We start from the raw sequence: 140,367 nt of genomic DNA, 5'->3' as shown, positions 1-140,367 counted from the left end.
GATGATGATGATGGATTTCCAAAGAAATTCCAGAATTGAACTTCCCATAAATCCGACTATTTACTGTAACTCAACATCTTTTTCCTCTCTGCGGTTTGGATCATTTATTTTAGTGATCAGGTCCAAAATGTATTTTCTCTTTCCACAGATTCTCAATCAGATCAAATAAAATGTCTTTAAATCTTTATCTGAAGTGTGTTTAATTATTTAGTAGCCAAAGTGTAAAAAATATTATTTTAGTTTTGCGGCCTTAAAATCCTGGAGGAGTTTAGATTCATTTACAGAAAGATTTTCTTACCCTGAGCAGCTCAATAATGTCTAGTTTCATTTTTTTAATCTCTGGAATAAAAATTAAATTAATTAAATTCACCTGTACTGAACTGGCAACTTGTGCTCACTTGTAATTTTTTTTAAAGTTATTTTCTTCAGTTATGATTTATTTATATTTAGGCCTGTCACGATAAACGATAAATCGATTAATCGTACGATAAATTAAAACTATCGACGTCATTTTAATTATCGGCATTATCGTCTCTTCCGGCCTTTTTCTCTTTCTGTTAATGACACTGAATGAAAAAAGGCTCAACTCCGGTGCTCTCCACTGACCCTCCCTTCCTCATTTCCTTAGTGTAATGCCCTGCGAACACAACATGGCCGATTGTCGGCCCATTTTCAAAACCTGACAGACCACACAGCCGACAGAAATCCTAGGTATAACGGTTCGATCGGTTCGTTCCTGCCGTGTGGTGTCCAACAGTGGGCACAAAATAATGGCTACAAGTCCAGTGAACTAATTTTAAAACCAGGCATCAATCAATGCATTACTACAATCTACCTGCAATGCATGTTGCTAGTGTCAGTGTAAAGTCCTGACTGAATGAAAATCATTATAACCTGTTTACGTCACGTAACGAAGAACAGCTGAAAAGTTACCGGGTTTATCAACTGCAGTAGCAATTTCGCTCCAACTCCTCCTCTTGTCATTTCTGTATTCTTTGCATGTTGAATAAACATTAATGTTGTTTCCACATATCATCTCCAATGTCCGCTGGACTTCAGGTTGCGCCGTGTCAGCTGTTTGGGATTCCCCTCCGTAATTTCCCCTCAGAAAACACAGAGGAGAATCCGCGCTTTCTGATTGGCTGCCTGTCACATTCAACAGGCTGCGTTAAGCTCCCAGTCGGGGAAAACCCCTGATTTAGATCAGAGCGGCAACGATGATCTACCATAACACACCACACAATCTTAGAAAGACCAACGTTTTAAGATTGTTGTAAGGGGAAAAATAGGAGCAAAAAATCGTGTAGTGTGAACTATTGCATCAGGTAGTCGATGTGCCCATCTTCTCTATTTAAATCTAATTATTACTGAAGGGCAACATAATATACAGACTTCATAATCTGCACTCTTTTGGTTGAATGCAGTATTTATTTCCACTTTGGCTTTATGTTGTTTAGTTTTTATCAAGTACATTTTTTATTAATGGAGACTGAGAATCCATTTTGTTTTCGTTTTTGGTTGTTTTGTTTATTTTGTTTATCAGTTCCAGTGTTAAATATTCTTTTGAAAATAAAGTGTATCTGTCTTTGGCAGGAAATCACATGCATTATTATGTCATTTCCATTAAATCAGTGTAAAAAGGTCTTCAAACAATATTATCGTTTATCGCAATAATTTTTGAGACAATTAATCGCTCAGCAAAATTTGCTATCGTGACAGGCCTATTTATATTAATTAAATTTTTGGTATTGTTAATGTTTATGTATCCAATCAAATCAGATTTAATTTAATCGTGTGTGTAAAATGTTTTCTTGACAAATTTCTTTAGAGTTTTTTATGGTTTTGTTTTATTCTGTTGGATGTTAGTTAACGTTTTTCTTTTATTTTTTGTGCACGTCATATTTTCTATTCAATAAATATTATAGATTGTGATTTTTTTTCTTTTTTCTTTAAATATTTCCATTAAAACTTTTCGCTCATCACCTGACAGTCTGTTTCTGATTTTAGTCTTTAAAAGTATTTTCCTTTTCATCCTCTGACTTGAGCTGATAATGAGACCCTTCAGTTTTATGGATCTTTTATATTATTTCACTTTTTTCCTTTGTGAAATAAAGAAAAAATAATTTTTCCTTATAAAAAGGAAAAATAATTCCTTTTATTATTTTTAAGAACTTTGATGAGCTTTTATTATGAAACTCCTTCCTGTCAGATAACGAAAGCTAGTGCCAAAATAATTCTTAAAATAAAAACAAAAAAGGTTTTTTGGATAAAACCAAAGTACATATTGCAATTATGAATAATCCTTCCACCAAACACAGGCAGTTTATAGTTTACATTTCCAAAGTAAAACCTTTAATCAAACCTTCCTGAATGTGAAAACTTTAAATTGTATATGCTTGGCTTGCAACAATAAAGGTGCCCTTATATATGGCTAATAAATGGTTTATATATGTTATTAATTCATCTCTAAACACCTTACAAATCATTATAACTGTTTATCATCCATTAAATAAGGAAGGACACAAAATATAGCAATTTCTTGCCAAATAGTGAACCAATTTTATATATTTTATCTAGTTGTTATATTAAATATTTCTTATAAGCACAATAAACATTTATACGTGTCGTTTTTTTATCCTTAATTAATGCACAATAAACAGTTACTAATGCGTTATACTGTTTACAGAAGAATTGATAACATCTATAAATAAATAAAAGCCTTGTTGTAAAGTGAACATAACATTTTAGTATCTTAATTTTTACATTTCAAGTTTAAAGTTAACCATATTGATTAATTGTGATTAATCATTGGAAGAGCGATCGATCAACCACCAGGTGGTTTACGGAAAACCTGCAGATCAGAGAGTTCAGACAAACACTGCCGTCCCCTCTTAGCAAATATTTAGTCGTAGTTCATTTACTTTATTAGTTTTTTTATTTATTTTCTTTGGGGGGGGTAGACTCTTCCCATCAACCCGGTGCAGGTTGATGTCCCATAAAGACAGAGTTCAGTGAATTCATTGTTCAGTAGATTCACCGGCTGCTCAAACGCCGTAAAACATGCAGAGATTTCAAAAACCCAAAGTGAAGAAAAGTTTACAAAGTATGAATATTTTTATTTTTATGCTTTAGCTCAGGGGTCACCAACACGGGCCCCGCGGGCCCCCGGTCGCCCGCGGAGCAAGACCTGTCATTAGGGAGCACTGCCAAGAAATTGTTTAATTTAATGTTTTTACATTGAAGTAATAACATTTGTTTATATTTAGATTTTTTTAAAAAGTAAATTACAAAAAAATATTTAAAATAAATTCCTTTATGCATAAAACTCTTTTCTATGGTTAAAGTTCAGAACTGCACAGACGCCATTTTATCGGAGGGCAGCAGTTTCAGCGCGCTGCCTACCTTAAGATTTTCCTTGAAGTAAAAATAGAAAAGAATAATTTCTGAAATTTTTATTATCGAACTCTCTTTACAATTAACAAAATTGTGGAGAAAAAAAAAGATCTTTTGTGTCAAAACATCTTGTACGTAGCGCACGTCTGAGTCTGGGGGTCAAAGGGCACGCCAAAGCTTAAATCTTATTGGTCAGTTTGCTTTTGTTTATTTGGCGGCTTGGCGGTTTTTCTGTAAGATAAAAATGAATGACAGGAGTTTGGACCTCCCGTAGTTCTAAGAGCGGTTTGGATCCCGGCGGAGCTTTTTACAGTGTTGGTTCTGGAGGGTCGTCGGTTTCTGAGCTTCTTTGATGTTTCCCGAACCGGAGAGCTGATGGGTCACATGTTAGCTGACATCTGCCGCTCTTCCCGAGTGTCACGCTAAGACTGTGGGTTAAACCATTTAATCTAGTCAAAACGTTCCCCAAAAGAGTAAAAATTAAGCAAACATTGTTGCTTCACCTTCTGCTCCTTTGGACGTCTGACACCACCTGAACCTGGGAATCAACATCCTCCTCTGTCCGTGGATCACACGGGTATATAGGCTTCGCTTCCATGTCTTTATTATTTAGCATCGTTTGTATAAAAAAAAAAAAAAAAAAAAAGGCTGCGCTGCTTTAGTGGTTTAGGTTTGTGCGGCTTTTGTGCGACGCCACATGATGCGCGTTGGAGAGGCGGTTGTGCTCCTGCAGGTCAGGTGCAGTGATAGTTTTGTACCTTCCAATCTGTCGGACAGTTTTTTTTTTCAACATCTGCTGGTGTCAGCCAGCTGGTGACCCGTCAGCTTTTAAGTTTGTGAAACCACAACAAAAGCTAATAAACTGGCGACCCGCCAGAACCGCACTGTAAAAAGCTCAGGCGGGATCTTAGAACTATGGGAGATTCAAACTCCACTCATCATTTTTAGGTCACAGAAAAAGCAAACTGACCAATAAGATTTAGGCTTTGGGTGCCCTTTGACCCCCACAGACTCACACAGATGTGCAACACATACAAGATGTTTTGACACAAAATAGCTTTTTCTTCTCCCCACAATTTTGTTAATAGTAAAGAGGTTTGGATAACAAAAAAATACAATAACTTTTCTTTTCTTTTTTTTATTTAAAGGAAAATCTCAGTGCGTCCAGCTGCAACAATCCAGACTCAGTCACTTGTGGGCAATTTAGAATCACACAGAAAATCTCCAAAAGGGAATCAAACTTAAAACTCTGAACTAAGAATTTCTGATCACATAGCAATTAGCCATAGCTGCATGGTAAATTATTACTGATAACTATTGTCAGTAGCCCCTAACATTAATATGACCAGGCAGCGTGTAATCATATATTTATGTATATATACTCTTATTATAAAGGCTGAGCCAAGAAAATGTATGTCTGTATCAAACAAGTAGCCCTTCGTGTTACTCTGAACACGTGAAAGTAGCTCCAAGTCTCAAAAAGGTTGGTGACCCCTGCTTTAGCTGTACAGACTTTATTGAAAGTTAAGTAAATGTTGAATACCACGGCGTGGATGCAACAGTAACTTTGACCTGTCAACAACGCCGATCAGAACATTTCCAGTTCCAGACTGAACCCTGGACTGAAACCGGACCTGGGAAGGAGGAGCGACCCTCAGTCCTTTAAACTCAGGTCAGCAGCATCAGTCCAGCAGAAAGCAGAGGTTTGCTCTGACGGGTTCTGCTCACCCATCTGGACCTCTGCCTGCTCCTCAAACATCTCAACAGGTCTGCAGAGTTTATATTCACACTTTAATCCGGTCTTTAACTGCAGCTGCTTTCATGATTTATTTTTAGTTTGATCCTCAGACAAGAAGAAGTTCCAGCTGGCAGAGAATCAAACCATCAGAGCAGCAGGTAACTCACCAGGTTGCTTCAATCAGATGTTTATGTTTTCTGTTTGCTTGATCAAGATTTCAGGAGAAGAAAACTGTCTTGGAAGGTCGTCCACATAAAGACGTCGTCTGATGTCCAAATGTGGGGAAAAGGTTGAAGATGCTTCCTGTTAAACATCTAATTCAACACAATAAGAATCAACTGCAGCAACTGAAACAAGAACTTTCTGATTCAATGTTAGCTCAGGGTTTAGTTTGTTTAGTTTCAGCAAAAAGCAGTAAATGGATGTTAGCTTGTAAATCATAAATCAAGCTGAATATATTGAGTTCCTCTGCTTTCTCCCAGAGCTAACTACAAACAACCAATCAGCTTAGGGAGGAGGTGAAAGAGATCTATCTTTTCATGTTTTATCTGTCTCATAGCAAACTGTCACCACATGACAGTTTTAACAAATATGAAAAAAATAAATATTCTTTTACTGCAGCTTTCACCATGTTTTGACAATTTAGCAGAGTTTCTTGAGCAGAAGATGTTTGGATGTGTCTTTTTATTTTAGACTGAATGTTATTCTCTGTTTTATAGTGATGGCGTCCCAACGCTGGATTAGCTTGGTCCTGTTAGCTTCACTGATCTTTCTCTTCTGCTGGACAACTGTCTCTGCTTTGTCTCTTGGTGATCCGCCAAATGTCCCCTCGTCTCAGTACAGAGATAAACGAGACATGGCAGCCAGCACTAGAGAGCAGGTGCAAGCATCTACAGAAGCAGTCAAAGCTTCTCTGACTACCATCATAGAAGTGATGCAAAACCTTGATGTTAAGAAAGTCAAAGATATAATGGCCAGTTTCTCGAAGATCGCCAGCCTAGCACCGGGCATTGGAACTCTAGCGGCGTCCGTTCTCAACATGGTCTTAGCTTTTATCCCCCAGGAAGACCTGGTGCTGAAGGAGGTAAAGAAAGGGTTTGCTGAGGTGAACCGGAAGCTGGACCTTCTCTCGATCCAGATCTCCAACTTGGCAACTGATGTTGAATGGTTCAACTACGCCAGCATCTACTCTAGAGATGAAGTCGCCATCCTCAACGCCTGGGATAAGTTAAATGATCTTCGTCAAAACAGTAACTTGGTATCGACTGATGAAGAAAGACTCAGACTGGCTGAAATATTTGCCAACTATTATGAAAGTTCAGGAGCTGAATCCAGTGTGTCCAATCTTTACCGCTACCTGACAGTGGACAGCACGTCTCTGAGCGAAAACCTCAACAATCTGCTGAAGAAGAAGTTTAAATGTGACGTTAAAGAGATCGGCAGGTATAACTTGTACTTCAGTGGCTTGTTGTGGAAGGGGATGTTTGTCAACCAGTTCTACTGGAAGCTGATGGGTTTCAACACAGTGAACAAAGAAGCTGAACATGTAGAGATGTTCACAAAGGTTTATGAAGCTCAGTATGCAGCCATAGACTTCTGCTTGCAGAACTATACAGATTACATGAAGAAAGATGTGGAGGAGACCGCCAAAGGACTAAGCGCTGATGACAAAATGGCCGTTGCTCTTAAGGTGAAAGCATTTCTGGACAAGAAGTATAACTGGTACAACTGGGTGGTGGTGGTATACAACAAGGCAGACAAGAACAATCATATTGTGTTTGATGCAGCTGAGATTGAAGCAGGTGAAATCATTGTGCTTGTGAGCCACACTCCCCATGCTTCTCTGTCAGACGAAACATATATTAGGGAAACTGCAGAAACATGTTTCAGCAATAAATACTGCACAGACATCAAAATAAACCAATGTGTGGAACACCATGGAGGCACCTATCCTGCATTCACTGAATATGCCAAGGTAACACATGTGACCTACTATGAGGACTTTGCAGAGGTCCCAACGCCTCTGCATCGGGTGGGATGCTCTTGGTCTACTGGTGGTGGAAGGATTTCCATACATTTCTCCAGGACGTTGCCCACCTGCACAGATTATCTATGTCACATCAACAGACGGTGCGGCAGACTCCTGTACTCAAACGAATGGGTTTGTCGATGTCCTGCTGGATTCTATGGAGAATATTGTGAGCAGCGCATCGACAAAAGCGTAATCCCGAGACCGGACGCCATCTTTCCCCCCATCAAAACTGTACAGGACAGGCTGAAAATCCTGGAGAATGGCCTGAAAGAACTCAGATGTCACAATTCTTAGAAGATTTTTTACAGAACCCTGAAAGAGGAAACCATGGTTCGATAGAATAACAGCGCATCCCACTGTGATTCAATAAATCACCACCAGATGGCGCCAAAGTTGAGTCTTGCCTGTTGGAATAAAGTCACGTTTCAGATTATGTTACTGAATAAATGACTGTTTATTCTGAATAAAAATACAATTAAATGCAAACATTTAAGTTAAATGTCTCTTTGCATCCTTTGCTCACCTGGTTTTGGTTTTGTTTAATTTAAGAAGATGGAGTTAATAAACCAGATTTTTAACATAATTACTACAGAGTAGAAAAAATATGTAAACAAATCCTATTTTGGTCAATAATAACAACAATAAAGGAAAATTAAACAAAAATAAAGTAATTAATTAATTATCAGAAATGTATGGTGGCCCTGAGGTGCAAAGCACAACAACATTAACAGAAACACAACAACATTAACAGAAACACAACAACATTAACGGAAACACGACAACATTAATGGAAACACAACAACATTAACAGAAACACAACAACATTAACGGAAACACAACAACATTAACGGAAACACGACAACATTAACGGAAACACGACAACATTAACAGAAACACAACAACATTAACGGAAACACGACAGAAATGTGTACTCTCAATAAATGAACAAAAATCTAATGATTATTTCATGTTTCAATTATGATTTCATTAAATTATATTTTTTTAACTCTTGATTTAAAAAACAGAAGAACATGGTAGCATAGTGGACACACAGCGGAGCACCTTCTCACATAGGCTGCTCCAGCTCCGCTGTCGTAGGGACAGATGCAGGAAATCCTTCCTGCCACATGCCATCTCACTGTACAATAAAAGCTAAATCATTGTTCTGCACTAATCAGTCTGATTTTGCACAACTGCACTGTGGCACACTGGCTGTACATATATTTACATATATATATCTGCATTTTTTGAATCTTTGCAAGGACTGCTCTTTAGTAGCTTTTTATATTAACAGCATTTTATATTTTACAATTTATAGGATTTTATATTTTATTTTTATTTTATCTACAACTACTACTCAGTGGTAGTTGTTATTGTGTCTTGTCTCTATGCTGTAACTGCGAAGTAATTTCCCTGCAGGGATGAATAAAGTACTTCTATTCTATTCTATTCTATTCTATTCTACTCTATTCTACTCTATTCTATTCTATTCTAACGTGCATCAACCGTGACAAACGAACTTGCAGTGCCATCAAGTGGTAGAACTGTGGCACTGCAGGACATTTTCAGATGAAATAAATACGTAAGTTTGTGACATTTTTCAACTGATCCACCAGAGGAGTTTATAGACTCCTGTTCTCTCTCTTTTTTTTTTTTATCAGATCCTAAAACCTGAAATATTTTAGTTCATTTAATATTTGTTCAAATAAAATAATGTTTTATTATTGATGAACTTCCTTGATATTCATTATAATTTATTTCATAAAAATGTGGGCCTTAATTTGATGTCTCATTTATTTGTAGTTTGTAATTTTATACTTAAATTTTATTTTTTATGTATTTCTGTAGCTATTTTGTTGCTGGGTTTTATAAATTGGCCCTTATTTTATGAATATAGATGGAAACCTTGATAAATTGAGCTGGAGGAATCCGTCCCCCTAAATAGCTTAGATACTGAAAAGTCTGGAAAATAAAGACTTTTCCCCCTCCACCAATCACAGAAGCTCTCTGTGGAAAAACCCGCCTGATAAAAGAGTCCTGTCTCAGTCGCGCTACAACATGAAGAGCGTTTAGTGACTGGAGGATTCCTTCTCAGCCTCAGAGCCTCTAAAACATGGAAACTTTCACTTTTCCTACTTTAAATTAGACATTATTTCTCTGAGCTGCACACAGCTGTTGACATACCTAGCAACGGTTGCTAAGCTGACTCAACCTGCCTTGATGGAATCTGGTCTGTTATGACATCACAGAGATATATCACAGATTTCAGACAGCAACTCTTTACTTCTGCTACTTTCTTTAAGAGACACAGCTGGAGTTTGGTGAGAGATCGAGATAGTTTGCGATTTAAACAAAATAGTTATTTAATTGTCCTAGAGTTTGTTTTACATTGCAAATCCAAGAAGCCATGAGCCACACAAAGAACGGAAGCAAGCAGTTTAATGTAAACCTGATACCAGACATCCTTGAGAAATTAGACTCTGAGGTGACAACAGACGAGACATTTGACAGCAATCCTGTTTCTGAAAACGAGGAATTAGACTTGAAGATTGTGGATGAATTTATTTTGGAGGAACTTTCAAATTCCACTAATGAAGACGATTTGATCTTGACTGAAAGGGAATCAGCTATAAAGATTGTGGATGAATTCATTTTGGAGGAACTTTCAAATTCCACTAATGAAGATGATTTGAGCTCGACTGAAAGGGAATCAGCTATAAAGATGGTGGATGAATTTATTTTGGAGGATCTTTCAAATTCCACTAATGACGATGATTTGAGCTCGACTGAAAGGGAATCAGCTATAAAGATGGTGGATGAATTCATTTTGGAGGATCTTTCAAATTCCACTAATGAAGATGATTTGAGCTCGACTGAAAGGGAATCAGCTATAAAGATGGTGGATGAATTTATTTTGGAGGATCTTTCAAATTCCACTAATGAAGATGATTTGAGCTCGACTGAAAGGGAATCAGCTATAAAGATGGTGGATGAATTTATTTTGGAGGATCTTTCAAATTCCACTAATGACGATGACTTGATCTCTAATGAAAGGGAACCGGATATAAAGATGGTGGATGAATTTATTTCAGAGGAGTTTTCAGATCTGACAAAGGCAACTAATCTTACGTTGAAGGAAAAAGAGTCAAGTCTGGAAATGATGGAAGACTTAATCTTTGAGGTGCTGCCAAAGGTTGGGGAAGTGAAAAAGTCAATCTCTGACCAACACCATGTAGAGATCCCAGGTAATTCATTGGATGACCTTCCACCAAATGAAAACCAAGAGTCTAGAGATCAAGCTGCTCCTCTTCCCATTGCACAACAGAACAACAAAGCAGATGGAGTCGAAATGAAGGAGAACCTTCAGAATTACAGCAACGAACAAGGCAATAGGGATTTACCACCACCAGAGGATGAAGAAACCACAGTACCATCAGTGGAAAACTTAATGTCAGAGGAATCCACCCACTCAAAATGCAGGGAGTTAGTTGATGCAGAGCAAGAGTCAGTGGTTGCCACACAGGTTGCTGAACCGCTGCCAGTCGCAGAGAAGGAGCAGAAGTCATCCATCATGCTGCTTGTCAATGCAGTACTGATCAAGGCCATAACAAAATCAAGGATTACATGCACGTACAATCACCTCCAAGTCATCGTAGAGAGGTTGTCTGAGAAAATCTGTGCTGAGGTCAAGGTGCAAGATCTAAAGGACATTAAAAGTAGTCTGAACAATCTGAGCAAGGACATACTGAGAGCAGTCCCAAAAAAATTAGGCTGCTCAAAAAAAGATGTTCTTTTAATGTTGGGTTTAAACTGTTCAGCGGTAGATAAGGAATTCATTTCCATTTGCAAAAAGAAAATAGCAAAACCAGCCAAAAAACCCAGCCTCATTCAACGTTTCTGGGCCTCTATAACCAAGACTCTTCCCAATAAATTGTAGAGGAATATGATTATAAGAATAGTTAAAAATTATGTTGTTTGGTTGGTTCGCACTAATATATGTTTAAACCTAACAGAAATGGACGGTGTCAAATGGACTGGGTTAATCTGACCTAGAAGTCAGGAAGGAATTCAGATTTGGAGAGACGTGGAATAACAATCACTTAAGAGAGGAAAGATGTTAGTTTTAAGCTGTTGTGCAAGAAAGTTCTGGCGCCCAACCTTTCAACTGCTCACTTGCAAAGGAACCGGGCCGGAGACTGGAGAAAGAACCTCTGTTTGGAAAGACATGAAACAAACAATATGACTAATAGTTCGTCTGAAGTGGAACAGATGTTGAGGTCAAGACATCAAGACGTGAGCTTAGAAGTACGGCAAGAGGCTGTGCGCTTAGAAGTACGGCAAGAGGCCGTGACCTTAGAAGTACGGCAAGAGGCCGTGACCTTAGAAGTACGGCAAGAGGCCGTGAGTTTGGAAATACGGCAAGAGGCCGTGAGCTTAGAAGTACGGCAGGAGGCCGTGAGCTTAGAAGTACGGCAGGAGGCCGTGAGCTTAGAAGTACGGCAAGAGGCCGTGATCTTAGAAGTACGGCAGGAGGCCGTGAGCTTAGAAGTACGGCAGGAGGCCGTGAGCTTAGAAGTACGGCAGGAGGCCGTGAGCTTAGAAGTACGGCAGGAGGTCGTGAGCTTAGAAGTACGGCAGGAGGCCGTGAGCTTAGAAGTACGGCAGGAGGCCGTGAGCTTAGAAGTTCGGCAAGAGGCCGTGAGCTTAATAGGCAAGATGTCATGAGTTTTAATATTAAGCTAGCTGAATCTGCTGGCTTAATATATCTTAAGAGAGATTGCTATTTCTGTGTTGTTGATGAAAAAGCTCTGAGGAAAAAGGCCACAAAAAGGGACCTTGAATCTTCCCTGGAAAGACAGATTCTCCCTGAGAGAGTCAAAGTTCTCCACTGAGAGAAATAAAAGATTTCTCTGTGTGGCCTTTGATATTGTTTTGGAAAATGAGTAAATGTTGTGAACAAAGAAGTCTCAATGTTTACGAAAACTGAGTTTAAGGATGACTTATGCGAGTTATAGTGCAGTATTTGTTTTTTAATTTCTTTGTCTGGGATCTCTGGAAGAGGAGGTTAAAGTGATTCTGTTGCCTTTGCAGAGATAATTATGTGCACATGCTAAATTTGGACAGTGGCTAGTTAAATCAGTAGCCAACTAAATTTGATATTTTTATAGACAACTCAGGCTCTCAACACTTGAAATGTTGAGATCTGGAAGTATTGTAGGTAATGAAAAAAAAGGTCATGTTAAGAGATAAGTAGACGTGTTTTGATAGTCCAGATGAGTAATATAATATTAATTTGAAGGTGAAATTCAGGTGAAGATGTTTTATGAAAGTTATGTTCTAAAGCTGTACTTAAGGAAAACAAGGAAAAGGTTTTCATCAGAGACATTTGTAAAACGATCAATATTTAGCAGATGTTTCACTCTAAATTAGCTAAATATTAGATGGATATGCGACTTGGACAGTTAATTTGTTAAATTCCCTTAACATAGGGTAGTCATGGTCATAGGGGGGTATTTTGTTAATTATGTACTAAGCTTAAAATAGTTGAACAATAATTACATTACTTCAGCACTGGAAATGAAATGACATGTACAATGGTGTGAATAAGTCACTAGTTACAGCACTGGATACGACTAAAGGTGTCCAACATATCTAAACAAGCAATGCATCTACATATGCAAAAACAAATTTCAATGTTACTAAATCTTTTGTTTGGAAAAAACACTAAACAGAAACAAAAATCTAGAATCTATAAGTGCAGATTGAAGTCTTCCAGAGGAAAAGCGGGTTTCTGGTCCTATTGCTGCTCCATTCTGCTTTCTTCATAAAAATGGGGGCCTTAATTTGATGTCTCATTTATTTGCAGTTTATTTTATATTTAAATTGTATTTTTAATGTTTTTCCTTAGCTATTTTGTTGCTAAGCTTTATTAATTGGCCCTTATTCTATAAATATTGATAGAAACCTTAATAAATTCAGCTGGAGGAATCCGTCCCACTAAACAGCTTAGATACTGAAAAGTCTGGATAATAAAGACTTTTCCCCCTCCACCAATCACAGCCGCTCTCTGTGGATGTTAGTTCTACTGCAGCAGATCTATTATTTCCACGGGAATCTCTGAACTCTTTGTCATCTTCTGTACCTTGTGAATCCATATTTGCAGAAGTATTAACTTACTTATGAAATACATAGGAGACAGGAGACATCATTATCAGTTTAACTGGTAGCCACACTGCCCTGCTCTGGCCGAACACACAGAGAAACAAGGAGGCTCTGCCTTTATTGCTTTTATAAGCACGTAACCTTTCGCTTCACAAAGTAGTGCCAACAAAAATACAACTGTGGCAAGCATCGTACTCAACACCCCCACTCGATTGTGCCACACATTCTAGCCATAGCACTATTTTCCAATCATATAAGAACAACATTTTTCCATCTTGGCTCTTGTGGCAGATTTTGTAAACACATCTACAACCATGTTTTCTGTTGGACAATAAACCAAAACAATTTTACCCTGCAAAACATTTGACCTCATGAAGTGGTATTTAATGTCCACATGTTTGCTCCTCTGGCGATTCACAGGGTTCTTTGCAAGGCGTATTGTCCCTTGGTTATCTTCAAACACCTTTACTGTTTGCTCAAAACCGTGGTCCATGTCCTGTAATAGTTGTGATAGATAGAGCGCTTCTTGGATAGTAGCTGCTAATGCTACATACTCAGCCTCACATGTTGACAATGAAACTGTTTGCTGTTTCTTTGTTTTCCATGAAACAACAGCTCCACTTGGATTTAGACTAAAGCAATAGCCTGTAGTGCTCTTTCTGTCAAGAACATCGGTGGCCCAGTCGGCATCAGAGTATCCTATCAGCTCTAGTTTAGTGTCACACTTGTTAAAGCACAACTCATAGTGTGCTGGTGTGGCCTATGTGGATCTGGTGGCTTCTCTTGGTGCAGAAATGAACGACAAGGAGCTCAATGTGGCATCAGTTGTTTTCTTTAATTCTCCATCTGCATTTCACACATGGGCACCGAGGTAAAGTCAGTCTCTGGCATGAAAGAAGCTCCTGCAAGGAGGAGCCATAATGTTACGGTGTGGGAAATTCCTGCCACACTTTCTCACGGACCAAACATTTCTATAACGCAACAAAAACGATATAATAGCAAAACTAGCATAACCTGGATTAAACATATTTCAATAATATGCAAAAACGAAAACCATAAACATATTTTATAAATAATATTTCTTTATCACGTCGCAGAGACACGTTACCTCAACAGTGATCCTCATGGCTCTGAGGATTACCCATAATAGCCCGCTCTAGGGTGAATGCAATACCCCGTTTTACCAGCAGATGGTGCATTTTAGCAGGATTTAACCTGAACCATTTTAACTATGTTACACTGGCAGTAATTCTTCCCAGCCAGCAGGTGGTGGTGTTTTCATGTTAAGTTTGTTACTGTTCAATAACAAACTTAACATGAAAACACGAGTATAATGGCTGACAGAGGCAGTTTATCAGTCTTCATTTAATCGTTCTTCATCCTGTTTAGTTGTTTAGAGAAAGCACTGCTTGTAAGTATTTTGCGTTATTTTATAACATCTGAGACAACATTAAGCTATATTCCCATTGAAAACTTGTGGTCAATCATCAAGAGACGGGTGGACAAACGAAAACCTAGAAATTCTGACAAAATGCAAGCACTGATTGTGCAAGAATGGACTGCTATCAGTCAGGATTTGGTCCAGAAATTGATTGAGAGCATGCCAGGGAGAATTGCAGAGGTCCTGAAGAAGAGGGGTCAACACTGCAAATATTGACTTGCTGCATTAACTCATTCTAACTGTCATTAAAAGCTTTTGTTACTCATAATATGATTGCAATTGTATTTCTGTATGTGATGACAACATCTGACATACACACATGAAAACCAGAGGGCAGCAGATCATGTGAAAATATAATATTTGTGTCATTCTCAATACTTTTGGCCATGACTGTGTGCCTCTCAGCAACACTCTTTTCAATAAAGTGAACCAGTCTGTGTTTCTGAACCATGTTTGCCTCTGAAAAATAAACGAAATAAGCAGGTGAATGACGATCAAAACCAACAAAAATTCCCATTTTGCCTTTAGGATCAAGCTTCTTTTTGTTTTGTTCATACACCGTACATTTGGAACCAAACTTTTTCATTTTCGAGCGATCTGGCCTCTTCCCAGTGAAAAGGAAATAGGGTGTTTCCCCTGTTCTCTTACAGTAACACCTGTTCCTTCTAACTGTGGCTGTCCTGGCTGCATAAGGCCATAGCTCTTTGGGTGAACCTGACTCAATCAGCATGCATTGGACCATTTCTGGTCCGATGCAGAAATAGAGCTTAAATCAAACGTTTCATGAATGTTTTACCACATTAAATTATTAAATGACAGAAAACAAACTGAACACATATTTCAACACCAATGGTTCATGTTCCTCTTCAGAGTCTGGAGCCTTGCTGAGCTCTTCTCCTGGGGTTTCCTCCTCAGCCTCTCCAACTTGCTCCTCTTCTACAGCCTCCGCTGCTGTGTTGTCATTATTTACCTCTACTGGGGTAAATAATGAAAACACAGTCTCTGTAACTTGTTGATCCACCGTGGTTTTGCTGTATCGCCTCTTTAATTGTCGCGCATGTCGGTCCAATGTCGTGGCATTGACCTCTCAGTGACCCAGATTCAGTCTGGATTGAGCTGATCCACTTCATACGTCTGTTTGCCTTTAAGAGGAGATATCAGAACACACATCGGTATTAATACTGTAAATTTGATAACACTAGTAAAATAGTTTACTTCACAATAATGGAATAACCTCGATGTCCACTGACAAAACTCGGACTTCGCTACATACAAAATATAAGCCTGACCTAAACAAGGTTGACCCACTTAGATGAACTCAACGTAACTGAACATGAGTCACCCGGACAAAATCATAGCAAAACATTATGACACAACAGCAACAAAGCGAATTTAGACACTCACCAGAATGGACATGTCTGGAGCAAACTCGTAGATAACTTGGAATGTTGGAGGATGTAATATCAGGACGTCTCACTGCTGATACCCGGATATTCGTCTCCTTTTCGTTAGCCCCGATAGCTTAGCCTCCTCGCGTTGTTGACAGACAGTAAAGCAGTGAAACGAAAGTCCGTTTTCCATCTTTTTACCGTTTCGGTTGTGTCATTAGACATTACATCCAATAACGCAGCAAGTTCGAACCATTGCTAAATAATTTTAAGTAACTTGGATTCAAAAATTCAAAATATCTGTCAGACAGTCGTTTTGTCGGTTATGTATATGGCCTCACAAGATGGCGCTCATATCCCTACGCCTAGAGCAGTGACGTCACGTTCCAAAGCTCTAATCGTGGCTTTTCTTCTGACTCAAAATGGCGTCTCAATATGTCTAGGCTTTTCTTGCCGTCATCTGGCGCTTCATAGAGGATTAGCATTAGCGTCTTATCATCCAAACAGCCACACAGTTCTGCATACGCCTGTTGGTTTTTCCTATCGATGTCCGGGAGCTTCTTGTACATCAGCTCCCGTTGCTAGCTCACTTCCCAGGATAGCGTCTTTTAGACCGATGGTTTTTAAGTATGCTAAAAACCTTGCTTCCCAGATGTGGTAGCGCAGGGGTTCCCAAACTTTACCATGCCAAGGCCCCCCTACACCAGTACATTTTCAGCTGAGGCCCCCCCTCCTATGAAACATGCGTAAACACTCATGTGTAAGCTACAGCGACAGAATTAAAAAATGAGTGAACAAACCATCTAAATAAAAACACATTTATTTTGTAAAGATGAAGTCACAATTATATTTCATTAACCTTTAATTCATTAATTTAATGAATAACATATAACAATAACATAGGCCCACCACTTTAATTTCAATAACCTTTTTTTAAACGATGAACCTCTTTATACGTTGCAAAAACAGAAAGATTTGTGAACAAAATAAAAGTTTGTCCCAAATTAAACATGCAGGCATTTTATATAATGCAGGCCTATGTAACAGAGAGAAAAGTGTGTATGAATGTGTATGTGAATTTTGCCCAAAATAATAATAATAGTGTGTATGTGTTTGTAATGAGATTGTTGTATCCATGTGTTTAGAGCCACCTAGTGGTGTGATGAGTGACTGCATGCAACGGGTCCTTCAGACGCTCTCGCGGCTTCTCCCACCAGGATCCTGAGGAGCTGCTGGTGGAGGTAGGTGCGAGAGAGGCAGCTCTTCGCTATTGTTTTTACTTAGGGTCATATTTTTCTAGTTCAACAATTAACGAAATACTGTAAGATCATTTAACAATTACAAATATAATTTATAAAGTTTTCTTGTGGTTGGGCTGGAAAAATATGACCCTATGAGTGGGAGCTGCGCCAGTTGGTGTTTGTGGCTGACCGTTCAGTCATGACGCTAACTGTGTCTTTTGTTTTTCAGCTGTTGGACCACTTGCATGCAGTCAATCACATTGTGAGAATTCCGTTTTATATCACACTAGGTGGGTTCAAAGTGTAAATTTATGAATGTGTATATATTTAGAGGGGGAAAAAATTGTTTTGTGAATGTAACTGTTAAATGTTAACTGTTAACTGCTGTAGCGGTTGTCTGTTATTTTACTGTTTGATTTTTGGAATAAGAATGTTTTGTTTAGTTTTTGAAGAATTGTTAAACTATACGATAACATCTAAAAAAGAAAAATAAATAATTCTGAGGAGCGCTGGTGGAGCTGTTGGACCACTTGCATGCAGTCAATCACATTGTGAGAATTTCATTTTATATCACACTAGGTGACAACAACCATCCAAGATTATACTGGCGCTGTGAAAAGCGAGAAGGGTTACACCCAACAACAAATGTAGGCTACATGAGAGAGAGAGACAGACACATACCAGGCAGGTATAATCAGCTGAGCAGTAAATATTAGTAGGAGGCAAGCAAGAGCAGAACAGTATTTCCTCTGCAAACTTTTCTCCTTGAAGGTACCTAACATAGACCAGCAGTTGCGCTGCATCAGCCACATCAGTGCTTTCGTCCAGTTGCAATGCGAAATAGTCACTTGCTCGTACCTGGTCCAAAAGTTGATTAGAAACGTCCCCTGCCATGTCACTTATTCGTCTACACCCCGTGTTGTCCTAAATGATATAGCATCCATTTTCTTGGCCGCGTCCTCACCAAGCATTTCCCGAACCATGTCTTTGCTTGCTGGAAGTAAGAAACCTTCTCCGTCGGTGTGGGGCTTCTTTGCCCGAGCTTTGTGCTACGATGCCGCATAGGAAGCTCTCATTGCTCTCGGGACGTTAGCTTGCTGCACAAATGTTGTCGTCTGCTTCGTTATTTGTTCCTCCTTGCGTTTGAAATATTCCACTGACTTTTCAGCCTCCGCTGGATGTTTCTGTTGTAAATGCCGTTTAAGTTTGGACGGTTTGAAGCGGTTTCGTTTGAAAGAATTTCGAGGCATAGCACACATTTAGGGCACTCCTGTCCGTTTTTGTGTGTGACCGTAAATCCATAGTTAATATCGTCCTTTTCATACTTGCTCAACTGTTGTGGCCAGTTGCAGCTCCTCTGTGTTTGATCAGATGTTTGTGGATTGGTGGGGTCTTCGCCAGGTCCTTTTCTTTTCAAAAACGTGTCCATGTTAACATGTTTGCCTGCTATCTGTTTAGCACTATTATTTTCACGAAGCTAATGTCGGCGCAAGGCCAGTCAGGTTTGTTTACAGTGCGTCATGGTCATGGCTATGACAAAAATATTATTTGTAAGCTTCATGTGAATGATTTTTACGGAAGAGGATTAGGGCCACTGAAAAAAAAAAAAAATTATGGCCCAGAAAAAAAAAAATCTCTGAATTCTCATGTAAAAAAAAAAAAAAAAAAAAAAATTTCAGTGTCCCGAAAAAAAAAAAAAAAAAAAAAATTCAGTGTCCCGAAAAAAAAAAAAAAAAAAAAATTTCAGTGTCCCAGAAAAAAAAAAAAAAAAAAATTCAGAAACCACAATTCTGACTGATGGGCGCCAGCAAACAACCAGCTTCACAACCACAGACAGAGGCGACTTGTGGCGGACAGCTGACGTTTTGGAGAAAGATGTCTGATTTAAGTCACTTTTTACGTGCCAGAGGAGTCCATGAAGCTTCTATTGCACTAATGGAAGAACAAAAGGTGAGTAAATCAAATGAGATAGTTTGGTGTCTAAAGCCCAACGGTTATAGCTAGTAGTTAGCATGTTTGTTAACTCACGCGGTTGTAGCAATAAGCTGATTTACAATGTTAAATCACGCAGATGAATAAAGGATGTAACAGCTGGTGATTGCTGGAATTGTCCCGTAAATGTTTGGTGCCTTTATTTTATTGTTCTGTTTGAATGTTTTACAATGAAACTAGGTTAGCTGAATGTCAGCTACCTTCTAAATAAGATGCCCGCTGTGTTAAATTGTGTAACTTTTAGTTCAGTGGAGGACAGAAACTATAGTATATATATATGCAAATATTTAAAAGGAAAATGTATGACTTGCACCGATCTGCGGCTGGCTGTAGATCTGATCGTAGGATCTCTTCACCAACACCAACTAATGTGCATATCTGTGATATTTTATCTTATGTATCAGCACATTTATCGCACAGGTGTGGAAATGGTAGGCTTCGTTTAACTAAATCAAAGTTAATGTGATGTTTAATTTTTGTAATAACAATGGAACTGTTAACAATATTTTCTTGTGTGTTTTGATGCATGATACCTTTTACCTTAAACAGACTGTATATTTATGAATCTGTGTTTTTATACTTACATGCTAAAAAATCCCGTTCTTCCTTTTTCAGTAAAATAGAGGATTGAACATTTACTGCTGCTGTTATTGTAATTCTCCCCAAAACAGTAAATCGTTTTAAGCAGGGACCTAAGGGTTCAATCTAAAAGGTAACTTTAACGTTGATGTGCAGAGTAAATAATTGTCCTTTCTCATCTGTTTGTGTGCAGATTGACTGGGATGTCGCAGCAATGCTGGAAAATTATGGAGACGGAATTGCTGTTTTCAACTTCTGCTAAAGCAAAAAACTGTCCAAAAAAGGCCTTCTGCTAAAGACTGTTCCCTTCTTAAAGTGAAAGAAGCTAGAAAGTGTCAGATTTGGATGATATCATTAGGCTTTATGTGACCGGTGGACTTCTGCGTTGTGTGTTTATAGGACAAACCATAAAAACACCGAGTCTGGGTTTGGAGGCGGACTCCGTTTATTCAGCCTGTCAATCGGGAGATATTAGCATTAGCACGTAGCATGTGCTCCAGTTCTCCAACCCGATCTCTTCCCAGTGGAACGATTAACAAAAGGGCGCGCTAACATACCTGTCAATCGGGAGATATTAGCATTAGCACGTAGCATGTGCTCCAGTTCTCCAACCCGATCTATACAAAATCATAATGTTAGCATGCATCAAATCTTATAAATGCATAATAGCAACTCGAATGAAAATATTAACCTAACATTAATACAGAAGAAAAAAAATAAACATTTGGACAATATAAATGAAAGGATTACAATAGATTATAAAACTTGCCTCTTCCCAGTGGAACGATTAACAAAAGGGAAGAGGAAATGAACAACTTAACATTTATAATGGTGCTGGAGGACCCTGAACAAAAGAAGAAGAAAGTAGGGCGGAGCTGGAGGACCAAACCCCTCATAGCAGACACAGAGGAACACAAAGACAGACACTCTCTACACTCACTACATGTCCAAGAAATGCTACAGACCGTCTCAGGAAGTGACACTTCTTCTGAGAGAGTTTCAAGTTGCTGGACCGCAGCCGGGAGAATACAACGCTCAAACGGTTTAACGACTCCTCTTCAGAAGGCGCGAACACCAATAGGTCATCCAAGTAGCAGAGGAGACTGGAGAAGTTTAAGTCACCAAAGATACTAAGCATCATGCGCATGAACGATGCAGGACTATTACAGAGACCTTGGGGGAGACGATTATACTCATATAGGCCAAGTGGTGTAGTGAAGGCCGTCAAACGTCTGTCGGACTCATGCAGAGGCACGTTGTAAAACCCGGAGGTCAGATCCATGGTGCTGAAAAAGGCATTCCCTCTCAGTGCGGCAAGACAATCAGTTTGGTGGGGCAGTGGATGGGCATCTTTAACCGTCCTAGCATTAAGCCAACGAAAATCAGTACATATTCTCAAGTCGCCATTCTTCTTCCACACCAACACCAAGGGTGAAGCATATTCACTCATTGACTTACTGATTATGCCTTTCATCTCCATCTCTGATAGCACTTCTCTCAGCACTTGATAATGTGCTGGGGGCACCCTGCGGAAAGGCAACCTGAAGGGGCGAGCATCAGATAGATGGATCCGGTGGACAAACCCTTTTGCTTCTCCACAGTCCAAATGGTCCTTGGAGAACACATCCTGAAAGCTCAACAAGAGATCAGCCAGCTTCCTCCTCCACTCATCAGACACTTCACAACCCTCCAAGTCCACATCACCAAGGCCACAGTCCTTTAGCATCTGCACAGGATCTGATGATTCACATCCCAGAGAGAATGAAGAAGTAGTCTGGCTAGACTGCACCATACATGAGACCGGAGTGACAGGGAAGTCCTCAACAGCCACACAAGGGAACACATCAGCTAACTTACTATTGCGGCGCAATATAAGAGGCTTATCAGTGGGATTAAGAACCTTCATGGGAATCCAACGATCGCCCCACATCGGTGTAATGACCCGACCAACCAAGATGTTTTTTGGTGTGGAGCGAGCTGAAGTCGGTTCCACGACGACAGTGCTCCCAGGAGACACAGGGGCAGAGGGAGGAAGCCTTCCCCAAACAATGTATTCCTTTCGGGGGAGCAGTGTAACGGCCTGCTGCAATTTCACAGTACCCACCTTGTCAGGTACCTCTGGGCTCTGCCACCGGGAGGTGCAACTCAGTAACTGGAGGAACTGTTCACAATCAGGGTCAGTCGTATGAGAGGACACCATCTCCCAGTATTTCCCATCAGACTTCATTCTTTGGATCACTGGTCGAAGCACATTTGTGCCAATAATCAACTCATCCCTCTGTCCAGGAACAAGGAACATCGGCACCAGACAGTTAAGACCGTAGAGCTTCATGCTCAGCTCATAAATGCATTTAGGTCGTGTAATAAGTCCACCACAACCAACAAGGACAACTCTTTCAGGGACAGGTTGCGGGGACAGGACAACACCTGCCGCTCTCAGCTTAGCCTCCCCCATTTCACTAAGTGTACATGACATGCTGCCCGAGTCCAGCATCCCTCTCAGTGACGTCTGGCCACCAATAGACACAGGGGCATAAAACAACTCACTTGCTTCCTCAACTCTTTGGGACCCAACCAAAATTATTGTTTTCTCGTTGGGGAAGCTTTCACAGCAGTCAACATACTCTGAGTGTGGATTAACAGAATCAGTGAGGGTGTTGTGTACAATGCCCATGTTGCCCCTCTCATCACACAGGCCAGTCAGTTTAAATCAACATGCGAAGCAGCATTTGAGGATCTCTGTCCAACTTCCTGCCTGCAGTCACGTTTCACATGTCCTGGCTCAAAACAGTTAAGACATAACCTGTATAGTCTGCAGTGTGAATGTGTGGAGTGTTCACTGGACCCACAAACTCGACAGGCTAGGGGCTGTGTTCGCCGGGGAACCTGAGATCGGCCCGCTCTCTGGTGACCAGTAGCCAGAGACGCATTACACAGAGAGAGGACCCTGTCAAACATGGTCACCATCTGTTGAGAAACAGGTTCAATAGTGGCAACACTGCACGCCCCAGTGGGTTGCGGGCTTGCCACAGGGTCATGCAACGTATCGGCACCGTCAACAGCCTGTGTATTTGCCACTATGCTCTTGACTGTTCTCACACGACCATCCAGGCGTTGCTGGACCTCAGCTACTGTCCACTGTTCTGCTGGCTTCATTTGAAATGACAAGGAAAGGGTGGGGTCAGGGCAGTGACTGATAAACATCATCACAACCTCTGCATGAGGGTCCTCCACACATTTACCACGCCTGTGGAGACACTCATCCACAGCATCAATGGTCTTATTAAGACGGATCCAATAGTCCATAGCATCCTCCCCAGTCCTGGGAACAGTACCATAAAAGTCTCTCATTGGCAGGTTGGAACATGTAAGTTCACTGAAATGGTGCTTTAATACATTAAAAACAGCATTAATTAACCCAGCACCACACAGTTCAGGACGGCACCGTAGAGAGACCTTCACCACATCACGGGCTTTGCCTGTTAACCTTGACATTAGCAGCCCATATTGTTCTTCAGGCGTCCCACAGTTAGCCCGAGACAGGTAACACCTCATCAGATCTTCCCATTCTTGGATGGAAAATGTGTCACTATTGTCACCCCTGAAGAATGGAGGGGCTTTGGCTTCAGACTGCACCACAACCTTCACATGGGGAGACTCCGGTAGAGTAGGAGATGCATTATTAGCAGGGTACTCCTGGGAGTGGCTGGCCTGTTGCACGGTGCACATTTTAGCTGTAATATTATCTCCAATTTGTTTTGCCAGGTCAGATATTAAACCACTGAGTGCCTCATGTGAAACATGTGTAGGCTGTGAATTAACAAAAGGAACTGGCGTGGAGTTTGCAACAGGCACAAACTGTGGATTTATCACAGACTGGTCAACTGTGCATTCATTGTGACCAGGCACCACAGGCCTACCCCTCCCAAAACACGGTGAAGCATTATGTGGATTGTTTGCTGAACCAAAACTGACACCACTGCCTACATATTCAAGGTCCGGCAGATTTGCATGAGACATGTCTGTGAATTGCAACAAAGCAAACAATTAAAAGAAAAATGACTTAAAAATATATATATAGAAAAAAAATAATCACACACCCAGAGCAAATACAGAAAAAAAAACAAAAAAAACACAGCTTTTAATGGGAAACTTATTTTGTTGTTGTCGGTGTTGAGCGTCTAGCGCAAAAAAAAAAAAATATATATATATATATATATATATATATAGTAATATGAAACCTGAAAGACCGCACTCAGGGCAAAGCGGCTCTAGTGGCGCAGCTCGGGATCACGAGACAGCCAGAGATCGTCACAGCTCCGCTGGACTGGGGTTCGCTGACTGCGGACTCGATCAGAGATGTCTCGGGTCGAACGGCACCAAGTGTGACCGGTGGACTTCTGCATTGTGTGTTTATAGGACAAACCATAAAAACACCGAGTCTGGGTTTGGAGGCGGACTCCGTTTATTCAGCCTGTCAATCGGGAGATATTAGCATTAGCACGTAGCATGTGCTCCAGTTCTCCAACCCGATCTCTTCCCAGTGGAACGATTAACAAAAGGGCGCGCTAACATACCTGTCAATCGGGAGATATTAGCATTAGCACGTAGCATGTGCTCCAGTTCTCCAACCCGATCTATACAAAATCATAATGTTAGCATGCATCAAATCTTATAAATGCATAATAGCAACTCGAATGAAAATATTAACCTAACATTAATACAGAAGAAAAAAAATAAACATTTGGACAATATAAATGAAAGGATTACAATAGATTATAAAACTTGCCTCTTCCCAGTGGAACGATTAACAAAAGGGAAGAGGAAATGAACAACTTAACATTTATAATGGTGCTGGAGGACCCTGAACAAAAGAAGAAGAAAGTAGGGCGGAGCTGGAGGACCAAACCCCTCATAGCAGACACAGAGGAACACAAAGACAGACAAGTATAAGAGGGCAAATAAATTAAAGAAAACATTTTGTGAAAATATACAACAATATAGACCCAGTTACATTTACTTCAGACTGTCTTTAAGTAACAAAGAAATCCTTCATATTTTAGCGCACAGTCATCATACTATATTACGTAATCAAACTCTAAAAAGAATTTGCAGAAGACTTGGGCTGTTTAGAAGAAAGAATCAGTCCGACCTTGAAGAAGATGACAAAATGGCAGTACAGCAAGAATTATGTCATAAATTGAACACATGAAAACCAGTTCTTTGTGAAATACAAACGAACTTCATTGTTTTGTTTACCAAGAGTTTGCATAGTAGAGTTGATACCAGATATTTATGAGCAGTTGATTAATGTAAAAAAATATATATAATAAAAAAAATAAATAAATAAAAAAAGTCATGTGCAATTTTTTTCTCACTGTCTGACGTTATAAGACAAAACTTTTCCTACTTTTTAAGGTTTTATTTGCTCTTCCTTTGAGAGTGATCAGACAGGAAAGCCAGTAATGAAGCTACACAGCACAGGTCATCAGTCCGGGGCTTGAACCTGTGATGTCCACATTCAGGACTGAGGCCTCCATACATGGGTTGTGCTTTTCCACCGCACCACCCCAACGTTTCTTGTTTTAAGTTAGTTAGAATTAGCAAAATTGTATTTTCTAAATTCCAAAAAACATGAGAACATTTTTAGAGCGTTTTTGTGACTTCCTTCAAATGCAACAGTTTATATATTTTTAGTAATTATCAGGGATAACTGTATTTTAATGCATTTAGACTATAGCTTTTAGACCTGCTCAAATGGAAAATGAGCTTAATCAACATATTGAAAACCATACCAGGAAAGTATTGGGTAAAGTAACATTTTATTAGCAAAAAGTCAGAATTGTGGTTTCTGAATTTTTTTTTTTTTTTTTTCCTGGGACACTAAAATTTTTTTTTTTTTTTTTTGGGACACTGAAAATGTTTTTTTTTTTTTTTTTTTTTTTTCGGGACACTGAATTTTTTTTTTTTTTCTGGGACACTGAAATTTTATTTTATTTTTTCGGGACACTGAAAATGTTTTTTTTTTTTTTTTTTTTTTTTTTTCCGGGACACTGAATTTTTTTTTTTTTCTGGGCCATAAATTTTTTTTTCAGTGGCCCTAATCCTCTTCCGTAGATTTTCATAATGCAGTTATACCCAGACAGGAATATTTTAATTATTTGGATTCAATAAAATTATTTCATGTATAACTTTTTTTTTCTCCATCTTCCCGTGGCTCCCTGGCGCCCCCTTGCGGCCCCCACTTTGAAAACCACTGTGGCAGCGGGCTTCGTCTCTGTGAAACCGCGGCGGAAATCCCCTTCCGTGCACTGCCATACTCGGAACTTGCCTGGGCCCATAACCTGTTGGTTCTTCTGCAGCGGATCTCCTATTATTTCCACTGATGAAAGACACTTTGCGGACACATTTGCGCAGAATCGCGGTACCGCGGCTGCGCAGATGATCCATTTTCTGTGTTTTTAAGATCGTTAGTAAGTTCGGTTATTGAAGTAATCTGAAAACAACCCTGCCTGTTTTTACTGCTGCTGTGTGTCAGTCCTGTCTCAGTCGCGCTACAACATGAAGAGCGTTTAGTGACTGGAGGATTCCTTCTCAGCCTCAGAGCCTCTAAAACATGGAAACTTTCACTTTTCCTCCTTTAAATTAGACATTATTTCTCTGAGCTGCACACAGCTGTTGACATACCTAGCAACGGTTGCTAAGCTGACTCAACCTGCCTTGATGGAATCTGGTCTGTTATGACATCACAGAGATATATATGACATCACAGAGTTATATCACAGATTTCAGACAGCAACTCTTTACTTCTGCTACTTTCTTTAAGAGACACAGCTGGAGTTTGGTGAGAGATCGAGATAGTTTGCGATTTAAACAAAATAGTTATTTAATTGTCCTAGAGTTTGCTTTACATTGTAAATCCAAGAAGCCATGAGCCACACAAAGAACGGGAGCAAGCAGTTTAATGTAAACCTGATACCAGACAACCTTGAGAAATTAGACTCTGAGGTGACAACAGACGAGACATTTGACAGCAATCCTGTTTCTGAAAACGAGGAATCAGACTTGAAGATGGTGGATGAATTCATTTTGGAGGAACTTTCAAATTCCACTAATGAAGACGATTTGATCTTGACTGAAAGGGAATCAGCTATAAAGATGGTGGATGAATTTATTTTGGAGGATCTTTCAAATTCCACTAATGACGATGACTTGATCTCTAATGAAAGGGAACCGGATATAAAGATGGTGGAGGAATTTATTTCAGAGGAGTTTTCAGATCTGACAAAGGCAACTAATCTTACGTTGAAGGAAAAAGAGTCAAGTCTGGAAATGATGGAAGACTTAATCTTTGAGGTGCTGCCAAAGGTTGGGGAAGTGAAAAAGTCAATCTCTGACCAACACCATGTAGAGATCCCAGGTAATTCATTGGATGACCTTCCACCAAATGAAAACCAAGAGTCTAGAGATCAAGCTGCTCCTCTTCCCATTGCACAACAGAACAACAAAGCAGATGGAGTCGAAATGAAGGAGAACCTTCAGAATTACAGCAACGAACAAGGCAATAGGGATTTACCACCACCAGATGATGAAGAAACCACAGTACCATCAGTGGAAAACTTAATGTCAGAGGAATCGACCCACTCAAAATGCAGGGAGTTAGTTGATGCAGAGCAAGAGTCAGTGGTTGCCACACAGGTTGCTGAACCGCTGCCAGTCGCAGAGAAGGAGCAGAAGTCATCCATCATGCTGCTTGTCAATGCAGTACTGATCAAGGCCATAACAAAATCAAGGATTACATGCACGTACAATCACCTCCAAGTCATCGTAGAGAGGTTGTCTGAGAAAATCTGTGCTGAGGTCAAGGTGCAAGATCTAAAGGGCATTAAAAGTAGTCTGAACAATCTGAGCAAGGACATACTGAGAGCAGTCCCAAAAAAATTAGGCTGCTCAAAAAACGATGTTCTTTTAATGTTGGGTTTAAACTGTTCAGCGGTAGATAAGGAATTCATTTCCATTTGCAAAAAGAAAATAGCAAAACCAGCCAAAAAACCCAGCCTCATTCAACGTTTCTGGGCCTCTATAACCAAGACTCTTCCCAATAAATTGTAGAGGAATATGATTATAATAATAATTAAAAATTATGTTGTTTGGTTGGTTCGCGCTAATATATGTTTAAACCTAACAGAAATGGACGGTGTCAAATGGACTGGGTTAATCTGACCTAGAAGTCAGGAAGGAATTCAGATTTGGAGAGACGTGGAATAACAATCACTTAAGAGAGGAAAGATGTTAGTTTTAAGCTGTTGTGCAAGAAAGTTCTGGCGCCCAACCTTTCAACTGCTCACTTGCAAAGGAACCGGGCCGGAGACTGGAGAAAGAACCTCTGTTTGGAAAGACATGAAACAAACAATATGGCTAATAGTTCGTCTGAAGTGGAACAGATGTTGAGGTCAAGACGTCAAGACGTGAGCTTAGAAGTACGGCAAGAGGCCGTGAGCTTAGAAGTACGGCAAGAGGCCGTGAGCTTAGAAGTACGGCAGGAGGCCGTGAGCTTAGAAGTACGGCAAGAGGCCGTGAGTTTGGAAATACGGCAAGAGGCCGTGAGCTTAGAAGTACGGCAAGAGGCCGTGAGCTTAGAAGTACGGCAGGAGGCCGTGAGCTTAGAAGTACGGCAGGAGGCCGTGAGCTTAGAAGTACGGCAGGAGGCCGTGAGCTTAGAAGTACGGCAGGAGGCCGTGAGCTTAGAAGTACGGCAAGAGGCCGTGAGCTTAGAAGTACGGCAGGAGGCCGTGAGCTTAGAAGTACGGCAGGAGGCCGTGAGCTTAGAAGTACGGCAGGAGGCCGTGAGCTTAGAAGTACGGCAGGAGGCCGTGAGCTTAGAAGTACGGCAGGAGGCCGTGAGCTTAGAAGTACGGCAGGAGGCCGTGAGCTTAGAAGTACGGCAGGAGGCCGTGAGCTTAGAAGTACGGCAGGAGGCCGTGAGCTTAGAAGTACGGCAGGAGGCCGTGAGCTTAGAAGTACGGCAGGAGGCCGTGAGCTTAGAAGTACGGCAGGAGGCCGTGAGCTTAGAAGTACGGCAGGAGGCCGTGAGCTTAGAAGTACGGCAGGAGGCCGTGAGCTTAGAAGTACGGCAGGAGGCCGTGAGCTTAATAATACGGCAGGAGGCCGTGAGCTTAGAAGTACGGCAGGAGGCCGTGAGCTTAGAAGTACGGCAGGAGGCCGTGAGCTTAATAGTACGGCAGGAGGCCGTGAGCTTAATAGTAGGGCAGGAGGCCGTGAGCTTAATAGTACGGCAGGAGGCCGTGAGCTTAATAGTACGGCAAGAGGCCGTGAGCTTAATAGTACGGCAAGAGGCCGTGAGCTTAATAGTACGGCAGGAGGCCGTGAGCTTAATAGTACGGCAGGAGGCCGTGAGCTTAATAGTACGGCAAGAGGCCGTGAGCTTAATAGTACGGCAAGAGGCCGTGAGCTTAATAGTACGGCAGGAGGCCGTGAGCTTAATAGTACGGCAGGAGGCCGTGAGTTTTAATATTAAGCCAGCTGAATCTGCGAAGAGAGATTGCGATCTCTATGTTGTTGATGTAAAAGCGCTGAGGAAAAAGGCCACAATAAGGGACCTTAAATCTTCCCGGGAAAGACAGATTCTACCTGAGAGAGTCAAAGTTCTCCAGTGAGAGAAGCCAACTAAATTTGATATTTTTATAGACAACTCAGGCTCTCAACACTTAAAATGTTGAGATCTGGAAGTATTGTAGGTAATGAAAAAAAAGGGTCATGTTAAGAGATAAGTAGATGTTTTGATAGTCCAGATGAGTAATATAATATTAATTTGAAGGTGAAATTCAGGTGAAGATGTTTTATGAAAGTCATGTTCTAAAGCTGTACTTAAGGAAAACAAGGAAAAGGTTTTCATCAGAGACATTTGTGAAACTATCAATATTTAGCAGATGTTTCACTCTAAATTAGCTAAATATTAGATGGATATGCGACTTGGACAGTTAATTTGTTAGATTCCCTTAACATAGGGGGGTAGTCATGGTGATAGGGGGGTATTTTGTTAATTATGTACTAAGCTTAAAATAGTTGAACAATAATTACATTACTTCAGCACTGGAAATGAAATGACATGTACAATGGTGTGAATAAGTCACTAGTTACAGCACTGGATACGACTAAAGGTGTCCAATCTGAACAAGCAATAATAAGGGTAATAACAGCTGCCTGCCCTAAACAAGCAAAAATAGGTTCCTGCCATGCAATGCATGGAGGCAGTGACTGACTTGCTCTCCCTATGCATTGCTATGGGCAGGCCCCAATTATCCATATGCAAAATAATTATACAACTATATAGATACACCACTTTAAGGCTCAATCAAACAGGTACCACCAATGGTTCACTGTGACATCTGTATTCCCCACTTGCCAAGCAATGGCACCAAACACCCTCCCAAGTTCCCTGTAGGGCTTACAGATGTCACAGTGGCCCATTGTTGCATCTGTATGTCCGACATGTCAGCCAGGGAACTTGGGAGGTTGTTTGGTGCCATTGCTTGGCAAGTGGGGCAAACGGATGTCACCGATATGTCAGGTTAATTGATCTCTGCAACTTTCTTCACTCAAACCTTTGGTACAACCTCATCAACCTCATCACCTGCTGTTGGTGTGTCTATAAGTAATGCTCTGTGCCTGCTAACCTTCACTCACTGTTGCAGCTAACTCTGACACACCGGTCACTACATGTAACACCATAGCTTCAAAGAATAATGACTTTTCCCCAAATTTATTACTTTACTCAGAATTGCACGAAAATTTACCTCATTGTAGCGCAAAAACCTTTTTTATCAAAAAACATGAGGTATCTATTTTTTAATGGCTGTGTTTCTGTTAAACAAATTTATTTATGTAATTCCAATTTGCGCAATTTTATGGTCAATGGAAATGCAGCTACCAAGCACAACTTTCTTCTTTAGGAAATATAAACAAAAAGGGTTAAATTTTTAAGTTTTGTCTAAAATATAATTTCTGAGATTAATTTCAAACTTTCTGAGCTTTTTGGCAGGAGTTTACTCCTGTTTCTCTCTATCTACTGTGGCTCTAATATGCCATCACAAATGTGTCCTTTCATGGCTCTTGCTCAATATTAAATAAAGACACGGTCAGAAATGTTTGAAAGATTTAATAATTTTTCATGTTTCTCCAGAACTTTCTCTCAGTCTCATTTCCTCAAACCAGTTTCCAGGTCTGGAAATCTGCAGTCAGGAATTCCAGGTTTTCCATAAAAACCACAGATAGTTCATTGCGGTTGAAGTCTCACTCTGACAGGAATCCATGGACTATCGTCTGGCTCCCTCTGGTGGTGGTAGTCAGTTCCTGCGCTGCTCCTGGTCTTTCCTGCGCTGTTTTTCCTTCTGTTTCTCCAGTTTGTCCAGAGCTTTCCTCTCTTTCTCCGCCGCAGTTTGGACGTCTTTGATGCGGCGCTTCAGAGTGCTGCGGTCGGATGAACTGAGCACGCCCAGACCCTGCAGAGGACAGAGACAGCAGAGGGTCAGAGTTCCTCTGGAGGAGTGATCCCATCATCACCACCATCCTCATCTTCACCTTCAGCTTGGTGCCGTCCATCTGCAGCAGCTGCTCTCCATCGATGTCTCTGGCGCTGAACTCTGGGACATACTGGTCCATGTGGAGTCCTCGGAGCCACTGGCAAACCTCCTGGGTCGACCAGGAGGAGACGGAGGAGAAAGGCTCGTCACAGGGCTGAGGGGGAGGAGACGTTTGGACAGTTACACACTAAAAAATTAACAGCAATAATTAGTTTTATTTAGTCTGTCACTGAGAAAAGAAATGTGGGTGTTAATCTTTCAAAGTCATATTTTCACCATGTTATTCCTACATTTATAAATGTCAGAAATCCAAACAAAATATTTAATTCACAAGCCAAATATTTAGTTTACAAAATATATCTTTAGCTTTTGAAACGAAATATTTATATTGTGAATTAAATATTTATTTGGAACTTTGACATTTATAAATGTAAGAATAACATTTTGTTTCTCTGTAGCAAGTCAAATAAACCAAAAATATTGCTGTTACATTTTTACTGTGTGACTTTACAAACGGCTCCTCAAAGAGGAGGAAGTAAATCTGGAATAACTCAGGACAGGCCGGGGGGATATGGCTTAAAAATAAAAATAAAAATTCTCCCTTTCTTTTCTAAAAATAGAAATGACTAAAAATGAAAAAATATAATTGTTTTATTTTAAAAATAAAACAAAATATTTATTTTATATATATATCTGGACATGCTGAGATCACTCGTTTCTATGGAAACCCAAGGGTTGCATTGGTGAAAAGCATCCCAATTTTCCAAAAATGAAATCTTCAAAAACTAAAAATTTGATTAATTGATAAAATCCTTTTATCGAAGGACTGTAACCCAGATATATTTTGGGATTTCAGAGCATCACCTCATCGGAGGACTGGGACAGGGTGTGGTACGGATGGGAGGATCTGGAGGACGACTCTGGAGGAGGAGAGGTGGAAGAGGAGGTGGGAGGAGGAGAAAACTCTTCACTGAGAGCCGACTCCTGGGCAAAGAGCAGAAACAACATAATTATAAAATATTTTCTCTTATATTCAGGTTTTTTTTATTGCAAATCTTTTAAAAATCACAATTTGCATGAAAACTATTTTATTAGGGTTGCAACAAACAAATTATTTTGGTGATCGATTAATCTATTATTCTGACGATTAATCAATTAATCTGATAAAAACCATTGGAATATTCTCTTGATTTTTCATTTCCTAATTAAGCCTTTTTACTCAACATTAGAAATACATTAAAAGCTGCAAATAAACAAATAATTAAATTCATTTTTAAATAAGAATTGTATTGTCTAAAATAAAATATCAGTATTCCTTCAGGATGATCTGTTGGTTATATTTTGGATTAGCCAATTTAATAATTGGAGGAGATTCTTTTTATATGTATAAAAAAAATTAACAAAGCTGAAATGATGCCACTTGAAAGCTGAAAGAGATGCCACTTAAACATTTTAAAAATGTTTAAAATCCAAACATTTTTTGTACAATTTTGTCTTAATTATGGCTGTTGTTATGTTGTTCTTTCAGCAAATGACCTTTTTAGAGCTTGCATACTTCAGTTAACAATTAATCAGTTACTAAATTAGTTGACAATTACTTCAGTAATCGATTAATCACGATTACTGTCATTAATCATTTCAGCCCCATATTTTATCATCAATATTTTTTTGGTTTAAGGATGGAATTAAAGTTGGATTTTAGGCTTTAATTTCACTGGCACAGTTTAAAACAGAACAGTAAATATGAAACCCTGCAGACATGATGACACAAAACAGCATCAATGCAGAAAAATAAAATAAACCTTTTACTTTCCATAAATAAATAAAAAAATAATAATTCAATAAGAAAGATTTATAGTCAACAAGGATCCAGAACTGAGTCTTCATTGTGTCAGAGGAAACCTTCAGCAGCCCACTGGTGGGTTTCAATCGTTCCCAGATCCCAGCAGACAGACTCCAGCATTCGCCTCAGAGTGAGACATCACTCTGCGGCTCCTGCTGGAGGATCTCTGCTGCGGCTCTAATGGATCTATAATGATGGACTACAGGAGTCGGAAACCGGAGCTTCCTGCTGAATCTGACCACCACATATTTCACTGACCGCAACGCAAACCGCAGCTGGGGGTCATGTGACCCCGTCAGCCAATCAGAACTAATCTACCTGCTGCAAATAGATTCACTGCTCCATCAGATGTCAAATCAGTTCACTTCAACCGAACTAAGACCTAAGATTGTAGGCAGACGAGAATTTTTTTGTTTTTGTCCAAATCAGAGTTCGATTACATATTCACACGTCCCTAAACGAACCTCTAGACCAGGGGGGGGCAACTCCAGGCCTCGAAGGTTTCCTGCAACTTTTAGACGTGTCTCTACTTCAACACACCTGAGTCAAATAATGACGTCATTAGCAGAACTCTGGAGAACTTGACCGCACTTAGGAGGTGATTCAGCTATTTGATTCAAGTATGTTGTACCAATCCTGCTCCTCGAGGACCAGGACTGCCCTGCCCTGCTCTAGACAAACAAAGTCGAGCTCAATTAAAGTGCACTAAACAGGGATGGTGAGAATGCAGCCTAAACTTTTATTATGTTTCCCTGATCAGGTTAGGATAGATTTATGGACTACACACAACATGTTAATTAAATTTTTTTGCACAAATCATTCTTAGATAATGAGATTTTAGTCTGTTCATGTCAGAATGATCTGTTTCAGGGATTCTGTCACTTTAAATCCAAGTAAGCTGCTGCTGGCCACGCCCCCCAACTCAACGTTTACACACACGTGAAAATGGCTGCAAACAGATGCACAACTATATAATCACACATCTGTGAAAAGCATAAGTAGAGCCTTCTCTACAACCAACCAGAATGCAGAATTTCTGGATGGTAAGTCAACAAGAAAACACTTGTCTTTTCCAGCAACCATTGTACAGCGCATACAGCGGTACAACCAGCTGATCAAACTTTCTGGAGCTCCGCTTGGGTTGCTAGGTGATGGGCTAGGCTTGGCTGCGGTTGCTAGGTAATGCCACATTGCCTGTTGAGTGAGGCTTAACAATCACTAGGTTTTTGAAACAGCTCATTTTCCAGACACCAGAACACATTGACACATAGTCAAAAAGTTACTATGTGATGTTTTTTAATTGCTTGGGCTTTTTTTAGAAGCAGTTGAGACACAAATGGAAGAACAAAACATGCAAAATGTAAATTTAGCATAATAGTTCTCTGAACTAACTGTTTGTGTTGCTCTGCTTTCAGAAAGACATATTCATGTAATGGCAAAATAACTTTCTGACTATGAAAATGTTTTCTTGTGATTTATTCTGGGCCTGAAAAAACGTCCTGATCAGCTGCAACATGATGCATTCAAGTACATCCAAAAAACTGCATAAACTCTTTACTTCTCGTTCAGAACCATATTCTGGACCTCGTACTTCAGGCCTAAAGAAGAAAGTACCTGTGAGTGGGACTTCCTGGGTCTCTGGGAGCCCAGTGGGGGGATTTTGGGAGAACATGGAGGAGTCCCAGAGGAGGAGAAGGACCCCCGACCTTCAGTGAACCAGGAAAACGAGACGAAGGATCCAGAGGACCGAGACGGACTCTCAGACGGTTCTCTGAGGACAGGAGACATGTCCAACATCGGTTAATCAAGTGGTTCTGGAGGAAGCAGAAGGTCATGTTGGTGATGGACCCACCTGCTGCCCACAGAGAGCCTGTTGGATTTATCTTTCCTCACTCTGATGTAGGAACGTCTGAGTGTCACCCTGAGACACAAAGGAAACCATCACCGACTGAGCCGGGGGCAGTTGGACAGAAACGTAGCTTTTATGTTTAACTTGTGCAGGAGAACTCAGTTTACTCACCCTAAATCCAGGAAACGTCTCTTTGTCTTCTTGTCAAAGACGACGGTCGGACTGCCGGGATCGGCTGGACTCGTGTCTCGACTCGTATCAGAAACCAGAACTGAAACAAACAAGTGATTATAAATTAGGAGCAGGAACATGTGATTCCCTGTTTACAGGTGAGTTACAGGTGTGTTTATAACACCCACTATCAGGATAGTTCATTTACAATATTAAATTGTTTTGTGTCCTTGTTTCCAGTTGCTTTTATGGCTCCTATAATCATCAATACAAGCTAAACGACGTATTTACAGCTGCGTTAAAGGTGTGCATCCAGGTGTGTTTAATTGTTCGGCTCTTTATATCGAAAGCAGAGACAAATCCCAGATGAATGGAATTAATTGCACTTCTCAGTTGTATATGCATGCAATTGTGAATTCTCTGTGTGTGTCCAGGCGTGTTTTCCAGGTGTGTATCCAAGCACTTTGGGGAATATAAGCTAATTCACTGTATTTACAGGTGGGCATACAGGTGTGTTTAATTCTTTATGGCTCTTTATATCAAAACCAGGGACATATGTCAGACAACAGCATATGTGTGTCTAGTTGTGTGTGTATCCAGGTGTGTTCAAAGCTCCTATAGTCTGTTGTGTATGCAAAGCGACTGTATTTACTAATGTTTCTCCAGGTGCATTAAAGTTGTGTTTATAGCTCCTATAATCAAGACTTGAGCTACAGGACTATTTACAGGTGTGTATCCAGGTGCATTAAAGTTGTATTTACAATTTCTATAATCAAGACTAGAGCTAAATGACTGTTTATAAGTGTGTATCCAGGTGTGTGTCCAGGTGTGTGTACCTTCGCTGTCCGGCCTCCTGTTCCTCCTCATGTATACAGGTGAGCAGTCAGAGGAGGGGCAGGATTTAGATGGCGAGCTGCTCGGCGTCACCAGAGCCTCCTGTGACGTGGCGTTGGTCAGCTGATGGTACCGCCCCCGTGGTGGAGCGGCCAATGAGGCGCCCTCGTCCTCTGGAGACCGACGCCCCTGAGACGGCAAGGTGAAACAGGAAGAAGATTCTTTTTCATGTTTTTTCAAAAATAAAAGCTCTGTATGATTCCTTCTGATCGGTCTCACCAGTGATGCATCGAAGGAAAAGGCGGGGCTTCTGGACGACACAAGTAAATCAGGTGAGGGGGAGGAGCCTCTCATGGCCAGGTGTAGAGGTGAGCGGGCCGACTGTACCGGACTTTCCTGGTAACACACTCAGAAGATCAGCCGATCGGATCATGACTGGTATAAAACACACCAGTTTCAGGCTGGACTCTACCTTCCTGTCGAAGCCGTCGTCTCCCTCCGTGGAGCTCACGCTGTCACGGTAACGGGAGCGCGAGGGCCGGTGGCGGCGCGTTTTGACGGACAGCTGGGCCCGGCCCTTCTGGATGCTGTTGTCCAGCAGCTCTGTCTCCGGGACGGCCTCGTTCAGGTCTGCAGGAGACGGGTTTATTCGGTTACTGTGGAGAAGCTTGATGCTTCGGGAAGAAGTCTAGAAAACTTGAGGTGAAAAAATTAATCTGTAAAAAATAAACAGACAAAATGAAGCCCAGAAAGGAGGAAGTGGTTTAAAAACCTCAGTGAACGATATGGAGATTTAATGACCCGCTTCAATACCGCCATGATACTGGACATCATCCATCCATCCGTCCGTCCGTCCGTCTGTCCATCCATCATCCATCCATCATCCATCCATCCATTGATACATCCATCATCCGTCCATCTGTCTGTCCGTCCATCCATCGATACATCCATCCATCATCCATCGATGCATCCATCCATCCATCGATACATCCATCCATTGATACATCCATCCATCCATCCATCCATCCATCATCCACAACGGACAAATGGATGGATGGATGGATGGATGGATGGATGGACGGATGGATGGATGTATCAATGGATGGATGTATCGATGGATGGATGTATCAATGGATGGATGTATCAATGGATGGATGTATCGATGGATGGACGGACTGTGTAACATCAGTTCATGTTTATTCCACAGTTTTGTTCTGATGATGCATCAAGTTTTTAACTTAATAAGCTCTTCCTCCCCCTCCCACTCAGCCCATCAGAGCGCCATCAAATATTCAGCATGCTGACCATCACACACACACAAACACGCCCACACACACACACACACACACACACACACACACACACACAAACACACACACACACACACACACACACACACCAACACGCCCACACACACACACACACACACACACACACACACACACACAAACACACACACACACACAAACACACACACACACACACACACACACACACACACACACCAACACGCCCACACACACACACACACACACACCAACACGCCCACACACACACACACACACACACACAAACACACACACACACACACACACACACACACACACTAGAGTAAATGGCCTCTAAAAGGCAAATAAAACAAGCAGGAACTTTGTCTTGTTGATATTCTGTGAGTGTGAAAATATCTCCGCATTGAAGCATTTCGTCTCGGTTTTGTCGATTATTTAAACTTATTTAAACAATCTGCTTGATGTATTAACCTCCCATCTCCATGATGACCAGTGTGGCAGCAGTGCACGTCTGTTTGCTCTCTTGTTAGGATAACTCTTATTCAGGATGTGAACAATCTCCTCAGAGGAATAAAGGGTTCCCACGCACGCGCACACACCCACACCCACACACACACACACACACACACACACAGCCTCGCACACACACTGAGCTGATGGAGGTTTATTTCCCAGGGGGGAAGACGGATGGGGGAGGTAAACCTGATGGGGGAGGAAGGGAAGATGTGTTGGGCAGTAAAATGAGGCGACAGTGAGAGAGAAGATGGAGATTTAATGAAACAGAGGATGGAAGGATGATGGATGGATGAACCGGAGGGTGGGGGAGAAAAACGAGACAATGCTGGAGAACAAAGAAAGAGAAAGAGGAGAAAAGCAGAATCCTGCAGACTTTTAGATGTTTTCAAGTGATTTCGTTGACTTTACCAGCTGCTGAGTTCTTCCTGTTCAGTTATTTCATGTAGATAAATCATCACTGCCTAATAATGACCAGCAGGAGGCGCTAATGTGCTCAGAACGAGCCGCATAATCATCATTAATGTGTAAATGAGTCCATTAGTGGTTCTGTGAGGCTCACCGAACACGTTGTCTGTGTCCTCCAGGCCTGCAGACATGGCTCTGTGATTATCTGCTCAGAGACAGGAGACAGACAGAGGACGGTGGGACAGAAGGGACAAAATGTCAAACAGCATCAAACACATATTATCTCTGCTGCTAACGCTGCTAACGCATCTTAGCCGTTTACGCTATGGCTAAGAAACATTTTATGACCATCTCATCTGCACTGGGACAGTTTTGATTTGCCTGATGATAAATAGTTTTTAAAGGGGAGGTGTTACGTAAAATAGACTTTTTTAGCTTTACATCATGTTATAATATCATTCATTTATCAAAAACACACCTGGAGTGTTGCTGTGATTCTTTCATGCATGTTTGAGGAATCCGGGAATCTCCTGTAGCAGCCATTCAGGGATACCTGAACACCTAAACCTAAACGGAGCTCCTTCAGACTAGCAGCAGCAGCTATTAGCAAACACCTGGTATAACTGTGAGTCTGCTGAGCTCAACATACAAACCACTGCTCAGTGAAACTGTAATAACAGTTGTAAACAGCACGAGGAGGAGCATTGTTCTTCAGGTTTTCTCACTCCAGAATGTCTGCCTTCAGCAAGTTCCTCCAGAATCTGATCTTTTCTCTGAAACTCACCAGCAGCTTCAGCCGTGGATCTGATGACACATCTTCATCGTTCATGTCACGCATCAACACTCAGCTTCCCCAGTTCTGTTAAGGTTCTGATCCAGACTGCATCATAAAGGCAATATCAGGCTTTTAACAAAGACTGACATGAGACATAAGGCGCCACAACAACCAGCTGGTCCACAGGAAACATTCAGCTTCCTGAAGAAACGCAGATGATCTGAGTCCCTCCTCCTCTTCCTTTTCTTCCTCGTCCAAACTCCCAGAGCAGTTGACCTCTGAACTGCCTCGTTAAGGATTCAGCTGAAACACACGGCTGCTGTGTGAAGACACACTAAGTCCTGAGGCAAGAAGTCAGCAGGGAGACGGCGTCTCTCAGCTGATGCTACTGACCCACTTCGTCCTGCTCTGGTAAAACCTGATGTTCCACGCAGGAAACGCTCGTCTGGTTAATATCTGCCGGTTTCTGCTTCCCTCACACGGCGCTCCTCTGGAGGATGACTCCTAGTAGAGAAAATCTCAGGAGCAAAAGCATCTAATATGGTTTTACAGGGGGAAAAAATGTCTTAAAGATGTGTTTTTCAGAGACAAAGTGACATTTTATAACACAATCATTGATGTTGGTTTCTGTTGACTTAAAATAAATTTGACTTTGTAATTTGACACCTAGAAATCTCTTTAAGAAGCTCCTGCTGTTTCTGACATGCTGCCTTCAGTACATCATTAAAACAATGTTTCACCATTAATCCTTTATTATTGTTCTAAGACGTATTTTGTATAATGAGCTCAGCAGATGCACAGTTTCACCAGATGTTTGCTAATTGCTGCTGCTAGTCTGAAGGAGCTGAATGGGATTCAAGAGAATGAATGCAAGACTCTATGCTTGTTGTTGATGAAGGAATAACGTTGAAACATAATATAAAGCTAAAAAAGTCAGTTTTACCAAAAATTAATGCATAAAATGTTTAGTCCTTTAAAAGTGACTGAAAGTTGGTGAAGCAGGTAGAGAGTTTAATCACAACGTAAAGGAGGACAGTGATCTGGAAAGAAACACGGATGAAAAGATTAATCACATGAATTGTGATGAATATTATTGAAATAATTGTCAATAATCGTAATCAATTGTTATCTGTAGTATATGTACATTTATACTCAGATCAGTAAATATTTTGCATTGTAGGTAATCGTCAGAATAGAAGAATCGATGACTAAATTAGTCTTTGGCTGCAGCCATGAAGTTTACTCAGCTTTATTCTTCTGCTGCGGCTCCTACTGGAAATTAAGAGTTAAAAATATCATCAAATATTGAGATGAGGCGAGAGAAACCAGAATATGAGCAGTGGTAGATCAGGGGTGTCCAAACTTTTTGTCACGTTGGTCAAAATAATCAGGTTGAAAAGACTAAAAATAAGGGGAAAAAAGACACTAAAAGAAACAAAATACAGATTTTTTTCTATTGCTCTTCAACAAAGTTGCAATATTTTAATTAAATGAGTAAAATAGTTAAAATTTTGTAAGGTGTAAGTTTTTATAAAATGGTTTTTCATATTTGCCTCATTAAAAGGAGGGGATATAATTTGCTCATTTTTAGAGTTGTTGATTGAAAATAAAAATAGAATTAATTCTCTGGTATTGAAATAGACTTTTATTTCATTTACATTTACATAATTTATTGGTTTTCTCTTCTCTCTCTCTTTCTACCAATAACTGGGAGATTATTGGTAGAAATAATCTGCTGCTTTGGTCTCAAATTGCTCCTTTCCTTGAAGGACAATGTTGTTTACAGAGACGTCATAATCCATTTCATTTGTTGTTTTGTTTGTTTATTTTGAATTTTAAAATGTCTGCCAGTTCCAGTGCTACATGGTTTTTAGAATTTAAAGTTTATTGATATTTGATGACGTGTTCTTGCATCATCAGTTGAAAATGTTCTCCAAACATCAATATTATCGTTTATCTCAATAAGTTCAGCAAAATCTGTTATTGTGACAGTAAAAAGCTCAGACTTTAAATACTTGGTGCTGTTGCCAACATTTTCTATCCTAAGATTTTAATTCGTCTGCAATAAATAAAAATGAAAATAGAAAAGATCAGTCCAGGGATCCCGGACCACACTTTGAACACTGCTGTAGCAGATGGTGTTCAAACGTTTTTCCTTTCATTTCTGTGATTTTTGTGTCCTGATTTCTGGTTTTCCTGTTTGCTGCATCATCTCAGGAGGTCTGGGAGATACTACAGGTTGGGTGGAGATGTTTTAACACATATACACGCACACACGCACGCACGCACGCAAACACACTGTCTCTGCTGTTCTGAGACAAACACACAATGTTCCCGGCTGTAAGACACGCCGTCAGGCAGACGCAGAGGGTTGGACAGGTTGGACAGCAGACAGGAGGGACAGAGGACGATGAAGAGACACAGAAAGAGAAACAAACAGATGGTCTCACCTCTCAGCGCGTCTCCCTCCGACTGTTGTCATGGCACGTCAGCCTCTCCTCCCTCTGCCTCCGGGAGCAGCTGATGGACTCGGACCACGTCTCCCAGAGTTCCTCTGGGGTCCCTCTCGGATCCGAACTGACTTTGGGCTGCAGCGGAGGATTCTGGGAGCAGTAGTTTCCCTCCTGAGGGGCTCAGCTGAGAGCTGTCTGCTGACGAGCGAGTGCTGTTTCACCGCTACTCAGCAGAACACTGCAGCCTGGTCCTGAAACAGCAGCTCCAAGGACAGCAGGAGGAGGAGGAGGAGAAGTAGGAGGAAGAGGAGGAGGCGGATTGGATGGAGGAGATGGAGGGATGGACAAAGACAGCAGAGGATGATGAGACTGAAAAACATTACGAAATATCTCAGAAAAACGGCTGATTCTTAGGCTTTGAGGCTAAAAATAAAAATACTTTACATAGAAACAATAGAAAACATTAATAAATTACAGATAATTACATAATTATTGCAGGTTTCTCATAATCTTTTCTTTCTAAATCATTTCAGGATGCTGCTATCACACTTTTAGATACAAAACCTGAAGGTTTTAGTTTATAACAGAGACATAAACCCAAACATGAACCTCTCTGCAGTGTCACCTTGTTTTCTTCCTTATCAGGATCCCGGGGCGGTTTTTGCTGCAGCAGCGCCCTCTGCTGGTTGGACTCGAGCAGGACAGAAACGTATTTTAATTAATATCGCTTTTCTATTAGTTTTTACAGAAAAAGTGTATTAAAGGGCCAGTGTTACATATATTCCAAACACAATCAAGTACCTGTTACCTTCAGTTATTATAAAAATGTATTTATCAACAGAGGAGAGTAAAGTGTGTAAAAATGGATTAAAATCAAGTAAGAGTATCTACTTAAACATGTTTTTACTCAAGTAAAACGTAGCCGTCGAAGAAATTACTCAAGAGTGAAAAAGTATTTGGTAAAAATTCAACTGAGTAACTGAGTAACTGAGTAACTGATCGAAACATAAATCATTTAACATTTAAAAATTACAGCATCAGACAAACCACAATATAAAGTTATGTGGAAATTTGAGGATATTAGAAAACAAAATGGAAATAATTAATTATGAATAAAATAATGAAATATATTTAAACAATTTCTTTCAATATAAAACTTATGAAAATTTAACAAAAACCGCATGTGTGTGTCTGGTGAATTTTTGTAATTTATAGTAAGTCAAGGATTTTTCAAACATGCAGAAAAGAAACAAAGCAACCAGATTTGTTTTATTTAAAACATTAAAACATGATGTGAAGTTTTTAAAAAGTTGATTTTATATGATAATCCTTAAAAACAATTGTTTTATTAGGAAATTAATGTAGCTGTCAGATAACACATTGGATCAAATTTTATTCTAAATATAAAATCATCCACAATCAAATACATTTTTTTAACAATTAATGATTTTATTTTGAAATCTTTATCAATCTTTACATTTCTGTACGTTTTGAAATGTACAGACATGAGCATTATTCCACACAGCAGAACGATTCAACCTGAGTCAGCTGGGCCGACCTGAGGTCATGTGAGGACATGAGGCAGTGATGATGTCATCAGTGTGTGATGTCAGGCTCGCTCGCCCTCAGTGACCTTTTACCAGCTATCTGACCTTAGTTCAGTTCGACTCAAATAAATAAATAACGATACATACATAAAACAACCTGTCAGTGATGTTAATAAATACTTTAATAAATACCAAATAAATATCAATAAATTAAAAAAACAGCTGATAAATAAAATCATTTGGTGAGCCAACAGGATTTTCAAAATAAAAGTCTGAAAGTCTTGAAAACAAAAACATTTTTTAAAAAACATAAAAAACAAAACATAAAAAATGTTGCAGGCAGGTGGCAGCATAACGCTCAGGTAGTCCGGAGGTTGTTTACATTAACAGAAAGTAAACAAATGTAAGATGCGGTTGATCCGATTGTCTCTGCAGTAATAAAAGTTCAACTCTGATATGTTCCAGCCTCAGGTAATAAGAAGTTTCAACATTCATCAAACTGCTTGCTGTCAGTCTGCTGCTTTTCCAGTAATGAGGCCGATTAACAGCAGAAGGAGAGATTCCTCCGGGCGCCGAGCGGGTCCGGACCTGCAGAACCTCCATCAAAACTCACAATCGGCTCTTTCTGGCTTCTTAGAAGGTTTGTAAACACATTTGTCCCCGCGGCAGCGCTCGCATTCCTGATAGTCCTCAACATGCGCAGCGGCCCGACGTGCCGGAACAGACACTGAGCTTCAGAATTCTTCTGGATCTGATTCAGCGTAGATGGTCCGATAAATGGCCTGCAGCTTTTAGGATCTTTATCTAGCAGAACCAAACTGCACCAGATCCTTCAGTCCGTTCTGATTGAGTTCTGACTTTACATTCCACATCGTTCCAGTAACTGCGTTTCCACTACAAATGTGCGTAAAACTTTGTCTGTAGCTTCGCCTCCACTGACTGTTGGAAAATTGGAGTTAGGAAATTAAATTTGGATAATTTTGGAAAAACGTAAATTTTTTGATAAAGTTTTACTGCTAGAATTTTGGGGTTTCCAGCTGTATCAAAGTTAATGCAGTTCGCAAAATTTGTTCGAGTCACAGGAAGTCATATGATCAACAACCGGATGCGACTACAGGAAGTGGTTGGAGGATGACGACGCCGCATGTTTTTTAAAATGACTTATCGGGTGAACAAACTTATTCATGCGTGATTTTCATTGCTTTTCTAATTTAATTTAGTTGCAAACAGTTTCTTTTACATTAGCGTAACATCTTCAAAGTTTTGTGTAGAATTGTAATAGAAATGCAGCTAAAATTCCACTAATACTCACAAGAACATGTTAAATAAGAAATGTAATTAAAATCACACATGAATAAGTTTGTTCACGCTGTAAGTTATTTAAAGACATTCACCGCCATGAACCTCCGACTACTTCCTGTCTTCTTCATGGTTTCCAGCAGCGGTAACCTCCTGCTGTGACTTGTGTGACTGCAGGTTCGCAAAATAAACCAATTTTGATGCCTCATCCTGGCGCCAAAGTTTTTATCAAAAAACAAGTTTTTTTCAAAATAAGTGAAAATATTTCGAAATGTGAAATTGTGCAATTTAATAGTCAATGGAAGCGCAGCTATTGAGTCGGCCCAGGTGGGCGGGGCTTAGCGTGCACCTGCAGCTAACAGCTTGGAGAGGTGTTTGAAGGTCCGGTTCAAGTCATGACAGAAGGAGCGCAGCCGAGTAAACGTCAGTCGGAAGGCCACCGGAACGTTGTGGCTGTTCTGGAGATGAGAGGCCAGGTTCGTGCTCGGGTTCTGATCCGAAACTTCCACCGTAAGTTGCGCCACCTCCTTTAGCTGCAACAAACAGACAGCTGTTAGCCAATCAGACGCCTGATCACAAGACGGTCGGTCACGTGACGCGAGGCTTTACCTTGTTGATGTGATTCAGCAGGTCGCGCAGGTCCGCTCTCAGGTCATCCAGACCGCTCACTTTGCTGGACAGAACCTCCAGCAGGTTCTGGTACATCTGAACACCTGCTAGCATGTGGCTAACTAATGTCTCCTGCAGGGGGCGACAAACAAAAACATGATTAAACTCCTACAGAAGTTTAGAGCAGAAATATTCTCAAATATGAACACTGAAAAAAATGAAATCTTACCAGTTGTTTTTGGTCTACTTTCTAGTACAAATATCCTAGTAAACTTGAAAGAAGAAGTAACTAACCTTTCTGTAATACTGATTAAAAAAATTTACTAGTACTTCTTCATCAATATTAAGAAAGTATTTACTTAAAACAAGCCCATATATTTTTCTGAAAAGTTGTTTGTAAGTTAGTGTTGTCTTATTTAAAGTGTACTGACATATCTGCACTACAAACTAGACCAAAAATACTTGGTAATTGTTTGTTTTTTTGCTCAGAAACCTTCAATGTCCCATTAAAAACCTGCAGGAAACATCGGGCTCAACTTCATGTACTAACACCATAATAATAAAATGATCTCAGGTAATTACTGATAAATAAAAGCTCTTTGGATTCAGCAATCTCACTTTTATTCGCTATAAATCTTCCTAAGAACCATCTGAACCTCTAGTTGAGGGCTGGCCGATAAAACAATAACGATATCTATCACAATAGGCACTTGATCAGTATCAATAGAAAATACATCCAATAGAATATTCAATAATTTCACTGAACACCGATCAAGAACCGCACTGCATTCTGGGGAATGTAGGCAGAGGAAAAACTTAAATCTCAACCCCTCATGGTCAGCTAAGCTAGCTTGGTGGCTAGCTTAGCCCCACTCACTCTATGACAGGGGTCTCAAACTGCAGTCCTCCAGCCGCTGTCCTGCAGGTTTTAGATGTGAAAAAGCTACAAAACACTGGAATGAAACGGCTAAATTTCCTCCTCCTGGTGTAGATCAGTTCTCCAGAGCCTTAATGATCTAATTATTCTGTTCAGGTGGTGCAGCAGAGGCACATCTAAAGGTTGCAGGACAGCGGCCCTCCAGGACTGGAGTCTGAGACCCCTGCTCTATGGTTACCTAGCAACAAGCTAGTCAGTAACATACAAAGTAGCAGTTTCAAGTTTCCCCCAACCTGAAAACCACAGAACCACTGTAACCCAAACCTGGCAGAAACATAAAGATTCACCTATTTATGACCCTTGATGTTTCTCTTTATACCAGGAACTCAATTAAAACATTCCTCAAACAAAAAATGACTCATTGTCTAATGAACCAACAAAGAAGAAGAGCCAAGTCCCAACCCTGCCTACCTCTAGGATTCCTAAAACCTCGTAAAATACTCCAAGCAAGTAGAGTTAACCTCAAACTGTTTTACACTAAAACATCCACAAAGAAGCCAAACATAAACCAAATGAACATGAGAAGAAACTGGATGATCTCTAAACCTTTGAAGGAAACACCAAACCACAAGAGTCTAAACATGAAGACTCAACGGGTCGTAGATTTAGATTTATGTAACTATTTCATCATCCAGAGACATCAAACTCTCTGAAAGTTAAAGTACATTCTCCAAAAAAAGTCCTAAGAACCACCTGAACTGTGAAGAAACAAAAAACCTTTGTGCAAACCGCCTCAAAGGCGATGAAGAACCAATAAAACCACAATTTAAGAAACCCTCACTAAACATAAACATTCCATAAAAACCACTGAAAAGACATAAAAAAGCTCATCACATAAAACATCTCAAAGGCTTTTCTTAGAACCACAGAAAAAAATTCTGACTAGCACTCAACGAGTCTGAGCAGCTCCTGGAAACAAAATTTATGGGTAAATCTACTTTTACCCATAAAAACCCAATGAGAAACCCTTAGAACAGCCTGAACTACCAAACTGCAGCACAAAATCCTCCAGTCACAGTGGAGCCGCCCAAAAGACCCAACCCACCCGTCCTCAGACTGACCAGGGGAAACTCTGGGGACACCGCCTGGATGACGGGAGACAACGGGATTTCCATCATCACTGCCATCGACTGCAGGTTGGATGTTGATGAATCGAGGCTGAAATCCTAAGGAGGACAGGAGCGCATTAAAAAACCAAAGAAGAAGAAGAAATAAAAAACCAATCTGGACCAACCAAACTGTTTTTACCTTGACTGCGGCGGCGTGCGCTGCAGAAATGTCCTTGAGGATTTTTTCACCGAGCATCATGGCCTTCAGGGCCGTTTCTCTGAACTCGGGCGGCAGGTTGGACGGCAAGCCGGCCGGAGCCGATCGGACCAAAGATGCAAACAGGAAGTACTGCAGCATCTTGAGAACTGAAGGAAGGAAACAAATCGGAACTCTGTTAGTGCCAAATTTATCTAGGAATAAGACTTCAAACATAACAATCTGACAGAAATCCAGAACTGAAACTAAAACGCAGACTTATTTGATTCTGGGTGTAAGATATCTCATTTCAGTTGATTTTTAGATGAGTCTGTGCAGGAAGTTTGCTAATTTCACAAATTTAGCTAAATTTATTTAGCGAATCTAGCAATTTAGCAAATCATTTGCTAAATTTGCGAGTGATTTGCAAATCATTTGCAAATTTTGCACAATTTTCACGAGTCATCACAATGTTTTCACAAAAGGTTTTTTGTCTTTCCCCTTTAACATTTTATTTAATTTCCCGTTGGGATCAAAGTAGTTTGAGGAATTTGAATTTCTGTATTTCCGTCTTTTCTGACTAAGAACTCGGTTGAATTTTGACCAGTCCTCTTAGACCCCTTCTGATTTAACTTCCTGTTTCACGACGTCTCCTAAACGCCAAACCTGTGATATACTCTTTTTTTTGTGCAAAAAGCATTTTGAGATTTTCCGTATGATTTGCGCATAGAGTTCCTGTTGCCTTGAATTACCATATATGGAATTATTGTCTGCACTTTGACAATTCAACAGGAAATGATTTTATTTCTATCGACGATTTTTGAAAATATTGTTTGCACTTTAAATGTTGTTTAAATGTTAAAATCTTGACCATTTTTGTAAGTTTATTGGCAGCATTTTCATCTTTTCGTAAAACAAATATAAAGCTTAAAAAATGGCAAATTTGACCTCAACTTTAAGAAACAGATGCCTGAAAATCACTGCGGTAATTTTACGCCATGACAGTTAATAAAGACATTGCAACATCCATGCAAACTCCAACATGCCTCCTGGCTATAAAAAGGGATGGAAGAAATTTAAATTGTAGCAAAAAAGGTAAAATTTTGTTTTTATATTGGTATGATTTTCAACCATATCTGCAACACATTTATGAATAGAAAAAAATTAATAATAATCAACTATTTTTCAGGACTGTTAATTGTCTTCTGAGATCACAGTGGTGTTCATGAAACACAGGTGATGCTGAAGACTGAGGGTCGACGTTCATTTCATTAACATTTGCTAATCTTCCTGTTTTTGGCCAAATAAATACAAATGTACCCAGAAAACATCTGGAAACTGTTTATTTCAGCCCACAGCCTGTCTGTTAATGCTAATAAATCACTAATTAATCACTTTTAAGGCTTTAATTCAATTAACATTTTTGCTTTGTATTTTCTGGTTTTGGCATCACCAGTCTCCCATACAAGCCGAGTCCAGAACCAGCGGCTGTTTCTGCTAGTCCTGACAGCTCTGTGGACGGCATGTTCTCCAGCTGTGAACCTACCTGTCCAGGTGTCCATGTCTGTCAGGGTGGCCGTGCGTGTGCGTGTGTCAGTGCGTGTCCGCTGCGCAGCTCCGGAGTTTGTCTTTCAGCTTCCATTTGGACCAGTTTGGACCTTTTATCTGCTCTGCTCTGCTCCGTCGCGGGGTTTCCCATTGACTGGGAGTCATGCCGTAAGCCCGAAGTTACGAAGTCTCAGAATCCCTGAATGCGTCACGCAGCCGTGCACGCGCACGGAGATGCGCGCAGGGTGGGAGGTTAGGTAAACCACGTGACAGCGCACCTTTCCTACTGAGACACTTCTGAGAATTTAGGTGAAATTATGCACCACGCCCTCTTCAAATTAAACAAGACTGACATGAGACAATGAGACTCACGTGTGCAGAAAAGAATTTTGTTTTTAATTTTTTTTAAAGTTTATTTTTATTAATTAATGTAGTATTATTATTGTTGTTGTTGCTGCTGTTTGGGAAACTTTCCTTTCTGTTGTTTTTTATTAATTGTTATCCTTTTTAAATTTGTTTTTATTTTTTATTCATATTTGTATTTATTATTAATTATTTTTCTATATTTATTTATTTAATTTGTGCCGCTGTCTTGTTAGTTAGTTAGTTAGTTAGTTAGTTCTGCTAATAAATATATGAATAAATGTTTCCAGAAGTCATCAAGGTGAACAAGCCTTCCTCCTTACAAAAATTACAAAATGTACAAAAATTTGGTAAGTTTGTGTCAAAAAGAAAAACAAATACATTTTTGCAAATTACAAAATCAATTATCATGGAAATCTAGTATCAGTCGACTGTTCTGCAAAAACTGTAGCTGCACAAGAATATAAAACTTTATTTATATCGATTTTGTTAACTTTTGGGCAAAGGGATTTGTCCATTTCTGCAGACCTTTGAACATTTTTTAAAATCTTAAAAACGATAACATCACAAATGCGTCAGAGTTGACTGACACCATGTTTCTTTTGATTTTGTAAACATGAAGCACCTGTGAGGAACCTGGAAACATTTATTAATATTGTTCAAATGACAGCAGCAAAAATGACCATTTTGTTGCACAAACATTTATTTTGCTTAATTTGAAGAAGGTGGAGAATCAAAAAGATTTAAAACTTTAACATCCTGTTAATATATAAGATTACATGGCAAAAATGCAAAATATGAGCAACTATTTCTGTCTAGTTCTTTGTGCAAATATCTTAGTTTACTGTAAATGAGAAAGCTCTGGTTCCAACGGCAGATCATTTCACTTATAGCAGGCTGTCAAACTCCAGTCCTGGAGGTCGGCTGCCCTGAAACTTTCAGCTGAGCCTCTGCTGCACCAGCTGAACAGAATAATTAGGTCATTAAGGCTCCAGATAACTGATCTACACCAGGAGGAGGAAATTAAACCGTTTCATTCCAGTGTTTTGTACCTGTGGCTCATCTAAAACCTGCAGGACCTTGAGGACTGGAGTTTAACACCTGTGACTTATAGCAAAACATTTTTTTTATTGATCTTAGTCAATTATTAACTTAAAACAAGCTCTTACATCTTGCAAAAAAAAAGTGTAAGTTGGTTTCGTCTTACTTCAAATTTTTACACTGGAGATTAGACCAAAAACTCTGTAATATTTTGTTTTCATTTATTTTACCTTCTTCTGCAGGTTTAATTATTCAGTAAATGTGAAAATAATTAAAGGTGTTAAAAAAAGTGAATTATTTCACTGCTTTCCGTCTCAGCTGCTCCTGCACAGGGTGAAGCTTGCAGAGCGACGGCATCATCCTGACTGCAGGAGCTCAGAGGAAGAGTCTGGTTCCCAGCCGGGAGGTCGCCTCACTTCCTGCCTGGCTGGCAGGTGAACTGGTGGAAATGTGTCAAAGGTGTGTTTGAGTATCAACCTGGGTGTGTTTTCATTGTGTGACTGTGCTTTGTCTTCCTGTGTGTCATCATGTGTGTCGCTCTTTAAGTAATTCTGGAAGCTTGTGAGTCAGCAGGAAAAGCGGATCGTTTCCTTCTCGACGCAGACTCCAGATGATCTATTAATCCTGAGTCTGAGAAATAAAATTCCAGCGTTTCCTTCTGCTTTTATTGAGATTATAGTAAAAGTTTCTGAGGAAAACTGAAGTTTTTAAGGTTCTCAAAGGAGCGCTGCAGTTACAATAAACCCAGTGAGTGTTTACACCCATCACTGGTTTCTCTGCAGTTTTTATTTCACTAACAGTAAACAGTTTTTTAAATGAACCAGTTGCACATTATTTAGTTTAAAACTACACAGTATGTCGAAATGTTGCTCAGTATTTTATGCTTTATTGTGTTTTTCATAATTTCTATTCTATCTTTGTGTGAATCTACTTGCTTTTAATTGCCGTTTGCTGCTGTTGCACAGAAATATTCACTTTGTGGAATAATAAAGAATGTTTCTATTTCTAGTTATTTATCTGGATAACTCAATATTTAGCCTCATACTAAATGTTTTGGTTTAAAGTAATTATTTAGCTTGATTACAAAATATTTATTATCAACTAAATATTTAATTTTATATTAAATATTCACCTCACTATCTAAATATTTATATTTGTTGTCAAACTAAATATTTTACCTCGTACTAAACGTTTTGCTTTAAACTAATTTTTAGCTTGATTACTAAATATTTAGCTGGATTTTTATGTACTTAGTGAAACTAAATAATTAGCATCAACTAAGTATTGTATTTATGATACTCATAATATTTACATTAAATATTTGAATTTAATGTAGTATTACATTCAATTCAAATATTTAATGTAATACTAATACTACATTAATGTATTGATGATAACCTATATATTTAGCATCAAACTAAATAGTTAGCTTGCTATGTAAAAATTAATTTTTCACATCAAATTCAGTATTTAGCTTCCTAGCTAATGTTCAGTTAGCAAACTAACTAAACTAATGTTTAGCTAACAATGCTGTTTTTCTTATTAACAGCATAATCAACAAATGTCAGACACAAAACCGGCACCAGCTGCAAAAACATCAAAAACAGGAACAGGCGAGATTTTACATACAGAAACAAACCAGCAACTAAAATGTCATAAAAATGAAAACCTGGGGTTTTACAGGACTTTCAGTTTGTTTATCATATGATACAGATCTTGTTTTTTGACCATATATTTTATGGATAAGAAGAAGTGGAAAAGTTCCTCGTGAAAAGTGGGGAAAGAAATAGTTTTGGGTTTTTTAAAAAAAAAAGACATTTTTACATTCAGTCATCGCTCATGTCTCTTTTCTTTCCTCAAGGTCCCTAAAATAATTTCATTCTTAGAAAATTCAAGTAATTTTGGATTTTTATAGAAAGGCCATAGAGGTAATGAAATCGTCCCGCAAAACTTTTTAATAAACACATTCATAAAAAAAAATATTCTGTCAACTCAAAACCTCTGAAACACAATAAAAGGAACTTTCTTAGCTTTTGGAAAATCTTAATAATTAGTTCACATTTTTGAATATAATTTGAGAAGAAATGTGAGAAATAATTTGGATTTGGGACAAAAGGAATTTCTTAATTTTAGGATTTTCTTCAGCCTTTCAGAGGGAAAAGGCAGGAAGTTCCCACCACTGATGACACCTGGATCCTGCAGGGAATCAGCTGACTCACAGCTACGTTTACCAAGAAGGTTCAGACCCGGTGCTGGGAAACCGGACCAGAACCAGACCTGGTTAATGTGAGGGGGTCGTCTTCTCCACGGCCCGGAGCCGGTTGGGCTCCAGGATCCCGGGAGGAAAAGTTCAGGTTGTCAGTAAATAAGATTCCTGGGAGGTTTTTTGTTTCCTTCAGACTGGGCTCAACATGTTGCTCCTTTTCAGCGCCTATTAAACATGAAACGCACCAGAACCTGCAGAACCAGAACCATCTGCTTATTTAGGCTCAGAGGGAAAAGTTGAAGTTACTTCAGCATATTTTCACTTAAGTAAGTAAAAATGAAAAGTCGTCCAAGAAATGACTCAAGTACAAGTAAAAAGGTCAGGGTAATAAAAAATACTCCTAAAAGTTTTTTTTTTTTTTTTTTTTAAAAGCTACTCAAGTAAATGTAATTGAGTAAATGTAACTAGTTACTACCCAACTACTTGTACCCCAGACTTTACAGTGCAGTGCTGAGGGAAAGTATTGACCCCCTTCAAAGCTCTTAAAGTGGAAATAAATTCACATTTTACATGTTTTTGAACTTTTATTTCAGTTCTAAAAACACCGAGCAATAAGTTTGGCAATAAGTTCATGTTTGTTGGTGAAAATGAGCCGTTTCAAAAACGTCCAGGATGTAATGTCACAGATCAGCAGTCGCCGCCCGTTACCTAGCAACCCCAGTGGAACTCCCTTTCCGATCAGTTTCGTTCAATAAAAAAACTTATGAAAACTTCAGAAACTTTAACAGAAACTGTGTTTCTGTGTCTGGTGAAGTTTTGGTTAAAACATGTTTGTTTCTCATTCAGTGGGTAGAAAATCCAGACATTTTACTCAGATAAGAATAATTTCTTGGATGGTTACTTTGTACCAGAGTACAAATATGTTGAAGTGTTACTGTAGTTGAGTAGTTTGGGATACTTTACCCACCTCTGTATTTATTTCTGTACTAGTTTTTTTCAGTATGGTGGGGTTTTTTTGTCTTCTTTTAGACTTTTGTATGGAAGTTTAAAAAATGACAAATATTCCTTTATTTAATCAGGTAAACCCCGTTGAGATCTAGATCTCATTTTCAAGAGGGACCTGAGCAAATATTTGCAATACATAGCAACCTGGTTACAAGATAACAGGTTGCTATGTATTGCAAATTTTTGCTCAGGTCTAGATCTAGATCTCATTTTCAAGAGGGACCTGAACAAAAAACCTGTTTAAAAAAAAAAAAAACTCTGTTAGCTGAAAAGTTTTGCACATGTTCCTCCAGAGCCTGGAGGGCCACATAAAAAGCAGTTGTGGACCAGCTTTGGTCCGTGGGCCCCGAGTTTGACACGTTGTAATTAATCCAGGTTTTCTGTTTCCTGGTTTATTTAAACATTTTCTCCCAGAGCTGCAATTCTTCTCATTATTGCTTGTTGTAAATCCAGAAGGTGATTCATCTGGTTCTGGTTTTTTACCATCTTGTTCTGATTTTTATCTCTGAACATTTTGTTCCGGGTTCCTGCTGGTTCTGTTCTGACGTGTTCTTTTCGTCATGCGTGTTCATCGTGTGGTTTTATTTGACACGGTGATCCATCCTCAGCAGCATTACTCATCTCTGACCACAGGTTCTGACTAATCATGCTTTCAGTTTTGTTTTCTGCAGCGCCACCTGGTGGTTCGGCCTTTTAACTGCTTCTGAGCGCACTCAGTAAGAAGCACAAGCAGCAGATTAAACAAAAACAGGATTTATTTGTGTCAGAAACAAGAAACAGCAGCAGTTTAAAGCTGCAACACAGAAAACAGGGAGGGAACAGAGGGGATTGTGGGTAATAAGTGATCTGTTAACACACAACTACTTCCTGTTTGAACAGGAAGTCAGCGGAGAGGCTCATGGGAAGCTGTCGTCGTCATCTTCAGCCATTTCTTTGGCGAACTCCAGATCCTGCTGCTCCCGTTCCCGACGCTCCTGAACGCACCACAGACCGAAACAGAGACAGATTAACGATTATAATTTAAATAAATCGTTTATATAAAGACTTTAATTGTTGATGTTTAAATATTTTATTTTATTCATGTTCTAAAAATAAATTAAAACAATTAGATCTGGTTTTAGTTTTTCTGATAAACGCCGTTTCTGTTCATGGTGCTTTTTTTAACTGTCTAAACAGTTAAAGGATATTTAGGGTTTTATCTTTATGTTTTTGTTCAAATTTTTTGACATTTTTATGCAAATTTTGTTTAGTTCTGCATTGTTTTGCTGAATACTGTTTAGGCAATAATTCAATGTTGCCTAAACAGTTGAATCATTGGTGCAGCTTTTTGTTACAAAACCGCGTTTTGGTATTAAATATTGTGAAAACGATAAAAGTAAGAATAAAAACTATTACTTCTTTTTTTTATTACTTTTGCCTTTAAATATGACAACAGAAGTTGAAAATGTCTGGAACTGGGAGTGAAGCTGCGTTACCTCTGCTGACTCCAGGTCCTTGTTGTACGCTTTAGGAGGAAACCTCATGGCCTGCAGGGGGAGACAGAGAGTCAGAACCTGCAGCTGATCAGTTTCCTCAGATTAGCTTCAGCCAGGAGGAACCTCTGGATTACCTTCACAGACATGTTGTGGATGTCGAGGCAGAAGGAAATCCTCTGGTGGAACGCCAGCTGAGGCTCTCTGGTGCCGTAGATGTCCATCGTCTCCTTTGATTGGACGAAGCCCTTCTCATGGTTGATGCTCGCCTCGATCACGCCGTCACGGATCGCCTGCGTGAAACGGTCAAATTAAACCAGCCTCGCCTTTAAGGGGCGGTTATGTCTTCCAGGTATATTTTATACCAATACCAGGTAACTATGTCACCTTCAGTTGTTTTAAAAATGATTTTGTAATTTAATGCCTCTGTCCCTTTAAGAAGCCTCTGCTCTTTCTGAAACTCCGCCTTCATGAAGTCATGACAACATGGCTCCTCTATTAACCCTTTAACAACGTTTTTACCAGCGCTTCACTAAGAAGTAGCTCCTATAATCAGCTCAGCAGGTTTTTGCTAATTGCTGATGGCTAGTCTGAAGGAGCTGAGTGAGGGAGTTGTGGGGGAGCTGAATGGTTGCCATGGAGATGGAACATGAAATAATCAAAGCAACAATACCTCCAGGTAAGTTTCTAATGAGGGAATGACTTTATAACATGATGTAGAAAGGTACAAAAGGTTAATTTTACAGAATACCGCCCCTTTAAGAGTCATTTATATCCGGGTTACCTTGGCAACGATGAACTCTGCGTCCTCTGGACTGTCGAGCTGCAGCTTTTGAGCGATGTCAGAGAGAGAGATCCGAGAGTACGACAGGCTGATCATCCGAACGCCTGAACACACACACACACACACATACACACACACACGCGCGCGCGCACACATACACAGAGTAAAGCTCAAGCACTTTTCAAGGTGTGTTCTCAAACTTTTCCATCACACTTTGGAGATGGGAGCTTTGATTGGCTGGGAGGATAACAGACAGAATCAGATCTCTGATTGGCTGGGAGCAGCGGAGGCCTGTGATTGGCTCACCAGTCTTGATGACGTTGTGTCGCAGTCGGATGATGAGCGTGTACGTCCCGTCCGCCTGGAACTTCTCTCCAAACTGCTCCAACGCCTGGTTGAACTTGGCCAGGTTCCCGGTCCTCACAGCTGAGGAGAGACACACACATCATACACACAACCACACACATCATACATACACACAAAAGTTTTTTATTGAAAGAAACTGATTTGGAAAAATTTATTTTGCCAGATTTTGCTATTTTTTGTTAATTATATAAATTAAAATACCAAAATTTCCACTTAACTTTACATTTCGGTCCATCTGATGATGTAATTTTTAAATATCAAAAAGGTTGATAATTTGATCAATTATTGATTTGTTGAAGTAGTTCTCTTGAGTAGTTTCTGGTGACTCTGCCCTCATCTGGGAATCAATTATAGAATCTGTACTGATAATTTTTTATGAATCGTTTGGGATTGCTACATCTGTGGCTCTCAGTTCTAGACGTTTCCTTGAAGAAACTGGACAGATTTATCAGTTTTTCTCCTCTTAAAGCCAATTTCTGCATGTGTGATCTCAAATTATCATTCCAAGTTTAATATTTTAATTTTTACAACCATAAATTTACTAAATTTCTCATCTTCCATCCACTTTAGCTGGAGTTTGCATTGATTTTTTCTCTCTGCTGCTCATATTTTTACTTTTACCTGCTTAAAAAACAGCCAAAACGTTTCTACATGTTATGATCATTTATATTCCCGACAATAATTCATAAATTCCCCACTGAGGGATTCCAGCTGAACAATTCAGAACCGATTCATTCATCTTGCGAAATGTTTTTAATGCATCCGACATTCAGATTTAATGCTTTTTCTGCAACTCAGACGTTGCTTCATTCTTCCCCCACACTGATGTAACATCCCGTTTCAGAACCGGACCCTGGAGTGGAGCTGCGGTTCTGATCAGGAACTGAAACCAGAAATCCAATTCCCAGGCTCAGACGTAACATTACATCATTCTGTTAAACGCTGATTCATTCATTTACAACAGGGGAGTCAGAACCTGGTGCTGGAAGTGATGGGGAACTGAAAGCAGCGTGTGTGAGTGTGAGTGTGTGAATGTGTGTGTGTGTGTGTGTGTGTGTGTGTGTGTGTGTGTGTGTGTGTGTGTGTGTGTGTGTGTGTGTGTGTGTGTGTGTGTGTGTGTGTGTGTGTGGACACTGACCCTGGGTCAGCAGGAAGTACGGCATCAGGGAGCGTTTAAGCGACGGCTGCCTGAACTGCAGTCTGTCGGGAATTTCTCCCAGCAGCAGCTCCACCACGATCAGCAGCTTGTGGACCTGAAACAGAGACCGGCCCGTCAGAACCGGACCCAAACAGAACCAGAAACAGGGCCCAAACGTTTACCCACAGTAAAACTCAAAACACTTTTCAATCGTTTTCAGTTTTCAAATGTTTCCAACACCACAGTTGGAAGAGAAAAACAAATTAAATAAAATCTGACAGTTTCTATTCACTATTATATGATATTATTTATTATTCTTATTAAGAATATCTTTGGATTTATATTCCACATTCTGGCTAAACTAAAATGTAAGAAAATGTTATGTTTTGAAATGTCTCTCACTCACCTTGTACTCCCTTCAACAAAACATTAATATAAAAACTATAAAAATTTCAATGTCTAACATATGAAATATAATTACACAGATCAATAAGTAATCAAACCATTAGGAATAAAAAATATTCATTACATTGAAACAATTTAAACTAATCATGTTAAGATAAATGACTTTCCTACTTAAATTATATGTTCAAACACAAAAATACAAAGAAAGTTACAAAAAGTATATTTTAAAAATGTCCTAGTTAAGTTTTCTGGCATTTAGCAATTAGAAATAATGATTTATTGAATTTAAAAAAAGGTCAAATTCTGCAGATTTTTTATTCAGCCACCTGTGATTACTTTATACAATATTAGAAATAACATTTAAAAATTGTTGACAATTATTTCAAAAATCGGTTAATCATGATTAATGATCATTTTGGAATTCAAACTAAACTAAGAAAAGTTTAGTCTGATTTAACTTCAGACCATGAGAACAAAATATGCCTCTCTTTCTACTTGGTTTATGAAAATATCTGTGAAGGTTTTTGAAATTTAGGCTTTTTTAAATCAAACTTTAGTTTGAATGGTGCAGTTTGAATATCAAACAGTCTCCACACCTTGAAAACACCTGATTAAAATTCTGACTATTTTAAAGCCAAAACAAACACTGAGCATCCATCATGACTCAACAGCTCCCCCTGCCGGTCAAACAAGGGAAACACAGCTTTGCTTCTCTGATTAGGGAATTTAAATTAAGTTTTTATCGACCAGACCGATCTCTGGAGGTTCTGATTGCTTCAGTGTTTGTTGGTGTGTGTGTGTGTGTGTGTGTGTGTTCGTACGGTCTGCTTGAAGCCCACTGCAGTGTGTTGTGGAGCTTTCCTCAGAGCGTTGGTCAGAGTCCTGCGGGCCTCTGAGTATTCCAGCTGGATGGCTTTGATCCGACCTGCAGGGGTCACATGACACACAGGTGAGCCCTCCGCAGCCCCCCCCCGTCCTCACCCCCCTGTCGGTGTGTGTCCCACCTGTGTAGTAGAGGTAACGCGCCCACTCGTTGTTGTTGGCGAGCTCGGGGAACACGGACTTGGACACGAGCTTCTCGGCCTGGTCGTACAGGTTGAAGTGCAGGTAGTTCCTCAGCAGCAGGTTGAGCAGCGTCGCCTGGCCGTCGGCGTCGTGCCGCAGCGTTGCCGTGCGCAACCGGGTGTGCAGAAAGCTGGGATTACAGAGGCACAAAGTCACATGTAAAATGTTCTAATCCCACCTTAAATTAAATTTATATGAAAGAGGATTATAGCCACCGGAAAACAAGATCTGACTTTTTCTCAAAATTCTAACTTTAATTGCTGAATTCTGACTTTTCTCATAATTCTCAGAATTATCATTTTATAATGTCAGAACTGACTTTTTTCAAAGAATTTTGACCTTTTTTCTCAATTATAATTTCAGAATTCTGACTTTAATCTCAAAATCTGAATCTCAGATTTCTGACTTTTTTTTTTTTTTTAGAATTTTAATCTCAGGTTGTTTTTATCTGTTAAGGTTGTGAAGCATGACAACCTTAACAGGACAGAAGAGTAACTTTAAAAGTTCAAACCCAGAGGAAACGTCTCCTCATCTCTAGTTCTGGTTCTGTAGTTTAGACGCTGAAAACTGTTTAAAGAGTTTATGATTACTGCTGGTGTTTACATGTTATTTAGATTTAAAACTGTTTATTCACACCAACTCCTGATTCAAACTGATACGAAGGAACTTTAATGTCCCAAACCAGGTGGTCCGGACTGCAACTGGGCTGGACTACAGTAAGTGTGTGTGGTGTGGGTGTATGTGTGTGTGTGTACCTGCGGATGGTGTCGAGCTGGTTCAGGAACTCGTACACTCGGGCGTGATAATAGTAACATTTGGCTACGACCAGATCCAGAGCTCTGCGGTTCTTGGAGCTCACCTTCTGCATCAGTTCATCAGAAACCTTCTGGGCCTGAAACCAGAACAGCAGCGGTCAAGGTCACAGGGGTCACAGAGGTCACAGAGGGTCAGAGGCACCACCAGGTTCTGCATAGGCTGGGGCACAGCTAAAAAAAAAAAAAATTTTTTTTCCATACCAGATCCGATTTCCAATTTTAGTTTTTGTTTTTTCCTTTCTTTCTTTTCTAAAATAAAAATTACAAACAACAGAAAATATTTTCAAAAAGTCGCTTTTAATTAAAATCAACCTTCTGTAAGCTGGACGACAGAGTTCTGGGGCCACGTAATTAGGATTTTTGTGAAATTACAAAAATGTTGTCATGTTATTAGCAGAATAAATATGCAATTTTACCAGAATAAACTCTTAAAATTACAAGACAAAAATCGTTTTAAGAAGAAAAAAGCTTGAATAATAAATTTATTGTATTTCTGTGTTTGAGTTCTCATAAAATTACTACTGGAAATGTTAAGAATTTATTCTCTAATTATTTTGACTTTATTGACACATGACTTTATTCTTGTAAAATCATGATATTGTTGTTGTTCCAATAATGTAAAAAAAATTACATTAAATCTTCAAAAGCAATTAGATTAGTCAATAAAATCAATTTATTGTCAAACTCTAATAAAAACAAGCATAATTTTCAGACATTTCTTTTTAAAATCTGACGCAGCACCGAGCCCAGAATCAATAATCTATTCATGATTTAGAGGTCTGGTCCAGTAGCAGTGTGTGTTCCTCACCTCGGTGTACCTCTTGCTGTTGGTCAGGTGGACGACCAGCAGCAGCTGCAGGTACGCCTCCACCTCCGGCAGCAGAGGAGCCGACGCTGCTTTCCCCGTCCGCGGGCGGAACTGGATGTCTCCGTCGCCCGTCTCCATGGGCTGAGACACAGACAGAGGACGGCTCAGTGAAAACACCAGCTGCTGGGTGAGCAGGAATCCAGACGTAAACGGATCAGAGCGGCTCACCTCCTCCAGGAAGCCCAGCAGGAAGTCTCTGGTGGAGGTGTTGCTGGTGAAGAAGCCGGTGAGCGCTTTCTGGAGGACGACGGTATTGAGGCGGCGGCTGGTGGACGGCAGCGCGCGCAGGGCCCTCAGGACGAAGCGCGGCTCCTTCCCCGACACGGCCTTCTCGATCTGCTTCACATGCTCCTTGATGTCTGAGGAGGAGGAGAGGATGAAGATAGTGGAGGAGCTCAGATCACTGACAGCTTCACAAACATCTAACTCTGAACACAAGTCCAGTCAACGCAGATTTCTAGAGCCGAACAAGTCAGAGACTCGTTAAGACGTGAAATAAAAAAGTAAATAAAAAGATAAAAGGTGTAAAATTGCTTTTGATTGATTCTCAATCAAAAGCAAAAAGATTTAAAATCCACAAGTATTAAGGTTACTGAAGAGAATTGGAGTCGCTGAAAAATATAAAAAAATTATTCTGACTTTTCTCTCAGAATTCTCCCTTTAAGCTTCTGAGATCAAAATTCTGAGTTTATGTCAAAACTGTAAGAAAAAAACGGACAAAAGTCCAAGTAAAATTAAGACCGATTTAATTTCTAGTCGTGAAACTTATAACATCGTATCAGTTCCACACTAAAAGATTTTTGGTTTTAATTACAAGAATAAAGTCCTAAAATTACAATAATAAAGTTACGAAACTAGAGACATTCAATTACGAGAATAAAGTCATAATATTAAAGGAAAAAAGTCTTAAAATTACGAGAATAAAGTCATAATATTAGAGGAATAAAGTCTTAAAATTACGAGAATAAATTCCCAATGAGAATTATGTTTTGTTTTTTTAAATCAACCCCAGTTGAGTCAAAAACTGCACCGGGCCCAGGACGCAGCCTTGAGACACTCCAGAGGAACATGGATCTGTAGCTTAGGACAAATCTCCTAACTGAACTGGAACACTGCGTCTGGTTCGGTAAGATCCAAACCATGAAGGGTCCGGTTCTGTGATCCCTTCACACGTCTTTCCAGAACTTTGCAGCAGGAACATCGTGGATTTCACCTAAAAGTTGCATTTTAATCCTTGATCACTGAATCCTTCAGGATCTGAAGACAAACGAACCACATAAATGGACTTAAACTGGTCCATTCTGGAGTGACCGGTCCCAGCAGAACCGTAAACGGTTCTACAGGAGATGTGATACCTTGATCAACAATGATTCAGCAGCAGAAGCAACATTAGCATCCTAAACTGTCCTGAGGCCAAAACACTGAAATGGTTCTTTTCTGCTGTCTCACCGTTTACTATTTATACTCCAAAGTTGTTTGGGTCAGGCCACGAACTAGATCCGTTAAACGTAAAATAAACAACATAAAAACAGACTTTTGGAGGTTCTTACGTCCCCTTCTGCCGTTTTACGGCATCTAGCAGTAGTTGGTTTTATGCTAACAGGCTAGAGCTAACAAGTCCAGTAAAGTGTCCAGAACCACAGTGACTTCAGTACCGGACAGGTTCCCCCGGTTCTACCCGAACATCAGACCCAGGATTACCCTCCAGTGTGAGGCTGTCCTGCTCCTTGGGCAGCTTGACCGCGTTTGTCGTCTCCTCCTCCGGCATCTCCACGTCCTGCGGCTCCGCGGCCTCCATCGCGGGCTTCACCTCCTTCGGCTCTTTGGGTTCCTTGTTAGACTTGTCCCGGTCCCGACCGCCCGCCTTGTCTCTCCGCTTGGCCGCTGTCTCCTTCATACTGTGTTTGGGCCGAACTGTGCGGTTCCGAGGGGTTCGATGTTGGGAGCAGCTGAAGCTGATCCTCACAATGACTGGACAGTATTCACTCTGCAGACCAGAGCAGTTGATGGTGGAGAGAAAACAGCAGGCAGAGGCAGTCGATCCCAGATGACTCGATCCTGCTTCGCTCAGTCACAATCAACAGAGCCGGTAAAAATAAATAAAGTTGATGCTTTTTCTTTGAATAAATAATATATATTTTGATTAATAAGCTAATTTGTACTTGTATTTATTTTTATTCACAAGTGCAGATTAGAAACAAACAAACCAAATTTTACATATTAGAAAAAAAGAATGATTAATTATCTAATTATTATTAGATATTTATTATTGGTAAATCTCACCTTTAATGACAGGTCTCTATATAAGGAATACAATAAGATTAATAAGTATTTAACTATTTATCATACATCAAATTCTTTTTAAATGTTCTCTATTTTTAGAAATCATTATCCTAAATAACAGAATATTATTAATAATAATGATAACCACATTTTAAATAGATTTTTTAAGTTTTCATAATTAATACAAAATTAATTACATTCTGTCACAATAAAAAAAACAATCTCAATAAAAGCAAGAACTAAAAAGTGTATCTAAAGTTAAAAAATGTAAAAAGTTCTTCAGTATATGAACATAAAACTAAATTTAAAATTATTCCGAAGAAACAAATGGAAAAACAATGCTTTCAGCAGCCTATGGTCTGGTTTCTGTAACTCTGAACTGATCTGTTTCACTCATATTTACCAGTTTTAGTCATTTGTACAACACAAACACTCATTCTGGATGGATTAAACTTCGAAATCCTTTCAAATCATTTGAACATAGACACAAAGAACCCAACCTGCACTGACTTCACAGGATTTATTTGACATTTTTAGCACATAAATTTGGTGAACAGATGCAGACAGAGTCAGGAGGCTGTGAACCCTGAGGTGGGAGGCAGTTACCATGGAAACAGCACGTAAACAGTTCACAGGTTGAGCTCTGAAAGGATGATGTGTGCAAGGAAAAACTTTCAGAGTTGTAGGTTTGTTGTCATCGTCATTAACATCCTTGGAAAAGTCCATCTGGTTCTGTGGGAGTTCTTTAAAAACATCCAATAAACAGAACTTCTAGGGATTAACTACTGGTAAGTCTTTGACCTTTGACCCGTAGTTTTATGGTTCTGAAAGGTTCTGCAGGAGTCATGGCTTGATTGTACTTGGCTACATTCCCACAGCGGGTCTTGATGCTCATTTTCAAAATTTTTTTCCCCCCTAAAATCCTTTTTTTTTTTTGCGTGGTCATTCACGCTACTAATTAAATGAGATCGCAATCAAACTTCTGGTGAACGGAAAACTTCTGGAAGTGGAACGCATCTGATGTCTGATAGTTTTTTCTGTGAAAAGATCAGATTTAAACCGTTCAGACGGTCGTGAAAAATGCGGACATAGCATTTGCCTGCTCTGTGAACGTAGCTTTTGGATCAGAAACAATCATTTTAAATCAGGTTTCAAGCTGCAGTATGTAACTTTTATAAATCTTTCTTTACATATTTGTTGAAACTGTCTTTAAGTTGTGACTGTATATGAGAGATAATCTGTGAAAAAATTAGAGCTCTTCTTGCTTCTCCCAGTGCTAACTAGAAGCAACCAATCAGAGCCAGGAGGCGGGTCTTAGTGATGTCAATCACCTCTCAACTTTTCCCCTTTGCTCTCCGCTAGCGTGAATACTAAAGCTAGTTAGCATGGCCACAGATGACAACGAATAAACGGTTTTCTTGTAGCAGTAAGTTTTTTCTTCTCTGTAAGCACATGAGGTTGATTGACAGCGCTAAGACCCTCCTCTTCGCTCTGATTGGTTGTTTTTGGACGGGAGCGGTTCATTTCTTCCGAAGTCAATAGACATGGATCTTTTCACAAATTATCTGTCTCATAACAAACAGTCAAGTCATGGTGACAGTTTTAACAAATATTCTTTTTGAAAGTTACAAACTGCAGCTTTAGTTTCCTTTGAGGTGGTTTGCTGAGCGTTCTTGGGGTCATCCGGGGTCATCAGGGTCATTGGGGTCTGAACGGGTCCCGGCTCTCCAGGAACTTCAGGTACTCCATGTGTCGTCGGGCTACCACCTTGTTATGACGGATGTAGTGGATCAGGTAGGAAAGGAGCATGATGAACCAGAGGAACATAGTGATCAACGTCAGGAAGTCGGTGGTTCTCCTCACGGACTGACACAGATCCCAGTCCTGCACCAGTAAGACCAGTGGAAGCCCAGTAGCTCCTGAAACACACACGGTTACAACCAGAAGCAGGTTCTGAGGTTTTGAACATGAGGAACCAGGCGGACTCAACATACCGAGGTTCGGAAGGTCCGATGTCTGACAGATGACTTTCTCCAGAGAGGAATTGTCCATGTCCAGCTGAGGTATGGACACCTGGACAGAGACAGGAAGTCATCGACCTGTCCCTCACTGCAGAAACAATTAAACTTAACAAGTATTTTAGTAAATGTCTCGCTTGAAATAATAATTTTAAAAAAAACAGCAAATATAAGAACTTATTTTAAGTCAATAATTTTTTACTTTTGATTTTTTTTAAAGTATTTATTCCTTTGGCAGATTAATTCACTTTTAACAAGCTATTTTATCCATGTTATAAGTGAATTAATCTGCCAATAGAATAAGTATTTAAGGAATTATTAACTTAAAATAAGTTCATATGTCTTGCTGAAAAGTTACTTGCAACTTAGTTTAGTTTTATTTCAAGTGAACTCAGAAACTGGACCAGAAATACTTGGTAAGGTTTTGTGTTTTTGCAGTGTGTCTGGTACCAACACCGCCCTGAGGCCCACCTGCATGCTGCAGTCACAGTGCCACGGGTTCTGGCTCAGGTTGGCTTGGACCTGCAGTCCACCCAGAACTGCCGGGTCCAACGTGGTGAGCCGGTTGGAGGAGAGGTCCAGGAACCGGAGAGACGACGCCAGGCCGGAGAAACACCCGGGTTCAAGAGAGGAGAGCTGCGACAGGAAACAGGAAGTGGATGTCTCTGGGTTTTACACCTATCCATGATACTTGGCTAAACACAACAAAGTCTTTAAAAGAAAATTCTTATTTTATAAACATTTTATAGATCAACAAAAGGCCAAAGAAGTTAAATAACTGTAAAAAATGTTTAAATAAGGCTAATGTCATACTAATGCAGGTTTCATCACAATGTTATTTCACAAATTTATTGTTGCGTGGGTAAAAGAGAAAGAATTGACAATAATATTAGTTTTATGTTTTTGATTGGAGAGAAAAAGCTCATTTTGGCCGGACCTGGTTGTGGGAGAGGTCGAGTTCATCCAGTAGGAAAAGGTCCGAGAAGCAGAACGGCGGCAGAGAGCTGAGCCGGTTCTTATTCAGAAACAGGCGGGTTGTGTGGTTGGACAGACCGGCAGGAATCTGGGGAGACAAACACACCTGAGCATTTATCATATCGTTTATCCTTTATTGTAAAAAAATCTATTATCACAATAAAAATTATGATTTATTGTTGTCAACACAAATTTCAGTTATTGGTGGCAAATAAAGAATCAAAACTGTCAGTGTGATGTTATGTTTTATTATTTTCTCCACTGTTTGTTCCACAATAAATATAATTAAATTCAAAAATATGATTAAATTAAGTTGGATTGTGCAAAGCGTGATTACTTGAAAATCCCACTTATCGTATCGTTTATTAGTTATTATAAAATGATAAGAAATTTGAGTTATTATTGTTATGACAAATTTCTGTTATTAATAGTAAATTAAAAATCAAAACAGACAGTTTTATTGGAAATGTTATTTTTTCTATTTTCTCCACTGTTTGTTCCATTGGAGCCTTAATAAATACAGAGATATTTTACTGCTTCAACATATTTTTAGTCGAGTAAAAGTAAAAAGTAGCCGCCTAAAAAATTACTCAATAAAAGTAAAAAAGTATTTGGTTAAAGTATTTTGGTTAATATATATACTAAATCAGGGTGACTAAATCAGCCAAAAGAAAAATCTTTCCAAATCAATTTCTTTTAATATAAAAAATATATAAAATATATACTCCAGCGTAGTAAAAATATGTCTAAAAGTAAATTTTTACCAAAAAAATACTCAAGTAAATGTAACTGAGTAAATGTAGTTATTGTTCCCAACTCTGAATAAATACCAAATGTGAAAATATGATTAAATGCAGTTACTGTGCAGTTTAGCAAAATAAATCACAGTTTTTAAGTAAGTAAGTTTCAAATAGGAATGTTTTTTCAAGAACAATATTTATGTTTGTTGCATTAGACATCATATAGTTACCTAAAAAACTGTTTTATTAATTTTTTTTTATTGTCATCACAATAATAAAAGATCAGTTTGATCAATCTGACATCTCAAAAACTCAACCACAGAATCTACTGGTTAAACTGGAACCAGCAGACGGACCTGGGTCAGTCGGAGTCCGCTGCAGCGAACCATCAGTCCTCCGTCCGGCGCCTCCTTCTGCTGACAGGCATTGATGGAAGACACTCGGTTCCCCCGGCGCCACAGCGCCACCCCCTGGAGGGATGATGAATGGCTCAAAAGGAGGAGGATAAGGAGCGTCAGACAGCGGGACATGACGTAAAATGACGCGATTCTTTGACTTCCCCGAGCCACAGAATTGATGATCATTTATCACTGATTACGTCTGCCTGTTGCATATGACGTCACAGCAACGAGACAGGAAATTAAACAGAGAAGAAGAGGAGGAAGAACGACAGGACAAAGGGATAAAGGTGGAAAGATGGAGATGAGAAACGGATTAATGATGGGAAAATCTGCTTAATCCTCCTGCTGGGATTAAAGGTCAAAGGTTTACTGCTTCAAGGAAGAAAAGAAAATATGAACATAAAGTAGATATTTTTCATTTAAAGCACAATTTGCCTGTTTATTGCCTGATTGTATACACAAAACACTTTAAACTGGGTTTCTTTCATCTTATCAGGTTGTTTATTATTATGCTTATTATGAAAATTGACAGGAAAAACAGATCATGAACTATATTAAAGGTTGGTCATAATTCATTAAGTTTTTAGATAAAACAAACACATTCGCTAATGTCTTAAAGCATTTTAAACAATAAACATTTTAAGTAAAAAACGAAAACAAACAAATAGACAAACAAAAGAGAGATTGTTCATACTCACAGCCGTTACATCGGAGGACGGAGCTGAGTGAGTACAGCAGCAGCAGACGGAGATTTGACACACAAATAAATAAATAAATAAATAAATAAATAAATAAATAAACCAACAAACAAATAAATTCATACACGGAATTCTTCAAACATGATAAAATGCACCACTTACAGTAGAAAATTATTTAAATAAAATATCAAAACTTTAATTAAATGACGGAAGCTGCGGAGTTAAGGTAATGTTGCCCTCTGGCGGTCAGAGGGCAACATTACAGCACGAACCAGAATATCAGATGAAACAATAAATACAGAAACAATATAAGTTATGTTCATTTTTGTCTTATTCTTTTGCGGAAATAAATTTTACCTTAATAAATACAAATATTTAGCTTTGCAGATGACGTCATTGTTTATTTTTCCTTTAAAGGTTTTGGCTGAAGCAGGAGTTGGATTGGTTAAAGAATCGTTCAGTTACTGATTTTTATTTGGGTGGCGCAAATCTGTAAATGTTAACATTAATAACACATTTAATTTAAAATGATACTGGTTATATTCTGCATTAGAATAAAAAGCGCCTGAATAATAACTGGGAAAGTAAATAAAGAAAATACATAAAACAAAATAAAATAAGTAAAACTCACAACACCCTTTATTAGTATATCAGGTAAAAGACTCTTAAAATCCCACACAGTAGCAGTAATGTGTTGTCAAAGTTAAATTTTTACGTATTTAATACTTTTACAGGAAAAAGGAAAATAATATTGACACAAAAATATAAAAACAAACTTGTGACCAAGATAAAAATGTAAAATAAATATCAGATAACAAATACTTAAAACGAAGTATTTATTTACTTACTTATTTCTAAGAAATGCTGTGTAAAAGTTTTTGTGTAGTAAATGCAGGATGTTTACAGGGAAAAGAAAATAATAATTTTCACTAAAATTCAGATATGACACAAAAAAATACAGAAACAGGTTTCTGACCAAAACAAAAACATAAATAAATAAACAGCAGATTAATGATCGATCCGTTTCTGACAAGTCACGTGACCCGTTTTTTCTTTTTTTTCCCAGACAGGTGTCCGGTGGGCGGGGCTTCCTTCCCGCTCGCGCAGTCTGCTCTGAGCTGATAGCGCGCGGATGTCAGGCTATGACATCACAGAAGCAGAAGAACAGGAGGAGGAGGACCTGGACTCAGATAGGAACCGAACCTCAGCCAGAACTTTAAAGGTCCGCCAGGTGCGCTGGACTTACCGGTTCCGGTCCGAAGCTGATCGAAGCGGACAAACACAGTGAGTACAACAGAAACATTTAGATTATTTACATCCAACTCATAATAAGCAGCGATTCTTCAGAAATCTAGAAGTCCAGAAATAATCAGAATCTGGATCTGCGCCAGTTGGAGGAACAAACTCAGAGTTTAATGTTTGGGCATAAAAAGTGTTTCAAGTTAAATTATATTTAATGTTTCACTCATAGGGGAAACATTTCTAAAAGTCGAACACTTTTGGCTTTTGAATCTCCAAAATACCAACTTAATGAGTTTTTTTTGGCTAAATGTAAAATCTTTTTCTTTTTTTAATCTAGACTGTCCTTAATCTGGGATTAAAACAGCTCTAAATGGTTATTTGATTTTCTTTGTCTTCAGTTTAATCATTAACAGTTTGAAAAGTGAAAATAATATACATTTAAATATTAATATTAACATTTAAATATAAACATTTATTTGATGCAATAAAACTTGTTTAACGTGTTTATGGGAAAAATGAACCAACACATTATGATGTAATTGTGAAAAATTAGCATGACTGTCTGTATTTATAGGTTCTTGAAGCTCCGCCCACCTTTTGTGACGTCACAATCGCACCTGAGATCAGCCGCGATGACGTCGACACCTGAGATCGATGCGAAGAAGAGAACCGAGGAAGATGAATATGATGAGGAGGAGGAAGGTTGGAACCTTCCGGTCAAAGCGTCGGAGGACGACCCGACCAGCCAATCAGACGCCGGGGATAAAACCGCCGAAGGGCTGAGCATCGGCTGGGACTCGGCCGAGGAGTCCGGCGTCACGCTGTCCGACTCCACCAGGGAGGAGTTGCCATGGCAACGGCAGAAGCAGGAGGCGCGCGACGAGGCGGAGACGGTGGCGGTGGGTTCGTCTCCCAACGGGCGATTCCTGAAATTCAACATCGAGATCGGAAGAGGTTCCTTCAAGACGGTTTACAAAGGCCTGGACACGGAGAAGACGGTGGAGGTGGCCTGGTGCGAGCTGCAGGTAACCACCGGGTCACGGGGTCAGGGAGTCCGGTTACCATGGCGACTTATGGGCCGCAAGGGGGAATATAGAGAAAATTCTGCCCCAAAAAATCTGAAATTTGTATCAGAAATTAGAAATTTTTGAGTTCAAAAAGCTGAAACTTTGCAAGACAAAATCTCTGAGATTTTGAGATCAATTTCAGAACTTTTCTGTAAAAACTTGGAGATTTGAGTTTCAAAAGTCAAAAGCCTTCAACTTCTTCAAACTGTTTCCTTCTAGAAATCTTCTGAGACTAATTTCAAAATTTCTGGACATTTGGAAGAAATTTCCTCCTCTTTGTGTTTCTATCTTCTATGGCCGTAATAAGCCGTATTCGCTGGTTCTCTGATCCGGGTGAATGTAGTTTATCAGAACTATAAGGGTCAATATGGATTGATGGATCAGAACCACACAGCGATGCAACCCTTTAACCAATTTACTATTAATTGTCAGTTAATGGTTTATTACATTAAAATGAGTTAAACTGATTAACTTCGCATCCACTTCTTTTATTAATGTAATCTGGCCGACATTCAGAAGACTTCACCACCGAAACCGAAGCAAAAATAGTGCAATCATATTTCTTCCTTCCACTCAATTTTCTGCTAATATGCTAGGATTTTGTGAACATCCAGCTTCTTTAGCAATAACATTTTGTGGCTTCTCCTCCTTGTGAAATTGTTTTAAGGCTGAGGAAACCTTTGCAGGCGATTAGCTGATTAGAAGGTGACACCGTGATCTTTTTCAGTTTTCCAATTTTCTAATGTTTTCATTATGTATAAGCCATGATCATCAAAAATCAAGAAACAAAGGCTGTAGATGCATCTCTCTGTGTGGTGATTCTACATTATCTTCACTTTCTAAAATGACTTTTACAGGATATTTACATTTTTTGATGTGAACTGTTACACGTTGTCCCATCAAACCCAGCTGGATTCCAGAGTTTTTCCCCTTCACGACGTTTAAAACATCCAGAAAAATGCGGGTAAAACATGTTTCTGGGTCGGTTTCCTCGCCTTCAGCTGCGCTCAGCAGCAGGCTGCAGATACACGCACATACGTGTTTGCGTGATGAAGCATGAGTCAGCAGTTTGTTGAAACATACACAGTATCTGAGCGAGAGCACGGCGGCTGGATGCTGGTGATAACACACACACACACACACACATCCCTACACACACACACACCCCTACACACACACACGTTGCCATCCAGTCTGTTTGTTTGGTGCAGAAACACGCCTGACATGTTGCTATTTTCTGTGTTTTGTGTTTTTTCAGGTGATTTTTCTCCCACTGAAGGATTTTTTCCTCTTTAAATCCACAGGTTGTTTTAATAAGCAGCATAAAATAAAATTAGAGAGAAATAAAAAACTCATGAAAATCTAAAAACAAAGCAAGAAGATCAACACAACAAATTTAGGTTTTAAATTTTACATTTAAATATATTTTTAAACATTTATAGTTGTTGTTTTTTTCTCTATTCAATACATTTTATAATTTTGATATATTTATATAATTTAATTGATATTAAATTATCCAGTTAAATTTCATTCAATTTGATTTAAATGTATACATTAATTTAATTAAATAAATATAAAATGTATTAAATTAAATTAATGTATTAAAATTATTTATTTTTTACCTTATTTCATTTTCCCGGTTCTGGTTGCTGCTGTGATCCAGTCACCAACCTTGTGACGCCTGAAGTCAGAACTCAGAGACACAGGAAGCGCCGGATCATAAATAAACAAACAGAAAACCGAGTTTGGCAGCAAAGCGAAGCGTTTGTGTTGCCATGTCAGCAGCTCATTATCAGCAGCTCTGTGAGGGCTCAGCGTCCTCCACGGCGGTTTCTCTCTCACAAGGTGAACGGCTGACGCTGTTCATGTGTTCACGCTCCACAGACTCACAGTCTGAGCAGATCCGAGCGCCAGCGCTTCAGCGAGGAGGTGGAGATGATCAAAGTCCTGCAGCATCCAAACATTGTGAGGTTCTACGACTCCTGGAAGTCCGCCAAGTGCATCATCCTGGTGACGGAGCTCATGACGTCTGGGACGCTCAAAACGTGAGGAAAACGGCCCACAAAAACCTGTATCTCTCATACAAACATCAAATCAAAAACATAAAATCTGACCAAGTATTTTGACAAAATAAGACAAAACTAACTTACAAGTAACTTTTCAGCAAGATAAGTTCATATTGATAGTTCTACCAGGTTATTTCATTCATAACAAGACATTTTCCCATGTTCTGATTGAGAAAAACTGTCAAATGGTCAATCTGACTTGGGAAGTCAGGGAGGAGTTTGGAAAGATGAGGAAATAACAGCTGAAATGTTCCAGCTGTGGATAATTTCTGGACAGTCTCATGGGAGTCCAGTTTGAAGCAAGCCAACCAAATGTCAACCAAACCACAGACTGGACTGGTGCAGAACTCCACACACACAGACATAGTGAGATCTGAGAATAAATACGCCCCACGTTGGGCACCAATTATGTTAAAAAGCAGCAAACAAAAACAAATCATCACTCTGGACTCTGTTTCTGTCTGCTTTATTTGGGCCAACTTTACATTTTACACAAGTTCCATATTCACACAATTCTTACAGAACCTCCACGTGTCTGTGCGAGCGTTTTGCCACTTTGTCACTCCCAACACTATCTAGCACCAGAGCGTATCCTGAACATGACCCTCCTGGTCGTGTGTTTTCCTTTGAACCCATCCAGGTACGTGCGCCGGTTCCGCCCGATGAAGCTCAAGCTGCTGCAGAGATGGAGCCTGCAAATCCTGAAAGGTCTCCACTTCCTGCACTCGCGCTCGCCACCCATTCTCCACCGAGACCTTAAATGCGACAATGTCTTCATCAACGGACCCACCGCCTCGGTCAAGATCGGGGACTTGGGCCTTGCGACGCTCAAGAAGGCCTCATTCGCCAAGAGCGTCATCGGTAAGAAGCATCTACTCAGGAAGTCGGGAGGAAGGGTTCTGTTTGAGTGTCTCACACTGTGACTCATGGTGCGTTCAGGAACTCCTGAGTTTATGGCTCCTGAGATGTATGAGGAGAAGTATGACGAGGCCGTGGACATTTACGCCTTCGGTATGTGCATGCTGGAGATGGCAACTTCAGAGTATCCGTACTCCGAGTGTCAAAACGCAGCCCAGATCTACCGCAAAGTCACCAACGTAAGGCCACGTTCACCTCACACCTGCGCACTTCCTGTTGCGTTTCCGTGTTTGACCCGCCGTCTGTCCTCCAGGGAATCAAGCCGGACAATTTTTCTAAAGTACAAAACCAGGAGCTGAAAGAGATAATCGAGGGCTGCATCCGAACCAACAGCAGTGAGAGGTGAGTCGGGAAAACTCAGTGCCTGGTGTGTTCGATTAAACATTCACACCTCCCCAAACGAACCACTTTGTAGATAAACAAACTAGAGTTCGATTAAAGCAAATTAAAGGGGGTTGGTGTGAATGCACCTTTAAAAACATAGAGCTGTATTCTTCTTGTATCTTTGTTTTAGAGCTTCCTAATGAACATTTTTTACGCTAGAAGCTTTAAAATATTTCTGTGTCTGAATAGTTCTCATATCTCTTGTCAATGTTGGACAGTGAACGACTTATTGACGGTTGATTTCTTCGGTAGGTTCACGGTTCAGGATCTGCTGGAGCACCGGTTCTTGCAGGAAAAGACGGGTTACTATGTGGAGCTTGCTGAGGAAGATGATGGTGCAAAGGCGGCGCTGAAGCTCTGGCTCAGGGTGGAAGACAAGAAGAAGCTTCTGGGCAAATACAAAGACAACAATGCCATTGAGTTCCTTTTTGAGCTGTACAAAGACGTCCCTGAAGAGGTCGCCCAGGAGATGGTAGCCTCATCGCCACAACATCACCAAAGAATAATCACCTGCTGGCTGGACTCACCTGTCGTCTTTGTCTCTCAGGTGATCCTGGGATTTGTGTGTAAGGCCGACTACAAGGTGATCGCCAAGGCGATCAGGAACCGAGTGACTGCCATCAAGCAGCAACGGGACAAAAAGCGCCGCCTGCTGGAGGAAGCTCTGAACAACCTTAAAGTGGTTGTCAGCAGGAAGGCCACTGAGCCCGCCCCCGATCAGTCCAAACTGTCCAATCAGAAGCCTGCATCGGTTCTGAATGCTTCTGGAAGAATGGCTAATCAGGTGAGTCTGAAGCAACAAATTAAATGTTTTAAGATTTTATTTACAAATCAAAATCTTTTTATTTTCTTAATTTATTGAATTTGTTCATTATCATATTTTGTTTTGAAGGAGCCTAAAGGCTCCCACTTACTCGGCCGTACTTTCCAGTGAGCCACGCAGACTCCACCCATTCTGTCCCCAGATGCTTTCGATTGCATAATCAAGAATTCCGATTTCCTGTATTTCTCAAAACAAATTTCTTTATTTCCCTCAAATTCACCCACATTTACCTTGACCAAATAGTCCAAGTGCTGATTAGCAATTTATTGTTTGATAAGTAACTTAGCTACTTTACTGTGCACCGCATATCCGCACTTCCATCCACCAAAATTACCTCCAATCAACATCACACATATGTAAAGACATTTTTAAAATATTTTGTGAGTACCGTGTTACAAAGTAAAATGTTCTCTGAAAGTCCTTACATTCCCTCACTAATAAAATGTTCCGTCTTTCATAAGACGTTGTTAAAAATTAACTATATCCACCAGATGGCGCCAACTCACAACCTTTTCAGCTCTTTCGCATGTTTGATCTTAACACTGTTTTGTGCTCAGCAGTTTACTCTGCGACACCGAGAACAAGTACCTAAAAATGAAAGTCTGCTGAACATCCACAGAGTGAAATAAACCTGAAAATGTGGGAGCCTTAACTCTCGTCCAATAAACTCACAGAATGATGTTCCTGCTGACATACAAGCCCCGCCCACGGCACCCAGCCCAACAGGGATGTGGTTGGCCAGCAGCAGCCCGGCAGATTCTGGGATCAGCATCTTGTCCAGCAAAACAGAAGAAGATGGAGACGAGGACCAAGACAAGACAACCAGACACGCGTCTCACTCCTCAGCTGCCTGTCAGTATATTTAATTACGTGTTTCGACATCTGATTGAATAGTTATTATAGCTGCTGTTCAAGTTAATAACTGCTTCTTCTTATAGCAGCTGACTGTGAGACAGGAATCTTCTTCAACACCCCTCCTGTGACTCCAGAGGCTCCTCCTCCTTCGTTAAGCTCCGCCCCAAATCCAGGGACTCCGCCTCCTTTGAGACGGAAACATTCCAAAGCTCCGCCCTTCCCGGTGTTGCGCTTCCCGAAGGTCAGCAGGAAGGAAGTCGTAGTATTGTATTTGAGAAAAACAGATCAAATTTACTTTATTTGCTTCAGTCCAGCTACAAACATTAGAAAGCAAAAAAAATAATTCACAGGGATGAATTTAAATAGGTTTATAAAATCCTTCAGTCTCTAAAATTTGAAGAGAGCTGAAATGATTAATCAGATAAATCGTGATGAATTAATTATCAAAATACTTTAGCAATCGATTAATTGTTAACTGGAGTATACAGACTTAAAAAAGAGCAACTTGCTGAGTTACTCTGCAACTTGCAGAGTAGTAATTTAGCTCAACTATACAGAAAATTTGTATATAAAATATAAATAAAAACTAAATATGTTCTACCCAGAACTCCTTTACAATCACCTGGTTCAAATTGTGTAAAAAAAAAAATCTCCTATTAAAGATCTTTTTCATCAAATAATTTTGAACAGTTTTTTAACAATTTTTTAAACAGATTAATTGATAACTAATGTAGTTGTTAGTCTCAGCTCTAATTGAAACTATGTTTTGCAGAGCATTGCTGTTTCCCAAAGTTCAGAGAAACATCGCACTGATTCACGCTGCGGCTTCTGCTCACCTGTCGACAGGTAACACGCAGGAGAAAACAATCAGCCTCCTTCGTTTCAATGTGTTTTATTTTAGAATCTGTGTTTTCTCCTTACAGCTACTCCTCTGACATAACATCCATGAGTGACGGCAACGATGGCCAATCAGAACGGAGCAAGCAGGAAGCAGCGAAAAGAGAAGCAACGAAGCAGTTCAGGCGTAGAGCCAGAGCCCGGCTGAGGATCGTCGGGGTGAGTCGAGCCGTCCCAGTCGAAAGCTGAGCTTCTGTTACAAACGGCAACAAATCCTTGTCGATGTCCCGCTGATGTCAAAACATAACTTCACAATTGCTGTGTTTCCAATAATTAAGAAATAAAATTAAAATTGCATGTAAATAAGTTTCGTCCCGTGATAAGTTATTAAAAAAACATGCCAGTAAACAGTTACAACATTGCAAAAACACAAAATCTTACCAAGTATTTTTGGTCTAGTTTTTAGTGCAAATTTCTTAACACACCTGAAATACGACAGAATTAACTTACAAGCAACTTTTCAGGAAGAAATAGGAGCTTAAATTTTCCTTAATATTGATAAAAGTTCTAGTTCCACTGGCAGATTATTTCACTTATAATATGAGGAAAATATCTTTTTATAAGTTAATTAATCTACCAGTGGGACTATAACTTTTAAAATCAATATTAAGGAATTACTTAAAACAAGCTCCTATATCTTGCTGAAACGTTACTTGTAAATTAGTTTTGTCGTATTTCAAGTGTTTTAAGAAATTTGCACTTAAAAACAAAAGTCTAAAAAAACCACAAATCATCATCCTCCTACTAGTTCCTGTTGTTGTCTTCTTTGGCGTTTCCGCCAGTAGTAACATCCGACTGATTGTAATGTGACTCATGTGATGCGAAATAAAGTGTTTCCATTGCAGTTTTATGAAATAAACAAATTTAGATTTGGTCAAAACCTGCCTCATAAAAACCATGAGTTTAAAAAAAATCGATGTGTTTCCATTTATGCAATTCTATGCTTGATGCAAACGCAGCTGGTGTTTGTTTGGTGCATTTAGGTGTCGGACAAGGTGGACCGAGTGGTGGAGTGTCAGCTGCAGACTCACAACAACAAGATGGTGACCTTCAAGTTTGACCTGGATGGAGACAATCCGGAGGACATCGCCTCTGTGATGGTTAGGAGACAACCAATCAGCAATGAGCTTTCTCCTCCAGCTTGTCCTCCATCAACATCAACCAACTCTTTCCTTCCAGCTGCTCAGAGACTTCATCCTGCCATCAGAGAGAGAGGGGTTTATTCTACGCATGTATGAAATCATAAAGAGGGCGGCGTTAATGATGCATCAGCAGCATCCAGCAGGCGCCAGCAGGTTGCCCAACTTGACTGCATCTGCATTGCCCGAATCACAGGTGCATCTCATTTCTCCCCGAAAGGTTTTTCTTCTGATCACTAACTCCCAAAATCTACTTCTTTTTTGCTTTTATCAAATAGGTCATTTAGGGTTCTGTCTTTATGTTTCTGTGTAAATGTTTGTGTTTAGTTCTGCAATATAATGCCTAAAATTGACTCAGTTCTGCCCTCCTTTGGTTGAACAGTGCATAAACAGTTGAATCCTTTAATTGTTTAAACTGGTACAGTTTTTCATAAAAAAGTACAGCGTTACAATATAAAATCATCTCAGTCAGACTCCATGCTTTCAGTAATTTTATTGAATTATACTCTGATTGGTACTCTAATCAAGTTCTTTAATCTTCACAGTTAAACGAGGCAACAAAGGGTCTGTCCAGGACTTTGTCCTCGTCCTCTTTACCTGGTAAGTACCAACATTTGGACTGTGAAGCCAGTCTGATGGTTTGAAACTCAGATCTACTTTGATCTGATGTATCTCCATCAGTTTTGACTCATTCATTGATTCGTTTCTCTGGCTCATTGTTGTCTCTTCCTGTCAGATATTGATAACAGTGACCCCTCACCTTTGAAAGCTGTGGATTTCCGCATTGACACAGAGGCCACACCCCTCGTCAGACCACTGAGGTCACAGTCGTTTCAGACTCCATCAGGTACGACATGGTGTCGTGTTTTACATAATACCTTCACATCATCATCTTCTCCAAATGTCCAGTTGGTAGGGGTGATGGATATCTACTTATATGCTTTATTATTTGTTGCAATTTTAACATCAATGCAGTGTAGGGTTGATCTGTTGACTATTTTTTGGATTAACTGATTAATAATTTGATAGTAAAAGGTGCTTAAAGAGTTCTGGACAGAACATATTTACAGACAAATATGGCCGTAATATGGCTATAATCTTTTTAATTTTGGTGGTAGTGTTGAAACACTTTGGTTGGCATCCAACCTAAATGTCTTCCTATTGCATATTTTCTAAATGTAGACCAGTATTGAGATGATGCACAGCACCACCTGGTGGTAACATGTGAATTACCCAGATGTTTACCTTTTTTAAAACTAAATGTCATTTGTGTTCCTCTCTCCAGCTTCCTCCTATCAGCACCCCCAGGTCTCCCTCCACTACCCCCACCAAGAATCCAACACTACTCCCCAACCGCATCCCCCACATGCTGCTCAATATCAACTCCAGACTCAACCCTATTCCACTTACACTGCCTCCTTCCCAATCATGTCCGCCATTTCCAGACTGCCCCGGGTGCAAAGCAACCCTTCCCTTTTCACGCCTACCTCTTCTCCACCAGCACCCAACCCTCCCCAATGGCCCTCCGCAGACCAACCTTACTTTTCCTTGGCTAATGTCATCTCTGTGGCAATGAGTGTGGCTCAGTCCCTCTTGCCCCAATCTGGGGCCCCCAATCAGGGCTTATATCCCCACACTCCGCCTTTATCTCCCCCATTCTCAAACCCCCAACCTCCCCTCTCTTCCTCTGGGTCTCCGTCTTCGGGTTCTGGGCTCCATCATCAAAACCAAGGTTCATTTTCCAATTCCTTCTCCATACAACAAACATACTCCCCACCAAGACCTCGGACTGGCTCATTTAGGGACAGTGAGCAGGGTCCCAGAACCAACAGGGTCCCAGAAACACCTCAGGTAAGACTAAGACTAATTCACAGCACCTTGTTTAATCTGCCTTATTTGATCTCCAGTTCATTTGCCTTGAAAGTCTGGTGTGGTGGTATGCTGCACAAGAGTCTAACACTAGTGGGAGAAATAGCCAATGACAAAAGAGAAATCCTACAAACGCTAAAATTTGCCAGTACTCCTTTGTTGTTTACATCTTGTGAAGAAGGAAGTGCCACTCATGTCACTGTGTCATTTCCTTCAGTGGTTCCTGGTGCAGTTCCAGGTGAAGGGGGAACAGATTATTCAAAGGGTTTGGTTTCTTTGACAGTGAAATGCACAAGTTGAAAATGTAACAAATTTTGATCCCAAATCAAACCGTCTAACGGACTATCAGGTGTGATAACCAGTTTTGGGGTTACTGGGTTTTGTTGTATGGAACTAAAGCATCCTGTTTTGTGCTAACCTCTCATTCCTTCATCACAGCTCAACAGTTCTGTCCGTAAAGCTGACTTACGCTCACCCCCTCATGGTGAGTACCTGGTGGATTTAATGACTTCAGTCACAGATGATCAGACCTAGACACTGAACATTCATCGTCCTGGTTCACAGGTTCAGGTACACCCTTTTCTCCAAGTCTGACCAGGAGTCCCAATCACAGAGAAGAGGTCTCAGACTCATCGACCTCTTCCTCCTCATCATCTCCTCATCCATCAACTCCTCGCAAAATGGTGAGGTCTACAGACATCAAATGTTTTTTTATCTGATTTATGATCAGTGCATTTACATGTGTCACCCACATTGACCCCAAGCAATACCTGATCAGTCCAGGCATTTCTTGTCTCTCTCCAATGAGACTGTGACCATTTTCAAACACTAAACCCAAACAGTGGCAGTTCATCGACACATTGATGTCTGTTTATAGATAACAAACCTTACATCCGTCTTTCCATGCCTCATTGGTTAGAGAAGTCACATCAGTTTAGCTCTGGGAATCCTTCCTGTGCTCAGCGAACCATTAGTTCATCAGCTACAATTCACCTGTCTGTGTTGTTTTACAATACACAAACACAAATAGCAAGCAGGTCAATGACAAGGCAGTGACTCAATGCCTTGTAGTTTCTCATGATCGTATCTTTATCTATGATCAGTTAAATTAAATCATATTTTTAACTGGTTGTAATGTTTAGACCAAATGTCCTTACTGCAGAGTTGTGTTGGTCCTCTTCACTTACCTATCATGTTGATTAAACTGGATATTTTTTACTTTATTTTAGGTGTCCCCTCCTGTTTCTCCGTCAGGAAGAATGTCTCCGACCCTGAAAGGTAAAATTTACTTTTCTGATTTGTAAAACAAAGACAATTCTCAAGATTTTTTCATTAACAGAAAAAAGCCCAGAGAACCAGCAACAGAAAAAATGTTTCCTATTATCATGTATTTTTACGTCTCCCATAGTTTTCCTTTCCATCGCTGTCGCTGTTGACCTCCACTTATCCAACTGGGTTGAGGAGGTAACAGGTACAGAAAGGAAACGGGACATGCCTCTCCGAGCTCATTCAGGAGTCTCCCAAGTCATTCCCAGACCAGACGGGATGCATTGTTCCTTTACTGAGTTCTGGTTTTTCCCTGGGGTCTCCTCCTTGTAGGTCCGATGTCCCCAAAAAACCTCCAAAGGAAAGAACCAAGGAGACATTCTCTTCCTCTGTTCTTCCACTGCTCCTTTCTGTGTTGGAATCACGATTTTATTCTTTTGTCTGTATCTCTGTTCTGCCTTTGGGCTGAACTAGCTGAAAATTAAATGATCTCTCAGTCAATCAAAGATATCTTCTCTTCTTTTCTTCTTTCACAGTAAAGAAACCAGGTTTCACAGTTGGACGCTTCCAGGTGTCGCCCTCTTCAGGAGGTCCCTCTGTCAGTCATCAAGGACTATACACTCAAGACCACACCACCGCCACCACCCGGTCCGTGACTCCATCCAATAAAAATCAACCAGAGCACACAGGAAGCAGTACAGAGACGAGCCAATCAGAGAGCAGCAACCCCACAGTCACCATCTCCCCTCCTGGCAACAACGACAGCCTGTCTGGTCAGGAGCAGAAGACGACGGGGAGCCGCAGGCAGAGTGTCAGTCTGTGGGAGGGGTCAGGCAGCAGCCAATCATGGAGCCGCTCTACCACCTACAGCTCTGATGAATCAGAGGACGAGGAAATGTGGGAGGAGCTAATAGAGCTTCGTCACAGGTGATCATCTTTTGCTGCACAAATAGTTGGAAAAACAAATCCATCACACTTTACTGTCATGTAAAGAGCAGGGTTTTGGTTTTGGCCAGCAGGTGTCACCAAATCTCACAATGTATTCTTGTTTACTGTGCACTATCCTCTCTCTCCTCCTCACAGACACCTGGGGGAGGTGCAGAGCCTGCAGGTGAGTCAGAAGCGAGAAATTGAAGAGCTCTATCGAGAGAAAGGTAAAGCCCCGCCCCCCAGCATTATCCCTCCGGCGGCCATGTTGAAACACCGCCACCGCCGTCTCTCCAAACCAGCAAACTACACCCTGCCTCGCAGAAACAGCCTGCAGAGACAGGACATACCGCCCCCTTCAGGTAGATGAGCTCACTGCACTGTGCAGACAGCGTAACGGTTTCAGGCTCTCTGAAACGGGTCTGCTTTATGTTCAGGCATCATGAGGAAGAACTCAGTGAGCGGCAGCAGCAGTGGATCTCAGGACAAAGCTCTGAAAGGTGTGACGTTCGCTCCAGGATACGGCTGCATGGTGAGCAGAGAACCTCAGCTCCCAAAACCAAAGGTCTGCAGCACTACTGTGAAATTCAGGGCTGCAAGTAACAGCTATTTTCCATGTAGTTGATTTTTCTTGTAGGACTTTTCTGGAAAGCAAATGTTTGAGTTGTGCGCAGGTATCTTTGTTCTGTCCTGCAACTCGAGGCGTTGCAGCTAACGCTAACTAGCTGTTTATAAACTCTTGCTAGTTAGGTAACTTTTTAGCTTTTATCATTTTGCAAATTGGCTGGATGACGTTCGCCTTCATCACTGACTCACTTCTGTTATTAACCCATACGTTGCTGTGTGCATTCTGTTTAAAAAAACATTAGCACTAATGCAATATAAAACATGCTATTTTCTTTTGTACATCTTTGCCTTACAGGTCTTAAATTTCATTCACAATGGTCTTAAAAAGTCTTAAGTTTGAGATTGTGAAACCTGCAGAAAACCTGCAGGGACAAATGTAGAAAAGTTTAAGGTTTACGAAGAGTGTTCAGTTTAAAAGCTTGTCTCTGATTGGTCAGCTCATGTGTCCAATTTGAGAACAAAGCTATGAAAAGAAGTTTTTTCAAAGACATTTAAACAGTTTAAAAATAAACTCTGAAATAACTGCAGCCGATGGTCCAGGTCCTACTTAAAGCCCTTCAGCAGATCTTTCTGACATGATTCCAAGTTTGTTTGGCTATAATGTTATTGTTGATGGAGATCATGAACACCTTCTGATTTAGGATCAATACTTGACCCCTGACCTTTGTCTTACAGTGAGAGAGGAGCTGCTGAAGAACCTGCAGACCATCAGAGCTGCAGACACATTTCAGCTCCTCAGGAGGAAACGGAGCTTCATGCAGATTCAACCCGATGGTTTCAGATCTGATGCTTCAGGGTCCGAACCGGACTGATACGTTCAGCATCATGAAGATATTAAAGTTAAAGAAAATCTGGATTCATGTTTCAGATGATGTAAGAGATTTGGAAAATCTGGAAGCTAACTGGGTGTGACGAAGGCTCCCGCCATGAAGGCAGCTTTAAACCTGTTTTATTTATTTATTTATTCTTATTTTTATTGCTAAGCTTCACCATGGCGACATATTTTTCTCAAAATCTTGTTTATAAATGTTAATAAGTTAATATGTTATTGCTGCTGGTCCAGTTTCTCATCAGGTTGAAGTTACAGCAGCAGCTCATCTGTGCCTTATTTAATGGATTGCTGCTGAAGCTGAACATAAAACCTGGAAGTTGTTTTTGCTTCGGTTTTTAAAGTTTGAAACATTAAGAAGGTTTAATAAAATATTCCTGACGAGTCTCATATTTTTGTAAAATCTTACCTGCGGATCGATAAGAGATAAATTAATAAATGCTTGACTCTTCTCTCTTCTGGTTTAGTTTCTTTGTTAGCATGTTAGCATAAGGTTATTATTCAGCACCAATCTTGAGTCAGAGGCTTCTCCAGATTCACTGTAAGACTGACTGCTACTGGAGATCCTTCCTGCCCACAACATCATCATCCACAACGACTCTGAAGATACTTAGATGATATGAATGATAAAAACATTTAATTTTCCTTTGGGACAAATAAAGATTTTTTTTAATTGAATTGACTCATTTTAAACACGTGGCTGCAAACCAGCCAATCAGGTGAACCATGTGCTGACGGATTAATCAGTTCTGAATCAGTGCAGCGCCATCTAGTGGCTTATAGAGAAATTACACCCAAATATGAGTGAAAATATTAACTAATCATCTGTACAAATATTCTAAGAAGGAACAGATTTAGTAGATTATTTAGTTTTAAACTAGTTTTTAAAATGTTTTAGAGAAAAATAATTTCTAGAATCTGCTGTACAGTAACAAAAACTCAAATTATAATGTTGAAGATGTATTGAGTTTAAACATGAAGCAATGAACAATTCATCCTCTAAATCAGTTAGAAACCTCAGATCTTTGCAAAAATATCTTAATATTTAAATAAGGTTCAGTTTGTCAGAAGGTTTTGTAATTTAACAAAGTATCAGACCTTAATAGTATCAACTGTTTTACAAACTGAATGCAGCAACGCTGCTGCAGGTTATAATGGAGGATCTCCTCCACTGAGATGGTCTTTAACTGTTAAACTTGTTGCAGAGACAACATGCTGCTGTGGGTGGGTCACCAGATTGCCTCTGGTATCACTTTGTTGACGTATCTTCTGTTAATCAATCATATCATGTTCACCTACATTTGGCCCAGAACGAGTGCAAATACTTGGGCTGGGCTGTTTAGACTGTCATAAGAAAAATATGGTTAATTTTACAGTCACATTTTCACCATGTTATTTAAGTTTCATTCATAACTTTCACACTTAGCAACACATTTAGCTTGCTGTTTAGTTAGCAAGCTAATCGTTTACCTTGCTAACTAAATATATTTCTACATACTGTATTGGCTAAATATTTAGTTTAAAAAGCTCAATATTGACTCGAATAACTCAATATTTAACTTACTATTTTGTCAGTAAGTTAAATATTAAGATAAATATTTAGCTTAGAAATTAAATATTTATCTCAGAGTTAGTAGTTAGCAAGCTAAATATTGTGTTTGCTAACTCAACACTTAGCTTCAAACTAAATATTTAGCCTGGTAACTAAACTTTACTTCATTTGTAAACTAAATGTTTAGCTTGTTAATTAAACATTTGATTTAAAATGGCAACATTTATAAATGCATGGCTGACATTAACATAGAAAAATAAGCCCCCATGTTTTCTGATGTGACAGGCTAAGCAAACCAGTTTTTTGTGTTTATTTGTCGTTTAATTTGTGAATGTGACTTTACAAACAGCCTCCCATATTTACCGTACCAAAAAGCCAAGAAACAGCCTAACAGCTGAGGGTCTCTGTAGAGAACTGATCACAGTTAAACTTAGAACTGGATGTTATGAACAATCTGAGCAGAAAAGATTTGTTTTTATAAATGGAACCAGTCCAGTTATTGCATCACCAGCCTGATAATAAATCTGCTGCTTCATAAAAAAACAGATATACTTTATAGTACAGTGAGAAGACGGGAAGTTTAATTGCTGCTTTCGTTGAGTTTACTTTCGTTTTTGAAAGAGAAATCTCAATTTGTGCTGGATTTATTTATTTTTTATCATTTTAAGTGAAATCCACATAAATTTGATAGAATCACAAATCAAGATGTTTATCTGTAGTTTTCAGTTTTCTGCATAAACTATGATCGACTCCTGGTTCTGATCTGAAGTTAAACAGCTGCAGGTCGTTTGAGGTCAGCTCAAAAGTTTATCTGTTCGGGTCAGCAGGATAAGACAAACACTTTCACTTTCTGAATGACTGACTTTAAATCAGCCAATCAGAACAGAGAAACAGACAATAAACTTCCTTTCAATAAAAGCCCAAGCAGAACTTTGACAAGAGTCTTTTCACATTTCAACAGAACAGGTGAGACACTGGAATATTAATTTTACATGCATTTACATATGTTACTTATAACAATGTATTAGGGCCAATGTGGATAGAAAATAAAGGAGGAGTGAACTAAAACTCAGGAACTTCAAGAAAAATCTCAGAAATGTTTTAAAGAAAAATAAAAACACAAGGAAATTTCTGAAAGTCAAAAATTTGCATGAGAAAAATGAGATTTCTTTTTTATTAATCTGAGAATTTTTTTGAAAATGAAACAAAATTTCTGAGCTCAAAAAGTCAAAAATGAAAAAAATTTAATTTTGAGATTAATCTCAGAAATGTTCTGGAAAAATCCTGGAAATTTCTGAGTTTCAAAAGTGAAGAATTTCCAATTTTTCTGAATAAATTCTGAGATTAATCCCAAAATCTGCTCCTTTTTTTTCTTCTTCCTACAATGTCCTCAATGCAACATTATAGTTATTTATTCAGATAGTTTGGTAACATCAACATTTTCTAACAGTATTTCAGAATTACTCAGGAATAGACGAGATCTGAACAAACTTCCAGAAACTTCAGCTCCATCAAGAGACTCTGTGTTTCTAATTTTTGCTTGGAAAAGGTGAGAGTTCAGCAGTCAGATGTTGCTTTTATGTAATTAGTGACTAAACTTCAACCTTTTTTCAGGAAAATCACTGGGATCCCACCATGGATGTAGCCGACATGCTCATCGATAAAATCTTCCAGTGGGTGAAGCTGCAGAAAGAAGGTGCAGAGAAGTTTGACAAACTGGCCACTGAGCTGGAGGAAACCAAGAAAGGTTGCAACATCAGCAAAGTTGTAGGCAGCTCAGTGTCTGTAGGAGGAGCGGCGGCCATGACAGTTTCTGGCATATCAGCCCTGGTCACTGGAGGAGCTGCGATCCCGTTCCTGTTCACGGCTGGAGCCGTGGCCTCTGGCCTCGGTCTGACCACTAACCTGACCTCAGATGTTGTGGACATCGCTGTGGCGAGCCTAAACATGAAAGAAGCCAAACAGATCGGTGAGAAGATTGAGAATCTCGAAAAGGGGATTGAGAAACTGATGGGAACGCTGAAGGAGGAAGGAGAGCGGAGGGAAAAGGAGGCTTCGTCCTTTGAGAAACTTTCTCCAGAAGATTATGTTGTAGAAATGATCGTGAGGGCCATGGCCAAACGAGAGGGGCTGATGCTGAACGCCAGGATCAGTCTGCAGAGCATGCTGTCTGGTTTCTCCAAAACTTTGATCAGTGATAAGGAGGCAGATTTCGCTCTTCTTGGGATTTCTTTAGTTTCCAAGTTGGCGATGATCGCAGCTAGAAAGTCTGGGAAGAGTTTGGTGTCGAATGGCCTTCCAGAGCTGGCAGCAGCCATGGGAGCAAAAGCTGCAGGCAAAGCAGTCGGACGGGTGAGAAGCTCAGTCTGCTACTAAATATATGAAACATCAACATATTTTGTGGAACTTTATGACGGCATATTAAGGCCATTTTAGATAAAAATGTCCATGTTTTTTGTGCCATTATATAAACATTTTATTCTCCTATATTTATTTTGCCTTTCTAAGGTTGGAGCAGGAGTGGTTGGGTTGGCGTTTTCAGTTCCTGAGCTGGTGATCAACTGTGTTGATGTGAAAAACTGTAAGACTGAAGCCAGTCAGAGTCTGAGGAAGAACGCTGTGGACATTCGGAAAGCTTCTGACCAGATGGAAAAAGACCTTAAAAACATTCAGTAAGTCTGAAAGATGAAACATCTCACTAGTAAACTATTTTAAGATTCATTCCGATAATCAGATAATCCCCAAGATTGTCAGAAAAGGGAAATCGGGGGGGAAAATGACATAAAAATCTTGTTCTGTTAGCTCGACATGATTCCCACATTTTGCTCTTGACTCGATATCAACATGTAATGATCCATTGGGTAAAACGTTTTGATCAGATCCAACAGAACAAGAAATACATGGTTACCACAACATGTTGCTAAAACAGTCACATTTATAACCTTTATGAGAACTGTCTTCTGATTGGCGTTTTCTCTTCCAGATCGATCTTCCGGAGGTTAGCCAAGGTTAAACGCTCCATTGAAACCAAAAACAAGAGCAGTGACGACAGTCAAACTCTGCTGGACTTTGCACAGGATTCCTGCAAAGATGAATCCGTTAGGAAGTGGCTCAGGGAAAACCCAAAGTCTGAGATCTTCTCCAAGCTGGTGGACATGTTCCAGTTCCTGAAGGAAAAGCTTGATGAGGAAGAAGAGGAGAACCACAGTAATGAAGTTGACATCACCTTTGTGGCTCATGGAGCGATCACTGACTCCATGATGCCAGCCAGCTGCCTGCTGCCTCTGCCCACCGTCTCCGACGTTGTCCTGTACTCGCCCTGGAACTGCTACCTTGAAGCTACCGCGGCGTACGGTATCGCCACAGGGAAGATTCAACCTGCCCACAGACAGTTTTACTGCTCACCTGATCGTGGCTGCAAGGTTCCAGATAACGGGCATCGGCCCAAACGTCTCCCTGATGTGTGGAACTCCATGAAAAAAGCTGGAAATCAAAAGATTCCCAACATCATCGTGTCTCCTTTAAAATCACCTGAAGATGGCGTCTGGAAGAAATTTGAGAGGCTAGAAAGCAGATATGGCCACCCTGGAAGAAACCATATCCTCATCCCATTGATCCTCCCTGAACAAGATGATGAAGATAATGATGAAGAAGACATCCCTCTCCCTGTGGTCACCTTGGCTCTGTCTCTGGTGCTCATGTTCTCCAGATTTCAGGCAACGCTCCACCTCACCGTCTGCCTGGGGAAACTTTCCAGAAAAATGAAACTGGATGAGGAAGCTCTGAAGCAGCAGTATGCCTGCACCATCGACTTCACAGGAATGACCTCAACTGAGAAGATGTTGGCCTCCAAGTTCCAATCTATAATATCTTCAGTGATAAAGTTCTTCAGAAGAACAGAAAGCAGTGCAGAAAACCAAGTACACGAGAGGCTGGCCCAATCTTTCAAAGCCATGTTCGGTTGAACTCTGAGACAAAATGGGTTCTGAGAAAATAGAAATAAAACCAGAACATCTCTGGTTTTATGAACTAGATGTTTTGGACTCCAGCTTCAGGTCCATCTCAACGGGTTTTATTTGATCAATCATACAAAACATTCATCAGATTTATGTTGTTCCACTTTCTGTTCAGCTTCTGTAAACTTTTACTGCACTGCCATCTAGTGGTCTTAGACTGCAAAGGAAATTCACCCCCAGTTTAATTCATTAATTTAGTGGCAGTGAGTACAGTTAGCGTCGGTCTATTCAAACAGTCATATTTACATTAAAGAAAATAACAATCCAATCAAAACAGATTCAAAACTCAAATTCAGGACATCAAATAATCAGAAAATTCAGCATTAAGTCATTTAGTTTCCAGCAACAGGAACAACCTGGATAAGCTGCAGACGAATGTTTATATTTCTCATATGTGTGGTTTTATTTGTTCACATTTGTTTTTCTGTGATTATGCAGACAGCAGCAATGTATTGTTTATTAGTGTCAGAGTTACTGATTTGTTCTTTATTGATTTACTTCACTGAAATGACACTTTGTTATCATTGTGTTAGAATGGCTGGAGTTAGGCCATTTGGACATATACCTATTCAGGCTAGAGATAGTCCAACTGGCCTGAGGATTTTATCTAGCAGGTGCTTTTGTTCAGTAAATAGGGCCATTACCTAGGCCAAGTACCCTGGTAATGGCCTCAACGCATCTCACAGTTGCACAATTGTTCCTTAGACTTCGACTTCGACTTCGACTGACTTTGTTGTCATTTTCAATGCACAGGGTGTATACAGAACGAAATTTCGTTGCATACGGCTCAGGATAATGTTTGAGGTTCCAATGTTGTGAGTAAAATAAAATACAGTATAAAATATGAATATAAATCTAAATATAAAATATAAAGTGCAGGACTGACAGTAAAATAGAAGTTATTTAGCTCTGTACATGTGCAAGGTATAAAGTGGAGACCAGTTTTTGAGTGCAGTCCAGTTAAGAGCTCAGCAGTCTGATGGCAAGTGGGAAAAAGCTGTTTCGGAACCAGGTGGACCTGCACCGGATGCTGCAGAACCTCTTTCCAGAGGGCAGCAGGGAGAACAGTCCATGGTGGGGGTGTGAGGGGTCACTGATGATGTTTCGGCCTCAGGACACGCATCCTGCATCGATGGTTGACCTGACACTTCGCCCTTTTGCCTGAGCTGGGTGTGGAAGGTTGTTGCCGAAGCAGTTTCTCCTTGTGTGCCTTCTTCTCACTCACATGAGAGTTACCGAACTCTTTTGCAAGCTCAACCAGGAAGTCCACCCGTCTCTCCTGCACCCCAATGCATGCCTGATAAAGCACATGTGCATTCAGTGCTGCCATGTCAATCATGTTTGCCAGGTTTGCTGACCAGCTGTCACATAGTGATGGAACCTTGGTCACCCCCCGCAAGATTATGACTGAAATAAATGCCATTAGTTCTTGTGAACTAAATAGGTGAAGCAGTCACCTATTTATCCTCCACAGCACAAAAGGCTGCATGCAAATTTGCATGTGCAAAGTCTCCCAGATTTCTTTTGCTTACACTTTTTGCATGATTTTTTTGAGGTGGATCAACACAATTAATTTGGTTAGTTTATTTCTAAACTGTCATTTTATACCCTCTTAGCTTTATTTCAAAGAAAAACATTACTCATTTCTTTTAGAAAAACCTTTGCACATTTCTTGAAACAGATTGTATGTTTTGCAAACTCTATGTACATTTGGCAAAATGACCTGGATAATGCAGCACAACATCATGGATCAGCTGCAAAAGGTCACATCTCTCCAAAAACACTTCATGTATGCTTCAAAACTAAACTGAAGAGCATTACCTACAGGAGATCTGATCTCCTGCAGGTATCATAGATACCCACCCCCAACATGGACTATTCACATCCCTACATTCTGGCCTGACGGTCAACGGCCACATTTACAATTGAAGAAGAATGCTAATTTGAGCCATCAGAGTCGTCAGGGTGGACTCAGGGCCTTTTGGCCCTGTTCAGCCATTCTAGGGAGAAATCGAAAACCCAGCCATTCTAGTTTAAATAACTTTAATAATATATCAATCTATGAAATTGGCCAAATTACATTAGTTTAGGTTAAAACTCTAAAATCTGATCAAATGTGCTGTACTGTCAGTGTTTCTCATCTTTTCTTAGATAGAAACCTTTTACACTACTTTTGATAACTGAGCTTACTGTACTTTATAATAATTAGGATCAATTTAAATGTTTCTATGTATGTATAATTTTTTTGTTAAGTGTCTTGACACAATATTTGTTGTGAACTGGTGTTACATAAATAAACATGAATTGAATTGAATCTACAGCTCACAAGTCTTCAGTATTTCTTGGTATTTTTCTTCTAAAGGTTCAAACTTTACAGATATTAAATATTTACTCTGATTCATGCATCAGTTCAGGGTTTGCACATTTAAAGTAGAGCCTACCAGGATCATGTGAAGCAGCTTCAAGATTTAAATTCATGTAAAACATGTGAAGAGCTGCTGAGTTACAGTAAATCAGGTGACTGGCAAGAAGAACCAACTGATTGGCAGAGATTCCAGAGTCAAACCAGTTCAGAGGTGTTTTCCTTTCACCTGTTGGCGTCTATTGTGATTCTAACCTGATTTCAGTAAATAAAACTCCATTCTAACTCAGTGTGATGTGAAGAGTACAGAGACAGAAAAACAACAGATAGACTAAACCCAGTCTGATGTTAATACATCATTTATTTCTGTTTGCTGAATTTCTACAGATTTTACTGCATGCCTGCTTCACAGAGCAGATCCTGCTGCAGGTTTCTGCTCAGTTTTGGTCGGATTCTGGTATTTATTATGGTCAATAAACTCTAAAGCCTTTATAACCTCTGTGTGCTGCTGCCAGTCTTGGCCAGGCTTATCTTCCAAAATAGGTTTTTAATGTCAGTGGGATTTTCCTGGTGAAAAAAAGGTAAATTTTGGCTCTGAAGTTTCTCTTTCGCTTTTTGCTCTTTGTTTCTCATTGAGGCGTGTCGCCCATGATGTAATATGATTCAAGGTTTATAAATAGGGCTTCTGGTCCTTTACCTGTTAGATGACTTTATCAATTTCACCTGCAACAGGTAGGACACACTGCAGCTTTGCTCTAAGAAATTAACAATATTACTATGAAATATTAGCAGTAATTTATTCTGAACTAATAGAATCTGGTTCTTATATTAGAGGAAAAGCTTTTCAGTCACAGAGTTTCTGTTATTGTGTAGAAATTTGTACAGCTGGCAGGAATGTGGAAATTTAAGTTAAAACTAAAAAAAAAACTTCAGTATTTTCTTATTGTAAAATGATTTTGCTTTTCTTCTGCAGGTTAACAGTTTCATTTTTAGTTCCTGTTCATCCACCAACCATGAGTGACCCAACAAGTGACCAACTCCAGAAACTGATTTCTCTACACCTGAAAATATGGAGATTGATGCTGTGAGTTTCCTGATGGCAAATATTCAATGAGAAAATACTGAGTAGCATCTTATTCTGCTCCAGAATGTTCTTATGAGAAATATCAGTTAGTTTAATGTATTTGTTTGGATCAATGCATTAAAACGAAGAAGTCAAATTTATTTGTAGCACATTTCAGCAACAAGAAAGTTTAACTGTGTTAAGAATAAAACGGTAAACAGTTATGTTGTCAAATAAAATTTTTTGCCTTGATTTAAAGGTTCAGGTCAGAGGTCATCCTGATCTCTAGTTTCCAGCTGTAATAACTGAAGCTGTTTGTTGATCGTTCATATTTAGGTCCAAATAACTTTAGTTTTGCTTCTGTTCATCTGGAGAAAGTTGTAGCGCATCCAGACATTTATCTGTTCTAAGCATCTGTTCAGTGATTGGACGGTTGTGAGTCACCTGGTGACATCATGATGCATCATCTGTGCAGTTATGGTAAATAAATACACAGATACTGATAACCATACTGGTTATAATCTGAGCTAGTGGGAGCATATAGATTTGTCCAAATTGTTATGATAACTGCTGTTTTTAAAGACTGAGGGAAAAAACCCGATGAGAGGAATCAGTTTACTATCTGAATCAGATCAGATTCAGCAACAGGCAGAACTTTCTTAAGTCATGACTAGAATATCAAGGCAGCAGGAGGAAGAGCTTCATTTAGCCATTTTTTCTACATGTTTATGTTTGTGCATGGCTTCAATACTGGATGTTGATGTGCAGATTAATTTCATTTTTAGATTTTTTTATGTAAAGAAGCTGGAAAATTGATTGCAGCCGCTGATAGAGTGGAGATTAGAGGCTGTAAGTTTGTTAATCTATCAACTGTGGCAATGAGCATTGCTGACGTTTATGTTTATAATTTCCTAATAAATATTTTTTCACGTGTTTTAGTGTAACCTATTGGCTCAAATGAAAGGTTTGAAGTATATCACAGTTTTCTTGCCCCTCTCTGTTGGGGATTAATCTACATGGATTCAAAGTCTCCCACAACAATTAAACAGTAAAAGAGTTTTGGTCCTGGCCTGGAAAACCTACTGGTACTGAACCGGCGTCCACCGTAATGTGATCTGGCAAAGACAGGAAAATATCTTGCTGCTGTACAGTGACAGTAAGGAGGTAACAAACACACATTCATACTAAATATTCCTAATCATTTTCTTTCTACAGGCGGGACATCTACAGAGATGTTCAATTTTCACAAAGAACAAGGATCTCCGAAGAAAAGAACCGACTGATGAAGCTTGCAGAGAGAAATTGTTCAAATCTAGTCGTTTTGAAGTGGCTGAGAGAAAACTCCTTCACCAAGTTGGTGGAGATGTTCAACTTCTTTAAAAAGCACATAGATGATGAGGAGAAGAAGAATCACAGTGACACTGTGGACATCACCTTTTTATCTCATGGATCAATCGGAGACTTCATGATCCCAGCCAGCTGTCTGCTGCCTCTGGCCTCCATCAGAGACGTGGTTCTTTATACTCCCTGGAACTGTGTCTCCGCAGGTGCAAGGCTAACATATGCCATCGCCACGGGACGACTGAAGCCTCAGCACAGAGTCTTCTACTGCTCCAAGAAGCTTGGCTGCACAGTTCCTGATGAAAAACATCGACCTGTGAAACTACCGGACCGCTGGAACTCAATGAGACAGGCTGGAGACCAGATGATCCCAAACATCACAGTTAGTCCTCTGAGACCAGACGATGGTGTTTGGAAAAGCTTTGAGTCTCTCACCAAACAACACGGCCCTGTTGGGAGAAACCGGATCGTCATTCCCTTCATTCTCCCAGGAAAAGAATCAGACAGCGTCCCGTTCTCTGTGGTCACCTTGGCCCTGTCTCTGGTTCTGCTGCAGTCCAGGTTCAAAGCCACCGTCCACCTGGATACCTGCCTGAGAGACAAATCTATTGGACAGAAGTTTGACAGAAAATATCTGGAGAGGCAGTACGCCTGTGCTCCTGATGATACTCTAATGAGAGGTTCTAGTGACATCTTCAGGGTAGCATAGATAGAAAAGATTATGAATATGTTATATTAGCAGTTTATTTTGGTAAAAATGTGTTCTGCCAATCTAAATGTGTAAATTATAATATCTACATGAAGCTCCTCCCTCAGGTACCAGATCTCTGGGTTTTATAGTTATTAGTTTGTATTAAAATTACATCAAATGTTCTCATGTCACACTGTATAAACCAATACAAGTGGAGCATTAAAAATATATTTTGTTTATTGGTTTCACATCCTGCTTTCACACGTCATAGCTAAATGGTAATGCTGCAGAAAACCATTTTCTTCCAATCCACAGCTGGTCAGCCCAATTCTGATGTTAGAAAGTCAACAGACTCTCATGTGATTCTGTGTTGAATCTTATAAGACAACTGTTTGTGATTTTCTAATAGCTTGTAAACCAATCACACATTTGGGAAAGGGAGGGACTTTGTGCCACTATATATATGCTGTAATTTCTGTCAATAAATGAGAAATTTGCATCTTGCAGACACTTTGTGTGGTTTCTCCCTCTACAGAGACATTTTATAAACAGTCAAGGACTGTAAGGCAGCTAATTTAGATCAGAACTCTGGTGTTGGGATGCAGAGAGAATAATCAGTCACTCGGCTTGGGGTCACAGCGATCTGGTTGACGACCAGCTTCAATCAATCAATCAATCAATCAATCAATCAATCAGCTTTATTGTCAATTCCTCTTACATGTCCAGACATACAAGGGAATCGAAATGACGTTTCTCACTATCCCACAGTGATACAAGACAGGACGTTACTAACATTGAGTAACAATAAAAGACACAGTCTAACTAAAATTATCCTAAACAATTAATAAATAGATGTACAATAACTAGACATATAGCGTAAAAAGTTTTACAACTGAGAATGTATATGTATATATATATAAGTATATAGAGATATACAGATAAAAAAAGTGGCAGAAGTGCAGAGTTTAAATGCCGAATTTGCCCTCTATGTTAGGAGGAAGGGCAGTTGTGCAAGGTTCTGGGTTTCTTCTTCTTCATCTTCTTGGCCGCTTTGATGCTGAGGGGAGGGAATTCAGCATCCTCACAGCCTGCTGGATGAAACTGTTGGAGAGTCTGGTGGTGCGGGAGCAGAGGCTTCTATATCTTTTCCCGGAGGGCAGGACACTGAACAGTTTGTGGGCAGGATGATTTACATCTCCCACAATCGTGACCGCTTTCTGGGTGAGTCGGGTGGTGTACAGGTCTTGCAGGGCGGGGAGTGGGGCACCAATGATCTTGGAGGCTGTTTTCACAATGCGCTGCAGGGCTTTTCTGTTCTGTTCTGTGCAGCTTCCGCACCACACTGTGATGCAGCTAGTCAGGGTGCTTTCTATGGTGCCTCTGTAGAAAGTGCTCAAGATGGGTGGTGAAGCACTTGCCTTCTTGAGCTTGCGCAGGAAGTAGAGGCGTTGTTGGGCCTTCTTCACAAGTGATGTGGTGTTGGTGGTCCAGGAGAGGTCTTCACAGATGTGCACCCCAAGGAATTTTGTGCTGCCTACTCTCTCTACTGCAGCGCCATCTATGGTCAGTGGTGGTGTTCGATATGGCCCTTCCTGAAGTCCATAACAATCTCCTTGGTTTTGCTGACATTTAGCAAGAGGTTGTTGTTGCTGCACCACTTGGTCAAAAGATGGACCTCCTCCCTGTAGTGGGTTTCATCGCCCTTGGTGATGAGGCCCACAAGAGTTGTGTCGTCTGCAAACTTTACTATATGGTTGGAGGTGTGGGTTGTTGTGCAGTCATGTGTCAGCAGGGTGAAGAGCAGAGGACTGAGCACACAGCCCTGGGGGGCGCCTGTGTTCAGGGTAATACTGCTCGAGGTTAAGTTGCCAACCCGTACTGCATGAGGCCTCTGAGTGAGGAAATCTAGCAGCCAGTTGCAGAGGGAGGTGCTAATCCCCAGCTTGTCCAGTTTGCAGATAAGTTGTTGTGGTATTATGGTACTGAATGCTGAACTGAAGTCAATGAACAGCATTCTCACATAAGAGTCCTTTTTATCCAGGTGGGTGAGGGCAGGTTGGAGGGCAGAGCAGATTGCATCCTCTGTGGATCGTTTTGCTCTGTATGCAAACTGAAAAGGGTCCAGGGTAATGGGAAGGTTGCACTTGACGTGGGCCATGACTAGACGTTCAAAGCACTTCATGATAATGGATGTCAGTGCCACTGGACGGTAGTCATTGAAGCAGGATGGAGAGGATTTCTTTGGCACTGGTATAATGGTTGCGGTTTTGAAAAGTGATGGAACAATGGCTTGTTCCAGGGAGATGTTAGAGACATCGGTGAAGACATCTTTTAGCTCCTCTGCACAGTCTTTCAACACACGACCTGGGATGTTGTCTGGTCCCGCTGCTTTCCGGGGGTTGATTCTGGCCAGTGTCCTCTTCACCATGTTGGCTGAGAGGCTGTAACAAGGTAGCCGTTCGCGGTTGGATTTTACAGTGACGATGAGGCGTTGAGGCAGAGTCAGGTGGAAAACAGCAGTGGTTTTATTCTTCACACAACATCAACAACACTTCACAGGTGAAAACTGCAGTCTTAAATAGTCCCAGCTGTGACGGATCAAACCACCTTTAATTCACAGGGGAATCTCAATTCATCAATCCACTTATTTAATTAAAATACCTTTTACTAAATACAAACATTTCTATTTACTTTTTATAAATATTTTATGTTTTATCATTACACCAAATGAAACACCACAAAACCCATAAACAATTCCCCCCCCCACACACTTTTCAATGGCCTCTCCCGGAGACTATATATGGTGTCTGGACCCCCGGGGCAGTATTTGTCCAAACACCCTGGAGAGGACACAGAAAAGACAGGTGAGTCACTCTACACTAGCACTCCACACCCAACAGATTATGCACAACACATTTGCTCAGTTTTACCCACCAGTAGCTTATTGCTCTGCGTAACAATTATCCTCCCTCCACAGGCAACCACCTCACTCGTCAATGAGGAGCAGCTGTGCAGAGCCCAGAACAAAAGGCTACATGCTAATCTCTAAAAATACTCAATAAATACAATTAAAACTTCTTGTGTGCAAATTATTACTGATGTGCAAATCTATGCTTAAAGTGCAGTGCTAAATAAAGTGCTTGTTAATAAAGTGCAAAAATACTTTAAAAATGCAATACAGTGATTTCAGTAAAATAGTCCCAGTAATGAAGATCTCTTCATTACAGAGGCGAAGGATCTGGTCATGGGGGGGGGGGGGGTTCTTCTCTGGGCATGTGTTGTTTTGTGCTTCAAAGCGTGCGAAGAAGCTGTTCAGATTGTTCAGCAGAGAGATGTTGCTGTCACAGCTCCGTGGGGAAGGCTTATAGTCCGTGATGGCCTGAATACCTCGCCATAGGCTCTGTGCATCTCTGCTGTCCTTTACTATTTTTAATATTGCAACAACTAGAAAGTCTGTAACTAAGTTCAATTCCCTCCATTTCTTATTCTTCTGTTGTATTTTTCAATAAATTCGTTGTCTTTCCAGCATTTATACCATGTAATATTCTGCTGTGATGGGGCTAGTCATCCAAATACAGACAGTAATAATCATCTTAAGATGTTATTCTACCCAATAAAATGAAATATTTGTGTACTTTTATAATTATAAAGATGTTTTAAGCAACAGTGACTCACTTCAGGTTAACTAAGGTGGATAAAACAGAAAACAGGAGAATCTACAGATGGTCCAGAATCTACAGATGGTTCTGGACCAGATGGTTTTTCACTAACATTGAATAAAATGCAACTACACAGCATTTTTTGAGAAGTCTGGATTGCTTCATGTGTATTTTGCATGTTGCCTCTGACTGTTGCTTGTGACATTTCACTAATCTAAAACTAATAGAAAAAATTTATACAACTTACTTGCATACTGTATATGGACTATTGGATGTAAAATATATGAGCAGTAAATATTGTGCTAGTTATCAGTCCTGGACCAAAGAAAGCAGGAAAGTTGCAAGCCTTTAAAATTGTGACTCTTTTGATGGGTCAGAAAGACTAAAAAAAAAAAATAAACAGCAGCTGCGTGGGGCCCAATTTAATTTTTGTCAGGGGGCCCAAGATGCCTGGTGGCTCCCCTGTCTGCACCATCTGTAGGTGTTTCACTGGCAGGGAGAGCAGTTAGGAGAGTCTGGGTGTGAGACCACAGGCTGCACCAGACAACATTTCATTATAATTAACTTTAAATTGTTGCTCTGAGTCTTTTTAAAAATATTTTATCTCCTATAAAAGGAGTTTTTAGGTTGTTTTCTCTGCTGCTTTGTCATAGTTAAACATTTATTTCAAACATAAGCAGAAATTTATTCATAACAGTGCAGCATTTTTTTTTGCTCCAGTTTCTTATTTCTACACATGTGAAGCTCAGTGACAATAAATCAGCTGATTTACAGGAATAATCTGCTGTTATGATTATTATTCCTGCAGACAGGAAATATTTGCAGACCTTTGTCTGCCGAAATATTTGATGAATTTGATAACAGTTGTTCTATGTAGGATGATTTTGATCTAATTTCCTTGATCCTCGCTCAGTCTGAAGTGCAAAGTTCAAAGAAAACTACATCATAACACCCAGCAGGTAAATTAACTGGTTTGCTGCGTTTTTACTTTAAGTAAAATAGTGACCACTGCTGAATGTCCTGGCTTTTATTCTCAGGTTATTTAATGTACAATGTTTACTGTAATCCAACGATAGACTGAGAAACCTTCTCCTTATTTTGGGATTTCCCAGGGACTCCCATTCAGTTTCTCTTTCAAGTATGTAGATGTGTCACAGCACAACAAAGAGGTGTGTCACCAGGTGATCAGTGATAAAACCTCAGAGCTTCAGGTGTTACCTGATCGGATGAAGCACAGCTCTTCATTTAACAGCAGGTAAGACTGGCTGAAGCTTTACTTTAACTATCCCACAGGATTCCTCCATGTCACACAGGATACAGGAAGGAGAGCAATCGTCCAGCTGACAGAGGGCTGTAGCAGACTCAGCTAAAATCTGTGGATTTCATTCAGTTTGGAACAAAATCCCACCTGAATCACGTTTTAGGAATAAAATAAAAGCTTCTTTCTGCTTTCAGGTGCTGACTATCTGCGGACCATGAGCTACGTAACAACCAATCCCACCCTGATAATGTTACATTCTGCTTTCCAGGAGATGAAAAGGCAGAAGCAGATCCTGTGAGTTTCTGAACTCCTTTTATTACTGATGTTTCTGTTGTCTCTGCTTTAACCAATGCACTGAAGCAAAGAGGACCCACCGGGTTCCAGCAGGACAAAGTGATCAGTCGTTTCACACAGCCATGAATTTCAAGTGTACATGTGTAAGAGGAGTGTGGGGGTAAAGAGTGGAGCCCCCTATGCCCTTGGTTCCAGATTTCCCTTCAGGGACGCTGGCGTGTTCAAACTGGGGCTGGAGAAAGTATTTGGGAGACAGATTTGTGTATCAAATGCATTAAAATTAGGAAAGGACTGAGCAAAGCAAGGTGGGTCACTTCCAGACTCTCCCCTTGTTCATGCAAGATCCACATGCATCTATCTCACACCTTGGATCTCTCAAAGTTTCCCGGCGACACCAGGGGTGTTCATCCAGAGTAAAAACCCCAGGCAGGTGGGCAAGAGAGCCTCCACAAGCCACTGATAGTCAGAGCCCAGATTGCCACCCAGGACATACCAGACCAGCACAAAACTCTGGGAACTAGAAGACCGAAGCAATGGTTTTCAGAACATCAGACCCAGAACTTGCTAAACAAGTCTTGATTATTTGGAGGTCTCTAAGTAACCATACCTTCAGATATTGTATGAATTTTCCTGCCACTGTTAGTCTGAGGAGGTCTGCTTCTCTCTGCAGCCTGGTTTTCTCACATTATGACATAGTTAGCTGTGGTTGGAACATGTTCTGTGAATACTGTGATCACAACAAATACCTGTTCTTGTTTGTCCACAGAAATGAGAAGAACAGGCTGATGAAGCTTGCAGAGGATAATTACGCCAATCGAAAGGCCCTGACGTTGCTGAATAAAAATACTTTCCCCAAACTGGTGGAGATGTTCAACTTCTTCAAAAAACACATAGATGAGGAGGAGAAGAAGAATCACAGTGACACTGTGGACATCACCTTCATGGCTCATGGAGCAATCAGAGACTTTATGATCCCAGCCAGCTGCCTGCTGCCTCTGGCCTCCATCAGAGACGTGGTTCTTTATACTCCCTGGAACTGTGTCTCCAGTGGTTTAGCATATGCCATCGCCACAGGACGACTGAAACCTCAGCACAGAGTCTTCTGCTGCTACAAGAAGGATGGATGTTCAGTTCCTGATGAAAAACATCGACCTGTGAAACTACCGGACCGCTGGAACTCAATGAGACAGGCTGGAGACCAGATGATCCCAAACATCACAGTTAGTCCTCTAAGTCCAGACGATGGTGTTTGGAAGAACTTTGAGTCTCTCACTAAACAACACGGCCCTGTTGGGAGAAACCGGATCGTCATTCCCTTCATTCTCCCAGGAAAAGAATCAGACAGCGTCCCGTTCTCTGTGGTCACCTTGGCTCTGTCTCTGGTTCTGCTGCAGTCCAGGTTCAAAGCCACCGTCCACCTGTACGCCTGTCTGACTGACCAATCTATTGGACAGAAGTTTGACAGAAAATATCTGGAGAGGCAGTACGCCTGTGCTCCTGATGATACTCTAATGAGAGGTTCTAGTGACATCTTCAGGGTAGCATAGATAGAAAAGATTATGAATATGTTATATTAGCAGTTTATTTTGGTAAAAATGTGTTCTGCCAATCTAAATGTGTAAATTATAATATCTACATGAAGCTCCTCCCTCAGGTACCAGATCTCTGGGTTTTATATTTATTAGTTTGTATTAAAATTACATCAAATGTTCTCATATTATATATGTATATATTATATAACTGTATATACCAAGACAACTGGAGTACTAGAAAATGTTGGTTTATTGGTTTCACATCCTGTTTTCACACGTCATAGCTAAATGGTAATGCTGCAGAAAACCATTTTCTTCCAATCCACAGCTGGTCAGCCCAATTCTGATGTTAGAAAGTCAACAGACTCTCATGTGATTCTGTGTTGAATCTTATAAGACAACTGTTTGTGATTTTCTAATAGCTTGTAAACCAATCACACATTTGGGAAAGGGAGGGACTTTGTGCCACTATATATATGCTGTAATTTCTGTCAATAAATGAGAAATTTGCATATTGTAGCCACTTTGTGTGGTTTCTCCCTCTACAGAGACATTTTATAAACAGTCAAGGACTGTAAGGCAGCTAATTTAGATCAGAACTCTGGTGTTGGGATGCAGAGAGAATAATCAGACACTTGGCTTGTCTGAGTGTCTGGTTAAGCTGGTCGTGCAACAACTGCTGCACAACCAGCTTCTTTATTATTTTTAATATTGCAACAACTACTGCATGTTTAGGAAATGTGACTAAGTTCCAGCCCCTCCATTTCTTATTCTTCTGTGGTATTTTTCAATAAACCTTTTGTCTCTCCAGCATTTCTACTGTGAAATATTCTGCTGTGATGGGGCTTATCAGCAAAATACATCAGACTGAGTAATAATCATTTAATATTTGTGTATATTTTTAACTACAAAGCTGTTGGAGTAAGATATGGAGATGATAACGCCATCTGTCTGTGAAGTCTCCTCTGAGGAAGAGACTGGAAAAGATGCAGCAAAAGTCCAAACAGAAACAGAAGTGAACAAAAAGGTTCTAGAGCTTCTGTAGGTGTTTCACAGGCAGGTAGACCAGGTAGGAGGGCGTGGCAGGAGTCACACCACCAGACCACATGTAATTATAATTAACGTCAAATTTTTATTTTGAGTCTTTCTAAAAATATTTTTTTCTCCTATAGGAAGATTTAAAAAAAAAAAAAGTTTCCTCTGCTGCGTCGTCATATTTAAAAATTAATTTCATAAACATAAGAAGAAACTTGTAATTCATTCATAACTACTTCACATGAACTCGTCTCCCAGCAGTTGTGGCCTGCAAGGCTTTCTAAGCACAACTAAACCCAATCAGTATCAATGACTTCTATATTCTCATGTTGGTGCAAATAAATGGTTTTAATTTACTTTCAATAATCTACTGGGTGTTTTTGTAACATTTCTCTTGGCTAAGCTGCCTCCTGTACCTGCCTGTGTGGATTAGCAAAGTTTCATCCAATCAGATTTCAGTTGCTATGTGTTGCTGGGGTCAATCTAATGGCTGATTCAGAAAGAGAAATTGAAATGATTAAAAATCCATGTTCTTTTCCCAAAGAGCTGACAGAGTGGACAAGTCAAACTCTGAATCTCTTACTGAAGGAAAGCAACACATCAGTTTTATAGAAACAGTAAAATGGAAGAAAGAAAAACTGAAGAGAATTTGAGACTGAGATGAATAACATCATAAGAAATTAGTTACAAAACAATATTTCACAGGCAAGAATCACAAATTAAAAATATATAATCTGACAGAACATGTTGTACTGTACACGCGCTTCTGGCTCACAAGTCTAAAGTATTTCTTGGTTTAGACTTTAATATAATCTTTATATTTACTGATCCATGCATGAGTTCAGGGTTTGCACATTAAAAGTAAAGCCTACAAGGGACATGTGAAGCAGCTGCTGTGTTTCTGCTGCAAGATTTAAATTCACGTAAAACATGTGGAGAGCTGCTGAGTTACAGTAAATCAGCTGATTTACAGGAAGACGTTTGGCAGATTCCTGAACCAAACCAGGTCAGAGGTGTGTTTTCATATCAATCGTTGATATGTAGAATTATGTCATTGTGATTACCTTGAATAAAACTCGTCCAGTGTGATAAGTGAAGAGTACAAAGAGAGAAATACAAGATACATTACACAAACCTAATGATTATTTCTGTTTGCTGAGCTTCTACCATATTTTACTCCATGCCAGCATCACACAGCAGATCCTGCTGCAGGATGAGCAGGTTTTTCTGCTCAGTGTTGGCCGAACTCTGTTGTTCATTATGGTCAATGAACTGTAAAACTTTGACATTTACAGAATGGCATCTCTGGAGTCTCTGGGGATTTTATGTCACAAGTTTCTCTTTCAATGTTATTTTTATGGCTGGAATATTATAAGGCGTGTACGTGATGTCATATAATCCAAGGTCTATAAATAAGGCTGCTGGGTTCTTTCCTGTTAAACACCCTCATAAATTTTACCTGAACGGTCTGCGGCAGGTAAGAGAAAATGCAGCTTAGCTCTAATAACCTCCCAGTATTATTAGTATTTATTATTAAATAGATAGCAATAGATTTATTCTGCGTTGTTCTGTCATACAGAGTCTCTGTTTTTTAGTGGAAGTACAGCTAACAGAAATGTGGAAATTTAGGTTAAAACTAATAAACTGGTTCAGCAGTTCAGAATTTTCTCATTCTCAAAATGATTTTGTTTTCCTTCCCCAGGTTAAGAGTTTTGTTTTTGATCCTGATCATTCACCAACCATGAACAACCTGAAAACTGATTTACTCCAGGATTTGCTGATTTCTCTAGTGGAGCTGAAAACGCGGTTAATTTTGTAAGTTTCTAAACGTTTAAAAGACATCTAAAAATGTTACTGATATTCTGAGCAAAAGTGAAATCTAGCACAGCTTTGGTTGGTTGAAACAAATTCTTTGGTTGCAGAAAGAAAACAAGAGGAAACAACTGCAGCAAATCCATAAAAAACAAATTGACATTTTCAATTAAATTGATCATCTTATGTTGCAGTTTGTGAACTCAACCTCAGCAGGACATTGACAGCAGCAAGTCTACCATATAATAAGAATTAAGACATGATCTATATCCAGTTAAATTTCAGTGGTGTACCCTGAAATAAACATTTTATGCTCAATTAAAACAATTATTAAAAAGCAGACTCACCCAAATGTCCTCCATAGACTCAGTACTTATTACAAAGTCTTAAAAAATAATTAGGGTTTCAGTCCATCCACCAAAAGCTTAAACACAACGCAAAATATTGGTATATTTAACAATAATAATTACAAATGACCTAAAATAATATTTTAAAAGTTAGTGGTGTTTTTTAGAGGCGAGATTCTTCCAGAAGCAATCTTGGCCAAGTACCCGGATGTTAAACGTTTACATTTTAGTGTTGAAAACGGTAATATATTGACGTCGGAAGTATGGAACAGAGTGACTTAAATTGTTTTCCCAAGTTGTTTTTGCCAGTTTAGTCATGGCTTCCACTTGTTCGAGTGAAGCTAATTTTTCTGTGAACGTAACACACCTGGTGTGGGATCATAGACGGTGGTATTTACAAAAGTTTGAAATAGCTAGCTTAGAAACAGACCCATACATCTTTCCTTTGCCGTGTTAATCAAATTGCCAACTTTCCCTGAAGTCACACAATATGATTTATATCGCTATACTATAAACGGCGTTTCGCCTTACTTTAAAGAAGCCTTAAACAGGCACAAAAGAGGGGATGCTAAACAGTTTTTTTCCATACATGCTAGGCCACATGACAGTGCAGCATTGTCTCCATGGTTACTAAAGATTACACACGTAATTTCTCCATAATGCAATATTTGATATCATCCTTCTAATCATACATACTTATAAAGTACATGAACATTAGTATTCTTACCTTGTAAAAAGCGTTCGCTGCAAATCCGTGATTACACCAAATACAACACTAAAGTCTCGACACAGTAATCAGTAAATACTGATATTTCTACTCTGGCCAGTTTGCTGTGTAACTACTGCAGAAGGAGAACCACGAGTGTGAAACTCAGACTCAGAGGACCAAATCGGGCCCGCCATTATGTGGCCCTCTAGACACTAAAATAGAACCTTCTAGATAACAGTTGTGTCTTTAAATATTTTGTCAATTAAATCAGTTTTATCTTTTTACTGCCAAATTTGATCAATCAGTCCCTTCAGTTTTGTGTGGAAATTCACGCAAAATCAACTGATCCCCACTATTTTTCACACTACATAATTGTGAGTTTATTGCTAATTTTCTGCAAAATTGGTCAAAAACCTTAGGTTGAAGTAATGGCTAACTACCATCTGCAGGTGGCATTGTTTCCTACTTCTACTGCCTCAGTCTTGCTTGGTGTCAAGCTTTAGTATGTGATTGATGTAATGAGTCACAATTACCGAAACACATAAATGCAAATATAACAAAATTACTTGAAAATATTTCTAATTTAGCACCTCAGTTATGTTGATTGCAAAAAAATCACACACACAAAAAACAACCACGAATTTCTGAAGAGACGGATCAATGTGAAAAGATGTTCAGCATTTAATTTGAAGAAGAACGTATCAAATACAGAGACATTTATTGATATTAAGAATTTGTTAATAGATTTTATTAATATACTCTGGTTCTGGTTTACAGGGTGATTACCAGGACATGTCATACTTTACAAGAATGCACCAGATGTATTTTATTTTAATTATTAAATTTCTTTCTGCAGGGCAGCTCTCCGTAAACGTATTCACATTTTTGAAAGCACAACGGGCTCAGATGAGTGGAAGAGGCTGATGAAGCTTGCAGAAGAAAACTGCACCAATCAAACCGTCCTCAAGTGGCTCAAAGAAAAACCTTCCACCTTCTACCAGCTGGTGGACATGTTTAATTTCTTTAAAAAACACATAGATGAGGAGCAGAAGAAGAACCATAGCGACACTGTGGACATCACCTTCGTGGCTCATGGAGCAATCGGAGACTTCATGATCCCAGCCAGCTGCCTGCTGCCTCTGGCCTCCATCAGAGACGTGGTTCTGTATAGTCCCTGGAACTGTGTCTCCGGTGGTTTAGCATATGCCATCGCCACAGGAAAACTGAAGCCTCAGCACAGAGTCTTCTACTGCTACAAGGAGGATGGATGTCCAGTTCTTGATGAAAAACACCGACCTGTGAAACTACCGGACCGCTGGAACTCAATGAGACAGGCTGGAGACCAGATGATCCCAAACATCACAGTTAGTCCTCTAAAACCAGACGATGGTGTTTGGAAAAGATTTGAGTCTCTCACCAAACAATACGGCCCTGTTGGGAGAAACCGGATCGTCATTGACTTCATTCTCCCAGGAAAAGAATCAGACAGCGTCCCGTTCTCTGTGGTCACCTTGGCTCTGTCTCTGGTTCTGCTGCAGTCCAGGTTCAAAGCCACCGTCCACCTGGATACCTGCCTGAGAGACAAATCTATTGGACAGAAGCTGGACAGGGAATATCTTGAGAAGCAGTATGCGTGTGCTCCTGATGATACTCTAATGATATGTTCTGATGACATCTTCAGCTTCTCAGTCATAGATTATTTTAAGAGTTTCTTCAGTTAGACATGTTTGTGTTGATCCAACTGATGTTCTGAAAAGAACAAAAGATTATTAATAACCTACTTTCATGTTTGCTCAGAAGTCTGACAACTGAAAGCACCAAGAATCGGGAACTGCTCAGGAACATGAAGACTCTGAGACTGAACAGAAAAATCTATGATCAGCAGAATCACCCTTTTACTGTTTGCTTTTTTGATTCATAATTTAAGATTTTATTAAGATTTTATTTTTCGCAGAACATGAATCCAGTTTCACTCCAGTTTCAGGTTGGAATGACGTCTCAGCCAGAAAGTTATCAATAAAATATACTAAAACTGATAACAGATTTTTTGCTTTCACACTGAACTTTGTCAAACAAACCAAACCGTTTGAGCGACTTGTGATAGGTTTATTTTGTCCTAACCTGCAAAGAATCAGCCAGAGACAGGGATTAGTTTTCTTTTCTTTTCTGCAGAACAGGAGAATTGAGAGCAGATGCGACGAATCGCTGTCAAACACTGTCTGGAATCAATTCTGCCAGATCTTTCTTTGCATTTCTCTTTATTGTATAGAAAAAGGAGGTTGGGCTTCTTCACACAGTCACACAGAGAATTGACCAACCGTCTTTACATTCTGGAACCTTCTGTGGACATGCCCTTACAAGGGCATGTGACTGACCACAACTAATCAATTACATATGGAACTAATAACACATGAATGTTTTAACGTTTTTAGCTTCCTGGCAAACATCCTAAACCAAGTTAATAATATACTACAAAAGATTAATAAAGTTCTACAAAAGAAAGAGAAGTTAAGTAAATATAAAAAAAATAATAATATGAGAGTAATAATATTAAAAGAATAATATGAAAACATAACTTGTAAAATAAACTCATAAGTAAATGAACAGGAGGATAATTTTTCTAACATCTTGTTCCCCTCCTCGCCTCTGGGAGCGCTGTACCAAAAACTACTGAAAAAACAAACACAAAAACCTCTGAAGACACTGAATGCAATTTTCTTCTTTACAAAATGATAAAAAATGGTGTGGCATCAGACCTTAGCATTTGTAACACTTTTCTTCACAAAACATTTCTCCCGTTAGCGTTAGATCAACGTGTTTGTTTTGGTTATATTTACCCAGAATGCCCTGCGCCATAGTCCACTTCCTGCTTTCAGAGATGTCTCCAATTTGGTTGGCGTTCATATATGCATTTGAACCGCACCAGTGTTCACTTCAACCGAACCGAGACCAAGGTTTGTAAACGGACCAGACTTCCCTTGTTGGTCCACATCAGAGTTCGATTAGACATTCACACCTCCCCAAACGAAGTGGACTTTCTAGGCAAATGAACTGAAGATGTATTATAACGGTCCAAACTGGTGTGAATGCAGCCTAAATCACACAAAAATGCTCTGATTTACACTAAACTGGATATGAATAATTACTGTCATTCATACTGATATGTTGTTATTGTAATTATGGGTCTGTGACCTTTCAACTAACAAATCTGGTGAAAATACATTGAATTATCCTTCTTACTATTCAGAACGTAAATACAGATATTACCTTTAAATTACCATTCAGGACAGTCAACATGTTTTTTAGCCAGAACTCATTTTTATACATCTACAATGTCATCACAGATGGTCAGACACAGGAGATTTTATGTTAAAATGGCCTGCCATAAGCAGACACTACCTACTAAACAGGTTATGCCTCAGCAACAAGAAAGACAGTGTTAACCTTTGAACCTTTGAACAAATGATGATTGGCAGGTTGATAAAGAAGCAGAAAATATTTTAAATAACTTTGTCTTCAGGACACCACCTGGGCAGCCAGTGGCTGAATGAATGACAGCGTTCAGATAAACATGTCGTCATTCATTCCACAGTATTAATAGTTTTTTTTCTCTTCTCCATATTTACTCAGTGACTTCTAGATGCTCAGCTGTGTGTTTTTTCCCTGCAGGAAATACCCAGTTTGTAAACATGTCGTCAGTAGTCTGATCTGGTACATATAATATATATCATCTGTTGACTGTATTTTATCAAGATTTTTATTAAGTCGGTTTTATTTTTCTGCTCTGTAGTCTAATTTTAAAAACAAGAACCAGCATTAAATGGGCCAGAAAGCTGATGGGTCAGAAGAAGCTGAACCCAGAACCTTCATTTTTAAGGAAAGTGCAGAGATGATCGATATCAGTCTTAACAGACGAGTTTCATCCTCTGAACTGTGAGTTCAGGTTCTTATTTGGACACATTTGATTAAAAAATGTAAAACTAAGAATAAAACCATTTTTGTTCCTGTTGCCACAAGCTTCCAAAATTCAACTCACCATAGTCTTAACATTGTTTTTCTTATTCTTTTTAAATTATTATCTTAATGTTTATTGATTAAACATTTGACAAAACGTAATGTTTGCTGATTGTTTCATAATTGGTGACTCTGGCGTTTTTATGATGTAAGACTCTGAACTGCTTTGTTGCTGAAATGGGTTAAAGTAAGAATCCTGACTAATGAGGATACTGTTTTTAAGTGAGTGTGTTTTTATTTTATTGTTTTTATGGTTTGTATATTTTAAATTATCGAGCACCCAGTCACTTTTAATCATGTTATATTTATTGTGTGTTTGTCTAATTCCCTGTTTGGCAAGAAAGCTGAATCCCTTCACTGTAACCAAATCTACCTACTGTTTGATCCCAGTTATCAAACAGGCATTAAGTTCAGTTCATTATTAAAACTAATTTAAAAAAATAAAGTTTTCTATTTAAGGAAACACAGCAGATTGCATCAAGTCATTCATTTGCAGCATTCACTCTTACTTTCACATATTTTCTATACTTGTCATAAAGATGAAGTTAAATCAGATGTATTTTTTTCATACTTAATGTCTAATTTCATTTTTTGTGAAGTTTTGCTGCATCTCCTCAAACTGAAATAAAATATATGAATAGAGTTTTTATTTCTTGTACATATTTACTGAGTGACTTCTCTGGAGGCTCAGCCAAATACTTTCCCTGCAAGAAATCCCACGTTTGTCTTGGCCTTCACTCCCTCCTCATCTCCAAATTTAGTTTCATTTTGCACAGAGAGACATTCATTCACACATCACATGAGGTGATAAGGTTTTCTAAAATACATTTTGCTAAACTATGTTAATCTGCTTTGAAAGTAAATATTACATGGAATTTCAACAGTTTGTCCAGCCAAAGGTGAGGTGAGCTCAGTCCAAAGAGACCCTGAATATGTGACATTTTTAGTCAAGAAAGAAAATGTAGAACACGGCTGGTTTTATTTTGTCTCTTACATAAATGAATGCAGTTTCAGGTAAGCCTTGAGTGATGAAATCAAAATATTCTGTTAATATGACACATTAAAACCAACAGCAAAATACAATACACAGTAAAAGTGGAAACTAAAAGAAACTTTATAAATGCTGAGGACCATGAAAGCAGAAGGAAGTTGGGATTAAGGACAGGAAACGGCGGGTCTTCATTGTTTCTCCTTGTGACTTTGTCTTTTATTATGTATTTATTCTAGTATTTATGGTTGGTTATGCATGTATGTGAACAACAGTCTACATAATGGGAGTCAAACTCATTTTTATTTTGGACCATATCAAAAATCTGAATGTTTTTAAAGGGCCTGTTGTGCCAGAATGTATTGATAAAACCCATTAAAATGGTAAAATATTAATAAATAGTTTTTTCTTTTCAGCATTCAATAAGTTTTTCTTCAAATTAAATAATTTATTTGAACATCTTTTCACACTGATCAGTCCCTCCAGGATTTTGTGATTGTTATTGTGTTTATTTGCAATCAAAATCATGGATTTTGTGGTGATAAATTAGAAATATTTGTAGGGAATTTTTACAATATTTGTGCTAATGAGTGATGATAAATGAGTTTTTATTAATTGCCGTCTCGACTATAACTTAACATGACGTAAAGCTGAGGCAGCAGTCACTTAGACCCAATGTTTTTGGCCAATTTTGACAAAAATTTGCAATAAAAATCTGAAAAATGTGGTGATCTGTTGATTTTGTATGAATTTTGCACATTTGTGGAAAAACTGGAGAGACTTATTGATGTAATTTGGAGTCTAGAGGGCCACACAAAAAGCTACGGTGGACCAGATTTGGTCCCTGGGCCATGAGTTTGAGACATTTGGTCTAACTCATAATTTCCTCTGGATAAATAAAGTTCTCATGTTGGTTAAAATACTGTAGGTCCCAAATGAAGGAGCAGCACAAGCAGAGAGTTGATTATGAATATTTAAGAACAAAACTTACAAAAAAAACTGAACAAAACAATTGGAGCACAGGGAGCCAGAGGAGAACAAAAACCATAAATCCAAGGAAATTTGAAAGGATAAGTCTTTAAGTCCTGAGAGAGTGACTGTGGAAAATTGGACTTGTTCTGATTGGCTACCTGGCTGCAGGTGTGAGGGGAGAGAGAGAGAAAGTGGCACAGAGGGCGAGGGAATAAGTCTAACACTACGGAATGAGAAGACATAAGGAACATAATTAAACTAAAGTTGCAAAGAATAACTAGAAACAAGAATAAACTAGAATAACTAAGAAAGCATTGAACTAAAGGAAAACAGAAAAAGAATAATATAATTAAACAAAAGAGACTCAGGAACACCGAATGTTGAAACTAGAATAATCCAGTCTATCCTTTATAATCTAACCTTTATATTTCATTCTGAAATTACAAAAAGAAAACCCCTCTCAGCTTTTCAAAGTTTTATTCAATTAAATCTGGCGTGTTTAATCATATGGGCCACACCAGATCTCTTTAATCTAAATAAGTTTAACCTTTACACAGCTTGGTAAATATTGGTGTTTATTGCATCATACGTACTGAAATAAATGGAAAATATTAATCAGAGGGAGAGGTCAGGCGATCCAGCTTCCTATAAAATGTCTGGTGGATTCCTGTTGAAGCACAACCTCAGGCTGCACAACTCAAAGGAGCTGCTGACCAAATCACCTCTGGAAAACCTCACTGGACCAAATCCCAGCTCTGCTCTCTCTGCAGGTCGGCTGACAGTAAGCTTTTTGAAACCTGGTCTTTTAGTCTAAAACTAACACAGACATGCTGCATTAGGCTAACTGAATTATCTAAAATTATTCTAACAATTTTAGTTTTAAGTCATAATTTCATCAGAATTGTTTCAGTCTTAGTTTAGTGTTAGTCCACTAATTAAACAAGTTTATTATTGTCATCATTAATGGAAACAACACTGTAGGTTGTAGGACAATAAAAAAATTGACCGTTTTGATTGATATCTGAGGCTGAATAATTTGTTCAATGAGAGTTTAGCTCACTGAGTTCTTCATATTGTCCCAAGGTTAAGCGATACTGATGGGTTTGTATACAATGATACAATGGTACTGATTCCTTGTTGTGTCTTATGTGTTTCAGCTATGGCTCCAAAGAGGTCAGCTTCAATGCTGTTGGCTTCCATGATTCTTCTTCACTGGGCGACTTTCTCTGTGCGGTCAGATCCTTCAACCTCAGCCATTGGCATGCCTTATGAGAGTAGAGAGAAAACAGAGAAGACCCTAAATGTTGCAAAGGAGTCTCTGACTCTCTTCAAAGATGCCATGGGAAGTATGGACTCCAAGAAGCTGTCAGATGTAATGAAAGGCATCTCCAGCTTTGCTAGTTTCGCACCAGGAGTTGGAGCTGTGGTCTTCTCTGTTGTCAATATGGTCCTGGCCTTTATCCCTCAGGATGATCCGGTGCTGAGTGAGGTAAAGAAAGGTTTTGTTGAGGTAAACCAGAAACAGGACTCTCTGTCCATTAAGATCTCCAACCTGGCAACAGATGTAGAATGGTTCAATTACGCCAGCGTCTATTCCAGAGACGAACTTACTATCCTCAACACCTTTGAGAAGTTTGGTGAGTTTCTGCATAGAACTGAATCACAAAGTCCTGAAGAAACATCTAAGAAAACTAAAATTTTCACCAGCTACTATGAAAGTTCAGGAGCTGAGTCCAGTGTGTCCAATCTTTACCGCTACCTGACCGTGGACAGCACGTCTCTGAGCGAAAACCTCAACAGTCTGCTGAAGAAGAAGTTTAAATGTGACGTTTATATGATCAGCAGATATAACCTGTACTTGAGCAGCTTGTTTTGGAAAGGGATGATACTCAACCAGTTCTACTGGAAACTGACTGGTGTCAAAAGCAAAGCAGCTGAACCTGGGCAGATGTTCAAGAAGGTCTCTGAAGCCCAGTTATCAGCTGTGGAGTTCTGCCTCACCAACTATAAGCAATACTTAAAGAAAGATGTGGTGGAGATCACCAAAGATCAAGGTTCTGACCAAAACGCCCTCGCTCTTCAGGTGAAAGAAGCTTTGGACAACAAGTACAGCTGGTACAACTGGGTGGTGGTGGTGTTTGACAAAAGTCAGAACAAAAATATCATGCTTAATGCTGAGTTTACCTTCAACATTGGGAATCTTGTAGTTGCTGTAGACTACACTGTAAAGGCAGACATGACACATGTTGAAGAGGTGAAGAATACAGCCAGAGAGTGTTTAGAAAATATGAAGTGCGAACCTAAGACAATTTCAAAATTTTTTATGACTGCACAGAGATGCAGTCATAAATGGTTTCCAAAGGATCATGATGAGGAAATTACTATTCCTCTGACAAAATATACCAAAGTTACACAAGTTGCCTATGGAAGCCAATTTATAGAGGTGCCAACACCTTTTCATCGAGTGAAATGTTCCTGGAGTGGCTATGACAGTTGGATTTCTGTTCATTACTCCAGACTCTCACCTGTCTGTGTTACCAATCAATGTAAGAATAATGGGATATGCAAGAGGCTGGTACGGTCCAACGAGTGGTTTTGCGAGTGTCCTGACAGTTACTATGGAGACACATGTGAAAAGCAAATGATCATAACAGAGCCTGACCCCACACTGACACCAGTCCCAAACAGCCCTGTAGAGTCCAAACAGCAGGTCATCATTATCGTAACTATTATTTCTGTTTTGATTCTTTTGTTTGTTTTGGTGCTGACGGCGGTTCTGAAATGTCGTAACCGTTCTTTGTGTCGTCAGCTCAATGGTCCCTGCTTGGAGTTAAAAAGAGGCGGCGAACACCAGGGCTCAAAGGATTGTAGAAATCCATGAAATAAGCCTCAGCCAATGTATTAGAGTTAGAGACAATCACTGGGAACATATGAATAGTTATCCATTAGCGTCAAGGCCTAACTGATTCTACAGAAACTCTACTTCCTTTATCTCACACTCCTGCTGTGTTTGGTTTTATTCTGGTACATTTACACCAGCTGTTTAGTCCACTTTAATCCAACTCTAGTAATTTTTGCCTAGAAAGTCTGTTTGGTTTGGGGAGATGTGAATACACAGTCGAACTCTGATGTGGATCAAAAAACGAATGCTGGTCCGCCAACAAACTTTGTTCTCGTTTCGTCCTCTGGTGAGGTTTAAATGCATAAGTGAACGGCAAGCAGAGCAGAGACCGCTCCAAAAGCAGGAAGTGGACTACAGCACAGGGCATTCTGGGTAACTACAAACAAAACAAACGTGGAGTCTAGTGTTAGAGGGGGAAATGGTTCATGGTGTTTTACCAAAGACAAAGAGAAATCCGACAGCTGTTCAAATCTGACGCTGCTCCATTTTTCTTTCCATTCCGTGAAGGAAGTTGCTCTCAGTTTCTTCTTCAGAGGTTTTCATATCGTTTCCTTCAGTGGTTCTTGGTGCAGCACCAAGTAAACAAAAACACAGATTTCACTTTCATTGTATAATTTGTTTTTGCCATGACAAAATTTCTTGTGAATGTATCTTGCAATGGTTTTTCTCATAATGTAAAATCACCTGAATATAAGTTTGCATGTATTCAGTAGTTGTATTTTTATTTAAATATGTATGACTGTATTGGGGCTCTGCGGAGAAAAGATTTAATTTCTTTAATGTAAACAATATATGGATTTATTTTAAATAAAGGCATCCTATTATTGATGGAGAATCCAGAAAGCTTTGGCGTCTCATTTCTGAATTTTGTCACAAATCTTGATGGTGGTTAGAGAACAAGAAGGCAGAATAAAAACATATACAAACGTTTGGATGAAAAAAAGCTGAGCTGACATTATGCTATTTAACATCAGAGTTTTTTCAATGGTCCATAATCAAGCCTAGAGAGAAATAAAAATAACCGAAATATTTAATGATTTAGTTTAATGTAATTAAACAATTTATCAGCATTTTGTTCAAATTCTCTCTTCATGCAGGTTGGTAGCTTCCTGCGTTACATAATGATTATTGTCACTCTGAAGCAATCATGTCTGTTTCCTGTTGCAGAGACAGGATGTGGCTATGTATACAAAAAATGATTTTCAGCTTCCTGAAAGAAATAAAATTTTGCTGAGTGTTCCTACAACGGCAAGCAGGTACGATTTTGATCACTTTGCTATTTCTACTGAAACTGGAGTCATGAAATATAAATAATTTCTGCTTTGCAAGTTAGAAGAAAATCTTGTGTAACATGTTAAATGTGTTAAATGTGATGAAAACAGGAAATTACGCTGAATGATAGCAGTGACGTGCGGTCGGGGGAGGCAGGTGAGGCAGTGCCTCACCAGCCATCATGGAAAGAAAGAAAATATATAATCATAAAGTAATTTAAATTGTTATATTCATCCGGTGGTTTGTACTAAAAAATATTTATTTTTCATGTAGCTTCACCAATTTCGATTTTTATTTGTTCAAAATCGCTGAATTTTCTTATTTTCCCATTCAAATGCTTGGAAGCGATGCCGGTGAGGCAGCAGCGAGCTCTGCCTCACCTTGGATTGCGCAACCCCTGGCTCTGCGCTGGCTGCTAAGCGGAGAGAGCATGTTGCTGTACGGCGTCAATAAAATGGTTTAAACAAATTTAATATGTGAACTTATTTCCAATAATTTAGCTTATGTATATAATGTACAGTGCTTTTTGTCACCAACTGTGTTTGTGTAACGTGTTTCGTGTAATGAGCGATTATAAACGGCAGAGAACAGGTTCGAGGTGAGGCAGGCAGTTCTCTTGCCTCATGGCAGGGGGCGCTCAAGATCCCAGACGTTCGTCTTGTTCACTCCTCAACTGCCGAGTAAGTGACAGCGAGCTAGGCTAAACGATTCGGGAAGCAAGTCAAGTGCAGCGATAGATTATAATAGAGATAGTGATTTTTTTCCTCTCGCTTATCCCGACTTTCGACATGGATGACTACATTACAACACTAAAAAAGTTTTCTCAAGTGGACTTTCAATCGAAGCAGGTAAGACAGTAATAACATTTATTTTGTTTTGTTTTTTAAGGAAATGTGTGTTTTGTGAGCTACAGTTTGTATGTGTAAGGATGCAGAAGTGAAACATAACCTGTAAACTGCTGTCAATCTATGCATCTATTTGCAAATCTGATTCTGATGACGTCAGTGCCTCACCAGCTATGAACCTCACCGCACGTCACTGAATGATAGATTACTTATTCTGTTATCTGAGGAGAGCAATCGATTTCCTCTCATCTCTTATGCAATATGTTCACCTGATGCAGGTGAAGGGACAGGCAGAGAAATTATGATTTGAAAATGACTGAAGTGTGTGAGCAGTTTGAAACGCAGACGATAAAACCTTCAGTCAACTATTTCCTTTGCTGCAGAACAATTTACAGGATAAAAACTTAAAATTAAGTCTTTCAGATGATCACTCTACATTTCTATGCCCTACTATTAAATGTCTGAGTGAGTTATGGCTGTTATAGATCTTATAATGAATCTGAAAACTGAGCCACAAAATAATTTATTTTAGTGAAAATTAAATTTGTAAAATAATTTATTAAGATAGTCCAAATAGATTTATTCTGGTCATTCCAACATTACCCCCTCCTAGCTGAGGACAGTTCAGCAGTGCTACATGAATTCATTTGTGTTTATTTACTGATGTTATAGTCATATTTCTCTCTCCATATTCTCTTCCACTCCTGACTAAGGCACAGTTTACACTGCCCTCTACTGGCAAGGGTAAAATGAAAAAGAACAGGCTCTTTTAATTACTGAACATTGTTATCAAAACTTTACTTTTCCTGGAGTGAGAGGCATACATGATATTTCCTCCAGGCTGAATGTCAGATTTAAAACCTAAATTCATAGATTTTTACTTTGTTTCAATAAGTGGGCAAACATAATTTCACAATTTTCTTCTAACATTTACAAAGTTCCTCATTTCCAAATACAACAAAGATGGAGTGATTGTTCTTCATAGATCAGATATGATTTCATTGGATGTCTTATTTCTGAATCAGCTGAAGTGTGTCTGGAGTTCCTAACGATTTTCATAACGATGGAAGAGGTTAAAACTATGCAGAGAGCTAAATGTGGCTGAGCACCTTCATACACTGGACATTGCTCCATGAAGCACATTAGCAAATTCATATGTATTATACTAAAATACCTGAAGTTTCAGTCAATGTGTCACAAGAACTCTGGTTTTAGATCTATTGTTTTCAACAGATGTGTCCAAATTCAAGGGTCTCGTCCTTTGAAGGCCGATTACGTCACAGTGATGCAACGATCCACATGCAGCCCAGAAATCCTTTGAAACATGAGTCTGGTGTGTTGTTTACTGCCCACCGTATCCAAATGTTCAAGTAACAATGACGGATGAAGTACAACTGCGTATTATGGTTGTTGTAGATAGAAAAAAAAAGAATACATTTCCATCAAACAATTTTAGAAATTTTCTAGAAAAACCTTGGAAATTTCTGAGTTTGAAGTGTCGAAAATATTTGACTTTAGAAACTCAAACAATGTCCAAAAGACAAAAATTTTAAATAGGCAAGCTCACTACAAGCGTGAAGACACCTGTAATGCTAATTAGAGGACACACCATAGTTTAAAATGTCCCTGTGGTCAAATTATTTAAATTTATTTTCTAGAGATAGACGCATTTTTGATACATAATTTCTAATGAGATGAAAACAATATAGATGATAATGTCTGATAAAAAGTATTTGGTTTTGCATATAAAAACATCATAACTGAATTTCTGACATGGTTCTGTTTCTAGGCTCTTGTTTCAACGCTGTCCTCCATCCATGCCTTGACTCCACAGGCAGGAATGCAGTGGAGTTGGACCTTTGACTGTCCTCTGAGAACAAAGCCTCATCATGGTCCAACTGTGAGAAACGATGGCAGGAGCAATAGAGCTGCTAGAATCTTTGGAGGACTTGGGCGACAGAGAATTTAAGAAGTTTAAGTGGTACCTGCAGCAGGCAGAGTTCCTGAAAACCATCCCATCCATCCCAAAATACCAGCTGGAGAGTTCAGATCGTGAGGATACCGTGGACCTGATGGTGCAAACTTACAGCCGTCAGTGTGTGGAAGTGGCCAGGATGGTTTTACGGAGGATGAATAGGAATGATCTGGCAGAGAAGTTGTCAAATGCTGCATCCAAGGCTTCAGGGGAGGTTTCTCCAGCAGAAACCTGCAGTCATGAGGTCATTTTTGGCAATGAGGAGGTTGAAGTCCTGCCCAAGAACACGCTGGCATCCAACGGAGCAGGAAATCAACCCACTGAGTCAATTGAGGAAGAGCCGCTCTACTCTCCTTATCCACCTTCACCACAGCCGTCTGATGAGGCAGTTCCTGCCAAATCTGGAGCAGCTGAAGGACTAATGAACTCATCACCAAACAATCTGTTCTCTCCTGTCTCTGTGGAGGTCAGCAATGATGAAGACAATGAAGCAGATACATTTCTTTATCCGTCAGACGTTCTATCAATCGCAAAGCAACCTGAAGGTAATCTTCTCTAAAAGAGAAAGTACACCTTTATAATTGGTGTACCTTGGACAAGGCACTTGCATTTGCCTTCTCATTTGCATATTGGTGTATGATTGTGTGCATGTTTGTGAGTTTGAGTGAATGTTAATTGAGAAAAAGTGCTTTAGTCAGAAAACCATGTAAATTTACAGGCTTTACATTTAAAAGTTTATATTACAACCTTAGGATAATCTCCAGGCTGACAGCTCAATCAGCATTTCTCGATTCTTTAGGGACTGCATCTATCTCACATACCAACAATGGACACTGTTTTAGGGTCACCTATGGCTCACTGGGGAAGAGTAGTCATCTTCCCATCCAAAACTTATGGGTTTGATTACAGTTTCCTGCTGTCACACTTTTGTGTGGCCCTGGACACACAAACACTTATCCCCAAATTCCCTTCTGATGTGCATATTTTTGAGTTTGATCAAGTGGATGTTGGTCGAGTTAAAGTGATTTGAGTAGTCAGCATGACAAGAGTATCCGTATTCAATTCAAACTGGTTGATACGAATATCAACCGGTTTAATCCGGTGTCGACCAGTCTTCCATTTCCTGTTTCTAGCTTGTACAAAACTCAATGAGCTACAGTCTCTATAATTTTACCTAATGTCCATTGTTGGTTTGTGAAATACATAACAGAAGAAATTCCTTCAGAATCAGGAACTACTGATTGAGATGCCAGTCTGGAGGTTATCCTAACGTTTTAGAAAAAACCGTAAAGCCTGTAAATTTACAACATTTTCTGACTGACAGGACCAGTGTCCTGGATGATGTTTCATGTGTCTATAAGTATTTATGGCAGCAGTCGTCCAGATTTCTCAGGATTTGTTTGTGTTTGACAGGTGTGAAGATGTCAGCACTGCCTTGTCCACAAACCACATCAAGCCCGGCTGTGCTGCAGTCCAACCTCCAGAACATGTTCATATCTGTGAAAGATGATTGGTTGGAGAAGCACGACGAGGAGACTCTATGCTACATGCATCCAGAGCTGTTTATCACCGATGAACGGGGTCAGCATGAGGTCACAGGCTCAGAAACAGAAACATCTAAATCAGTGAATGTCAGCAACATGTTTCAACATCTGTCCAGAAGAGGCAAATCCAGCAGAACAGTGGTGACCAAAGGGTGTGCTGGCATTGGCAAATCCTTCCTAGTGCAAGAGTTTATGTTGGATTGGGCTGAAAAAAGATTCAATCAAGAATTTCATCTAGTTTTCCCTTTTGATGCTCGTCGGCTGTGTTTATGGAGAGGAGAGAGGTTTACTCTGGCAGAGCTAATTCACAAAGTTGTTCCGGGAATGCCGTCCAGTGGCGTTACGGAGGAGACTCTTACCGCAATCTTCACAGATTTACAAAATGTGAGAGAAACCAGCTGTGACAGCAGTGAATTCAAACTTCTGTTTATCATTGATGGTCTGGATCAGAATCTCCCCCTGGAGTTTGATTTTATCAGCGGGACAAATAAATCGAACGTAAGAAAGTCAAGTAGAGTAGAAGTGCTTCTGACTAAGCTCATCTTGAAGAAATTGCTTCCTGCTGCTTACCTCTGGATAACCACACAATCTGAAACAGCCAGTCAGATCCTTCCTGAGTGTGTTGACATGGTGACGGAGCTCAGAGGGTTCAATGACCTGCAGAGAGAGGAGTACTTTAGGAAGAGATTCAGAGATGAGCCACGGGCCAGCGAAATCATCTCCTACATCAAGACCTTAAAAATCATTCATTTCATGTGTCGCATGCCACTTTTCTGCTGGATCACTGCTGTAGTTCTGGAGAACCTGTGGGAAACAAGAGAGAGAGGAGCTCTTCCCAGCAACCTGACAGAGATGTTCATAGAGTTCCTGGTGGTTCAGATCAACCACATGAAGGAAAAGTATGATACTAGAAAGTGCATCATGTGCATCAAGTCTCTGGCCAAACTGGCCTTTAAGCAGCTCCTCAGAGATAACACTATGTCTACTGAGGAGGACTTAAGAAGCTGTGGCCTTATAATGACATCAGAGCGCTCTGAAGGGTTCAAAGAGATCTTCAAGACATTTTCTGGAAAGACGTCAGACAATTACCAGAAGACGATTTTTTGTTTCACTCAGTCCAGCATTCAGAAGTTTCTTGCCGCTGTTCATGTGATCACTTCCCTGGTCTCCAACAACAAAAATGTGATGCTTGATTCATGGATGACAGTTGAGAACTGCCTCCCCTGTTTCACAAGAACCTCAACAACAAAACTTCATAAAACAGCATTGAAGAGAACCTTGAAAGCTCCAAATGGAAGGCTTTTGTTGTTCCTACAGTTCATCATGGGTCTTTCTCTACAGACAAATCAGTTTCTCCTACAGGACCTGCTGGCACCAACAAGAAGTACCTCATGGTCCAACCAGAAAATAATTAAATACATGAAGAAAAAAATCAGTGAGAGTACATCACCAGAAAGGATCATAGTAATGTTTCTCTGTCTGAATGAGCTGAGGGATGACTCTGTTGTGGAGGAGATCCGAAACTGCCTGAGATCCCAACGTCTTTCCATGGATAAACTATCACCTGATCAGTGGTCAATTCTGATCTTAATCATAATGTCATCAGAAAAACATCTAGATGAGTTTGACCTGAACAAATACTCTTTGTCAGAGGAGGTTCTGCTGCAGCTCATGCCTGTCCTGGAAGCCTCCAGAAAAGCTCTGTGAGTACAAAGAGGAGTACTTAAAAAAAACCGATGAGTTTTTCTAATTGACTTATTTGTAACAGGAATTGGTTGTGAAAGGCCAATTTCCAAAGTTCTACATTAAGTGTGTTTTCAAGTCTCATGGTACTGTGGGACAATACTGGGTTGTACTGGAATACATTGGAACAAACAGGAGGATTTTCCAAAGGTTATACAGTTCGATTAAGGCTGAAATGATTAATCAGATCAATCGTGATTAATTGATTATTGAAATAATTGTCAACTAATTTAGTATACCATGAATTGTTAACTGGAGTATACAGACTCTAGAAATGCCCATTTACTGAGAGAACAAAATACTCAGATTAGTAATTAAACCAAAACTGTACAAAAAAATATATATTTTGGATTTAAGATTAAGAAAGTCGTTCTTTGTCTGTAAATATTCTACCCAAAGGTCCTCAAGTGAAATAGATTTAGCTTCAACTGATTCAAATTGTGCTAAAAAAATATATTTTATTAAGCACATTTTGGTACAAAACTGTTAATCAAAAAATAGTCGACAAATGAGTTGTACTGATGTTGAGTCAAGCAGGAAGAGCTGAGCTTTCACATGTTGATGTTAGAGGTATTTTTTAAGCTGCAGATTCATCCGCTGCTGCAAGAAATCAATCATTCACTAGAGGTCAAAAATGCTGTTATTGCATATTAGACAATAATGTTTATTTTCCCATTAAAAATGAAAAATGTTTTGTTTATCTTTTATGTATTTCTAATATTATATGAAAAAGACTTAAATAAAAAATCTGCAGAATGTGCCAATATTTTATCCGATTACTTGCCAGAATAATAGATTAATCGACAACTAAAGTAATTGCTAGTTGCAGCCATATTGTAGATACTATTACTATTCTCATTTTTGCTGACAAATTAACTTTATTTTAAAGGGAAAAACATCTAGTAAACCGTGCTAAGTTCATGGAAAATTGTAACCTAAACTGTTTTCTTTTCTAGGTTAACAGGCTGCAGATTGTCAGAGCGATCCCTGGAAGCTCTTTCTCTGGTTCTCAGTTCTCATTCCTCCAATCTGAAAGAACTGGACCTGAGCAACAGTGACCTGCAGGATTCAGGAGTGAAGCTGCTCTCTGTTGGCCTGCAGAGTCCAAACTGTAAACTGGAAAGTCTCAGGTTAGTGCAGCGGTTTAATTATGATGTGGAAGTGTTTAAAATATTTCTCTCTCTTAAAGGTTTCTTCTTTTAATGTTTTTGTCCCACAAAATTGTTTCAGCTCATCAAACATATTTTAATATCAAGAATAACAGGCATAAATACAAAATCATACAAGATTATTGCAATTATTGCACAGTGAATCTAAGAAAATTACATTTTGGGGTTTATTTAAAATGTGCATGTAATACAGCAATCAGGATATAAATAGGCAGGAACATTTGAATAAATGTAACTTTCATGAGTTTTTGTAATTGCTTCACTTGGAGCAAGAATTTATTGTGAAAGGCCAATTTACAAAGTTTCATATCCACTGTGTTTCAAGTCACAAAGTACTGAGGGACAATGCTGGGTGAGATAAACTGGAACAAACTAGTGGATATCCAAAGTTATTGTTCTTATTTTTGCTGACAAATTTCGGCTTTGTCTTTGAAAGTTGAAATTTACAGTGTGTAACTTTTAAAAACAAGGTCTTTTTTGATATATTTGCTAAAACTGTCACTGTGTAAAATTAGCAAACCATGGTGATTTCTTGAAAAATTCTAAGTTCGACTGTCTCTTTTCTAGGTTAACAGGCTGCAGATTGTCAGAGCGATCCCTGGAAGCTCTTTCTCTGGTTCTCAGTTCTCATTCCTCCAATCTGAAAGAACTGGACCTGAGCAACAGTGACCTGCAGGATTCAGGAGTGAAGCTGCTCTCTGTTGGCCTGCAGAGTCCAAACTGTAAACTGGAAAGTCTCAGGTTAGTGCAGCGGTTTAATTATGATGTGGAAGTGTTTAAAATATTTCTCTCTCTTAAAGGTTTCTTCTTTTAATGTTTTTGTCCCACAAAATTGTTTCAGCTCATCAAACATATTTTAATATCAAGAATAACAGGCATAAATACAAAATCATACAAGATTATTGCAATTATTGCACAGTGAATCTAAGAAAATTACATTTTGGGGTTTATTTAAAATGTGCATGTAATACAGCAATCAGGATATAAATAGGCAGGAACATTTGAATAAATGTAACTTTCATGAGTTTTTGTAATTGCTTCACTTGGAGCAAGAATTTATTGTGAAAGGCCAATTTACAAAGTTTCATATCCACTGTGTTTCAAGTCACAAAGTACTGAGGGACAATGCTGGGTGAGATAAACTGGAACAAACTAGTGGATATCCAAAGTTATTGTTCTTATTTTTGCTGACAAATTTCGGCTTTGTCTTTGAAAGTTGAAATTTACAGTGTGTAACTTTTAAAAACAAGGTCTTTTTTGATATATTTGCTAAAACTGTCACTGTGTAAAATTAGCAAACCATGGTGATTTCTTGAAAAATTCTAAGTTCGACTGTCTCTTTTCTAGGTTAACAGGCTGCAGATTGTCAGAGCGATCCCTGGAAGCTCTTTCTCTGGTTCTCAGTTCTCATTCCTCCAATCTGAAAGAACTGGACCTGAGCAACAGTGACCTGCAGGATTCAGGAGTGAAGCTGCTCTCTGTTGGCCTGCAGAGTCCAAACTGTAAACTGGAAAGTCTCAGGTTAGTGCAGCGGTTTAATTATGATGTGGAAGTGTTTAAAATATTTCTCTCTCTTAAAGGTTTCTTCTTTTAATGTTTTTGTCCCACAAAATTGTTTCAGCTCATCAAACATATTTTAATATCAAGAATAACAGGCATAAATACAAAATCATACAAGATTATTGCAATTATTGCACAGTGAATCTAAGAAAATTACATTTTGGGGTTTATTTAAAATGTGCATGTAATACAGCAATCAGGATATAAATAGGCAGGAACATTTGAATAAATGTAACTTTCATGAGTTTTTGTAATTGCTTCACTTGGAGCAAGAATTTATTGTGAAAGGCCAATTTACAAAGTTTCATATCCACTGTGTTTCAAGTCACAAAGTACTGAGGGACAATGCTGGGTGAGATAAACTGGAACAAACTAGTGGATATCCAAAGTTATTGTTCTTATTTTTGCTGACAAATTTCGGCTTTGTCTTTGAAAGTTGAAATTTACAGTGTGTAACTTTTAAAAACAAGGTCTTTTTTGATATATTTGCTAAAACTGTCACTGTGTAAAATTAGCAAACCATGGTGATTTCTTGAAAAATTCTAAGTTCGACTGTCTCTTTTCTAGGTTAACAGGCTGCAGATTGTCAGAGCGATCCCTGGAAGCTCTTTCTCTGGTTCTCAGTTCTCATTCCTCCAATCTGAAAGAACTGGACCTGAGCAACAGTGACCTGCAGGATTCAGGAGTGAAGCTGCTCTCTGTTGGGCTGCAGAGTCCAAACTGTAAACTGGAAAGTCTCAGGTTAGTGCAGCGGTTTAATTATGATGAAGAGCACATCTGTCAAACTCAAGACCCGGGGGAAACAAACACCTATTTATGGATATTTTAACAGTAGGGCTGTTTCTTTTGTTATGTTCAGCTTCTTTGTATTCTTGCAGGATGTCTAACTGTTTGATTGCGGAGGCTGGGTGGGATTTTTTGGCTTCAGCTCTGAACACCAACCCCTCCCACCTCAGAGAACTTGACCTGAGTCACAACAATCCAGGAGAGTCAGGAATGGAGCAGTTAGTCGCTGGACTAGAGGACCCAACCTGGAGACTACAGACGCTTAGGTATGTGGATAAAATAAGCCAGCCTGATGAAAGTGAAAGTTCTCATGGTTATGATGAGCCTCATTCACTGAGCTGAGGGGGAATTTCTTGTTTTAGGTTGGACCACTGTGGAGAGCAGACGCTGCAGCCTGACATCAGGAAATGTAAGTTTCTATGATCACTCTGACTTTCAAAACATTTAAAATACAACAAGCATTAAAGTTAAAAGGAATAAAGTGAAATTATTTATTGTGGTATAGAATAACTGTATTTATCATGATCCACGGTAGCTCTCTATACTTTTTCAGTTGTGTCGCCAAAGTCCCAAATAAACCAGAGAAAGTAGCTAAATTTGTCACTTTTAAGGAAAATAAGGTCTGAAAAGTAGCTAAATGCAGCGGCACCTTCTCTAAGTTGGCAACAGCGCTCCCACTTCACGCTGGTGCCGTGTTCTGATTCGCTTTACGGCAGTCACTGCTGCAAAGCTGGTGTTGTTTTGAGACAAAGCTGTCTCGACTCGGTGCCACCACATAACTAACGGCGGATACTAACTGTTATTATTCCTATTTGGATTTAGAATCAATATCCGATCCCTGATAGGGAAATGACGCCAGAATCGGATTGAGTCTGAAACCAAGTGATCGAGCGCGATTTCCGATCACATGATCGGAAAAGAGTATCTCTAATTTTAGATGCACTATTAAATGTGTATGTTGCAAAATAAATATGTTTATACCACAGTTTAGCTTTTATGTGAGGAGAGGCCAAATTGAAACGCAAAGTCCGCTTTACACGTTGTAACTGGGAATAGTGGGAGTTCCTCCCAGTTTCCCACTGGGACCTTGGAGGGCCGTTCCAGTTGATTTTTCCAACTGGGAAGTCGGAATCTCCCTTCTTCAGACTACAACCTAAACAAAGTATAAGATCACAATCTTGGTCTGTTTGAATAATGTTCTTATGTTAGCTGGAAATAATAAATTTTTATTTAGTCAATTTTATTTATTAATTAATTTTATTGTTTTATTTTTTCTTTTGCTTATTTTTATTTATTCACTATTTTGTTTTATTTACTTGTTATATTTACCTTTTAATTGTTTTAGTGATTTAAGTTTTTATTAACATTTTATTTTTATCTATCTAATTTTTATTTACTTATTTATTTTTACTTACTTTTTTTTTTACACAGACAGATTAACGTCTGTGTATCATCCGAACCATCAGAATTGAATCTTTGTTTCTGTGAATTTAACAGCTGTTGTTTCTGATTTTCTCCATCAGATACCTGTGAACTTGAGCTGGACTCAAACACAATAAACCGAAACCTCAAACTGTCCAAAAGCAGGAGGAAGGTATTTTCAAGTTTCCATGAATATCCAGATCATTTAGAAAGATTTGACTTCTGGCCCCAGGTGCTGTGTAAACATGCTCTGCCTAGTCGTTGTTACTGGGAGGTGAAATGGAAAGGACAGGTTGATGTAGCTGTAAGCTACAGAGGAATCAGCAGAAGAGGAAACAATTCTGAATCTCTGTTTGGAGGAAATGATAAGTCCTGGACTCTGACATGCTTCTTCAACCAGTTTGCTGTCTTCCATAGCAAAGAAAAAAAGGAAATACGTTTGTCCTCCCATGTATGTAACAGAATAGCAGTCTATGTTGACCATCCTGCTGGCATCCTGTCCTATTATGTTGTCTCCTTTGACACATTGATCCACCTCCACACCTTCCACACCACATTCACCGAACCGCTTTACGCTGGATTTGGATGTGACCGGCACAAGGTACTTGACTGGTTAACAGTTAAGTCTTCAGTGTCCATTTGTTCACCGTTAGTAGATAAGTCTGTAAAAGCTGCTGCTGAGGAGAGATAAACTACTTAGGTAGTAAATATGTTGTTTAATGTCTACTAATTTAAAATTACAGTAAACTTGTTCATGTGTTTGGGTTTTTTTTTACAGTATAAACAGGAGTTTGTGTTGCTGTTTCTTGTCAATGTTTTAATTAGATTAACAAGGTGAAAATATTGACTGGCTCCAGGTTGGAAGAAAAATCTTGTTTAAGTTTGAGCAATAAAATTTATTATTGATTAAAAAAACACAACATTTCTGATGTATTTAAATAAAATAGCCGTCCAGGGTTTCAAGGTCTGATTAACTTTTTTCCTCTCTGTCCTCTTAACCCAACTGAGACTTTGTTTTAGCCAACTTCTATTTGATTCGATCTGTACTGATTTGTTTTTAGGTTTTCTCTTGAGTTTTTAATTCCTTTACAGTGTTGTGTGTTTAGCATTTTCATTTTATTTGATGTTTCCTTTTTTCTTATTTATCTCCGATGTTCAACACTTTGTCTCAGCTGTGGCTGCTGTTAAAGAAATTCATAAATAAAGCTGAAAATGACTATTTGTGTCAGTAATTTCATCACTAACTGAAACACATTGTATAAATGAGTGTTTTAAGCATTTCCCTTCTTCAGCAAACCTAACAGGGTTTTAATAAACTGGCATCGTCTGAATCAAGTGTGTTAAAGTAGAGAAACATCTCAAACAAGCAGGACAGAAACATTGATATAAATTACATCCATATTGACGTTTTCAGTTCTTTGTTGCCTTTTATGCTGATTTTCTGCTTGTAGGTAAGGAAAACACGACATTCAAGATTAGCGTATTGTACCAAACTCAATATGCAAAGTGGACTTTGCTTAAATAAAAAGACTTTTTATTTAAAAGTATTTAACATTAATACCTCAAGGCCACAGAAAACATTTTTTGTGTGTGTTGCAGCTCCACGTAGTGGGCTGATGAAGAACTGCAGCTAATATTGAACCTCCAGATGTCCCATAACCAGCACTACTAATTTAAATCAATAATTAATTTAATGGACTAGTTATTGTTTGCAGTATTTCATGAATATGGAGATCAGAATGCAGAGAAAGATGCTTTAACATGCACTAGTTAGTTATTTTATTATGAGCAAACATGATAAACACAATCATGTTTTCATTCAACCATTATGAGCTCTAATGATATGATCAGGATTTACAGTGTGCTCTGTATGGCCAAAACAATAACAAAAGATCTCTATGTTCTCCTGCATGAAACAACTTCATCCAGCATTTCTGAGAAGCTTTTTCTTCTGCGTTCATAAGCCGAGGAGAAATCATTCGGTTATCTAACTCCCTTTAATCCCAACCACTGTTTAGATGCATTATGACATTCATTGACAAATTGTGCACTTCTTATTACTTCATTTTCTGTATTGTTCTCTCTTTCATTTGTTTTCTTTATTCACTCATGATGCCGTTTAAATGGTGGTGGTAGAGTGATGCTCTTGGACAGCTTCGCTGCTTTGATGTAACTGATGGAAACATGAATTCTTTTTTGTTTGTTTTTTTTAACCAGTGAAAGTCATTAGTTTGTGGCCTAAAACTCAAAATCACTTGGATTGTGCAGCAAGGTAAAAATGTAAAGCCCACTATAACGTTTGAAATTTTTTTGTAAAGTCATCTTGAGTCTATGAAAAGTATTTCTAGATTAATATTATAACTTATTCTCTAAATGATTAAATAAGTAAATGCAAAAATTAAATTTAAATAACTTTAACATTTCTAAGTGAAAAGCGATATGAGATTATCCACGTGGTGGCAGTAGATGTAGTTTAGCTCTGCTGGCCGTTTGGTAACGTAAATAAAAGGAAACTCTATTACCCATAGTGAGTCGCTTCTTCCGCTTCCAGCCATTCCATTTCTAAGATGGCGGACCGGCGGCGGAGGAGGAGGCGCGCGTCTCAGGACAGCGAGGACGACGACGAGTCCGGCTCGGGTTCGGACAGTGGGAGGTCCGGTTCTCCAGCGACAAAGGCCCGAGGCCGAGAACCCGTTCCGGTTGAGGCGCCAGTGAGCCGGTCCGAGGCGAAAAGCGAAGTTGAGTCCGAGTGTGTGAGTATCAGTCCGGGCTAACCCCAAGAAGCTAACCGTGGTTCCCTTAGCTGAGAGCTCTGAATACGGCCAGAGATCTAATGGTCTCCCCGCTGGCTGAAGGATTTACAGAACCGTTAGCTCCCAGTTAGCTCAGCACGATGTCAGGAGAACATTAATTATTGTGTTATAACAGTAAAATAATAAATGTATTGTTTAGAAATAGCTCGACGGTGAGATGTTTTTAGGGAACCAGACCGAAAGGCGCCAGTTGGAACACATTTATAGGGGAGACTAAATGCGACATAACAGCTGCTCAGGCAGCCGGTGGTTTCTCCGAGTTTAACGAATGTAATGCAGAAGGAAAGAGATGTCGACATTATTATTCAGGCTGTCGGGGAGCCACAAAGCTTGGGCGGATGAGTGGATCCCGAGGACACCCTGTGGCCCCGCCGGGTGGTCCCCTCAGCGTGTGGCCCGCCGGGTGGTCCCTTCAGCGTGTGGCCCCGATGGTTAGTCCCCACAGCGTGTGGCCCGCCGGTGGTCCCCACAGCGTGTGGCCCGCCGGTGGTCCCCTCAGCGTGTGGCCCGCCGGGTTGTCCCCTCAGCCTGTGGCCCCGATGGTTAGTCCCATCAGCGTGTGGCCCCGACGGTTAGTCCCATCAGCGTGTGGCCCCGACGGTTAGTCCCATCAGCGTGTGGCCCCGACGGTTAGTCCCATCAGCGTGTGGCCCCGACGGTTAGTCCCATCAGCCTGTGGCCCCGATGGTTACTCCCCTCAGCGTGTGGCCCCGATGGTTACTCCCCTCAGCGTGTGGCCCCGATGGTTAGTCCCATCAGCGTGTGGCCCCGATGGTTACTCCCCTCAGCGTGTGGCCCCGATGGTTAGTCCCCTCAGCGTGTGGCCCCGATGGTTAGTCCCCTCAGCCTTTGGCCCCCTGTGATTTCATGACTCAGAACTCGCACTGTTCATCCTTATTTCTGAGTAAAACTATATTTGAAATTATTAATTCATGTGAAAATGTGCTTTAAAGCAGAAATCTTAGTAATTATAACTGTTTATTTAAATCTTATCACGCCTAATGAAAGTCCTACAGATGTTCATGTTGTCGTGGTAGTGGCTCTCACGGCAGGTAGGGATTCAAAGAGACACTTCTGTTCTGAAATTGACTAAAGAAACGGAAACGAGAAGACAAATTTTTTTATATAAAAATACCCTAAAGCATTTCTAACCAGGCGAAGTGATGGAGGGATCAGGAATCAGAGGTAACAAGAACCAGACAGGTGCAGCTGTAGATCACAAACCAGCGGCACTCAAACCTTTTATAATTCTAACAGTTCAAAACAGGATAAACAGACACATTGGTTGAAAGTAGGTCTGTCATGTTGACACATTTTACTGGACAATAAATTGTCATGAAAGTTATTGTGATGGACAATAATATTGTCTTGAGACCATTTTCAACTAATATAACGATGATAATAATAATAATAGCGTTGTAATCCAAGAACACGTTCTCAAAGGTCAATAAAGTTTCATTTCGAACAAACATTTAACACTGAAACTTGGAAGACATTTTAAATTTCCAAAATAAATAAAACAACTAAAATGACAAAGAATATGATTATGAAGTCTCTTTAAATTAAATTGTCCTTTTAAAAAAGGGCTTGGATGAAACCAAAGCACCAGACTGGACTTTTCATCCAGTTTTTGGTAGAAAGGAAGACAAAATTGAGAAACAAACTACCACAAAAATGGAAATTATTGAGCTCGTTTGAATTTATTCTGCGATTAATTTATTTATTGATTATTGCGACAGGTTTCTTTGAAGGATGCAGTTCAATTGTGTTTTTGTTTTGAACTCCAGTGTGAAACATTTCCGTTTCAAGATGTTAAATCACCAGAAAGTTTCTCTGCAGTCAGAAGTTCTGCTCAGAGCCGAACATCAACGTCTAACGCGGGGGTCTCAAACTCCAGTCCTGGAGGGCCGCTGTCCTGCAGTTTTTAGATGTGCCACAGGTACAAAACACTGGAATGAAATGGTTTAATTACCTCCTCCTTGTGTAAATCAGTTCTCCAGAGTCTTAATGACCTAATTATTCTATTCAGCTGGTGCAGCAGAGGCACATCTAAAGGTTGCAGGACTGCGGCCCTCCAGGACTGGAGTTTGAGACCCCTGGTCTAACGGCTGCAGGAAAAACATTTTATTTCCTTTTTTTTAATAGATATGTTTATTAATTTTTTTTGTTTAATAACAACATAACACAGAACAAAAGCTCAGCAGTGCAGTCCAGAGACAAAAGGAAAGATAAGATAGATACATACCTCCATCATTATATAGTCCACATCTAAACATTGTTGGGATGTTCGAGACAGGATGGTAGACACGTGTCCTTCAGCATAGTCCAAGAAGGGCTTCCATATGCGTCCAAAAATGTCAGTCTTAGAGTGGACGAGGCATGTTAGAAAGTCGAGAGGAATATATTCCAAAATAAGCTTCTTCCACCCAAAAATAGTAGGAGATTTATTAGAAATCCATCCATCCATCCATTTTCTGTTCACCCTTGTCCCTAATGGGGTCGGGAGGGTTGCTGGTGCCCATCTCCAGCTACGTTCCGGGCGAGAGGCGGGGTACACCCTGGACAGGTTGCCAGTCTGTCGCAGGGCAACACAGAGACATACAGGACAAACAACCATGCACACACACACTCACACCTAGGGAGAATTTAGAGAAACCAATTGACCTGACAGTCATGTTTTTGGACTATGGGAGGAAGCCGGAGTACCCGGAGAGAACCCACGCATGCACAGGGAGAACATGCAAACTCCATGCAGAAAGACCCCGGCCGGGAATCGAACCCAGGACCTTCTTGCTGCAAGGCAACAGTGCTACCAACTGCGCCACTGTGCAGCCCTTATGGATTAGAAATCCATTGTAACAAAATATTCTTTCGAGCATTGAAAATTAGGATAATATACAACTTACTCTTGTTTTGATTTTGGATATGTTTATTTGGTAGACCAAGGAGAAGAGACACTGGATCGAGATCAATATTAGTTTTGATAATTTTCCTAGTCTCAACCAGAATAGATTCCCAGTATATCTGTATCTTGGGGCATGACCAAAGACAGTGATTTTATTTACTTTAACATTTTTATTTATTGAGTTTTCCCACCTAGCCTCAAGTAAATTAATAATAATAAAATTAATAAGTAAAAAGTAAAACATTATTTATAAAAATAGAGGCAACAATGCATAAAATATGAGATTATCAAAAGAAAAAAGGATTTAAAAATAAATGTTTTAACTAGATCAGAGTCTGGACTGAACAGAACTTCAGGTTCTGTTTTCATCTCAGCCTGGAGAACCATCAGCAGAACCTGAAGCAATGAAACCAGAACCAGAGATTCCTGAAGGAAGATTTTACCAAAGAAAGCAAACCAAATTGGGTCAGCGGAATTTGGGTCCGTTCTGGTGAAGTTAGATTATTTAACAGAGATTCCACGGTTCTGTTCTGTAGAACCGAAGAATAGATCCGAGCCAGACTGGGTCGGAGTTTACTGCTTTTCAGAGACTTTCTGATCTTCTTCGTGTTCTGGTTCTGATTCTGATCCTGTTCTTGTTTTGCTTCTGGTTCTGATCCTGTTTGTCTTTACAGGAGAGTGAAGACGGAGCAGGAGAAGGTAAGACCCGACCCGCGGCCCGTTGCATGTTCTGTTGATCCACTCCGTTGTCATGACGCCTGGCTCTGTTTCCTCCAGCCGTCCTCTCGGATTACGACAGCGCCGATCCGGAGGAAAACGCGTCCCACTCAGAGGTAAACGGAATCGGATCCGGCCGGTTCCGCTCTGTTGGGCTGGGATGATGATTCTAGTTTCTGTTTCTCCGTCAGGGAGGAGAGGAGGAAGAGGAAGGTTTCAGTGAGGAAGAGGCTCCAGCAGCAGCCAGCGAACCCAAACCCGCTGCTCCTGATGGACCCACACAGGATGATGGAGAGGAGAAGGATAAGGAGGAAGAAGAGGAACAGGAGGAGGAGGAGGAAGAGGCAGGAGGGTCCAGTAAGGAGGAGAGCAAAGCGGAGGAGAAGGCAAACCTGGCAGGAGAGAGGCAGAGCGGAGATGGACAGGTGGGAATACGACTCGCTTCCAGACGGATTCCAGAATATTTTACTTATTCTGTTTCCTGTTGAAGAAAGAGTCGTCATGGTTTCTTCTTCTCCTGTCCCTGACCTCCATGCAGGAGTCCACCGATGACCCGGAGACGAAGCCTGGTCAGCAGCTGGACGACGACGAAGACCGGAAGAACCCGGCTTACATTCCCAGGAAGGGTTTGTTCTTCGAGCACGACGTCCGCGGACAGACTCAGGAAGAGGAGAGGTGAGACGCCGCTTCCGTTTCAGCCTCAGAGTCTCCAGAAGGAGGTTTACCTGTTCATCTTCTTCTTCTCAGGCCTAAAGGTCGGAACAGGAAGTTGTGGAAGGACGAGGGCCGCTGGGAGCACGACAAGTTCAGGGAGGAGGAGCAGGCGCCCAAGAGCCGCGAGGAGCTCATCGCCATCTACGGCTACGACATCCGGAACGGCGGCGGCAGCGGCCCTGGAGACCGGGCGTACAGGCAGCGCAGACCCAGGTGAGCTGGTCGCCATGACAATGTAACGTATGACCACGCCCAACACGACGCTCTGGTCTGAACGTCGGCTTCACTGGTTCTGATGGTCGGAAACATAACAGAACAACCTGGAAATGAATGTCTGTCTGCTGCCGTTCCTCTGGTTGTCATGGCAACAAGTCATTTACATATTAGCATTGGGTCAAATGTAAAAGCTGCACAAACGCCACAAACCGGGATGAGGAAGCTAAATTATTAAGTTAGTGTAATGAAACTTTACTTCCTGGACTAGAAAGATAAAATTAATGATTTTGTCCTTTTTACTTTCAGATTTTTACATAATTCATATTGTGAAAGTGAAAAATGATTCTCTTCCATCTCTAAACTTTAGTCTGAAGGACATGAACAGGTTTTTTTAGGATGGTATGTGAGCTGTCTGGCTGTAGGTGGCGCTGCGTAGCTTCAGAACAGCCAGAATTTATCAGCTACTGACTGACAGCTGAATCCCATCCACTAGGGTTGGACAATTATCACATAGTTTATTGTGAAAAATGTCAATGTTAAAAGAACTGACTAAAATGTTTTAGTATTTTGAGTAAAACAGAAAATATGATGAACTAAAGTCTCTCTGTGCAGCTTAGTGATTTAAATCACACTTTAAGTAGAAGCTAATATAAAATAGGAATGTTTATCATCTTTTTATCACCATCCTCCCGTCTCCGTTCCTGCAGGCAGAGTTCTCCTCCCGGCAGAGACAAGCGGTGGAGAGACGGGCAGAGACCGGCCCGGACCTGGCAGAACCGAGGAGGAGTACCACCTCCACCTTCATCTGTCCCTCCACCCTCCTCTTCCTCAGCGTTTCCTCCCCTCTCTGCTGCTCAGCGGAGCAACAACTCCTCCAGGCCTCCACCCTCCCGCAGCAGACCCCCTCACTACAGCCAAGTGCACCCGTTGTCTCAGTCAGAGTACAGGAACAATGAATCCAACGCACCTCAGGTTCATCCCAGAGAGCGGCACGCCCCAAAAACTCAACTGGACCTGTCGGGAGACAGAGGCGGGGCCAGTAGAGGTGGACCGGGCCACGGAGGAAGAGGAGGTTCCTCTGTGGTCATTGAGGAGGTTTCAGACGGCCAATCAGGTGCAGCGGAGGAGGATCCGAGGTCAGAGTCTGCAGCGACGGCTGCAGCAAGGCAGCCGGGCGGGTATCAGTCACCGAGACGACAGCATCAGGAACAAAGAGGCAGCGGGGACAGAGCTGCCTCCGGATCGGCTGCCTCCACCTCTGACCCCGCCCTCCAGTCTTCAGCAGCCAATCGGGAAGCCTCTCCACCGGCTGAGCGCCCCGTTGAACGTAAATCGTATTCTCTGGCCCGCAGGACTCGCTCGCGGCCGTCAGACCTCGGCAGTAAGCAGGCCTCAGTGGAGGAGTCAGCAACGGGGGGAAACAGCTCCTCACCCAGCAGTGGAGGGGGCAAGGGCTGGACGGGGGGCAGTGATGGGGGAAGTCAGACAGCAGCGGGCGGGGGAGGGGTCGCCGAGCTGGACCAGGAAGTGGTCCGGCTCAATCTGGTCCGACAGACCTGGAGTCAGAGTCCAACGTCGTACGTACGCTCCGAGATGAGAGGTGAGTTCCTTCATACTGGGAGTACAGAGACCCAGTTAAACCAGTCCAACCAATTATTTCCCCAGTCTACATGATGTGTGTATCCCAGTCCACCTGATCTGTGTCCCAGTTAAACCAGTGTACCTCTCTACAGGTCTTCCTAACCCCATCCACATGGCCAGTGGGCCGCCTCAGTACTCCAACATGGAGGAGATGGGTGTGGGCTCCAACCGGGCCAAGCGTTACTCCTCCCAGCGTCAGAGAGCCGTTCCAGAACCGGCCCCGCCCATGCACCTGGGAGTGATGGAGACTGGACACTACTACGAGCCCAGTAAGATTCCCAGCAGTTCAACCAGTAGGACATTAGAGCTGGAGTTGAAGAACTAAAGATAAAGTTCTGATAAAACCCGATCAATCAGAACCGTCACAGTTGATCAGTTCTACTAACGTTTGTGGAAAAATATATTTTATGTGTTTTAACAAGGTTCTGAATGCTTTTATGATGGAGGTTCTAACTTGGTTCTATTTTCGGTTCTGATTCTGTTAGAACTGCAGCTCATCGGCGTCGCATCCGGGTCTGTCCGGGTCCATCCGGGCCCTGATGAGGCTGCTTCTCAGGAGTTTTCTACTAGAATCCGAATTTAAAAAGCAGCAGATCAGTTTTCACATTATTGCTGCACCTCCTCTGTTTCACCAGCAGGGGTCAGCAAACTTCAGCAGTGTCTGTTCAGGGTTAGAACTGCAGTCAGAACCTCGGATTGAGCCGTTGGTACCAGTCAACAGAAATATGGCACATTCGGCATTTAACTACTTATGAATTTTTATCCAATATTAAAAATACACTAGAAGAGCAAATAAATTAATACATTCCATTATTAAGTAAGAAAATAAACATTTTGTTGTCTATTAACAGCATTTGTTTAATTTATGCTTCATCAACTAAAAAATATGTTTAACATCAACATAAAAAACTCTGCTTGACTTGGCTGATCTGTTGATTGTGTAACTGATGAATATTTGGATGAAAAAGTTTCTTGATAAGAGATTTTGTTAACCAGGTGAATGAAAAACTGTTTAAGCTTTTTTATCTCTGATGCAAAATGTAAAATTTTTTGTACAGTTTTGGTTTCATTACTGCTCAGAGGTTGTAGTTCTTTCAGCAAATAGTTTTTTTTTTTGTCTGTATACTCCGTTTAATGATTAATTGATTCCTGAATTAGTTGATTATTTCAGTAATTGATTAATGATGATTAATCGTTTCAGTCCTACATGATTTATTTAATAGCTGTGTTGCAGCTGCTGATGTTTTCCTCTGATCACCTCTTCTGCCCCTTCAGTGTCGTACCAGGGACCAATCTACACCCACGGAGAAGGCCCCGCCCCCATCCCGCCCCAGGGCATGCTGGTCCAGCCAGAGATGCACATCCCTCATCCTGGTGGGTTTCCTTTAAATTCACCATTTCACAACCCTCCTTGGTCGCCCTCTCACTCTGCTGCCTCTCTCTCTCTGTGCAGGTCTCCATCCCCACCAATCAGGAGGCCCCATCGCTAACCCCGCCCTCTACGGAGGCCCACCTGTCTCCCTGTCACCGGGGCAACCACAGCAGCTGCTGCCTCCTCCGTTCTACCCTCCTCCTGGGGTCATGACCTTCCCCTACCCTGCCATGTATCCAAGCCCACAGGTAAGACAGGACCGCTGCTCATCAGAACCAGCAGAACCTCCGGACCCAGTTTGACCTCTGCTGTGTTTCAGGGTCAGACCCAGGTGACGTACGGTGGCGTCACGTACTACGACACCATGCAGCAGCAGGCTCAGCCCAAACCGTCGCCGCCCCGCCGCACCTCTCAGCCCGTCACCGTCAAACCCCCCCCTCCAGAGGTTCCCTACGCCTCAGAGTAACTCCGCCCTCATCTCCTTCCCTGCCCCCAGGCTCCGCCCCCACCCTGACCTCAGAGCTGCAGGTGAGGCCGTAACGGATTCCTCTAGGGCTGGGTGATTGATCGAGAAATTCAATTTAATCAAATTTTTGGTTTATGAAGATTAATTTTTGGAAAATCTGGATTGTGTTTTTACCAAAGCGCTTCTTGTGTTCCCATAGTTCAGAGTGATGCCAGTTCAGGCTGAAACGATTAAACAAATTAATCGTGATTATAGGCCTGTCGCGATAAACGATAAATCGATTAATCAAACGATAAATTAAAACTATCGACGTCATTTCAATTATCGCCATTATCGTCTCTTCCGGCCTTTTTCTCTTTCTGTTGATGACACCGAATGAAAAAAGGCTCAACTCCGGTGCTCTCCACTGACTCCTCCCTTCCTCATTTCCTTAGTGTAAAGCCCAGCGCACACGACACGATCTTAGAGCTGTCGGCCGATTGTCGGCCCATTTTTAAAACCTGACAGACCACACATTAGCTGACAGAAATCCTAGATATAACGGTTCGATCGGGTTCGTTCCTGCCGTGTGGTGTCCAACAATGGGCACAAAATAATGGCTACTAGTTCAGTGAACTAATTTTAAAACCAGACATTAATCAATGCATTACTACAATCTACCTGCAATGCATGTTGCTAGTGTCAGTGTAAAGTCCTGACTGAATGAAAATCATTATAACCTATTTACGTCACGTTAACGAAGAACAGCTGAAAAGTTACCGGGTTTATCAACTGCGGTAGCAATTTGGCTCCAACTCCTCCTCTTGTCATTTCTATATTCTTTGCATGTTGAATAAACATTAATGTTGTTTCCACATATCATCTCCAATGTCCGCTGGACTTCGGTTGCGCAGCAGTTTGGGATTCCCCTCCGTGCTGAGGAGAATCCCCGCTTTCTGATTGGCTGCCTGTCACATTCAACAGGCTGCGTTAAGCTCCCAGTCGGGGAAAACCCCTGATTTAGATCAGAGCGGCAACGATGATCTACCATAACACACCACACAATCTTAGAAAGACCAACGTTTTAAGATTGTTGTAAGGGGAAAAATAGGAGCAAAAAATCGTGTAGTGTGAACTATTGCATCAGGTAGTCGATGTGCCCATCTTCTCTATTTAAATCTAATTATTACTGAAGGGCAACATAATATACAGACTTCATAATCTGCACTCTTTTGGTTGAATGCAGTATTTATTTCCACTTTGGCTTTATGTTGTTTAGTTTTTATCAAGTACATTTTTTATTAATGGAGACTGAGAATCCATTTTGTTTTTGGTTGTTTTGTTTATTTTGTTTATCAGCTCCAGTGTTAAATATTCTTTTGAAAATAAAGTGTATCTGTCTTTGGCAGGAAATCACATGCATTATTACATCATTTCCATTAAATCAGTGTAAAAAGGTATTCAAACAATATTATCGTTTATCGCAATAATTTTTGAGACAATTAATCGCTCAGCAAAATTTGCTATCGTGACAGGCCTACGTGATTAATCGATCATTGAAATGACTGACAACTCATGTAGTAATCAAGTAATCATTAACTGGAGTATAGAAACTCAAAGAAAGGCAGTTTGCTGAGAGAACAACACACTCAGATCAGAAATTAAACCAAAACTGTACAATACATATATACATTATATATTTAAGATTAAAATCAACCTTTTGTCTGTAAATATGATGCCTAAAGTTACAGTTTTAGCTTTATCTCGTTCAAATTCTGTAATAAAAAATCCATTAAAGCACCTTTTGCTATTCAGTTATTAATCTGTTAAACCAAAACATAATCAGTAGATCAGTCGTACGCTATATTGATAAGTCCAGCAGAAAAACCTGAGCTTTTTATGTTAAAAGTATTTTTAGCTGCAGATGAATCCTTTGCTACAAATTAAATGTTCACTAAAGAAATTCTGTTTTACTTGTTTACAAAATGTATTTATTTATTTGCAGCTTTTAATATATTCCTAACATTGTGTAAAAAAGGTTTGAGTGGCTAAATGAATAATATGCAGAACGGCAGTTTGTTGTTATCGGATTAATCTTCAGAATAATTGATAGATTTATTGATTACTAAAATAATCGTTAGTTCCATCCATAACATCATCTTCAGGTCAGTTCTATGATAAAATATAAGAGTGATAAGTTTTGTTCTGTTTGGTTTTTTTTTATAAAAATAGTTCTAATTTTACAAGAATAAAGTTGTAATATTTGGACAATAAAGTATTTTTTATCAGAACTCCAACACAAAAAATAAAAAAATATTATTCAGGCTTTTATCCAATTGTTTCTCTCATAATTTTAAGATGTTCTTTTAGTAACATCTTTGGTTTCATTTCTGCTCTGAGGTTGTAGAGCAGAAATGAAACCAATTATGCTTCTCGTAATTAAACAAAAATTCCCTAATATTTGCCGTACAACTTATATTTTTGTAGTAAAGAAAGTGAGAAAAAAACACATTAAAATTTGAAGTGGTAAGGACAACATGAGAGATTTTATTTTGAAGCCATTTCGCCCAGCCCTAATTTCCTCCTAGTGTGGCATCATGTTTACTTCCTGCTTCACGTTTTCTGACTGGTGATTGGTCTGTGTGGGCAGGAGCAGGGTGGGAGGAGCAGTGAGGCCCAATCAGACGACACCGTGAGGGGGCGGAGGGCAGGACGAGACGGACTCTTCTGGATCAGAACTTTCCTTTATTCCCTTTTCAGTCACTCTGACAGACAGACGGATGGAGCAGACCCGCTAACGGCTTCATGTCCGGTTTGTCTGAATCTACTCCAACGGTTATAGCTCTACAAGATCTATTAGCCAGAACTGGACCGGGTCGACTGCCCCGGTTCTGTTCGGATCACATATTTCAGATGCAGATATTTTATGACATAATAAATAATTCCCGGTAAACGGCGACGTTATAAACCTAAAAGCAGATTTTGAGACCTGCCTCTGTTGGCGCCACCTGGTGTTGCTTAGTGTTGCTGTAAATAGAAGCTAACTGTAAATAAAATCTGGAAGAGATTAAATAGATCCGTGAACTTATTGTAATCAGAGCTGAGTCGTCGGCAGGGACCTGAATGTTAACGGTGGAGTTAATAGAGAGAGAAATAGTTTGTCTTCCTTTTATTAAACCTTTCATTTTCATACTGTTTTACTTTTTTATTATTATTTGCAGTAGGCGACCATCTGCTCTGATTTTTGTTTTCATGTTCGGACCAGAGCGTAGCAGTACCCCAGACGGACCCATTATTAACTGAATTTTACGGTTTCCTGGAGAAAAATTTCCTTTTTATTTTTTTTTGCTCATCTCTTTCTGCTCAGTTCTCTGGAACGTTTTTGGTTTGTTGTCAGATTAAAGTTTCTGATTCTGTCCTGAACGTCTGTGTGCCGTCCCTGACCCACCCAGACAAACAAAACCAGAACTTCTTTGGGTCTTTTTTTATTAAATATGTTTATAAAACAAGAATAGGTTAAAATATTGAACTTTCACCTGAATTTCATGGTAAGGTAATCTTATTCAGGATAATATCTCCAACTACAGACTAACAAATATAAATATAAGGCAGTCAAGGTTGCTTTTATGATTACAGGTTTTTGAATGAATCTTTTTAGATTTCTCTCTACAACTCAGTAAAAGCTCTTGTGAAATTAAGAGAAAAACCAACTCTGTTTGTTAGAACCAAAATTGCAGCTGCTGTGGTTCACTTTCACCCTGACCTGTCAAACAAACCAGACCCTTAAAAAACAACAGTTCCTCTCCTCGCCTGTGGGGGCGCTGCATCAAGAACGACTGAGGGAACCGACAAGAAAACCTCAAGACGTGGGCGCAACTTCCTTCTTCACAAAATGTAAACAATGTAGTAGCGTCAGATTCTAGAGGTTGTAGGATTTAACCAGTGGTGGAGAAAATACTCAAAAAATATACTTAAGTAAAAGTACAAATACACAGACAAAAATGTACTCTAGTAAAAGTAAAAGTATCACATTAACATTTTACTTGAGTAAAAGTAAAAAAGTACTGGTTTTAAAAATACTTAAGTATTAAAAGTAAAAGTACTTACTGAATGCATTACCTAATCACTAATACAATACCAATAAGAGTACTTATCGTATTTAATTTTAATACATCAGAAATGTGCCATTTTAATGAACAATGCTGCAGATAAAGCATGTTTTTATTGTGTTTATTCT

At 39.9% G+C, this 140,367-nt stretch overlaps 11 protein-coding genes and 1 long non-coding RNA gene across 16 annotated transcripts in view; 8 read left to right on the top strand and 4 right to left on the bottom strand.

Moving 5' to 3' along the window:
• LOC114159608 (uncharacterized) overlaps positions 1 to 185 on the top strand; it is a 1,959-nt gene extending 1,774 nt beyond the window's left edge. Inside the window, exon 2 of the long non-coding RNA XR_003598623.1 lies at positions 1 to 185. This exon is cut by the window's left edge and continues 93 nt beyond it. This is a non-coding gene — a long non-coding RNA (uncharacterized LOC114159608).
• A 4,860-nt stretch (positions 186 to 5,045) lies between these two features.
• On the top strand, positions 5,046 to 7,662 carry LOC114159424 (cephalotoxin-like protein). 2 transcript variants are annotated; one of them, XM_028041397.1, is made up of 3 exons: positions 5,046 to 5,160; positions 5,242 to 5,289; positions 5,851 to 7,662. In XM_028041397.1, the coding sequence occupies exon 3, from the start codon at positions 5,853 to 5,855 to the stop codon at positions 7,455 to 7,457; it is 1,605 nt and encodes a 534-aa protein (XP_027897198.1). In that variant the 5' UTR covers positions 5,046 to 5,160; positions 5,242 to 5,289; positions 5,851 to 5,852; the 3' UTR covers positions 7,458 to 7,662. The 2 variants fall into 2 exon arrangements, with proteins under 2 accessions (XP_027897198.1, XP_027897197.1); XM_028041396.1 differs by having other exon boundaries at positions 5,049 to 5,160; positions 5,230 to 5,289.
• A 23,468-nt stretch (positions 7,663 to 31,130) lies between these two features.
• samd14 (sterile alpha motif domain containing 14) lies at positions 31,131 to 41,984 on the bottom strand. 2 transcript variants are annotated; one of them, XM_028043110.1, is made up of 11 exons: positions 41,702 to 41,984; positions 38,631 to 38,681; positions 36,739 to 36,896; positions 36,546 to 36,662; positions 36,269 to 36,455; positions 35,433 to 35,532; positions 35,265 to 35,333; positions 35,027 to 35,183; positions 32,434 to 32,553; positions 31,568 to 31,723; positions 31,131 to 31,488 (listed from the first exon to the last, which is right to left on the bottom strand). In XM_028043110.1, exons 2-11 carry the CDS (start codon positions 38,665 to 38,667, stop codon positions 31,333 to 31,335), a joined length of 1,257 nt encoding a protein of 418 aa, XP_027898911.1. In that variant the 5' UTR covers positions 38,668 to 38,681; positions 41,702 to 41,984; the 3' UTR covers positions 31,131 to 31,332. The 2 variants fall into 2 exon arrangements, with proteins under 2 accessions (XP_027898911.1, XP_027898912.1); XM_028043111.1 differs by lacking the exon at positions 41,702 to 41,984 and adding an exon at positions 38,955 to 39,735.
• A 1,148-nt stretch (positions 41,985 to 43,132) lies between these two features.
• LOC114159377 (uncharacterized) lies at positions 43,133 to 49,153 on the bottom strand. The gene is made up of 5 exons (XM_028041319.1): positions 48,888 to 49,153; positions 47,345 to 47,511; positions 47,158 to 47,262; positions 45,160 to 45,291; positions 43,133 to 45,083 (listed from the first exon to the last, which is right to left on the bottom strand). Exons 1-5 carry the CDS (start codon positions 48,901 to 48,903, stop codon positions 44,889 to 44,891), a joined length of 615 nt encoding a protein of 204 aa, XP_027897120.1. The 5' UTR covers positions 48,904 to 49,153; the 3' UTR covers positions 43,133 to 44,888.
• A 5,088-nt stretch (positions 49,154 to 54,241) lies between these two features.
• Positions 54,242 to 62,435, bottom strand: psmd3 (proteasome 26S subunit, non-ATPase 3). The gene is made up of 12 exons (XM_028042214.1): positions 62,119 to 62,435; positions 60,586 to 60,776; positions 60,358 to 60,498; positions 59,490 to 59,626; positions 58,674 to 58,864; positions 58,491 to 58,594; positions 57,265 to 57,379; positions 56,067 to 56,186; positions 55,761 to 55,864; positions 55,114 to 55,269; positions 54,980 to 55,030; positions 54,242 to 54,478 (listed from the first exon to the last, which is right to left on the bottom strand). Exons 1-12 carry the CDS (start codon positions 62,312 to 62,314, stop codon positions 54,401 to 54,403), a joined length of 1,584 nt encoding a protein of 527 aa, XP_027898015.1. The 5' UTR covers positions 62,315 to 62,435; the 3' UTR covers positions 54,242 to 54,400.
• Positions 62,436 to 63,978: 1,543 nt separating this feature from the next.
• Positions 63,979 to 67,017, bottom strand: LOC114159937 (leucine-rich repeat-containing protein 3-like). Its single transcript, XM_028042215.1, has 5 exons — positions 66,790 to 67,017; positions 65,656 to 65,781; positions 65,190 to 65,354; positions 64,695 to 64,773; positions 63,979 to 64,619 (listed from the first exon to the last, which is right to left on the bottom strand). Exons 1-5 carry the CDS (start codon positions 67,015 to 67,017, stop codon positions 64,399 to 64,401), a joined length of 819 nt encoding a protein of 272 aa, XP_027898016.1. The 3' UTR covers positions 63,979 to 64,398.
• Positions 67,018 to 68,649: 1,632 nt separating this feature from the next.
• Positions 68,650 to 82,887, top strand: LOC114159934 (serine/threonine-protein kinase WNK4-like). 2 transcript variants are annotated; one of them, XM_028042212.1, is made up of 24 exons: positions 68,650 to 68,816; positions 69,349 to 69,799; positions 71,726 to 71,886; positions 72,548 to 72,768; positions 72,847 to 73,004; positions 73,079 to 73,167; positions 73,462 to 73,681; positions 73,757 to 73,993; positions 74,707 to 74,884; positions 74,974 to 75,128; positions 75,660 to 75,733; positions 75,811 to 75,943; positions 76,768 to 76,884; positions 76,964 to 77,119; positions 77,469 to 77,523; positions 77,660 to 77,770; positions 78,209 to 78,774; positions 79,231 to 79,276; positions 79,357 to 79,475; positions 80,022 to 80,070; positions 80,595 to 80,985; positions 81,142 to 81,347; positions 81,423 to 81,517; positions 82,288 to 82,887. In XM_028042212.1, the coding sequence occupies exons 1-24, from the start codon at positions 68,665 to 68,667 to the stop codon at positions 82,288 to 82,290; spliced, it is 4,143 nt and encodes a 1,380-aa protein (XP_027898013.1). In that variant the 5' UTR covers positions 68,650 to 68,664; the 3' UTR covers positions 82,291 to 82,887. The 2 variants fall into 2 exon arrangements, with proteins under 2 accessions (XP_027898013.1, XP_027898012.1); XM_028042211.1 differs by having other exon boundaries at positions 81,423 to 81,550.
• Positions 82,888 to 83,239: 352 nt separating this feature from the next.
• On the top strand, positions 83,240 to 88,529 carry LOC114159935 (uncharacterized). The gene is made up of 5 exons (XM_028042213.1): positions 83,240 to 84,959; positions 85,444 to 85,542; positions 85,608 to 86,345; positions 86,502 to 86,665; positions 86,977 to 88,529. Exons 3-5 carry the CDS (start codon positions 85,629 to 85,631, stop codon positions 87,956 to 87,958), a joined length of 1,863 nt encoding a protein of 620 aa, XP_027898014.1. The 5' UTR covers positions 83,240 to 84,959; positions 85,444 to 85,542; positions 85,608 to 85,628; the 3' UTR covers positions 87,959 to 88,529.
• Positions 88,530 to 90,993: 2,464 nt separating this feature from the next.
• Positions 90,994 to 126,524, top strand: LOC114160177 (NACHT, LRR and PYD domains-containing protein 12-like). 2 transcript variants are annotated; one of them, XM_028042628.1, is made up of 11 exons: positions 90,994 to 91,103; positions 114,159 to 114,247; positions 116,898 to 117,628; positions 118,497 to 120,330; positions 121,327 to 121,500; positions 122,107 to 122,280; positions 122,887 to 123,060; positions 123,667 to 123,840; positions 123,978 to 124,151; positions 124,248 to 124,294; positions 125,409 to 126,524. In XM_028042628.1, the coding sequence occupies exons 3-11, from the start codon at positions 117,019 to 117,021 to the stop codon at positions 125,996 to 125,998; spliced, it is 3,951 nt and encodes a 1,316-aa protein (XP_027898429.1). In that variant the 5' UTR covers positions 90,994 to 91,103; positions 114,159 to 114,247; positions 116,898 to 117,018; the 3' UTR covers positions 125,999 to 126,524. The 2 variants fall into 2 exon arrangements, with proteins under 2 accessions (XP_027898429.1, XP_027898430.1); XM_028042629.1 differs by lacking the exons at positions 122,107 to 122,280; positions 122,887 to 123,060; positions 123,667 to 123,840.
• Positions 91,098 to 93,976, top strand: LOC114160179 (uncharacterized). Its single transcript, XM_028042632.1, has 2 exons — positions 91,098 to 91,455; positions 92,650 to 93,976. Exons 1-2 carry the CDS (start codon positions 91,322 to 91,324, stop codon positions 93,482 to 93,484), a joined length of 969 nt encoding a protein of 322 aa, XP_027898433.1. The 5' UTR covers positions 91,098 to 91,321; the 3' UTR covers positions 93,485 to 93,976.
• On the top strand, positions 110,550 to 113,802 carry LOC114160178 (cephalotoxin-like protein). The gene is made up of 2 exons (XM_028042631.1): positions 110,550 to 110,859; positions 111,247 to 113,802. Exons 1-2 carry the CDS (start codon positions 110,691 to 110,693, stop codon positions 112,968 to 112,970), a joined length of 1,893 nt encoding a protein of 630 aa, XP_027898432.1. The 5' UTR covers positions 110,550 to 110,690; the 3' UTR covers positions 112,971 to 113,802.
• Positions 126,525 to 127,844: 1,320 nt separating the features above from the next.
• casc3 (casc3 exon junction complex subunit) lies at positions 127,845 to 139,553 on the top strand. The gene is made up of 12 exons (XM_028042587.1): positions 127,845 to 128,060; positions 131,700 to 131,724; positions 131,803 to 131,858; positions 131,934 to 132,167; positions 132,281 to 132,417; positions 132,490 to 132,669; positions 133,380 to 134,272; positions 134,406 to 134,582; positions 135,589 to 135,687; positions 135,767 to 135,933; positions 136,005 to 136,213; positions 138,781 to 139,553. Exons 1-11 carry the CDS (start codon positions 127,875 to 127,877, stop codon positions 136,149 to 136,151), a joined length of 2,301 nt encoding a protein of 766 aa, XP_027898388.1. The 5' UTR covers positions 127,845 to 127,874; the 3' UTR covers positions 136,152 to 136,213; positions 138,781 to 139,553.
• Positions 139,554 to 140,367: the final 814 nt, after the last annotated feature.

The sequence above is a fragment of the Xiphophorus couchianus genome, chromosome 16 (assembly GCF_001444195.1).
Source record: "Xiphophorus couchianus chromosome 16, X_couchianus-1.0, whole genome shotgun sequence".
Taxonomy (NCBI): Eukaryota; Metazoa; Chordata; class Actinopteri; order Cyprinodontiformes; family Poeciliidae; genus Xiphophorus; species Xiphophorus couchianus.
Note: the sequence above shows the minus strand (reverse complement) of the source record. Positions and strands in the feature narration are given on the sequence as shown.

Excerpts from the sequence above, each read along its gene's own strand:
- LOC114159424 (XM_028041397.1), top strand. The coding sequence starts at position 5,853 with ATGGCGTCCCAACGCTGGATTAGCTTGGTCCTGTTAGCTTCACTGATC.
- samd14 (XM_028043110.1), bottom strand. The coding sequence starts at position 38,667 with ATGTCTGCAGGCCTGGAGGACACAGACAACGTGTTCG. Across the intron at positions 36,897-38,630 it reads GGACACAGACAACGTGTTCG|ACCTGAACGAGGCCGTCCCG; the intron begins GTGAGCCTCACA and ends CGTCTCCTGCAG. Across the intron at positions 31,724-32,433 it reads TGTCCCAGTCCTCCGATGAG|CCCTGTGACGAGCCTTTCTC; the intron begins GTGATGCTCTGA and ends CCTCCCCCTCAG.
- LOC114159377 (XM_028041319.1), bottom strand. Across the intron at positions 47,263-47,344 it reads CGCACGCCGCCGCAGTCAAG|GATTTCAGCCTCGATTCATC; the intron begins GTAAAAACAGTT and ends TGTCCTCCTTAG. Across the intron at positions 45,292-47,157 it reads TGTCCCCAGAGTTTCCCCTG|GAGACATTAGTTAGCCACAT; the intron begins GTCAGTCTGAGG and ends CGCCCCCTGCAG.
- psmd3 (XM_028042214.1), bottom strand. The coding sequence starts at position 62,314 with ATGAAGGAGACAGCGGCCAAGCGGAGAGACAAGGCGGGCGGTCGGGAC. Across the intron at positions 58,865-59,489 it reads CAGCTCGACACCATCCGCAG|CTTTCTGCACACCCGGTTGC; the intron begins GTACACACACAC and ends CTGTAATCCCAG. Across the intron at positions 56,187-57,264 it reads GTACTTCCTGCTGACCCAGG|CTGTGAGGACCGGGAACCTG; the intron begins GTCAGTGTCCAC and ends GTCTCTCCTCAG.
- LOC114159937 (XM_028042215.1), bottom strand. The coding sequence starts at position 67,017 with ATGATCATCAATTCTGTGGCTCGGGGAAGTCAAAGAATCGCGTCATTT. Across the intron at positions 65,355-65,655 it reads TCGACCTCTCCCACAACCAG|CTCTCCTCTCTTGAACCCGG; the intron begins GTCCGGCCAAAA and ends TTCCTGTCGCAG. Across the intron at positions 64,620-64,694 it reads ATCGGACCTTCCGAACCTCG|GAGCTACTGGGCTTCCACTG; the intron begins GTATGTTGAGTC and ends TGTGTGTTTCAG.
- LOC114159934 (XM_028042211.1), top strand. The coding sequence starts at position 68,665 with ATGTCAGGCTATGACATCACAGAAGCAGAAGAACAGGAGGAGGAGGAC. Across the intron at positions 73,168-73,461 it reads CGAACCAACAGCAGTGAGAG|GTTCACGGTTCAGGATCTGC; the intron begins GTGAGTCGGGAA and ends TTTCTTCGGTAG. Across the intron at positions 80,986-81,141 it reads CTAATAGAGCTTCGTCACAG|ACACCTGGGGGAGGTGCAGA; the intron begins GTGATCATCTTT and ends TCCTCCTCACAG.
- LOC114159935 (XM_028042213.1), top strand. The coding sequence starts at position 85,629 with ATGGATGTAGCCGACATGCTCATCGATAAAATCTTCCAGTGGGTGAAG. Across the intron at positions 86,346-86,501 it reads CAGGCAAAGCAGTCGGACGG|GTTGGAGCAGGAGTGGTTGG; the intron begins GTGAGAAGCTCA and ends TGCCTTTCTAAG. Across the intron at positions 86,666-86,976 it reads AAAGACCTTAAAAACATTCA|ATCGATCTTCCGGAGGTTAG; the intron begins GTAAGTCTGAAA and ends TTTCTCTTCCAG.
- LOC114160179 (XM_028042632.1), top strand. The coding sequence starts at position 91,322 with ATGATTTTGCTTTTCTTCTGCAGGTTAACAGTTTCATTTTTAGTTCCT. Across the intron at positions 91,456-92,649 it reads AAAATATGGAGATTGATGCT|GCGGGACATCTACAGAGATG; the intron begins GTGAGTTTCCTG and ends TTCTTTCTACAG.
- LOC114160178 (XM_028042631.1), top strand. The coding sequence starts at position 110,691 with ATGGAAAATATTAATCAGAGGGAGAGGTCAGGCGATCCAGCTTCCTAT. Across the intron at positions 110,860-111,246 it reads CAGCTCTGCTCTCTCTGCAG|CTATGGCTCCAAAGAGGTCA; the intron begins GTCGGCTGACAG and ends TATGTGTTTCAG.
- LOC114160177 (XM_028042628.1), top strand. The coding sequence starts at position 117,019 with ATGGCAGGAGCAATAGAGCTGCTAGAATCTTTGGAGGACTTGGGCGAC. Across the intron at positions 117,629-118,496 it reads AATCGCAAAGCAACCTGAAG|GTGTGAAGATGTCAGCACTG; the intron begins GTAATCTTCTCT and ends TGTGTTTGACAG. Across the intron at positions 123,061-123,666 it reads TGTAAACTGGAAAGTCTCAG|GTTAACAGGCTGCAGATTGT; the intron begins GTTAGTGCAGCG and ends TCTCTTTTCTAG.
- casc3 (XM_028042587.1), top strand. The coding sequence starts at position 127,875 with ATGGCGGACCGGCGGCGGAGGAGGAGGCGCGCGTCTCAGGACAGCGAG. Across the intron at positions 131,859-131,933 it reads AAAACGCGTCCCACTCAGAG|GGAGGAGAGGAGGAAGAGGA; the intron begins GTAAACGGAATC and ends TTTCTCCGTCAG. Across the intron at positions 134,583-135,588 it reads TGGACACTACTACGAGCCCA|TGTCGTACCAGGGACCAATC; the intron begins GTAAGATTCCCA and ends CTGCCCCTTCAG.